The 126,822-nt window shown below is 28.8% G+C and overlaps 4 protein-coding genes across 7 annotated transcripts in view; 2 read left to right on the top strand and 2 right to left on the bottom strand.

Moving 5' to 3' along the window:
* Positions 1-2,345, top strand: part of LOC107451732 (serine/threonine-protein kinase BRSK2-like) — a 92,921-nt gene extending 90,576 nt beyond the window's left edge. For both annotated transcript variants that reach the window (XM_071179018.2, XM_071179019.2), the window contains exon 18: positions 751-2,345. In XM_071179018.2, the coding sequence (XP_071035119.1) occupies positions 751-1,139 (389 nt within the window). In that variant the 3' untranslated portion in view covers positions 1,140-2,345. The remainder of the gene's footprint in view (positions 1-750) is intronic.
* A 16,855-nt stretch (positions 2,346-19,200) lies between these two features.
* On the bottom strand, positions 19,201-47,184 carry LOC107451731 (uncharacterized). Its single transcript, XM_043054843.3, has 14 exons — positions 47,044-47,184; positions 44,524-44,612; positions 44,327-44,433; positions 41,795-41,969; positions 38,993-39,102; positions 37,178-37,231; positions 36,672-36,879; positions 34,804-34,893; positions 33,763-33,901; positions 29,629-30,028; positions 28,068-28,117; positions 26,024-26,097; positions 21,039-21,102; positions 19,201-19,356 (listed from the first exon to the last, which is right to left on the bottom strand). Exons 1-14 carry the CDS (start codon positions 47,048-47,050, stop codon positions 19,352-19,354), a joined length of 1,572 nt encoding a protein of 523 aa, XP_042910777.2. The 5' UTR covers positions 47,051-47,184; the 3' UTR covers positions 19,201-19,351.
* A 286-nt stretch (positions 47,185-47,470) lies between these two features.
* Positions 47,471-73,674, top strand: LOC107451736 (uncharacterized). 2 transcript variants are annotated; one of them, XM_016067927.5, is made up of 12 exons: positions 47,471-47,616; positions 54,094-56,410; positions 56,546-56,842; positions 57,938-58,056; positions 59,020-59,355; positions 61,115-61,252; positions 62,579-62,703; positions 64,006-64,217; positions 65,122-65,282; positions 67,182-67,382; positions 70,380-70,466; positions 72,879-73,674. In XM_016067927.5, the coding sequence occupies exons 2-12, from the start codon at positions 54,118-54,120 to the stop codon at positions 72,927-72,929; spliced, it is 4,020 nt and encodes a 1,339-aa protein (XP_015923413.3). In that variant the 5' UTR covers positions 47,471-47,616; positions 54,094-54,117; the 3' UTR covers positions 72,930-73,674. The 2 variants fall into 2 exon arrangements, with proteins under 2 accessions (XP_015923413.3, XP_042910761.2); XM_043054827.3 differs by having other exon boundaries at positions 47,503-47,616; positions 54,073-56,410.
* A 13,070-nt stretch (positions 73,675-86,744) lies between these two features.
* On the bottom strand, positions 86,745-111,724 carry LOC107451734 (caprin-1). 2 transcript variants are annotated; one of them, XM_016067925.5, is made up of 11 exons: positions 111,572-111,724; positions 108,165-108,227; positions 105,426-105,512; positions 104,689-104,850; positions 101,118-101,280; positions 99,387-99,553; positions 98,680-98,827; positions 92,684-93,105; positions 90,761-90,920; positions 88,514-88,585; positions 86,745-88,406 (listed from the first exon to the last, which is right to left on the bottom strand). In XM_016067925.5, the coding sequence occupies exons 1-11, from the start codon at positions 111,683-111,685 to the stop codon at positions 88,282-88,284; spliced, it is 1,683 nt and encodes a 560-aa protein (XP_015923411.2). In that variant the 5' UTR covers positions 111,686-111,724; the 3' UTR covers positions 86,745-88,281. The 2 variants fall into 2 exon arrangements, 1 of the variants encoding a protein (XP_015923411.2); XR_015434510.1 differs by lacking the exon at positions 86,745-88,406 and having other exon boundaries at positions 88,514-88,756; positions 90,153-90,920.
* Positions 111,725-126,822: the final 15,098 nt, after the last annotated feature.

Here is a 126,822-nt window from a genome sequence, read left to right as displayed (position 1 = left end):
TTCAGTTAGGGAGACATTTTCTAATTTTTCTCCTTATTGTGGAACATATTAATCATCAGGGTGACAAACATACCATCGGTGAGCTTTTTATTCTAGACGTAGCTCAAAATCTGTGCTTAAGAAAAGGGACATAGCATTCCTTTTTTTAAACTTCTCTTTCGAAAATTGTTCTTTTTCTTAAAAATAAACAAATGAATCCAAATAAATTCATAATTGTGATATCCATTTATCTAAATCCCTCAGCTCATTTTTTTAAAAATTAATCGTTCAGGAAAACATAAAAATTCGACAATTCTTTTTTATAATGTTGTCGAGAATCCTATAAATTTATAATAGTGCAATTACATAGACATTGTATGAATTTAGATTTTTTTAAAACTTCTTCATGGTTCAGTGTTCTGAATGCGAAGAGGTTTCTGAAAAAATAAGGTCTGTAATAAACCTATCCACCAGCCACCCCGACAGAACTTAAATCCCTAAAGATTATGCTTAGTGTTTAAAAATGTATGGAAAAGTAAGTACGAAATTCCTCATTGAGTTGCTAAATTTACGCTACTTTTTGTTCTTTAATAAGTATTTTAGGTCGTGTCCGCTTTCTTAAATATGCATTTCAAGCTGTGTTCAGAATTAAAAGCTTACCGATTATATTTATTTTCAAAACTTGGCGAAGTTATCATTTCCATTATTTGCAACTGTTTTGATACGGACATGTAGTTTTGTGAGTCTGATCCTATTCTTTTTGTTCCACAGGGCCTATTCGCCGATTCAAGCGCATCTGTGAGCATATTCAAGCCCAGATCCTGGGGCGCCGTCCGAACCATTCGCCCAGGATTAGTCGTCGCCCAACCGCTGAACTCAGTGAGAGTTCTTCCTGTGGCTCAGAAAGCATGTCGCCCACACCATCTCGTCACCAGGTGGCCAACGACGACATGGCGGTCGTGTCCATGAAGGCTGGCAGTTCGGCAGCCATGTCTCGTTGCAAATCAGACCAAGACGCTACGGCTGACATTTTTGAGCGTGAGGCCAAAATGGTGACCACCTCGCACAGGAGGGCAGCAGCGGCTGACGATGTGCGACCACTCCTCAATGGTCGACGCATGAGCTATGACCTTAAAAATCCTTCAAAGGACAAGCTCTGATACGACTTTCAGACTTCCCATTGGACAACAACAACAACGACAAGTCTTTCCTTTGTTTATCTTCGAAAGCATTAAATGGCTGTTACATGAAGATTTGTTGGCTTAAAGACATTACTCGACAAAACAAGCCAAGTTCACAAATGTTGAGATTGGTTGCGACTTGGTTCTATCTCACGCCAAGGAAATGGCGCTTTTCTGCTGGTAATAAGTGGAAAATATTCGATCGCAAGCTTTAATGAACAGCAGAATGAGTTTTGAACCCACGGGTAATGACAACAAAGTGAGTCTTTGAAAATGAAGGCCATCGCGTGCTGCATGATTGGTATCATATTACTCGTCTCAAATTACGATAACTTTTAAACGTCAATATTGAATATATCAGGTTGTTTGAAAGTAAATTCGATACAATTTAATATCAGATTGGCGATGAAGATGGCAAAGACTCTCTTTGTATTGAAGCAAATGTTTGCTATTTAAGTTCATATATGCTTGCGTACTTGAACTGAAGTTGCCAACTCGCTCAATTTCTGAGTTCGTCATCTAGTTTAAACTGGGAAGTCATTTCTCCAGGTTAATCTGCTTCAGGAAAGGAGATCAGAGACCCAAACGTGTAAAGAGAAACTCTCCGTAAAAATCACGTCGATAACCGAAAATAAAAATAAACCCTTTCGGTAAAATGATGATAATAGCTATACTTTAGTTTTTCATACCTTACAGCACAATGACGAGCTAAACTCGTCATGCAACAGAAATAAGTGCCATATCAATATCAATCATTTTGGTATTCTAACTTTATTTCTAATTTTACTATTAAAGTACGATCAATCAAACTAGAGAATAATTAATCTATTCTACTACATAATTTTATTTCAGGTTAGGATCATAAATAACAGACTATGTTTACGTTTTGGTCATTATACAAGTTGGGTTTAATAAGTCATAAAACATTAATCTTTCTAAAGCAATTTATTAAAATTCATTGGTTAAAGGGCAAATAAAATCGTTTTAATCCGTTTGCAAGAGAAGAAAAAACTATTGCGATTTAGGATTTAAATTATCATCCGCGACTGGATATAGTTTCGTTTTATTTAGTTATCAAATTATACAAATGTGCTTTCAAAACAATATAAAAGCTCTTAAAGGTTAAACTCGTCGGATAAAAATTTAATTTGCGCTACCTTTTACGATATATATCCTAGAATTATTTTTTTAAAAAAGTTATAGTTTCGTTGCGTTACTGCAATTCTAGATTTGGCGACGTATTTCAATAAATAAGGAGAAGATTTGTTCGAGAAAAAAAAACTATAAGAGGTTGCAAGATCATCGTATTTGATTAGACCACTAAAAATGAAGTGTCTACGCTGATAGTACCTTAACAAATCAAATGCGAGATAGAGAATTTTATTTCGCTATTGAAGAAAATCGCCTGCAAGGAGCAATATTTATTATTCTTTCATCAGTTTCTTTAAATGTTGACAGAAAAACGTATGTTTGTTACGATTTTTAGATGTCATTTTTATTAATTCTTAATACTTGTTAATTGATTATTCAATAAGTTTTAATTTCCTCATTTCACACGTTTTGAGAAACCAAGCAAAAAGAAGGCTGTGCAACGTTGTATCAAGAGCTAGCAATGTTGGTAGACTTTCGCGCTGGGAGCTTAGCATCCGTTTGGCGTGTACTTAGATGCAAACAGGCTTTATCCATAAGGATAATGGTTTTTTCTTAACTTGCAACAGAGTATAGCCGCAATGGTTAAGACATTGGATTTTCATTTTTAAAAACTGGGTTCTATCTCTAGTGGCAGCTTGAAATCCATCTAGCCAGAGATCTATGACTACTATTCTTGTCTGACCAATAAAAGCAGTCGGTGCGAAATACTGACCGCTATTCCACCAACATGCCTCCATGACCACCTTGGACAACAACAGCTGCTGCCGGACCGCTTTCTCTGAACATAAATTTTCTGAATATTAAGTCTTTTACAAAAATTTTGACGAAGGGTTCTAATTATTAAGAAAAAAATCTTATGTTTCATTATTTAATTTATCAACAAACTTCATAAAACAGTGATTAACGTTTTAGTTAATGCTATAAAAAAAAGTGACAATTGCGATTAATCTTCCATTTAGAGTTACTATGAGTTGCACTATATGATTTTACCAATCATATAATATTACCAAATCACATAATTGAAATCATCTTGAAGAATTCAAATTAATGATATAGAAAAAAAAATTAATCTCTCTAAACGTATACCGTGACGGAATAATTAAATTACTTTTTCAAGCCAATTTCAAGAGTTGCTGTAATTTTTGAAGTTCAAATTATTTATAAGAAATTATAAAAAATAATTTATAATTATTAAACAATTCTAGTTTTTTGCAGTTTTAATTATATATAGCTTTTATTTATTTTAACATTGAAAAAAAACTCTACTATGATATGAGAAAAAATTTCCTTTAAACGCCGTAGAGAACTTTTTTTTTTTCAAATTCTTTACCGCCGTAGAGAACTTTTTTTTTTTCAAATTCTTTACTAATTTTGTTTTTTGAATACTGAATTGAAGTTGTGAATTTTCCGGAATAATCTGGAGAAATGACTGATCAGGGAGTTTGGAGAAAATTTTTGAATAGGATTTAAGACTTTGAAAAGATTGTGCTGTTTTATAAAAGAAACAAATTTTGCCTGTATATTCCCTATTATTGTTCACTGTTTTCAGATTGTTTTTTTGACGCAGTTTTTTGAATACTGTCGTTACTTTCCCCAATATGTGATATTCCACTAGTACTGCTAGAATAGATAATTATGTGTCGTTAAGTTATCTCCAAAGTTTTGTAAATGTTAAGCAGTTAGATTATTAGAAACGTTGCTTGCTCGCCTGCTGTGCTTTGTCAACCTCACAAGAAACATGATTTCTGTTTACTCGAATGGCAACGGTATTCACAAGTTGAGAGAATTTTGGCATTAAAAAATAATTATTAACAAGGTTTTAAAATTTGCATTAACCTTCAGAAAAACATTTTTGGACATAATTTTTGTAAACGAACTGTTTCCCGTCATATTGTTATAGTAATTTACAAAGTTCGTAACTGCATTTTATTATTAATGACGTTTTAAAAACAAATAATTAAGAAAATATTCCTTCCTTTACTAACCAATCTTCGTACCATAAAATAATAATCGATGCTTAGCTGTGAATCTCTGAGAATCATTTTAAATTTAATAAAAACAGCTTAGCCACCCGTGTGTGATTTGTAACAATAGACTTGATAATAATTGAAATTCTTACTGAACAATAATCTGATTGATTACCTAAGATAGTATATCTGTACTGCGTATTCAACATGAAAAATTTCTTAAAATTTAATATAAAAATATATTAAATTGAATTTTTATTTTCGAGGAAAAATTTTAAAATCCACTTCGCAAAAACATGCTACCCAGGTTAAGACTATAGGAGTCATTCAAAACAGAACAATTTTAACAGAACAGAACAGTAAATCAAAACAGAACAGAACAGTTTAATTTTATCTTTCATTCCAGCGATATAATAATCTCAATTGCAAGCTTATAACTCTTTCTGTTTCTATTTGAGTTTGAAAATTTTAAAAATAAATGGTTTACTATCATTATATTTAGACGGAAAGTTCGTGCGCATAAAATCAAAATAAAGATTTTGCTAATAAGAAAATTAATAAATCAACAGAATAAGAACTTCTCCACCGTAAAGATATTTTGTTAAGAAATCTGTAAAAGTTGTTTTTTCTTTAAGTTCTTGCTTGTGCAAAGAAAACTAACTTTTCTTCTTTGCATACATCTACGAGATTAATATGTGACGTATGTATGTTTTTTCTCCAGATCATTATCCCAGATGTTTCCCAGACCGTCGCCAATAGCTCATTGCGCAGCTCTAGTGCGCCGTAAGTAACAGAAGGAAAGAGTTCCTAAACACCCTCCCCTATCTCTGACTCAACAACGCATGCAAAATTAGTGAAACTTGTTTAACTATTTTTTTTCCATTGATAATATGTAAATTTGCATTACCTTATTAACATAGAAAAATCAAAACTAATTCACCATTAAAATTACGTTTTGAGATTTTTTGTTTTCTAATGTAACCGAAAATTCCATTTCTTTTTCATATCCATAAATTTCTTAAATCTGCAGCTCTCAACTTGTGATGCTGTTGTATCAACGTACATTTTCAGCAATAAATTCTCTCTTCTTTAAACCAGGCACAAAGGTTCCTAGCCTTATTAAAATAAATGACGATGATAACAATAAGTAATCACCCGAAGCCTTCAAGAAATAGAATTATATATACTCCATATAGGAGCAGATTTGTTACTGATTTGCAGAGTGTTTCTTTTTCATCACCAAGGACCTGTCTGAATTGAAAACTATGAATTTTAATAATATAAATTTTATTCCATTTTTAATGTTGGAAAAATTACACCATATCACTGCATTATTTAGATTCATGAAAGTATGCGAAAAAGTAAAAAATTACAATAGTTTTTGTCTAGGAAAAATAAAATATCAGCAGTGTAGTAATTTTTTTAAAAAAAGAAATCGTTATATTCATTTCAAAAAATATTTAAAATATGAGTTTGTTTTGTACAATTAATAATTAGAATTTTGCTATGAATTTAAGGACCTTAATTATTGGCAATATTTTTCTTGACGCAAAAAAAAATTAATAAAATCTAAGCAGAATACTATCATAAAGCAAAAGCATATCTATATGTTAAATCCTTATCTTAAGTCATAATAATGCCAAGTTTGTTTAAACAAAACGGTTAAACCGTTATTTTGAAAATTTTAGTAATTATAAAAATAAATTAATTTGATATCATGGACCATATATTATAGACTTGAAAAATCTAAGAAAACTGAATTTACACGATAATATAATTTGATAAAATGATTCGAGTTGATAAAATGATTTCACTTAAAAGCTTAATAATTTTTCAGAAGACTTGAACGATGTCAAAGTTTATCAATCACCATTATATATTACCAATGTAATAAATTAATTACGCTGTTAATATATGATATTTTATTGGTGAATTTAGTTTAATTAACCTTAATAAATTTTAAAGAAAATTTAGATTTTTTAATAATATGACAATAACTTTCATATTTAAACAGTACAATATGATTCAACTAGATACCTTAATAAGTTTAAACTTGCTTATAATTCAACAATAACTATCATAATTTATTATTGAATTATGACTCAACTCGATACTTTAATAAGTTAGCCGAAAATTTTTACCTTTTAACAATTTAACAGTAACTATCATAATTTATTGTGTGGCATGATTCAACTTGATACTTTAATAACTTTGCTTAAAATCCTTATACAAAATTCTAAAAGTAACCAACAGATAAAGTTAAAGTCAAATGGGACTTTAATTGGTGCATGAATTTGCAGAAAACACGAATATTATTGATTAACTCAAATAACTGAATCTTAATAGTGAAATAACCACTGTAGTTTAAAACTCAAAAAGCCCATATTTAAAAATATTGTTGGAGAAATATTGCTGAAAAGTTGATGTTAAAAAACTCTGCAATACTTTAACAAATCTGTCCCAACATTTCAACCTCAAAATAAAACGAAGAGCACTTTATTTGTTTCTTGATATTCGTAGATAAATATATTTATTATAAAAGAAAAAATTCAGACGTAGTGTTTAGATATCTTCACATAAAAGCCTTTACAACTGACTGAAATAAGCATGCTGCTGATGCTGATGGTACTCTTGTATAGTACCTGTGCGAGTACTATTCAAGAAATGTTGTAATTATTCAGCTCATCTGTATATACATAATTCATTTGTATGAAGATACTCATATGCATGTGTAAAGAAAAATAATGAAATTTAGTAGTTATAAACTATTTCATCGAAACTCGTCAACTATTTATTGCCCTGTTAACTAATAATGTTAAAAGGGAAAACTTGTTCAATAAATAAATTTAAAAAAAGAAAAGAAGAGATTTCAGAATTGTCAATAAATTACTACCTAATAGAATAAACGAATGTTAAATATTAGCTTGGTAAATTGCGTAGTCTTTCTTTTCTCAAAGATTTATTATATCGATGGTGGAGTATTTTAAAAAAACGTGAAACACCCAATATATGAGGTGGTTTCGTAGATAAAATAAATAAATTATAAAATACAGAGTGAAATAAAATGAATGTTTGATCTCACTGAGAAAAAAAAATTCATCATTAAATTACTTCATACTTTCATAAATTTAAAAAAAAATGATTCAAATGAAGTACAATGCTTCTATTTATTCAAAAAACCACATAAAGTGCTAAAATCATTAAAATAGATACTTGGTTATGCTAAAAAAGGTTCATGGTTGTCATATAGGAAACAATTAAAAAACTTAAAAGCAACTTTTAAAAAAAATCAATAATTAGAAGTATTAAACGATAGACATATGTTACGATTATCTTCTTTAACAAGTTATAAAATGGCGTTCAATGCACTAACTTTTTATACCTCAATGATGATAATACACTGGGGTTCATAATAATAAGAACAAGCATTAATTTCCATCATATCAGTAAAATTTCAAAAGGTAGTTGAATTTTCTAAATCACATTTAAAACTACAGCAATAAGATTAGTTTTATCAAAAAATTTCATTGCATTTAAAATAAAAATATACCTTAACAAATCAAACAAACAAGAAAATATATGTCCAGTTATAAAGATACACAGAATATCTAATGTTTAAAGTTAGGAATCAAAAATATTTTTTATGATACTCACTTGCAATTCGTCGAAAAGACTTTTATAATCGAAGCAGCAAGATGAACTAACTATAGGCATTTTGTGGTGAAAAGTTCTCTTGAATTTTTTCTCCAACTTTTTTTTTATGCATTTTCATCATTTTAAGTTTTTTTTCCAGAAAAATTTGTTTAACTCAGTTCCACGCGACATTTTTAAATCTATGGCGCAGACAAAAAAAATTTCTTCGCCAAACTAAGTTTTATCTGCATTTTAATTACATTAAATCTTCGTCAAACTAAGTTCTATCTCTATTATAATTACATTAAATGTCTCGCTTTCCAAAGCTGAAGTTTGACTTCCAAAAATATCGGCTAAAATATTTTCTTTAATTTTAAATGAATTTGTTTCCTATAATAAAAGCAATTTAATGAAAAAATATGGTATAAATTTCCTAAATAACAAATGATTTGTTAAAAACAAAGTTTATGTTATGGATGGAATATATTTGCTTTCAAAAAGTTCACAACTTTCAATCGAATTTAGTCACTACCTGTAATTTTATCAGCATGTTTAATTTATAATTACACCAACTAAACAATCAACATATACACCAACTAAATAATTTTGCACAAAATTTTCAATAATCAATTTTGTATTTAATAATCAAAAACTATGTATATTACATCCTTCATAATCCAGCAAAAGTATCATAATTTCAGAACTCGTCATTTCAAAAGCATCTAACTTCTGAAATGAAACCAAAATTTCTAGCAACATATTGTTCTTTAAATAAAGAATGGCAATACTGGTTTTCTTTTCTGGTTGTGAAAATTGTTTTTGCCGATTCCTTATTTTTCTGTCAAATGATGTCTGAAATTTAAGTGCTTTGTTAATCATTTCACTATAAGAAAGAACTCATAATTTTAAAATTGTTCATATTTGTCATAATGTTCACGAATGAAAAATGGAATGAATCGAAGAATGAAGGTGTGAATGATGTTATTAAATAAAGTACAACAATGTTAACGATAGCTTTGTAGTTTTCATTTATTTATTACCATAAATTCACAAATTACGTCATTATTATATATAATGAAAGAACACAACTACCATCATTCGGGGTTCCTTTATTTTATTTATTCATTTTTTCAAAATTAAGATATTTGCCTTTGTATAGAATTTATTTCCTTCAAAAAATGGGATTCCCGGCTTGAAAAACAACTACAAGTGTAGTGCAAATTGCAGAATATAAGCATTATCTCAACTGCACCCAATCATCTCAGAATAACACGTAAATTATTTCAATACTTGCAAAGTTCTGCCACCTTTGCAGACAAACTATTAATATTAAAGCAAATAAAATAAATAAATAGCACATTTTTAAATAAACTTTTAATTGACGTGTATTTTAAACAAACAAGCTTTCAAAATGGAATTTTGAAGGCAACGCTAATTTTAAATATTAATTTACTATAAATACATAAAATTTAGCTTGTTCAAACAATTAATTGTTTATTTATGTTTATAAACATTCTATAGTTTGCGATTTTTCGAAAAAAATAAAATAAACCTTTTGTTTATCCTGTTTTGAAAATATTAATTTTAGAATTTGTAGATGGAAGGTAAAAGGAAAAAGGCTAGAAAATGGCTTACTTAGAAATTTATTGAAACTATGAATTGATGGTGCATTTTGAAATCTACAAGAATAATTACATTTATTCACAATAGTATATTTTTCATTCATAGATACAGTGAAGCCCTTTAAATTGACCACGGCTGTAAATTGATCACTTAAAGTTGATCTAAATGATCAAGCACCAAACTGGCGAAAACGATTGCTCTTTTTAAGTTGAGAAATTAATTAAATTACCCCTTTAAATTGAGAACTTTCCTAAGTAGACCATCGAAATTTTTATCGCACAAATCGTGAACTTGCATAGGTTTCATTACATTGTGAATTCCTGATTTTATAAGAAAAATAAAAAAAAAGAAACATTCAGTTTATATATTTTATTGCAAAATTTAAACAGTTGACAACAAAAAGTGAACATAACAAAACAAACAACTATAAGAAAATAAAGTCCTGAGAAATAAATTATACAAATTTTAAGCAATGCACCATAAATGAAGTTTAAAAAAAAAAGGCAAATGAAAATTGGTTTGTTTAAACATTACTCGTACACATATATTTTTTTTTTTTAAATCTTTCAATATTTATGGTGCTATTGCTCCTGAAAAAATTGCATTGAAACTAAAAGCTCCAATATAACAGATAGTATCAAAACACTAAGAATGGAAGAGCAGTACTTCTTAAAAAATATCAGTTGCAATATTTATTTATACTTCTTAAATCTCCATTTGCAAAATAAAACTACAAATTTGGAAAAGAACGAGCTTTTCTTTCTCATGTAGTTAATAACACCAAGAGTATGAGTGATGGAGAAGAAGGAAGCAAGAGTGGTGAAAAACAATAAAAAATTGGGAGGAAGAAAAAGAATGGGAGAGGGAAAATAAAAAGTGAGAACAAGTTAAGAACAGAAACAAAACGTATGCTCATTTCTTCAAACTCAATTTTCCTCTCACTCAAAAATGAAACAGTAGAATATGGAATTTTTTTAATTAAATTTTGTTTTTAACTTGCGCTTTGCTGCTCTTTTTCTTAAAATTACTTTTTGTCTTTCCTTTTCCGAAAAAAATCACTTTTCGTTTGTTGCTCAACTTTTTCCACTACTCATTCTCATACTGCTCAAGTTTTCTATCATTGTCATTTTTAACGACCTGATGAAGGGAAGCTTGCTCTTTCCAAAACACCTAATTATTTTATTCTGTAAATAGAGTCTAAAAAAGTGATAATATTCATGTGTTACAAACCAGTTTTGAATTCTTCAACGGTATCAATTTGCTTTTTTTTTTTTCCAATGTGTGTGCGCGTGTAAATTCTATTGATAGAGAAAAAAAATAGGCATGCACAAAATTTCAATGTACACTGCTATTTACAAGGTTTACACAAGAATATCATTCACTTCCAACCTACAAACTTTCTTTCCGTTAAGTTACACGTGCACAAAACACTTTCACAGCATATCATATCACATGGGTATACCTAAAACTAATTTCAGTGGAAGCTTTTTTTCTGAAATTAAGATTTTAAATTCAATTTTCAAACAAACAAAAAAAAGTCACAGTATTTTGAAGAAATAAAAATTCAAATATTTTTCATATTATGTTAAAAATAACAACAAAAAATACAGTTCATAATAAGATTTATCAATTTAAGTTAACATTTAATTATTAGACAGTTTTAAAAACATAGATTCTTTAAAAAATACCATTATATTGCGGAAAATGAGCTTTCCCCTATATCAACCTTCATCTATCAAAAGGTACCTCAAGATTGACTTGAGTCAGCATGTCTTATATACTAGTGAATGGATGTTTAATAATTGTAGTGGTAGTTACGCCACAATACTCCCCCTCCTAAATTTTATCAGGGATGGAATTCGAAAAAAAAAATGGATACCACTAGTTGTTGTATTTGCGAAAGACCAGGAGAGCTGTTTTAAGTGCACCCGATTTTAAGCGCTAGGAGGGAGAGCTGTATTAAGTTCACAGAGTTTTGACCGTTTGTCGCTTGAAAGCTGTATTAAGTTCACAGTTGTGTGTGTGGTCTCTCCTGTGTTGCTATTAGCAGTCGAATGTGTGCAGAATCACAGAGTGTGCAAATTAGACCGAGAAGCAACAGCGTGAAGAGGACGATGACACAGTCACAAATAGCAAGTCAACTACTCAATGAGGACCATTCCTAAGAGATGGCGCCCGATGTAGTTGAGTTCATATCACGTTCGCAAGTCCACAACGTGCGATATGACTTTCAATATTGCCAACCTTCATCTATCAAAAGGTACCTTGATTCGAGTTAGCATGTCTTATATACTAGTGAATTGATGTTCAATAATTGTGTAGTGGTAGTTACGCCACAAAATAAAATAAAACAGTAAAATCACATAATCAATGTAAATAACAGACAGACAAACATTTCAGTATTATAACAAATACCACTAATGATTGCATTATAACAATGGTGGTAATTGTGCTCATTACTTTTGCTCTTATGTGTTATTGTTTTACTTTTTAAACAGAGCAAATAAATACTTCTTTGGAAAAAAGAGCCATACTAATGCCAAAAATTTTCAGTCGATAAAAAAATTACTTTATTAATCATAGTAGATGCAAGAAGAACTTCAATCAAAAAGATAATATTGATAACTGAAGTCAGAAAACATTACTAGAAATATAAAGAAAATTTTAAATAAAAACAAATATTAAGCTTTAGAAAAGGTGCGTTTCTGAATGAACGTTTTTGAGTAGGAATAAACTCTAGATACCCACAAAAAATCATTCATTATTATGGAACATTTTTGAATACCGTTTTGTTATTTTTTATAAATTAAGATAACAAATGTCAGTATTTTTCTATCATAATTTTAATACAAGAATATACTTATTACAGTCCTTGTAGAAATAAGCAAAATAAATACTTTTAATACTTACATTTAATTATCCGAATAATTATTTTTTATTTATTTTGCCTAATTTTATCTTAAAAGACAGCAACAAGTAACTTGCTAAATATATATATATATACATAAAATAATAACTAGTGCTTGCTTTCAGAAAAATATAACCAGTTTTTAAAAAAATATAATTTATGGTAATTATACTAAACTTATGAGAAATTATGAAAAATCAAACACAAATTTGAATTTACTTATAGAATTTAGGGCTTAAGAGACATTTCAACATTCAAGATTTCTAACTAAAATAAACAAATAAATACCATAATCAAATTTCTAAGTAACTAAAATTTCAGCTTTCTTTATAAAATTAAGAAAACAGTAACATTTTAGTTGTTTTCTCAGCTCCCACAGTTTTTCTTTTCAAATATATAGAAATGAAAAAAAAATGCACTTTATTTAAAATCAGTTAAAAAGACATTTTTAAGTAAAATTCTGCATACTGCAAAAAAAAGTACTACATACACTTTATATACATTTGTTCTATGAAATGTACAATTAAAAAAATGTTCAAAGTATAGAACTAAACAAAAGAACTAATATCACAAAGAAAAGATATGTAAAAGTATAGATTAGGATAAGAAATATTTTTTTTAAAAAATTAGATGACAAGCAAGTAACAAATGATAAGATTCAGTAGGTTCAGAAATAAGATTTAACCAGAAAGTGTGAGGTTTTGGATATAATGCTTACTTTCAATTCAAGAATGCCTCATACAGCAAAAAGACAATATTGGCTCATCTAATTTACGCAGTTTCTCTGTAACTAACTTGTCATCTAAGTCACCGCTTACGTATGTAATTGATTTCTGGGCGTGAGCCCACTCATCACCTCTCAATATAAAATACTTCAAAATTCTATTGGAAAAATAAAGGAAAACATACCACCAAGTAATATACTTATTGTTGTATTTTATTGAATTTTTGAGACTTAATAGTCAATGGAAAATTTTTATTTTACACGACAAATAAACTTGTCACACGCACTAATATAGAGATTTGACCGGATGTGCATTTACGTAAAAGATGCTCAACTGGTTAAGTGCTCGTGTAATTGTATCTAAATGCTTATGAACCCTCAAAGAAACACAAAACTATAAATCAAAATTTCTTTAAACTTGGGAAACCAAAGTAACACAAATGATAGGAAATATTAAATTACTTTTAGCATTATTATTTAAAAAAAGGATAAATGGTCATTATTAAACTAATCACATTTAATAAGCAATGATTCAAATTAGAAAACTTAATCATATAAATTTAATGGGAAAAAAATACAATTTTAAATAATATTAACTTAAAATTATATTTATATTTTATAAATTTCTATGTCATTTGTATTAATTACTATAAAATAGTGATTTTTATTAAATCACAATAAGCTATTAAAAAGCTATATGATAAAAATAATAATGCTTTAAATGCAAAGTTAAATTATTCTTAAAATTTTTAAATTAGTATGTTTTATAAAAATCATTACAACTTCAAATAAACTTGAATGTACACATTATTTTCCTTGTGATTCAACACTTTAGGCTAATAAATTAATTGATAGCTGAAATCAGTTAATAAGACTCTGAAAATTAGACATTCTTTTCTAACTGTATTATCTGTCGATATTCTTTTTTTTAAAAATCTGTGGACAAAAAAAAGCTGAAATTTTACACAAGTTGTATAAGAGTAACAAATACTACATAAGAGACTTAATTAAATTTTACAACTTTGCATGATAAGAATAATGAAATTATGTACAAAGAATAGAAAAAAGAAACGATATTAAATGATGATATTTCATTATAAACTTAATTATACTAAAAATTTTCATAAAGCTACCTGGATTAATACCGATTCTTAAACAAAACTATAGCATAGTAAATCATTTTACACATAAAGGCAGAAGAGCTAATTTTTCAAATTGACTATCAGTAATAAAAAGTGCAATGTAATATACTGTATATTCCGGTTATAAGTCGACATTCAAGACACCTAAATTTTGTTAAAATCAGGGTTTCGATTTATACATTGATAATAAAGTCGGAAAGGCGTCGATCGTGAAATAGTGATGGATTACAAATAATGCGATAAAAATGAGCAAACCTTTAATGATTTCAAAAATTATTTTTCATTAGTTATATACAATTAATTTTGCATTTTCTCTCATCTTATTTTCTTTACATGTAAAAATTTTACTTTTAGAAACAAAACCTTAAATTACGTTCTGGAAGGAAAAAATGAAGAAAAAGAAAAGTTCTGGCAATATACCAAGAGTATTTAAAAAAAAATATATAGCACAATGAAAAGTCATAAAGCTACACATTTAAAGATTCCAGAACATCATCTGTGTGAGATTCAATAATGTTAGGAGTGTCATCGTACGAACTCCACTCAATAATGGATTCTACTTCATCCTCATCTGCCCACAAAAAATCGTCTTCACCTCCATACCAAGAATTTGATACTTCTTCAAAATTTTACAATAACATTTGAATCCACATTTTGTCACACACATATACTGTGTTTCAAGTTAAGAAAAAACCATTATGCCTAAGGAGAAAACCTGCTTGCATCAAAGTGCATGCTAAGCTCCCAGCACTAACATATATCAACATTGCCAACTCTGGAAAAGACATTGCACTTCTTTTTGCCTGCTTCCTTAAATCATGTGAAATGAGGAATACAAAACTTATCTATTAATCAATTAACAAGTAATGTGAATTAATAAAAATTATATCTCAAAATCATAACCAACATACGCCTTTCTGTTCACATTTAAAAAAACTGATGAACGAATAATAAATATTGTTTCTTGCAGATTTCAACCAGCAAAAGGAAAATTATTTATCCGGCATATAATTTTTTAAGGACATGATAATTTAAGACATGCCATTTTAAGAGGTCCAATCAAATCCAATGCTCAGGGTTGCCACAGAAAAAAATGAACAAAATAGTTGCTTTTAGTAGGGTAAAGCATGGAAATAGTTGCTAAAAACTATATAAATAGTTTCCTAAATAAGAATAAAATTTATATAAAATATGACTAAAATTTTATTATATGACTTAATTGTCATATACCATGATCCATTTAATCAAGTTGGTGACAAAAATGATGATTTTTATATAAATGATAAACGTTAGTGTTCTAGCACTAAATTGTCATATCAAAAAAATTTGTATATTTGGAGAAAATTAAATACTTTTAATTACAAGAATTCAATAAAAAAAAATATACTTTTTCATTGAAAAAAAAAATTTTTTTTCTAAAAATTTTTCCCTTTTATGAAAATTGAATTGGCAAATATATGTAGTTACATCTATCTATATATATAGTGAAAAGTGATTACTCAAATTTGAAATTCAGGCATCATATCGTATTAAAAATAGGTTTTTTTTAAAAAAATTGCGGAATTTTGTAGAAAAATAACCATTGAAAGGGCAATCGAGAAACGAAATAGAATTACAATGGAATTTGTGCAAATGGAACAAATTAAAAAGTCATAACTCAAAGACATCAATTGCAATTCAAAATTTTTTAAGAAAAAAAATTTTCGTGTGTTCAGAAGCTCCCTCGGGCCGCAGGTTTTCAACCCAATTATGCCAAAAAAAAACATCTCCAAGAGTACAAAAAAGTCTCCCAATAGTCTCCTTTTCCTGAAAATAGATGCTTTTTAGACTTTTCAGTCAATAAAAGTTGCCTTAGTTGCCTCATGCCGAAACTAGTTGCAAATAGTGCTATTTCAGTCGTCTATGGCAACCCTGAATGCTCTTGCATAGTTGTTTCCCTTTCAAAAACAAATGTTCTCCTTATTTATCGAAATGTGTCGCATAGTCTAGGATTCCAGTAAGACTACAAAACTATAACCCTTTTTTAATAATTCTATGATACATATCATAAAAGATAGCACAAATTAAATTTCTGTCCGTCAAGTTTAATTACATTTAAATAATATTAATATTTCATATTTAAATAATAGGACAACAAAATAAAACGGAGCTATATGCAGTCGCAGACGATTACTTAAATCCTATACCACAATGGGTTTTCCTTAACTTGCAGCAGAGTATAGTATCATTTGACACATGGTGTCTATGGGAACTGTGAGCATATTTCATGCTTCTCTAAGATTTTTTTCCCTTGATTCACAAGGTCGCCAAACAAAATTTTTTTATTCGAGAAGACAACTCCGATTTTTTATGTCCTTATTTGTGGGCAAATGTATTATATCCAGAGAGAACAATTTTTATAAAGATAAAATTTTGTAAACTTAAATTTTTTTGATGTTTTTTAATTTCAGACTTGGTTTTCTCGGTGGTTGACTCATACACCCGACACATCAAAAAATTTGCTATCTTGTGAAAAAGAGGCTGACTTATACAATGGTTCGACTTATACAGCGGGATACACTGCACACAACATTAAAAAAAATTCCCGTTTGAACAACTTTAAGGTGCTTTAACTACTTAATTCTATATGCTTAATATTAATAATATTATGGATGAATTTGCTATTAAATAAAACCCTAAGTGCTACTTTTTTTAAATGTTTGCTGTAAACAACTAAATTGCTTAACTTTTGGTAGTTAAAAAGAAAAAATTTTATATTCTTAACAAATTATTACGAAAATTCTAAAAAACTGTAATTTTTAGTACTCAACCATAATCTTGACAACAAAATTATAATAGTTATGGATAAATTGTAATAATTGGCAATTCTGCATACATTAAAAATTTTGTTTTGAATGATACAGCACCAATAATCAAAGAGATATGTGGGCAACAAGAAATAATCTTTTTAATTATCAGAATACTTAAATGTTTGCTCAATTCATTTAATTTATATTATTAGCAGTTGAACTTTATGCAAACATAATTACATTACCAATACATTAATATACGATACTTATTACAAATTTTAAAAAACTTCATAAGATTTAATTGTCTGTGCATAATTAATTGAAGTTAATTATAACACAATCACTAAAAATTAGATCAGTGATGATCAATGTATACAGAGTATATATATTTTTTTGTATATTATTTTTAACGTATATAGTGTACATAAAATACATTGTATATAAAATAATATACAATATATTTTTTTAATGTAAATACGGAGATATTTTCAATTCAACTAATAATCTTTAAATTTCAAATAAAAAATTTTGATACGTAATAAAATACATAATTTTTAAAATGCATATTTACAACACTAATGAAATCATTATTTTTACATAAATATACAAAGCAAACAAAAGCGTTTTCAGGACATTTCAAATTTATAACTAACACAATATCATTTAATATTGTACTTAAGTATTTTAAACACAGTATTTGTACTCACAAAAAATATTCCTGAGAACTTTGAACATTTAATTTAGATGCATTTTTTTCCTTGTTTAATTGAAACTTAAGAATTATCATTGTATTATTAGTTCAAAATATTTACAATTAATAAGAAATAATATTAAAACCAGCAGCCTTTATGACATTATATATTAAATATTTTTTAACCGTTTATTAAAAGTTATATTTTGAATAGTGTTTTAAATTAATAAATTTTACCAAACAAAGGCCCTTAAAGATTATCTTCAGGCAGAAAAGTGGTTAAAGTTCTTTTACGTCAATTTACAGATAATTATACAAAAGCAGTTTCCTCATTTATTAATTAAGAGGTTTAAGCACTGTTCCAGATCAAAATTTAAAATTTTATTTAAAAAAAAATCTATATTATTAAATCTACTCTGATAAATTTGACCCCAAAAATTTACTGATACCCCAATTATTAATTTTTTATTATTATTATTGATACTAGATTTTTTCTAAAGCATGTATTTACTGAATCCAACTAATAAGCAAAATTTAGACTAATTTTTCTCATAATCCATATTGTGAGCTACAATGCAAAATATGTTCAGTTTTATTGCATCTAGAACCAAAAAATTTGGTATGTACTTAAATCATGATAGGTTTATTTGATTAAAGAAAAGTTTAGAAATTTAGTTTTATTTTGAATATTAATTGTGATTTTTTTTAAAAAATTGAAGATTAAGTATTTTATATATATATATATATATATATAATACATCTATAAGTTTAGTTTAATTATATAAATATACATTTACTTTGTTGTTGGAAGTGGTTTATAAATGTATTTAAACATTTTTATGCTATTTGAAATAAAAGTAGACATTTCAAAAATTTTGAAGTTCTACAAAATATTTAATTTTAAGAGATTTTATAAATTGTAAATATAACTGAGAATATTATAGGCATAAAATATAACAATAAGAAATCTGCGTTCTATTATTTTTTAAACTGTCAGAGAATGATCAAATAATTTGGTTTTACATAAACCTCAACACACTGAGACCCCTTAACTAATCAATGTTTCAAAATATTTCTTATTTTATTTGTTGAAATAGTTACCCAACATTAGACTTTAAGGTTGCAAGTATTTTTTCAAAACTTGGACTTTAAAAAACTATTAACTTTGAAAAATCCTTAAAAATTTGGTAAACTAAATTCAATAGAAAAAAAATTCAATAAATAAAAAATAATTCAAAATACCAATAAGTAACTTAATAAATGTGGAAATTGCTCTCATATAGGTTTAAGATTTACAAAAAGGAGGCAAAATCCCTTTTTTGTCATAAAAACCTTTACAAGTAAGTTAAAAATTGGCTAGATTCCTTTTTTTAAATACAATTATAGATGATAGCTTAAGAAAATATACAAATGCTTTAAAACAGTCTTTATGGGTAACAAAAACATGATAAACAAAACTGTTGAATTGGAGAACACACGAACAAATTCATAGAAAATGCAGGAAACAAAGACCAAACTTCTTAAGAGTGTAGTTTTACATGAATGAGTCAGAAAAATGAACATTAATCTGGAAAAACAATAAACAATTGAAATTTATACAATTTTGATTAACTTAGGTCATTAATCCAATTTTAAAACTATTATAAATAACAATTTATACACAACAAGGTTAAGGTTTTAGATGGGATAGAAAGGATTTACTAAACAAAACTTTATAAAAACTCTAAAAATGTTCAAAATTGTCAAAGTCTTTGATGATTGAATGATTAAAACTATCTAACAATGTTCTAGAAATGTCTAAAAACTGTTTCAAAAATTATTGGATGATTAAAACTGTCTAACATTGTTCTAGAAATATCTAGAAACTGTTTTTAAAAATGATTAAATTGTCTAACACTGTTTAAAATTGCACAAAAGTGCATGTATCACAAATCTATAATGTATAAAAATAGTTAAAACACTTAACTTCAAATGCAATTACAGCAATTGCATTTAAAAAGCATTGCATTTGAAAATTAATTTTTACTTATTTTTAATGTAAAATATTGGTTTATTTATTATTTTGTTAATGTATTTGTAATTTAAAATATTTACTAATGTATTTTTCAGATTTTAATATATTGAATCACATGGGATATAACTAGCATAAACTCAAATTATAACTAAAAAAACTTTTGTACTCCAAGTTCATAATAGTTTTGAACAATTAAAATAAAAGTTTTTTTTTTTTTAGAATATATTTTAAAAACGATATTTCGAACTAAAATTTACATTTGGCCATTTTCAGTGTTCAGGATCATTCCCATAAAATCACAATGCAATACCTATATTTACAATTATTTGTAAAACCAAATTTATATTTAAAAAAATTAAATTGGTCTGTATAATACATTGAATATGTAAAATGTATTGAATATATAGTTTGAATTGAATTATAATTTAACACCACCAATAATTGGATCACAGTTCAGAGATTTTGAAACTGTAATCCAATTATTGATTTCAGTAATAAAAGTTTCAGATAAATATTGATAATTTACTGATAACAAGTTTAAATAAGTTAGCTTAAATTTAATATAGTAGGGAACCGATTATCCGGAACGATCGGGACCATCGCTATTCCGGATAACTGATTTTTCCGGTTTTATGAATCGCTACAAAAAGCAGTTTTTTTTATTGTTAAACCCAACTAAAAAAAAATAATTGGAAATAATCTTAAAAAGAAGAAACGATGAAGTAATACACTAATGGTTATTTTCAAAATGATGGTAAGGTACTATCTTTGGTAAGGTAATGGTACTATCTTTCAAAAAAAAAAGAAAAATCCTAAAATCTTAAGAGGAAAAAAAAAAAAAAATTTTTTTTTAAAATGGCTGGAAAATTTATGGAATTTCTTTCCGGTTTTTTGGTTTTCCAGTTTTCAGATTTCCGGAAAACGGGTTTTGCACTGTATAAGCTTTTTTTATCTTTATAAAATTATTCAAGTGCTCTATAAATTTAGAAATAACATACTCGGTGCAATAGATAAGATACTCTATTTGTCTTTGTAAAATTTATGGATAATCCAATAGACTAAATCTGAAAAATTTTATATATTGAATATATCAAATTTTTGCAATTTTAAGTACTGTTTAATCAATGACAGAAAACAGGTGAAAAAATTGACACATTTGGCAGAAATTGGGCACATTTGAATTAACTATGAAATTTATTCTAACAGTTTCATGCACAAAGAGGTAGGAAACTTACTTGATGCTTGTTTCGTAGCTGGTTTGAGAATATCAATTTTTATGTAGTGTTGAGGCGCAACGCTCTGAGAAGAAAAACAGTTAAAAGCAATTCACAAAATGCAAAAAAAAGAGCACAAAAAATAAACAGAATAACAATAATTTTGTAACAAGCTAAAAAAAATATTTAAAAAATAAAAGAAAAAAAAGATACATTAAAATTAGTAGGTCTGTGTAAATTGAGTATAAAATAAAACCAAATACTGTCTGTTTATTACGAGATGAGTCCCATAAAGTAGACTTGCTTATGGCAGTTGCTAATGGAAACAAGATATTCCACAGCATTGGAAGGTGTTGTTTTTTTTTAATATTTACAGAGATGCCAACTTGCTCCGGACAGCAAATATATTTTTTAAAGTGGTAGTTTATCAATTGTTATTCTTGGATTAATGAATTCAATTTAGTAGATTTTTATCCACCAGTATTTCTAAATAATTCGTAGGGTTACATAATTCACCACTTTATAGTACTTATGTCATGCGGCACTCGTGCCATACCTTTCAAAAAGCAAGCAAAAATAGCCAAATGTTTGCAAAATATACTTTGAAGTTATATAGTGTTTTTTTAAATTATTTTGGAGTGTCCAGAGCAGTTGGCATCTCTGTATTCATTTACATCCTTGCTATAAGGACACTCAACTGCCTTATGTCACACCTAAATTATAGTGAAATATTGCATTTTGACAGCAATCCCTAGACAACATGTTTACTATTAAGATTCCATTTCGTTATAGACATTTTACCTCCAATTCTACACACTACAAAAAGTTTAATATTACCAGCAAATATGTAAAAAAAAAAGAGAAAGAAATATTTCACAAAACAAAAAAAAAGTAATTTTTTTCCAAGAGGATGTTTTTAATGTTTTGTTGTCAATGCTTTAACTAAAAAGAATAATAGTTAATTATAAAAACGATTTATGATTCTAAAAGGAATAAAGAAGAAAAAAATTTAAACTTAAGTTTTAAATCTCCTTGTAATGGATGCAGAATGCAAGGAATTTAAGTCACATCAACAACAACAAAAATTTAAGAAAATGCGACAATTACAGTACATCCTGGTGTATAAGAAAACTTTTTAAACCCCCAAACTTTCACGAAAATAAGGATCATTTTACCCTTTTCAAAAACTATTTTTAAAAAGTTATATTCAAATAATTTTGCATTTTCTCTCACCATATTTTCTTTATAGATAGATGTCATTTTTAGGAAGAATCTTTGAAATTATGCTCAGAAAAAAAATTAAGAATAAGATAATTGAAGATAATTTATTCGAGACTATTTCAAAAACTATAATGAAAATTTTTAGAACATATAATTACGAGTTTTTGAAGATTTAAATTTAAATTTAATTTAATGGTTCCAGAACATCATGTGTGTCGGAATCAATAACCTTAGAAACGTTGTCATATGAATATAACTTTACAATTAATTCCATGTCATCCTTTTCTGCTGAGCCCCACAGAAAATCCTATTCACCCACATCCAAAGAATATGAAATTTCACATTTTTTTAAAAGATTTGACATTAAAATTTGAATCCACATTTTGCCACAATCCAGTAATATTTGACACACGGCATCTACAAGAGCAGCGTGGACACAGCATTTGCATCTTCACATAAGGACGAATGTGTCATATCCAGAGAAAACAATGAAATATTTTTAACTAGAGAAAATGTTTCAGACTTAATAATTTTTTATGTTTTTTAATCTTAGAAATCTTCATAATTGATTTTTTTTCAGCAGTCAATGTTTACACCAGATATGCTGGAAATTTGCTCTCTCATAATCAAAAATAGAGGATTGACTTATACAACCGGTCAACTTATAAAGCAGAATATGTGTTTTAAATATGCTGCCTTAGTTTGGTTGTTTTCAATCATTTTTGAAATTTATTGAATATTTTTTTAACCTTTTATGTCTTTAAGTTCCATTTTCTTGTTAAAATAAAATCAGTAAACCATTTGCAGTATAACTTACTGCAGAACTACTGTTTATTTAACGATATCCAATGGAACCATTTGATTTGCTCAAAAAATACATGAATACATAGAATAAAATTTATTGGAAAATTCCAGAATTAATATATCTGAGATTAAGATTAAATCCCACATAAACAATCTGAATTGAGCTAGATTTCTATTTCTTAGTAATAAAATTAAACATTAAGTATTGTAGGTAGTATTATATGTATTTAAACTCCAATAGGAAATGACAACTCACAGAAAGGGCAGTTTTTGATTATGCTTTAAAAAAAAAACATTTGAGCCAGGGGTTTTTGGGCTTGTGAATAGGTCAAAAACCCTGATTCATACCAATAGATGAGACTCAGAAAAAAAGGCTAAGTGGTAGGCCTAGGATTGAGTGCTGTATCACAATTATACTATTTTATAAGCACCATTCCAAAAATAAAAATAAAAAGCCGAATACCACATAATTTTGACACTAGAAAAAGATAAGGATTCGGTATTAAGAAGTACCAGATTTAAATAAATGCATAGAAATCAAGTCACATTAATGAAAAGTATTCAATCACAAGAGCTTATATACCAAGAGGATTAAAAGCACTTTATTTAATTAGTACAGTGAAACCTCACAGGAGCGACCACTCTCTGTTGCACATTAAAATGGTCGTTAATGGAGGGTGGTCGTTTTTAGGGGTTGCTTCCATTGACTTCAGAATGTCATCGAAGGTACATGATTTTTTGCAAGCGACTTTAATTTTACTCATTGTCATTTTCATGGTACAGAAATGCCACTTGTGTTGGCGTCATGAAAACCAGATCGATAAATAAAATTAAAAAGACCCTTTGCTGATGTAATTGTGAGTAAAAACAAATGTATCAATTTTGAATGATAGAACACTTTTTAAATAAATAAACAATTATGTTTTTTGTTTTAGATTACATTTAATTTTATATAATTAAAATTTATTTACTTTAAAAATGTGAGATTTGTTTTTTTGAGTTGCTTAGTTTTTTCTAAAATAACCTTTTTTTTCTTCCTAATTTAACTTTTAACTCTAAAACTAAATGATTGATAGCATCCTCTTTAGAACATTCTGATAGCAACATGAAGTTGTCAATCTCTTTCAGGGATCGTCAAAAAAAAGCTCTTTAAATAAAAGCTACTTACAACTTTCTTCATGCTTAAATATTAATTATGTTCAAGTAGTATGTTTACGCTTTTAGGATCGTTTTTCACAAGAATTCTAAAAATATATATTAAGAGTAGTCATTATGAAACAGCCTGCGATTGTTTAAACGAAAAAAAATTCTAAATTTACAAAGAACTAACTATATCTTATTGGAGAACTTTATTTCATGCAGAACAAAAATCAAAACAAGTTGTGTAATAAAAATGAAAAGTTTAAAGTTAAATTTAAATTGAGATTTCCCTACCTGCTTTTATAAAATGATTTCCTCTGCAGCAAAAGAAGAAAATAAACAATATAGTGACATAAAATTTTTTTTCGTTATTCGCATGCACATACATCTTAATGTATATAAATATATTTTATCATATTTTTTAAACATTAAGGGAAAAACATACTTTTAAAGCAAAACAAGAATATACTTTAAGTACCAAGAATAAAATTAATTAGCATGTTTTTTCATAAGCCAAATAATTCTCATTTGTAAAGAACATAGAAGAATTTTTTTAAATGGTCAATTCTTAACACTAATAATTGCAGAAATTTTTAACAATCCTCTTCTGACACCTTAATAACTAATAATCTCTTTTTACATTATTTTAATTTTTTTTTCTTCACACTTATACATTATTTTCACTCACTGTTCTTCGACGCATTTTTTTCATCAAATTTTACAGTCCCTGAATCGTAGTTCAAAAGTGTTTTACAGGGAAGCCGATGGGCTCCATGAGGCACTCAATTCATGGGCTCCATGAGGTAGCACAGAGAGCAAAAAAGATGCGTTAAGATGCCAATTGGGAGAAAATACTCGCCCAGGCAATCAATATAAGAACCACAGTTATTGAAACATCAAAATGTCTGAATTATGCTTGGGTGTATGTTCGATTTTTGTCATTCTTGTTTTTTTATATTCCTCTATTTTTACTTGAATCTTCTGGTATAATTCTGCTTAAATTGTTTATTCAGATTTAAAATTAAAAAAAAATATATTAAAAACTAGACATTAACCCATAAAATTTTTAAATTGAACCAACATTTTTTTTTCTGATTTAATTTAAAAGATGAAAATTTGGCACTTATTGGACACAAAACTTTGGCAATCACAAAATGGAGCATATAACTTAATTTAACTCTGTATATGGTGTTAATAATATTTCTCAATGTTAATAATAATAATTTCTAAAACCCAACAGATGGCGCTCTGCACAGCAATGTAAAAGGATTAATTGTATTCAGCTTCCTTATTTGGCATTGTAGTATTAACATCAGACCTTTTTCGTTATTTAATACATTTTCTGTTGAGAGTGTTTTGTTATGATTTGAAATCTGAGATCATCCTATTTAACATATTGTATACTCTGTATAATAAAGCAAAAATAAAAGCGAATAAAGCACAAATAGAAGAATAGAAATGGGCATACTCAAGATTCGGCTTTGTAAGCAAGATTCTACTTTAGTGTCTACACACATTTTGTATTCTGACAAAGAAAGGAAGTTCTCCATAGAACTAAAAACTATAGTATGTCATTTATGCACGTATCTATAGTATAGTATATACGTTATTTGTGCTTTATTCACCCTATCTTGCTTTATTACAAGACTTTAAGTTTGAGAGCAAAATTTTCTCATTTAGAAATTATCTCTAACCTATTTAGTATCTAAACTATACACCAATTTCAAGCACAATTATTATTTCAATAATGTTTTACTTTACTAATGAAGTATTACTAATGAAGTTTATTTTAGTGATAAATCTGCAAATAAGTTCAAAAATAAGTAAAAAGCATTACTTACAGTGTAAGAATTACCATTGGGCGTATGATAAGACTGGCGATTATGGTTTTCCTTTTGTGTCACAGAGTTTAAACCTTTAAAAATAATTTTATTACTTTAATTAAATAAGTAAAAAAAAATAGAGATATTGCAATAATCAAACACTTCAAAAAAAAAATATTTGAGAAAATCTGTTAGGAATTTTATATGGTGACTTGAGTAAGCTTTTTGACACTTCATTAGAATATGCAATCAAAAATTTTCTATCACCTTTCAATTTTCTAAACTAAATAAAGTAGCAATTAGTTTAAAATTTATTTTGAATTTTTGATAAATTATAAGAAAACTACACACTTTTAAAAGTGCAAATATACCCTTAAAAATTTCTTGAGCACTGAAATTTTTCTATATGAAATTTTTGAATTTTTGTGAATTTGTGAATTTTTGTCTAATATTTAAAATTCAGATAAACAAATAAAAGAAAATAAGCAAAAAACCTTGATTGAGCATTCTCATGGTACCATTCATTGTGAATGACAAATATGGGAATACTTGTGGGTCTACTCAATTATGTTCAAAATACTTCACACTTGCCAGTTTTCAGAGAGGAACGGATTGCTGTATATGAAGTATTAAAGGATCTCCTTAAAATTAACTACTTCAAAACAATTTTTTATACTAATACCCAAGCAGCACCAGTTATGATACACACCTTAAAAGTATAGCCTGCCATATATTCAATTTTCATAAGGAATCAGATCTAGTTTTTCATTGGATTCCTTTTTAAAGCTAATCTAAACCAGGAGATTAAGTCCCACCACTATAAATTATCAAGTATTAACATTAACAGGGGTGATTGTGAGTCCAAGACAAAATTCCGGAAAATTTCTTAAGTTTAAAAAAAAAAAAAAAAAAAACAGTTTAAATTGAAAAATTAGAAAAAAATTTAAACAAGTTTTTTTTTCCCTTTTCTCAATATTTCTTAGTTTTCTTAAAATATATTTAAAATTTTACACATACCTATACCATTTACACATACCAATGATGACCTGGAGAAGTAATTAAAATTTACAAACATGTCTTTCTTTCTTGAGTTTATGATTATAACAACTATTTACTAATAAAAAATGAATATTAATCATGAATATAAGCTTATAAAGTATCTCACTGGCTCTCCCTTACAAACAAATAAAATAAACTGTGTTTTTAAGTTCCACCTATGAAAATTTGATTTCCGGAAATTTCTGTGATCAATGATTTTTTTTAAACATCTGAAAAACTGGATTTTTTCTGGAGCACAATCAGCCCTGCATTAACTTGAAAACATATGAAATATAATAAAGTGGTGGACTTAAAAATTAATAAAGTTTTAATATGCATTAAAATGTTTAATTTAAACGATTATGTACTCACGGCAAAAGAAAAATCAGTAAACACATTTGTTTCGTTTTCATGCAAATACAGAAAATTCCCCATTATATCAAAGGCTTTAAGGTCGTAAACAAATGTTGGCATTGGTCTCGATTCCATTTTGGCATCTTCATCAGAATCTCTTTGCTTTTCTACATTTTCTGCAATCTTTTCTTGAAACTATAACACTACAAATTTCAACATTTTCATGAAATGAAAATGTTGAAATGAAATGTTTAATTGGTTTTCCTAAATAGTGACAAATCCTTATTTTCTTCATTACAAGCAACAGGAGTTACTCTTTCTCTTCTTAAAACAAAATAAAATCGATTTTTTTTTTTCCTTTTTTTTTAAAATATTGATAGACATTCTGAATAGAAGCAGGAATCTGCTAAGTTCAAAAACAATTTAAATGGGTATTACTAACATTATAAGAATGGCATTTGTGATAGAACCATTTAAAACAAGATGACACAAATGGAAAGACAAAAGATGTAAGAATGATACATCAAGGTTCAACTGTACTTAAAAAACTTGCAAAACTATTTTTAAAAAAATTCACTTTGATATAAAAGGTATTTTCCTTAAATGCATTCAATTTCATAATTATAATAAAACATGCATATTTAACTGAGAACAACAAATATATATTTACCATTTAATTTAGAAACTTTGTAATTACCAGCTTCATTAACCCTTAAACGCCTGAAACAAAGAAGTCAAATTTAATGGGGAAAAAAAGGCACAACAAAAGTGGAAGGTAAAATAAGCAATAGCATGATAATTTCACAATAGGTAATAAATCGATACAGTTTACAAACAGAGTATTTCTGGTCATAACACCAGATAATATAGAATATTAGCCGATGCTCAGAAATATTAATATCTTCTTTGGAAAAGGCATACCTGCCAACTTTTAATCCTTTCCATTATAATTTTTCACACTGGTATTAAAATGGAATTAAAACTTCAATTTTAAGCAAACAAATACGTTGTATTTGAGAAAACTTAAGTTGACAACCATGATAGTAACGCATATTAATATATGTGTTTAATTTTTGTAAGAATAGTGGTGATCAAATTCATTTAAAAATTAAATTTATGAAAGAAAAAATAGTATATATTTACTACCACTTTAAATATGAAAATAAAATCTTCCGGAAAATCCGGAAAAGTTGGCAGGTATGAAAAGGTAACATTTTTAGCTCATTTTCTAAAAGAAGGTTCAATGTTAAATTGGTTAAGCAGAAGCTGTATTTTTCAGATATACATCAAAATTTCACACAAGCTAACATATTTTGGTTATCAATCCACTGTACAGAACATATTTACCACTAAAATTGAAAATAAATTTTTAAAAATATATGAGTAAGTGCTAAAAAATGTCAAAATTTTTACTTGCGCTGCTAGGATGTTTGTCAGTGAAAGTCATAATTAAACTAATACAAACAAATTAAAACTTAAAAAAGCACGAACACCTTCATAAAAAAAAGAGAAAAAAATTCAGAAAAAAAATAAATTTTCATTTAATTTCAATTTAATAAAAAAACAATAAACTAAGATTAATTTTGCATGTTCTGATTCAAGTTATTAAAAGAAACTTATTACTGCATGTTTGCAGAGATAAAACAAAACACCAAATTGATACACTAATATTAAATATGCATGTATGTTACAATATATACATACTACCCTATAATAATGGAAGAGACACTTTCTCATGAAGTACTAGAATTATTTTGTAACTTTACAGTTCTTTAGTTCATGCGATTTTTCATACTTTGAAATAAGGTTTGAAGCTTTCAGTGGTTTGAGGGGCCGACAAAAAATTAAGAAAGGAAACTGGTATTTTTAAACATCCTATGGCAGAAAATCTAGCAATAAGCTGGTAACTTGGCCCTTCAAACCACTGAAAGCTTTAAAAACATTATTTCTTTTACAGGCAGACTTGTCCTGTTTTGTTTCTATTATATATTTTGAATAATAAACTTTTTGCAGCCTTCAAGTCAGGGACAGGATAATGAGTGGCAGTTGCTACTCCACATGCGCGCCGCTAGTGGCCCCTTTCTCTTAAGTACTATAACTAACTATTATTAAGATTAATGATACATGAAATAATCGATCTAATCTTAAAATTCCATACCAAGCAAGCATACAATGCTTCAAACTTTGTTTTAGGTAGATCTTTTAATGTAAAAATAAAAATATATCCTTACTTTCTGCTGATATCTTCACTGGGTGCAGTTTGCAGAATGTGAAGTCTCTGCCCTTTTGTATCAATAGTAGAGTTCCATTTAGTAAGATCATATGTGTGAATAACATCTTGCTGAATATAACTTCTACCATTAGTGTCTTCTGAATCACAGTCCGACTCTTCCTCGTTGTCCGATTCACTTTCATTCGATTCATTCTCGTCCGAACAAGATAACTCTGCGTCGTCACCCTCATCTTCTTCAGAAGCTGATGACTGTTCATTATGGTCTTTTTCATCGCTTTCATTTTCTGAATAACTTTCGCCTGAGTCGTTCCTTTGATCATATTTAGAATCGTTTGAGTCCTGATAGTCATCGACAAAATTTTTCAGCATACCTCTTTGTGCAACTCTTTTTGCTCTTTCTGAATATAAAGAAAATAAACCATTTAAATAAAAGCTCATTACTTTATCAGAAATAAAATATTATACACTGCGCGAAATAAAAAAAGTGAACAGCCTGTAAAGTTTTCTTTATCTGATGATCGGTATTATACTCTGTTGTAGGTTGAGAAAAAACTATTGTCCCTATGTAGAGAGCCTGTTTGCATCTAAGTGTACGCCAAATGGATACCAAGCGCAAATTTATATCAACATCGCCAACTCTTCAAACGACATTGCACAGCGTTCCTTTCGCTTAGTTTCTTAAATCGTGTAAAATGAGGAACACAAAACTTATTGAATAATCAATTAACAGGTAATGTGAATTAATAAAAATAATACTTAAACATCTTAAATAAAATATGCCTTTCTATTCACCTTTAAAGAAACTCAACTGATAAAAAGAATAATAAATATTGTTTCTTGCAAACTATTTTCTTCCACAGCGAAAGAAAAGTAAAAATTCTTTATCTGGCACTTGATTTGTTAAATAGGCATGTCAGCTTAAGATGGATCAATTTAAAAGTTCCGAATCTAATACTCTTACACCGTCATACAGTTATTTCTTTTTTCCATAACGAATGTTATTATTTATGAAAATATGACGGGATTACAAAGTCTTAAGACTTCGAAACTATAACCTTTTTTTAATAATTCTGTGATATACATTGTAAAAGATAGCACAAATTAAATTTCTGCTTGACGTGCTTAACTTTTAAAAGTTTTTAAATTGTTTTAAAGCACATTTGCATGATATGATAACGAAATAAAAAACAGAACTATATGAAATCACAGATGATTACTTAAATCTTATACTGCAATGGTCTCTTCTTAACTTGCAACGGATTTAAAAAGGGGAGGTAGCTGCAACCTAGAAGAGTACTAATAAAATCCTAACTGTTTAAACATGAGAGAAATCTAAAGTTTGAACACCTTAAATACATTTGACAACACACTTAATAAACACCTATATTTTGCAACATCTTGAAAATTTTTGCATAAAATTATAAAATTTGCTTCTACAAAATAACTTCATGTTAAAAATTGTTTTAAATAATTTTTTTTCTTATTTTTAATTATTTGCAACAATGGTGAAAAATTTTTGAATAATAAGGTGTGAAAATTTTTATATCATTTCAAAGTTTTTAATTTTAACCAACAAATTACAAAATGTATACAAAATCGGTAACAATTTTTGAATTATAAAATTTTTATACTTACGATTTTTTAAAATTTGGTAACTTATGAAATATTTTATTAATTTCACTCAAATTTTGTATTTTATCATTTAAAATTACATACTTTAACAAGGAGTAAAAATATGCATGCATTACAATTCAAAAGATTTGCAACTATGCCAAAAATAAAATAATTATTAAAAATTATTTTATATGGAAATTAACTTTGAGTAAACAGCTGTATATTTATATGCAAAAAAAATTTTTTTTTTGATTTGCGTAACAAGTTTATGAGACATGGCGAAATACAAAAAAAAAGTGAAAGTAATATTCTCCTGTCTCAGTTAATGGGATCGTATTTTCCAGATTACAGCTACGTCCCCCCTGTTTCAAGATTTAGAAATCCAAATCTGCCGTTAAGAAATATATATTACACTTATATCTTTGATTTCATAACTTAAAATATCATCTGCACAAATTAATTAGCATATTCAACACTTTTGTTGCAGATGTGTGCCGGCAAGAGACAAAATTCTTTGCTAACAGTTTGTGTCGATACAACAGACGCATATTATCATCCAACTATTTTTGCAGAAAACATATTCTTTAGCAACAATAACACGTTGATAATTTTAAAAAAATTTATATGAGCTTTTTAAAAACTAAAATGGTTGCTAAATATAGACATTTAACTTCATCGATAATCACTTTTCAATATATACAATATAACCACTTGTACTTGGATAGCAGTAAACATGTTAAGGTTAGACATATCCCTCATACAAACAATTGTGTGTGTGTGACCCTCAAATCATTAAGATTGAATCCCAGTATATAAAAAGTCTGATCATTAGATCAAAAGTTATTTACTAATATTATAGTTTAAAATTCACTTTTTTTTTAACATTGTAAGTGAGATTTTGTTTATAAGAAAATAAATGTCATATACAACTTTTTGCTTACAACTAGAAATACTGGTGGAACAGGAAAATAGGCTTTAACATGCTTGTATATTCTTTGTATATTCTAAAAGGTAAAATAAAATGTTTCTGCGGCTCGTCTTAATGCATAATCTATTTTTTAAAAATAGTTTTTTCTTTTACTTTGTTTAAAAATTATGAAATTTCAAAACACTGAAATTTTAATAGCATGTCAATGGTTTAAATAAATAGTTATTTTATTTAGATAATTATTGCTTTCCGAAAAACGTTCATTTAAATTAGAATTCTTTAAAATGTAAGTAATTTTTAAGATTTGAGAGAAATTTTAAAGTATAACAACTAAATAAAGTATAACAACTAAAGTTTTGAAATAAAATAGTTTATAAATTAGTTTATAAAAAAATAATTTTGCATTTAATAGAAAACAATGAACTTACATTGTGATTGTTAAAAATTCATTTACTATTTTGAAAAAAATTCAACATAGCAAGGTTTTAAGAAAAAACCCTTTGATACAGGAATTAAAATTAACATTAGGTGGATATGTAATGGCAAGGGGAAAAATATTTTTCTTATAAAGCAAGGTTTCTGAGATATCGAGGGTATACTGTAATGCAGCTATGTCATTCTTATACATAAAATAACATTTATATGTGCCACTAAAAAAATAATAAACATGATTTTTTTTTAAATAAAAATTATCACAAGATATAGGACAAAATTACAGGTTACCAGTGACCACAGGGCAAATTAATATAACAAATGATTATGAAGATTAAAAAATTGTCTGCAAATCATCACTTTTTTCGTTGAAAACTCACATCATGTGCATTTCATTTTTTTTAAAAATAAATATTGAATTATTATAAGATAATTATGAAGTAATATACGGAAAATTATTTTAATTCCTGCTTGTTTCTTAACATTTTTCTTCATTTTAGAAAGGAAACACATTTTGAGAAATGCTTCAAAAGAATTGCCTTACGTTACTATGATCAAGATTCTTTTTTTTTTTTTAAATCATTTGAAATCTTAATTTTTGAAAAAGTGACTAATGTTAAAAATGCTACAACTAGCCAGTGTAGTGTATCTACCACTACAAAAATACAAATCCAATTCACTAGTATGTAAGACATGTTAACTTGATTCTATGTTGGGGTACTTTTTCATAGATGAAGGTTGATATTGCCGATGACTACTATCCCCACAGTCAGTAGCAAAATTTCCCCTTTTGTTACTCCTAATAAATTTCCAAATTTTTTTGAAAAAGTGGCCAATGTTGAAAATGCTACAACTGGTCAGTGTCAAAATTTCCCCATATTGCTACACCTAACATATTTCCAAATTTTTTTGAAAAAGTGGCCACTGCTTAAAATGCTACAACTGGTCAGTAGCAAAATTTCCTAATTTTGCTCCTAAGATATTTTTAAGCATCTTAAACTCTAATGAATTTATTTTCCCTAATTTTCAATTGCTTTTTTTAATTGAATTCTCACATTTTCCCTGACATTTTACTTATTCTTCCAGCTTTCCCTGTTCCTGCACAGACAAAGAAATGGTTTTAAAAAAAAAAAACTGATAAAATATGTGAATGTATACCTTCAATAATTTTACTTCTTTCTTCTGCCCTTTTTCTTCTGTCTTCTTTTTCCTGAATCTTTCTTAAAGCAGCTTGTTTGGAAAGTTCTTTTTCTTTTTCCCTCTTCCTCTCCTCTTCAGCTTCAGCAGCCATTTGTTCCTTTAAAATAAAGTTACTTATAACTCTTATAATGATGGCCATAAAACAATTTTCTTATAAATTTAAAATGTCCTTTTTTCTATTTTTGAAATTTCACTCTAGAAGCACTTTCTCTTTAACCTTTTAATGGCCATACACATAAGAAATCTATCAATAGTTTAAATTGTAATAAAAAATAAGGTAGCCACTCTATAGACAAATTTAAATTCCCTCAGATTTTCGGAACGAAAGTGAAAAAAAATTCACAAATTGTTCTGATTAAAATTTATATAATTTAAAAATTCACATATTTACATGCATTTAAAATTTAAATCAAAAGAATGAAACCAAAATCATCACGCCTAAAATTTTAATGATATTAAACAAAAACATTTTTATGATTTCTATTAAAAATTTTCAGTACTAATTTTATTACAAGCTTAAGGTGGATAGAAGTTGGTTTTCAAAAATGTTCATTATCCATATGTTAAGAAAACTGTCATTGTATGTTGTCCATTAGAATTGTTCATAATTTTTAAAAAAAATTTATTGTTTACTAAAATAGCACTGGAGATAAAAAATAAAACTTGGTAAGTTTCAGAAGATGGGTCACATAAAAAAGCCTAATAATATATTGAAACACTTGATAATGTGCAAATAGAGTTTACATTCCTGAGTACAATTTCTTTATTATAAAGACTTCCATTATTCCAATTCATAAAGTCTCTTTAGTTCCGTGCACACGTTATTTTAACACCCAATAAAACATCTGCACTGAACCTTTCATTCTAATATAGTGGCCAAATTTAAGTCATTTGATTCAGAAAGTGTTTAAGAAATTATTAAAAGCATTGATGTTACCAATATAGAAAACTAATAAATCAAACAAAAAACTGTAGAAAAAAATTATAATCTGAACATACTTCCAGTTTCTTTGCAGCCTGCACTTTACAGATTCTGGAAGAAGTCCGCTTTGGAGCTAATTCTAACAACCTCTTCCTCAAAAGTCGCTCCTGAAACAAAACACACTTTGTTAGGCACTTCGAATCAGAAATACAATATTAAAATCTTCCTAACATTAAATCTTATTAAAATTTTAAATGCAATTTTAATCAAGCTTAAAAAGTTAAAGCAAATAATTATAGGGTAATTTTCCAGAAAATTAATACAAATATTGCCAGCACTTTTAACTTTTCAAAAATAAATACAAATTGTAATATAAATACAAATTGAGATATTGGATTTTTAAATCTCGTAAATAAGAATCGCAATGTACGATATTCAAATCGCGTGAATAAGAAATGCAGAGCACAAGTTATAAATCACGTAAATACGAAAAGCTATGTTTGATATTAAAATCGCAGGAATAAGAATTGAAATATTAGCAGATTCCGGGCTCGTGGCTTCTAAAAGGCTCGTTTGAAGCAGCAACGTCTTAATTACGAAAATACAAGCTATCTGACGGGCGGGGAAAAATGCGGAAAATCTTCTGCGCATAAAAGCAGAGAAAATAGCTAAAATAAGTAAAAATGAGGAAGGGTTGGCAGCTATGTAGTTTGAATTTTCCCCTTATCTGTGAAAATCGGAAATAAATATAATTATTTTAGTTCAACAGCCGAGTTTTCTGAAAATGAGGAATATTTATTTTTAAAAAAAGTCAAAATTTTAGATAATCGGAGTTTTTGATAAAAAGACTGAAATTCGAGAGACAAAAGAGAGCAAAGTTGAAATCTGCTAAAAAGTGGAAAAATCTTATCCCTGCATATTAGGAATCATCAGGACGTCGACAAGTCTAGAAAATAAATTTTTTTAGACAATAGATCTGTAAGATCAACATACATTAAAACATGCACTATTTTAAATAAAGCCAACGAATCACTCCTCATCTGGGTCCTGTCAACATATTTAGTAAAAAGAAGATTTAATTCAATCGTAAAGCTTCTCACAAAACAAAGAAGTAGGCTGAACATTTGCTTCGAAGGAAACCTAAGAATAAATCTGATGAACATAAAGCCTGATAGTCAGGCTTTAACTGAAATCCACCAAGCATAAGGCAGTCATTGAAGAGGTAAAATTGAAGAACTTTCAAAATATTAATTTTTTCTCCCATTTTAGTTGTTAACGTTTTCAATTTTTCCAGATTACACTATTAAAAAAATAATAAATTTACTCTAGTTTCAATTATTTTGCTTCAAACATCACCTCTTTTAAAAAATAAAAAAAAATTGAAGGCATGCACATTTTTTTAAAAAAGATTTTCCACAGTGACTGGACAAAATTGCTTCATGATTTACATTTTAATTTAAATTAAATTCAGATAAAATTCAAATTTATTGACGCTCACTTGCAACAATGTATGGTTTTTTTTTTCAAGCAAGAAGAAAAAAGGGGCGATAAATGTCAGCCAACGTCTGCACGGGGGTGGTGAGCAACAAACGGTTGGGAAACACTGATTTATAACTACTTGTTTTTTTGCAAATGGCTTATAAGAAAAAGCAATGAAGGAGTATCGTTATCTGGGACAAATGTAAAAATGAGTTTTAAAATAAAATATCCTAATACCTATTTTATCCAAAGATATTCATTAAATAATCACATAAAAATAGATAAAATAGTACATAGCATTACTATTTAACAAAATAAGAAAAACTTTTAGAGTTTGTTAATGAAAATAGAGTAAAAAATGATAATCTACATAATTGAACTATCTTTAGCAGGTCCATTCTTAATTTCTTTGAATAATCTTCTTCTAAATAGATAAATTATAAAAAATAAATCACACAACACTTACCTTTTCATTAACAATTTTTGTGATGTTCTCAAGATAATGTGTCTTAATTTCTTTAGCTAATTCCTTTTCACTTGCATTTTTGCTCTTTGAAAACTTCTGAGCCAGTTTTTCCCAATCATTCAAATTAAAACACACTATTGACCAGGGGATATCACTAGGAGGAACAACAACAGGTTTTATATTCCGAGCACCTTGGCGTCTGCTGCCACTGAAATATGCATAACAATTATTTTAACTGGATGGGTAAACTTGTTACCAATTTAAATTAATCAAGTAAAGACTGAATGAAGTTAGTCTTAAAGTCACAAAGCAATCACAAAGAGTTTTCACTTCAGTGCTTTTAATTTATTTAAAACAAAATTATACTTTGGAATTAAGAATAAAATTCAGTTTAAAATAGCATCATGATTAAATATTTTTCAAAACTAGAAAGTAAAATAAAAAATAAGCAAGCAAATAATCAATTAAATAGAGAGTAAAAAGAAAAAAAATAACAAAACACTTACTTTTTTACAGGAACATTTTCAACTTTCTTTTTCTTTGACACAGAATTCTGCTTCCTATTAACATAAATATAAAAACATAATAAAATGGCTTTAAGAAAAAATAGGAAGCATAAATTGTTCTGAATATATATTTTAAATAGTGAATAGAACCATAAGGTTATAATGTATGGTTGATTATTGAAATATTTTTAAAATTAAAATATTTTTAACATTTTAAGCAGTGAATAGAATTATAAGGATATAATGTATAGTTGATTATTGTAATATTCTGAAAATGAATATTATGTATGGTTGATTATTGTACTACGTTTAAAATCAATATTAATTAATATTGGTTATTGTAAAACTATCAACTTTTAGGAAGACATTATTGTAATAAGCTCTACATTCATTTCCAATCTTATTGACTTTCAATGACCTATGTCTACTTTTATTACAACATAGTTCATTGTAAACTATAGCTGACAATAATTAATATTTTGTAAATTATTATTCTTATCGATTATTGCAATGTTGTAAAAATGAATATAAAGCATTATTTATTATAATATTGATGAATGAATATAATATATTGTAATAGTCTACTTTTAAGAAGACAATATTGTAGGAAAAATTTTTACATGCATTTTTAATCATATTGGCAGTTATAAATTACAATGATCTGTGTTCACTTTTAGTAAGGCATAGTTCATTGTAAGCTATAACTGACATCAGTAAATGCTCTGTAAATTAAAATGAAATTTGATAATTTATTTTCAACATTTTTAAATATCGAAATTATGTTATAACTAAATTAAGTTAAAATTGAACTAAAATTACGACATAGCTTGTAAATTCAGTAAAATAATATAGATTTAAGAGATTCCCAACATTTAAAGAACTTTAAAAAATCTGTAAAACTTTGTGTTTTAACTTTGAGAAATATTATCAAAATTCTACTGTAGATTTATAGGTCGTGGTGATATTGGGATGCAAGGCTAAAGATGCATTTTAGTAGAGGGGGTCTGCAACCCTTTGATGAATTACACTAGTAACTCAATGTAATTTTTTAAGGTAATGGTAGTAAATTAGTAACACAATCCTACATTCTTTTTTAATTGTATTAAACTTATTTCAAAATTTTTATAATTGTTTTTTTTTTTAAAAAAACAAGAAAAAAATCGTCTCTTTTATAAATAAAATAGTTACAAAATTGCTAACTATAAGTAATTGTATGGCTTTTTTATTAGCATTTGGTCACACTCAGTTTTTTTTATGTGATTTCGACAGGAATCAAATATTTTATTAAGCCTCACGTGTAAAAAAGTTAATATAAATTTTAGGAAAATTAAACTAGCTTAGAAAAACACTAAAAGTCAATTTACTAACTGTCAATATATGTATGTTTAATCTATCATGGCAAATATAAAAGTAATCATATATTCAGATAAGTAAATGAAAGTTTTTAAGTTCATAATGCTTAAAAAATCTGAATAAGGGGGTGATTCCACTTTGTTAAAGGGGGAAAAAATCAAAACAAACCTAAATCCTGATTTCGCAAAATCCTTGCTTTTTCATAATTTTTCAAAACTTCTACAATAAGTTATATTTCTAGCATAAGAAAGTTGATAAAATTTTTATTAATCACCTATTATGAAAACCAATATTACTTTAATTTTGAATTGCATGAAAGCAATATTAGCTTTTTACATAACAGCATATTAAATATTGTTTCTGATATGTATGCTTACTCACATTTCATTAAATAAATGAATTAAGGCAAGATCATTACTGAAAAATAACATTACTAACATTGCAGCAACTAATAATACTTACGCAGCATTTAGACTTTCTTTATAGAGGCGCTCATCACTGAAATACCAATAGGAATATTTTTCACTGTCTTGACCAATACATTTTGCCTGCATATGCTCAGCCGGAATGTCCTTCAAATACAAAAACAAAATTAATTCAGAGGCATAGTTTTAATTATTTACACTACAATTAAGCACCTTTACTAGGATTCCAAGTTATTTCTAAGTTACATAAGCATTTGAAGTTAACAGGCACAAGCTAGCTAAAAATAGGAAAAAGAATATGAGATAAACGGAAAATTTTGAAAGAAAAAAACACAATTTTGTGTGCAGCAAATGTATTAACTAATCTTTTTGTTTTATTACTTTATTAACAAAAGATATGAAATAAAAGAAAAAAATCAGAAAGGAAGAATTTTACAACAAATCAAAAAGCCTATTTTGTATGCAGCAAATTTATTACTCAAGATGGTTTCTTAAATTCCGTTGTTTCTAATGCCACATGCCAATGCTAGCAAGTCTGCTTGGTGAAACCAAGAAAATTTAAGGCAAAAGGTGTGTTTCTCATTTCCTAGTGGCACCATCTATGGCTAAGAATCAGACTTCAGCCACACACACGTCACAGCCTGTTTATAGAGCGGACCGATTCATTCATCACAGATCATAATTTTGACCAGAGAAATATCAATCCCCATTCAGAACCCACAGAAGTATTGATTTGTGACGGGAACGTGGAGGACTTTGTGACCCGACAGATTTAACATGTCCCAATCACCCTTTACTACACAGTGAGTATTCGGCCGGTGTAGATCAAACTCACGACCTCTTGGACATGGGTCTAATGCCCAAAGAACCAGGCTATCCCAGCCTTGCTTAAATTCTACTTTACGGTAGCAGAAGTATTCACTTTTATGCTTTATAATAAGAATTAACATCAAGTTTCTTAAACTTTTAACAAGAGCACTGAATGATGTTAAAATATCAACTGCTCAAAAAATATAGCATCTGAAAAAGATTCAAGTTATTTTGTCTACTTAAATAAGATTAAATTACAACTATTTAAAAATAAAACAATTGAAATATGTAAATTTGCCAAGACCAACAAAGAAAAACTGACCATACAAATCTCAGTTTAATTTACACAGAATTTAAATTGAGGTTTTTTAGTGAATGACTCTCTAATAAGCCATGCAACAAAAATCAGAAAGGCCTGCATCTGATTACAAAATGAAAATTGATTTTGAGTATTTTTTATAGACTTTGTAAAGAGCAAGATAGAACAGTTTGGGTGGTGTGGTTAATTAATGTCATCAAAAAATCTCAGAAACATAAGTTTAAAAAAAAAAAAAAAAAAGAGGAAAATTTTTGAATTTAAGAATTAACCTCAAGTTAGAGTTAAGAGTAATATTATGAAGGGGAACTTTTTATTTTGAACTAGGCTCAAAATGATTACTTCAGAAAATGAACACAGCTCAAAAAGTGTGTTAAGAAAATGAACATAACGAAATATGCGAAATACGCACCCCTTCAATCGTCAACTTAAATTAAACAACTAAACCTACCTACCTCAACCTCGTAGTACCTGCTTTTTTAAACACTACTCATAATCGTTACATACATCTGTCAAAGTGGCTGGATATATTACAGGTACAATTTTTCACATAATTTCTTTGCATTCAGAACACAAAAGAGATAAAGTGCTTTTAAAAAATCTAAACTCATAAAATGCCAATTCAATATTATAAATTTATATGGCCCATAACAACCTTGTAGAAAGAGAACTATTGACTTTTAATATCTTTTCAAAAAAATTAATTTCATAAAATGTACTAATTAATTCAGGCAAAAGGAATAACATTATGAATTTATTTGAATATGTTAGTTCATTAATTTAAAAAAAAAATTCATAAGAGAAGTTGGAAAAATGGAATAAAATTCTATGCCTATTTTCTTAAATAGAGACTTTGAACTGTACCCATTTTTTTCAGCACTTATTTTGAGCTACATCCAGAATGGATGGTGTTTTCTACACTAGGGAGTGCTGCAAGCTCTTGACTGTCTATACTTCTGGGATATAATTATTGTTTTTAGTATGTTTTGAAGCCATTTGGCTCACAACGAGATCATTATGTTTTAAGACACTCTTGAATAGTACTTCTTGCATACACGCATTTGTTATCCGATAAATTGTGTTTAAAATAATCATCACTTGAAGACATTTCAATATATAAGAATTGTTATTTGAAAAAAGAATCAATATGAAACACTTCTTACATTGTTAACAATATATCAACTTCAAAGTTACTAAATGACAATTTGTAAAAACTTAATCTCGCTGTTGGAACAATACGTTGACACTAATGTATGATGGTGCACAGCTTGGACCAAGAATAAACAGTAATAAACAAGTAAAAAAAAGGCCAAATCAGAACTGCCAAAAAAGAGAGTTCTTTCTAAGCCTAACAACCATGTCACCTTCTTTAACAAGACATCTCTAAATAATTAAAACAAATTTTCACCTCAAACTCACCAGAATTACTTAATATCTTATGAAATACAGAAGATTTGAGCACAGAAATTAGATAATTTATTTCTTTTATTAAAAACAAAACTATCTGTTTGAAAATATCGCCTTGCAGAATGAGCTGTAGTAAGAAGCTGTTTACTTTCTAACCGGAAGTACATCAGGTAAAAAAATTTTAGTGGTATTGTAGTTGTTTACATTTATATTGAAAACACCATCCAAAAAAAGCACCCACAATAAAATTTGCAAAAATTATTAGAAAATATAAGATTATTTTGAGATTGCGTGAAAATAAATTACCTTAATTAAGTCTTCAGCAGCTGCAACATCCAGTCGAATGTGACAGAGTTTAAACAATACTTCGACCTTTAAGCGAGGGGTCAGTGAATGGAAGGAAGAATTATTTAGAATGTTCTCCTCTTCATCCAAATTACCATCAAATAACTCTTTCAATTTTTCTTCCCAGTTGAAACTTCTGCAAATAAAAATTAAACTGAATTTTGAGTCTTCAAAATAAAGTGACAGAGCTTCAAAAACCAATAAGAACGCATGCCTACAATACCATTATAAGTTTTAACTAAATAAATGTGGAAGCTTATATATGATGAAAAATTTATTGAAAATTCCTAAGGACAAAGGATTCTACATTTGAACTTTTAAAAAAAAAAAATTATGAAAGTAGTCTATGTAAAAAAGGATCCCAAACAATTGTAACTTTATGCTTACAATAAATATAAAAAAATATTAAAATAATTTGTTAAAAATTCAACAAAAATGAGTTTGTATTCTAAAAAACAAAAAGTCATCTCAAACTACCTAGCAGAACAATTTTTTTTGTTTAGAACAGTAAACAATGAATTACATTAAAATCAGTTAATAACTCAATAAATTGATGAATTAAATGACTACTTTTATAACTCGGAGCTAAATATGCATTGGTTATTCACTACCAATTAAAATTATTAATTTTGAAGTAGTTTTGATACTTAAATTAAATTTTACCACATCCTTTCAATAAACCTTACACCTCCCTGGAAGTATTCAATGCCCACAAGGGGGCAATAGTACCTAAACTTGGAACTTATGCTCTAGAGCAGGGGTCGCCAAACTTTTTTGATCATCGACCCCTATATAATTTTTCGAAATCTCCATCGACCCCCACAAAAGTAACTTTCTGTTAATTAAAATAAAACTCTATTAGATACTGTGTTTGTACATTTATTTTATGATTTTAAACATTTATTAAAGTAATAGTACATTGTGTAACAATAGTTTTATGAAAAATATATTAACATTGAAATCTAAATACCTTATTATTAAATAATAAGTAATTATGCATAAGTAGACATACTAAGTAAAGTAACGAAAGATTTACTACTTCTTGATCAATGAGATGGGTGTGCCTGGTGTTTTTTGCAAGGTTCGCTATATTGGGTTCAAAATTGGTCAATTTAAATTTTCGTCAAAATTGGTCAATTTTGTAATTTTCGTAAAAAAACACAAAGTGTGCTATAGTTTTGTCGCGGGCTGTACTAATCCATATTAATAATGCTTACATTCTTTTTTATGCATTGATAATTAAAATTGATATCTAAACTAAACGAATGGTTTTATCGAAACAATAACTAATTATCTAAAGCTATAAAAGTTTTAATAATGACATTGCAAATATTCAACACAGTCTGCAAAGATAGCTGAAACTACGTATGATATTTGCATTTGTAACGTCAATGCTCGCCACACGTGACATTTGGACAAGCGCACATATGCATATGACTTATAAACTGCGCTGAGTTCGTGCCACTGCTCGGTGGTACGTAAATACTTGTTTCACCCCAATAAATACACGTTTATTAATTTATGTTTTATAAAGAAACTGATATTGAGTCAATTATAAAAAAAATTCACAAATTTTACATACTTAATGAGGTATGTGTGATTTGCGTATTGAGAACTGTTTCTTTTTTCCCGACCCACAATCGATCCTTCCGATTCGGATCGACCCCCATTCGCCCCCCTGTCTCAGATCGTAAATACTTGTTTCACCCCAATAAATATACGTTTATTAATTTATGTTTTATAAAGAAACTGATATCGAGTCAATTATAAAAAAAATTCACAAATTTTACATACTTAATGAGGTATGTGTGATTTGCGTATTGAGAACTGTTTTTTTTTTTCCGACCCACAATCGATCCTTCCGATTCGGATCGACCCCCATTCGCCCCCCTGTCTCAGATCGACCCCCGCTTTTGTTAAATAGATCCCTGGGGGTCTATATAGACCACTTTGGCAACCTCTGCTCTACAGTAACAATGCTTGACACTAATGTAAGAGTTTAAGTGCAGATTAACAATCTGGCATTAGAGCTGTAATTGACATATGGTATTTTAATGCTGCAAAAGGGTAGTATACACAAACATCAAGTGTTAAAACTGAAAATTTCTGACATTTTTAATAAATTTTTAGTTAGTATTACTACTTTGCAATAAATATGTTTGCATTTTGTACATTTTCATAAAGTTTCGATGACCAAAAAGTTCTTTATATAACCTACATAAATTAGCATTTTAAAAATTCTTAATATTTCCGTTTAAAAAAGAAATGCAAGTAAAAATTCTATTAATGCTCGTAACTTTAGGACTAAAATATTCCCTGTGCAAAGTATCATGTTTTTAGTATCTTAAGCTATAAAAATATTGTGGGCTCATGCAAAATTTTAGCATTATTTACTGCCTAGTAGTTTTAGTTTTCTTTTATAAAGAAACAAACAATTTACACAAACGAGCAAATAAATTAATCTTTTGCTTAAATCTTTGAAGTTATATTTACTTCACTTCTCCTTCATCATAGCAACCTTCCAAAAGTTTAGTAATCAATTGATCCAGTGATATTGATATTTCTGGATCCTGCATGTTAAGAATAGCTGCTTCAAGTTCCTGAGGAAAAAAAATGGAATGACATAATTTGACTAATAAAAATAATATAAATTACTTTAAATATATTAAAAAATGGCAACAGACACTTACCTCAACATCAAAGTATATTAGATTAAATGCTGCCCGAAAAACTGAGCAGAAATGTGTAATAGCAGGCACTTCCCACCAACTTTGAACGTCTGTTGAAAAATAATGAACACACAATGATTAATACAGTATAGATGAATTATATAAATGAAAAAATAATTTAGTTATGACTCAGTCTTATTTAATAATAAAACATGCATTGAAGTAGTCAAAAATCTAAACTTTGTATTAGTATCAAGCTTATCTACTTTTACCTAATCAATTAAGTTAAATGAGATACATAAATGCTATGTTTACAATAAACAAAAAAACCTTCTGAATAACTTTTGTTGTAATGATAGAATGTCAACATAATAAAAAATAACCTTAAGAGTTGTAATGTTAATTGATTAACAACAGCATTGGCTAACTTACATTATTTGTTACATTTAAGAATTTGTTTACTTAGGAGACATTTGTTTCTACCTCGATTGATAATAGTGTGATGGCTTGCAAGGAGACCAGCTGTTGCATTGCACATTAAGAAATCAATATATATTTTTAATTTTATTAAGTTTAATAATTCTGAAGTAAACTGTTGGCATCAAATTTAAGTAGATTAGGTTGAAGTTAAAAGCCCGGTGTTCAGTATCTTCTCTCTCACATTCTTCTTTGGAGCTAACCTTGTAACTAACAGTAATTACGCCATCTCCAAGTCGAGTTCTGCAAACAGGACTTTATGGTGAAAATAAAAGGATTCAAAACAATGGACAAATGATTTTCTATTTGAAAGAAAAATGAGTATAACAGGGATGTGGAAGTCCTCTCCAAAAGTAACAGTGTTAATTGTCTGTCAAAAAATTCCACAGAGTCATGTATGTGCTTTTAGTGGATGTTGGCAAACAATTTACAACCTCGTAAGCACAATAGCAAACCAGGAATAGTGGATCCATAAGTAAACTTACCAGTACATATCTCACATAGCTCAGTGAGGTTTTAGGTGATGCTAAATTTTAGTGGAGCTGAGTGATTGTCTAGTTAAATACTCTCTTAACACAAAATGGGGATGCTTCTGAATTAATACCTATTCCCGCCAACTATTGTGAAGGCGTCATAGGGATTTTGAAGATGCAAACATTTTATTTTTTTTAAATATGTCAAGATTTGTGCAAAGCTCCTTACTCCTGAAATGTTTCCTTCCCTTTCTTTTTTAAATTTTTTGTGCGAGCTATTTCCCTAAAGTCACCAAAACTGGACAATTATTTAAGTTTGAGAAAGGACATGGAAATCTTTCTAATGACTCTGGACATAAATCAAAGGGGATGTTGGCACCACACTCGGTTATGGCTACGTTTATCTATTTAATTTGGAGGAAAGAAGAGCTCCTGTTGTTTTTTGTTCTGTTATAGTCGGATGTCTGCATAATGGCGTCATTCATCGCTTCATTAATAAATTGTTAAATAGTTATCGTTTACCCTTAATTATTCGTCATACAGTCCGCTTATCGACCCCCTCAACAGGGGATATTTCCGTATCGTGATCTGTCGCACCAACTACAATCGCAAAGGTGCAAAATAAATTTTAAACTTTCAAATATTTTCTTAAAAAAATTTTTAGATGCTTGCCCAGGGGGTGGATACGAGTTATACCTTTCATGTTAATCCCCTTCTGTGATATTTTTTCTTAGTTTCTCGAGGGGAAGCTGCCCGGAAGTTGTCAAGACTTAGGGATAATTCTACCACAAGATGGAAATCTCCCCAAATCACAGTAAAAATTTAATACATAATTATGTAACAAGTATTTAAAATAAGTTTCTGACAATCCGAGAATTAACTGCCAAATAACGAAAAAAAAAATTTCTGCATCTTTTAGATAAATTTACGAAAGATCAATCACTTGAAGTTATTATAATAATAAAAAAAACGATGCAATATTAGCCATAATTTTATACGAAACACACTCCTTCTAAGGTACGTTAATTACTACAAATACAAGATTATTTGAATTAAACAAAGTAAAAATTACAACAGAGATAAGCATAATTAAAATTGCATTAATACCTTTAAGATGAAACATCAAAATTAAAGAAAACATAGAGTGAAAATGCAATACAATAAAATTATAAAAAGAGATAATTGAATTATATTAAAGAATATAGCCTGAAAATACCCTTCAACAATAATGACATTTACAAAATCAAAACGCGTCAAAGGAAAATTTCAACTCTCGTAAAACTGTAATTCAATATAATAAAGTTGAGAAAATGCATAGTAATTTCAATTGCAATGACATTTACCGGCAATAAGATTTTAGGGACAATAGGTCATACTAGTTTTTCAGGCTCAGGTTATGGAAAAAGAATACAAAGTCAAATAGCTTGAGCGAAGAACATGAAACATTAATATTTTTTTAGAGAACTTCATGTTAATTTTATCCACTACTTGAACTAATTTCAATTTTGACCTCTTATTCGAAAAAGCGTGCATGTAATTTAATTAGGAACTATTAAATACGCAAAAAATAATTTAAAAAAATTTCAATTACCTTCCATTGATTAAGAAATTCTTTTAAACACCCAAGATTAAAATATATTAATATGACAATCTAACTTTTTTACAATTTACGCACAACTTTTTGCACGAAATCAAAACTCAATACCAATATTGCCAAAACCTTTTTTCTTATAATGGTTAATTAAATATCTGCACGCATTTAACAAATATATTCTTGAGTGTTTTTGTTCAGAAACAAGCAGTATATGATTTTTATCAATCAAAAACCCATTTTTCAATTCTTTTATACTTCTTTTATCTTGTATTAAATCTCTTTTTTATAATGAATAGTTGTATTTTAATATATATCGTGACATTACTTATTTCTGAAGTGCCCTCTTCAGGCTTAAGGAACGTTCTCCTGAAAAGCTAAAATCGAAGCAATGCAGTGTTACCTCTACCTCATACGGCTGAATACTATCTTTTCAATTTTTAAATGGTGCTGTAGTAAATTTACTGTTGCCTGTCTACCGAGACGACGATAGGATAATCGGTAAGATGGCGAAAAGAGGTCGTCCCCGGAAAAAAGATAATTTAAAATCTCCTCCAAATACTTCTGATTCAAGTAAGCTTTTTCAAAGTTATAAATTTATAGATGACATCCATCTATTGATTGCAACACTTAGTAAATGTTGTTTAAGATAAGTTTTCACCGTGTATGTGTTTTTCTCTCTCAACCGCTGCCTGTCTCCATGTTGAAAACGATATTAGATAGACGTACAAAATCTCTTTAGTATGTTTGTACAGACACAATCCATTGCGGAAATTCTTTATTTTTGCATGATTATTTGTTTTTTTTTTTCCTTTTTGCATGTTTAAAGTGATCTTTTTCGATCTAATGCGGAAGTTTTGATCTTCTGTGTTCATTGATCTGGATCTGTTTTGATGTTTGGACTGCAATCCCTCTGGTTTTTGAAAAAGCTAGTGCCAAAGCTTCTTTAATCAAGGACTAGGTAGTAACTTTTTCTTTGAAATATGATGATTTATAAATAAAATTGTTTGTATACCTTTCGATCGTTCCATTATTAGCATTAATTATATTTAATTATTAAACATAATTTATTGATAATTAAATATTTGTTTGTAAACAAATAAAATGATGGGCTAAAATTTTTTCTTCATTTTTTTTAAATTTATTATCTATTAAAATAAGTAATTACCTAATTATGAATATGACATACAAAAATATTCTATATTTATCGATCGATATATTTTGAATGTTAGTTTCATTACTTATTTTTTAATAAATAGTTTAATTTTTTTTTTATACTATTTACATGATTTCTTGAATCATGTATAATTTTTACTGTGAGAAAATATTGTTTTAACTCTGTTAAAATTCATTAGTTCGTAATTTGTTCATCCGTATAATCAATTAATTCTGAAATTTAAAGATTTCTACTATGATAAAAAAATATATTTTATAATTTATTCTCTTTTTTGATTCTTTATTTTTATTAAAAAAACGCACTAATTAGGTAACTTTTTTTCAAAAGTTGTGATTGTTAAATTCCTTTTTTTTTTAAAAGATAAATATTTGATTAATTTTATAATTCCCAAAATAATTTATGCAATTTATTTTTAACATTATTAAATATCATTATTCATAATGTATTTATTTGAAGAATTAACTAATTTTTAGAGTAAACTTTTAAGAACAAGTTATATTTTTTATATAGCTGGTGCATTATTTAAAAATTTACATTATTCATGTTCCTTCCATTCTAATGAATTGTTTAACTATACAACACTTTTATTTAATATCCTTAGTTATTTTTCCCAATGTTCAATTAATTTGTTTATTCTAAGTAAATAATGCTTGTAACTTTCTTTTCTTTGCATTAATTAGTCTCAAACTGTTTGTAAATAAATGTATTAAATTTTAAAATTCATTTCTAAGGATTGAAAGTAAGTTATGAGGCATATTTATATTATGTTTATAGCATCCCTTTTCCCCTGCTTCCACTCCAACTAATGATAACATAGTTTCTGAAAATGTTCCTTCTAAAATATTCAACTGTTTAAATGTTAAACCCAAACCATGTTCAATTCTGACTTATAAAATTAATCTATATCAAAGTTTCCAAAACAAGTATTTTGAAGACAAACATTAAATTATTGCACAAAGTTTGTTTAAGGGATTTAGGTTTTGAAAGTAATTATAGTGTTTTTTTTTTTTTTTTTTAAGCCATGAATAAAATTATAATTCTTCAAACAATTTTGAAAATTTTAAAGCATTAATTTGTATTTAGTAATCTTTTGACATTAAAACAGTTAATTATCTGATATTGCAAATTTTAGTAGTTATCTCTCTAGGTTTTTCTGAGAGGTACCTATTTTCTGAAAATTTAGACGTAATTTGTGAAAAATTAAAAAATCAACACAAAATTATGGTAATAATAGGGATTTATCGTTTCTTAAGGGATACAAAAATAAAATTTTAAAAAAAAGTATTTTGTGAAACTGCCGTTTTTCTAAAGCTGAATTTGTAAAGGTACCTCTAAACGGTAGCAAATTCGGCCTGGACAGACCGAATAATAATTAAATTAATATATATATAAATATTTATATTATAAATATTTATTTTATGAATATTTATATATATATTAATTTAATTATTATTTTTTTTTCTGATTTTTTTTTCAGATTTTTATTATTTCTTTTCTTTTTCCCTTTTTTCATTGTTCTGTAATTTTTTCCCTGTTTTCTCTACATTTTGAACTTATATATATATATATTGTAATTGTATTAAGGTCAAATTTAGTACTGATACTAAACATGCATTTTCAAAGGTTTTCTACATAATTTATCTTAAAATCTGCTATGATGATCATCATGCATTAAATTATTCTGATCTTTAAATCTTCTTCAACCATCTTTGCTACATCTGATTAATTTTCCTCTCCTCTAGGCATATAATGTATAATAAGAGGAACATATTAGTTAAGACTTTCAGACAATGGAAGTAAAACATGCTTGAAAGTTACTTTTACTAGCATAAACTAATAGAAATCTTCTCATTTTGGAAATGATTGTGATAAAAATTAAATGATTATTATACTCAGTTCAACAAAATTTGATACTAGCATAAAGGTTTGCTGTTAATATATTTCAATTAACTACTCTTGTACAATTCACTACTCCTACTATTATTCAGAATGCTCTTATACTAGCCCTATTTCTCACTTCTACCCATCTTTCTTACATTCAATAACAGTTCTCGTTGAACAAAGTTTAGATTTTTACTTAAATTTCAATTCCGTTGTGAAATGTCTACCTCCACAAAGTTTTAAACTTAGGGGATCATCCATGTTTGAAAAATGACTAATTAGTTATAATAGATTCAAAATAATGTTTTTAAAAGAGAGCCGATTCTTAAATTTCAGGTTTATTGGCCTTTCTTCCTCTCCAAAGATTTTCTCTAGCCAATTTATTTTAAAAGTCAGATAAGACCAATGTGCATATAAGAAATTATAAACACAAAAGTATAGTATCAAGTTTAGCAAATTTAGATCATCAAAGTAAAGAAAAAAAAGCAAGGTTTTTTAGCAATATACTTAATGTATCATATTCTAGTTAATGTGATTGGTTCTTATGATCTTATAGGCTATTGTAATATAAATTGAACTGTTTGCATGCTTAATGTGTAGTGTTCTATGCTATTTCATCTTACACTGAATCTGAAAATATTACTAATCTGGAGATGGATGTAAAATATCCTCGGTTGTATACAATTCATGGGTTAGAGTCCCCTTAACGTTAGGCTAACCATGGGAGGTTTTCGTGGTTTTCCTCTCCATGTAACCCAAATGCGGGTTAGTTCCATAAAAAAGTCCTCCGCGAAGGCAAATTTCTCCTTATGCTTGATCCAAGACTTCCTTTGTCTTCTGGATCGGGTTCAAAAGTACAAGACACAGAGTTGAACATTAGTAGTCATGAGCCCTAAAAATTTGGTCGGTTGTCCGATGATGGTTATAAAATAAATATAAAATCTGGAGAGGAATATAAAGGTCTATGAACAACATAAAGTGTCAATATCTGACTTCAGACATAGTAGAAGTACCTAGCAATTAAAGCCTAATCACCCAAGCCTGCCAACTGATCCAATCTTTTACCTGCCTGTTCATTCAAATATAAATGGAAGATCTTTTCTCAGCAATTATTGGTAGATTTTGAAGCTATTCTAAGCTGAAATTGGTGAAAGTAAATCATATAGTAAAAATTGAAAACAACTGTCTGTTCACTTGGTGATTTGAATCAGTAGACTATATTGAAATTTTTGATCCATATCATTTAGTTAGAATAAACTAATTTAAATCAGAGTAAAAATAGATCAGTAGGTGTTATTAAAATATCTATGTATATTCAAACTACTGCTTTATTGAGCCTAGAAAAAAGTGATAGCTCCCCATCTTAAAATATTGCAGTTCTCTCATAGTAATTTATTTAGAATATTAATAATTAAAAATTGTTTGCACAAATTCACAAAATGTTGCTCTTATTGTTTGCTATCCCATTATTCACATCAAGCTTTACTTCTTGATTGTCTTGCTTTAGTAATAATGGAATGAAGTAATAATGGATTGAAGGAGAAAAGAGTTGGGGGGAGATCTGTAAAACTTGCTTCCTCTTCTCATTAGCTACTCTGCAGGAAAAACATATTCACACCTGAATAGTGGGCAGTTTATAATGTAACTCATTTATTTGGTAATGGATGCACTTTTTTGATAGTTAAAAAAATTACATTAAGGTTTAATTTATTTTCAATAATGGGATATTTTTTAATAAAATTCATTTAAAAAACAATTTAATTTTTTTTAACATGAATTATTTTAGTTTTTGTTTTTTAAAAAAATGTTTTTATCACTGCAAATATTTGTTTTATTCAAGGCATATCTTTCTCGAAAGGTATGAGTTAAATTTAAAATTTAGTGATATTTATTTTTACTCAATACGTTTTTTTTTTATTATTCCTATATTTTAATTTATTATACTAGCTATCATATTGTTCTTGAATAAAATTATTTGTGCATATTAATTATTTATTGGCTTGTTTTTGTTGTTTTAATAAATGCATCATTAAGTTTAAACATTTTAATTTTTCGAGTTAAAGGTTTGCATCTAAAATGAACTCACCAATTCTAATAAATTAATTAATTATTATTTTTCTTTGTTTAAATTAAGCATAGTTATAAACAAAACAAAAATGAGCAGTATGATTTTGAAAATATTTTAATGTCTATGAAAAATATTTTTCTTGTACAATAAAAAAAATATACTTATCGCATTATGTATTAAAAATATATTTAATTAACTGTTAATATTCCAAGTAGTATAAAACAGAGCTGTTAAGACGGAAAAAATTTTCTTAATTCCAATTCGTTAAAAGTTAGGTAATGTAGATTAAAAGGGGGGGAATTTGATCTGATGAAAATTATTTGCACCAATTTTTATAATTATGTAATCTAATAAACTAACTAAATAAGTTATCTTTTAATTTGTAAATTTAAAAACAATTTTTTTTTAGCTAAATTAATTTTTAAAAATATACAATCGAATTTAATGTGTCATTTGTAATAGTTTCCTAATCCTTGAATATTCAATGAATTATTATTTATTTATTTATTTTATGTATTTATTTATTTTATGTATTTATTTATTTATTTTTGTCATAAGAAGCTTCTGGACGTGTGTAAGAGATATTGTTACATAGTTCTATGTAAGGGTTTTGCACAAGTACAATAATTTGTACAGATATATTTTTTCAACTGTTACGTTATATTACAGAATGTAATTTTGATTAGCCTGTTACTTCAATTGTTCATAAAAATAAGTGTATGATTTAAAATTACAAATTACTTTTAGTATTAATGCTTTCCTGGGATTTGGAAGGAATTTCCATTGATTATAAATCAAAGTCGAACTCTCAGGGAAGGTTGGAGTCCAACTTTTCAACCTCCTGTATAAAGTAAAAAAATTTGTAAAGAAAACTTTTTTGAATAACATTGAGTTTAATTAAATACAAAAATTAAATTAACATATTAATAGAATGATAATGTAAATTTTTCCAGTTAAAAACCAACTTTCATTTCCCTCTTCTTTTTTTTTCTTATTCTAATAATACAAAGAATGAAAGGGTTAAGATCCACAGTTTTTACTAAAAATTACTGACCTATTCTATCACCATTATTCAAATTTCTTATTTATGAATAATAAATCTGAAATATTATGATACAATATTTTTTTTCTTCTTAATGTAACTAATATTAACGTGGATGTTTTAACAGTGATTCTGTTATACTTCGGAGAATACTGTAAATGTCCTGGCCCGTTGGACTCAGGACTTCTGAATTTCTGGTTCCCTTTTTAAAACGTTAATTCTCTACCTTTTTTATCCATCTATTAATACACACATTCATAATTTTCTAATGATAGACGGAAAAAAAAAAATTTTAAAAATCAAAACAAGAAAAGAATTACATATGAACAATGAAGGATTTTAATTAGAAATGATTTATACCTGCATTAAAGAAAAGCAGTGATATAATATGACACTCATAATTATTTGAATTTTAGTTATAAACTTGCCGACATACTATTTAATTTTTCACCTCAGAAAATTATGCGGCCGCTGGGGCGTGTAACAACTTGTTTTTGCATCGTATTTTGCACGTTATAAGGGAATCACTGTCTTAAGAAGTATAGTTAATGAAGAGTATTGTGTTTATGTATTATTAAGATGTATTCCTTTTATGTTTTTCCCCCTCGTGTGTAGATATTGATGTTTTACTAATTTTTAGAGATGTTCATTCCATTTTTTCCTCTTGTCTTGCAATCTTTTTTTGCTTTATTTTATTGAATTGTTTTTTAATTTTCCCCGTTGTGTGTTGTTCACGCTTTAGTTGCTTTTAAATGATTAACTGTTATTTTTTCTTTGAAAAAGGCACTAGCTTATAAAAGTATTTAATAACCTAAGATACCAATGTACTTAAAATATCTGTTGATTACTCGGTTTGCTTAGCTCCTGAATCATCATTTTCAGGGAAACCATGAGACGATACTAACTATGGACCCGAATAGGTGGCCTCCGTACAGCCAGCAACCGTATTCTCACCTGACCAGTGAATCACCGCACCTTCCACTATCTTCAACTCATGAAGATTCTTTAAATACTTATGGAACTAACAATTCTAACAGTATGCTCTTTTCAACTAGTCAAAACATGCAACCTCACTCTTCATCGAGATCATATTCTAGTGCTAACCATGGTCCAGCAATGTTGCCAAACTCACATTACGAACCACTCGCTAATCCTCATCCGTCTAAAGAAACTTCCAATTTCTATAATGAAAATATATTCAATGGTGTTTGCAGGGAAAATCAGTCTAGAATGCACCATTTTCCACGACATCGGAATGAAGAAAATGGGATGTCAGGGTCCGATGGTGCCAGTCGGTACTCACATCCGACTCCTTCGCATTCGAACCTTGATCAACCCTCTCTGGGTCCTTTTGGTGAACTCCCTCACCAAACTATAAGACATCGGGTGAATCGTTTTGATCCAAACAATGAAACTTTTTTACCACCCGTTTCAAAGCAAGCTGCACCCTCGACATATAATAATGGACCTCATAATGACCGAGAAATGACTGTTTATTCATCTGCTCCATTGTCTGTGCAGTCGGCCTACTCGGGTGATACTTCTTCCCTATCCCCTGCTTTGAACTCTGTCAATTCACCGAGTGAATACTATTCCAGTCCACAAAATAATTATGGAGCTTATAGTTCTTTACAAAGCCCTGCGCCTAATAGCCCTTCTGTTACTCAACAGTCATACCCATCATCTCCATATGGTAACGTTGATCCCAATCTTACACTGCCGCCATGTTCCCCTATGAATGGGGGAAGTTATTCTGTTACTCGAAGAACTATTCAAAATCACCAGCATAGTCCCACTAGTAGTGCTGTTATGTGTTATAATTCTACATCACATGCACAATCCACCGTTCATCATGGATCACAGTCTATGGTTCTTAAAAATGAATATCCAACTGATTATAGTGGATATACTCAAGAAAGACATTCATCTTATTCATCAGTGTACCCATCAATGCACTCAGGCCAAGTCTCTGGGGGAAACAGTTCTAGAATATCCTCAAGGACTCATTCTTATTCAATGCCTCCCGACCGAAGATCCCGCTATGGGCAACCTTATCCATCGTCTCCAGCTGTTTCAAGTCCGCATTATATGCAAAATGATAGTCATGATGTGCCATATGGAACCTATTCCTCTAGCATTTCCCCTGTACAACCTATGCAACCATCTAGATACAGAAATTCTTCTGCCTTGAATTCATATAGAACTTATTCCCATCATCCTACTCTTGTGCCCGTTGTGTCAAATCACTATGAAAATTACAACTCTTATGGCTGTTCATCATCCAGTGTAGTTGATGACAGTAAGACTTCAGATATGTACAATTCACCCCTTGAACCTGGATCTAATGTTCAAGAACAGAATAACACTTTCTCCAATTATGACCTTGGTGTTTTAGATTCAGAAATTCTTCTTACCAGACAAACTAGGCAGCCTAAGGGTGATGAATGTCCATTAAAACAACCGGTTAAACTAGAGAGTGCAAACATGACTGTCAATCATCGTCAGTCGAGTGAATACGATGAACCTTTTCCTTCTTATGAGCCACTCAACATGAGGGGTCTGTTTCATTCCCCTAGAAGAAGGGGTCGAAGAGGCAGAGGTCGTAGAGGAGGAAGATTCCCACTAAGTCAAAGAAAATACGGCACCGGACGACGAGGTCGTCGGCCACGACTCGCACCCGTCTTCGACGACTACGAGTATGTCGAAGAGTCCTACCCTAGTCATGTATATATGGAACCAGAGTCTGTGGCACCCATGCGATTAGAATATAAGCAAGAAATAATTGATATGGAAGAATGCTACGAACCACCCTGTCCTCGAACCATTTTCGAGGACAGGATCGGGAGGCCACTCTCTATCGAAGAGGAATTGAACTTTCTGTTAAAACTTACTTTTAACCATACTAGTCGTAGGACAAGAAGTAATGTTCGAAAAGACACAGACTATCAAAAGAGATTCCTCACGTTTGCCAGAAAGAATTCATGTGATAATTACTCATTTAATCCTAGTTCCTCTGAGCTTAATATCAAAGAAGAGCGCAAAGAGCGAGATAGAATACATTTAAAAATTTCTAAGCGCGGTCGTGAAGGAGGTTGGTGGGAGTGCAAAGATATGAGTGAAAGTGCCTCTGGATATTCCATATTGTCTAGTCATCAAATCAAAAGAGAATATGATTCTAGGGAGAAAAGCAAACATACAGGTAAATTAAGTAATTTTTCAGAAATGTATTCAAAGCATAGTGCCGAGAGAAAAAATGATTATGTTGATCATGATAAATATGGTGACTATGAAGAACAAAGTCACACTCTCACTAATTATCACACTCTTCCGGCAGGCAAACTGAAAATAAAGGCGGATGAAAATGAACAAGAATTGTTGACCCCCAACATTCCAAAGAAGCGTGGAAGAAAGGCTAAAACGCCTGTAACTACCGATCCACCTGAATCGAGTAAAAATGAAGACCTTGAATCAGAGTCGGTAAAAAATTCTGATTTATCTCCTATTGTAAAAGAAGAGGTGGCAGCACCTTTAGCTGAAAACGATCAGATTGACAACTCTAAACTTGAGGGTGATAGACTGTCATCTTTGAGACGTAGGAAAGGTGAAAATTTAGTTATAGATCCAGAACCTGGTAAGTTTTTTTTATTTCTAACCAGTTGTGTCTTAGAATATAATTTTTTTTCTGTAATTTTTTAATTACGGTCAAACCTCCACTATAATGAGCCTGCGATAGTGTGAAAACTCTGTTCTAATGTGATACTTCTTTAGTGGTACCTTCAGCACTCTGATATAACTAACATTGATTTATATGCTGAGAGCTGAGAAATTGGTTGTTTGTTTAAAGTGGATTCTTTAATTTCATTTTCTCAGTTTTTTTTTTTTTTTTTTTTTCTTTTGCACATTTTTCTAACTTTAAATTTACAGGAGTTGAAAGACTACTACAGTCAAACCTCCACTATATTGAATCTGGGATATTGTAAAAACTCTGTTATAACGAACTTCTTTATTAGTCCCTTCTGCACTCCGATATAACTTACATTAATTTATACACTTATAACGGACAGCTGAAAAATTTGTAGTTCGTTTAAAGTGGACTCTAATTTCATTTTCTCAGGGTTTTTTTTAATTTGTCTAACTTGAAATTTGCATTACTTTAAGGACCAGAAAATACTGGTTTCTTTACTAATTGATGATATGAAAATTGGTTAACTTTACTTAAAATCGAATTGTAGTCAGTTGATTTCTTCCATAAAATGTGAAAATTAACTGATTATTTTTTTAACTTAACGGAAGCTATTTTCATTAAAAATATTTGTATTTTATTTTAGAACATTGTATTTTCGTGCTTATATTTTTCCTTTTTTTTTCTTTTTCACAGGAATATGTGAAGGTAAAACTTATTTCGAATTTAAAGCTTTTCAGCTTTTTATTTATTTTATCAAGAAAGTTTTAGAAAATAGCTTTAAGTGATATTACTGATATATATTAGATTAAGTGATATATTAAGTGCTTTTTACTTCCAACTACAATACGTACTTTAATTTTAAAAATTATCTTTTTAAACTTCTCAATTTTTTTCTCACTTTGCTTTTTAAAAAAAGTGGAGTCAGTGTATTTAACTTATAGTATTAGTATTATTTAGCCTATTACTTTCCATTTCCTTTATTTATTAAATTTTTCATCTTTTTATCATTTGAATTAATCTTTTTATCATTTTATATTTTAGGGCCCTCACAGAGAATAGACATTGCCGAATTTGAAGATGAATTATTTGATGATAATTTAGATGATTTTAATTTAGATGATTCAGACTCCGATCCGACATGGACTGGATCAGTTTCAAAAGTACGACCTAAAAATATGCAGAATCTGCATGTTATTTTAATACTGCTATATTTTATTGCTTATTGTGTACATAACGCTACATCAATATATCATAACTAAAATTGTATTTGACTGGTTAGACTGTTAAAACTATTTTTTGTTAAAATATTTTATGTTTCATTATTATCAGAAATGTGTGAACAAAAATTCTCATAATAAAACCTGAATTCTGACCTTAATTGCAAGCCCTTGCAAAAACCTTCCAGCAAGGCAGCAGATGCTGCGAATTATCACAACTTCTACAAATTATTTTCCACCTGAAGTTTTTTCTTTTCTTTTTTTAAGTTGCTAGAAAAAAAAGGGTATAAGTAAAACAAAAAAGGGGGGTTCAGTCTTCATTTTTTAAAAAAAAAATAATAATTTTCCTTTTTTTTTTAAAAAAAAAAAATTTATGGCATAAAAAAAATTTTTTTTTGGTTCTTGTTTTATTTTTATTTATATGCAAAGTAATGAATTCTTATGTAGAAACCTTGAATAGGCACAAGTCAGAACATTATGAATTGCAATTATGCTTATTTCATTCTTTTAAAAGAAAAGATTTTAATTAAGTGTAATTGAGTAAAATTCAAATTAAATTTAAACAACTTAAAGTTTTTTGTATAATTTTATTATATTTAGTATTTTTCAATTGTACTAAATATATGTTAGATTAAGCTTAATTTTTGCCCTAATAATATCTGACTAACTGCATTAAAGCCACAGACAAATTTGAATTTTTTAAAGAGAGTGTTGCAAATTAACTCTGTAAATTTTTATTGTAGATTAGTTTTAGAATTGTAGAATAGGACTGTTGTGAACTGTTTTTTAATTGTAGATTGTAACAATGAAGTTATCATTTTTAAATTTATGATTTAATCTTTCTTTGTTTTTGAAAATTTTAATTTATTGCATTTGTTTTAAAAGTGTCATTTTATTTCATAACAGAATGCAGATCCTCTTTTAAAACGAGATGTTACAAAGCAAGCTCCCCCTGTTCCTTCAAGTGGTAAAAAACGAGGTCCCAAACCTGGTCATAAGCTTTCCATCAAGAATAGTCATTCAAGTGTCTCTCCACCCCCTAAGAAGAAAAAGAGTGTTGATTATAGAAAGAAAGATGACGAGAGGGTCGTTCCATCAATCACTATTGTCAGAGCTAAACCATCAATAAAAAAGGAAAAAGTCAAAAGAGAACAGCCAAAAATTGACTTGCCAAAAAAAGAAAAGAAAAAGAAGGAACCTTCGAGCAAAAAATTAAAAAAGGAGAAATTACCACCTCCTCTGGTAAGTTCGGTTTAAAGCAATCACTTTTTTAATTGGCTAACTGTAATAAGTAATTTTGTTTTTACCTGAAACCTTGTCTAACAGATCAACAATTATATAAATCTCCTCATTTATAGATAAAAATCAGGGTTTAAATTTCAGTAAATCTAGAATTTTCAAGAACTTTGATACTATCATAAAAGTCAGAGAATAATATGGAATTATTTTTTTCTTTTTGCCCTAACCTGGTAGATGTAACCATGCTAGATGTATGATTATTCTAACTATATGGTTAAAGAATTTTGAAATCCATTATAATTTTTCCTTTTAAAAAACTCAAAAGTCTGAATCGTTGGCCTTTACTCGTAAATTTTTATACCATACCTTCATTTGGTCCTATTTTGCTTCAAACGAAATCTAACATTTAACATAATAAATAAAATAAAATTTTGTGCCGAAAAATTACTATATATAGCTAACATCTTGTCTGATACTTTTTTATTATATTATTTTTTGAAAAAACCAGGAATAATCGGGAAATTTTATCTCTGATATTAAGTGAGGATCCTTGTTTTGTTTCATTATGCACTAATCTTTGCTTAATGTTATCACACTTAATGTTATCAATCACTTAATATTATGAAACAAAATCGCATGATCTGAAACTTTACTATTTACTTGGCATGTTAAAATTATCGCTTTCTGTGGTCATTACATTGTTTAGTGTTATAAGTGTCTTTATTTATTTTTTCGAAAATCATCTTAACTAAGGAAGTATTCATTTTGTATTCAGAAAGAACTTAATATTTTCGTTCTATGCGTTTTTAAATATCTCTAGCTTTTTCATTAATAGAATATGAAGTTAGCGATATTGTTATGTGGAAAACGACAAATTATGGAACAGGCAAGTCAAATAAAGACTTTAAGCCACCCTTTATGAAAATGTTAGATGGTGGAATATAATCACATTCTAATAAGTTTAAAAAATATGGTAGGATCCTGTTTTCCCACATTAGTTTTCACATTTGTTTGGTTGTCATCAGCATGAAATTCGTATAAGTCAGAAAGGTATTGTTTTCCTTAAAATATTTTTGTATCCCAAATTTAAAGGTATTTACCAGTACTGTTAAGACTAACTGTACTAAATTAAGAGTTTAAGAGAATTATTTTTTTATTATTCTTGTAATTTAACTCTTATGTTACATTTTTAAGATAAAGTTATTTGAATCGGTGTCTGATCTTATCAATGTGTTTCACAATTATTATTTTTGGTGTAAATTACATTAATATACTATTATGAGATAAAGATATTCTTTCAATGATTTAGAACTTAACTTTCAACTTCTTGCATAAAGTTATGAATGCAAAAATTGTATTTAAAACACATCCATTTGTTAAGTGAGCAAAAATATTAAATTTAAGTTGTGAACTCACCAAGTTACAATATACTTATAATTTTAAATGATTTATGTTTACTAATAGATCTTAATAGTATCATAAGAGAGCTATTTGGACGTGGAAACTGGTGCTCCTTTTAGTGCATATATTTTTAGTTTAATAAATTCAACTGTTTTATGCCAAGAAACAGCAATTATTACAAAGCAATCATCGAGGGCACCTCAGTGAGCAGCGGGCGTAGAAATTGAATAAGAAAACTGTTGAAGTATAACACTTTAATTGACTTTTTATAGACGCCAGAATAATTAACTTATGACTATATTTTTCAAAAATTATAAAAAATATTTTCTGCTTGTATATCACTAAAAAAAACTTTTTTCAGGACCATTTCCTAATTGCCAAATCAGATTTAGACCATGCTACACCATACATTTGGAAGATAGACAAAAAGACTCATATGTTACAGCGGTTTGAAGTGGCAGAGCAAAATGGAGTGCTAATATATCAAAGCTCTCTTACTGTAAGTCCATTTATTTAACTGCATTTCATATACTGCCGGGAAATTTTTGATAAAATTTATCATTATGTATTATGTTACTGTAAGTTCAGTTTTATCTTAAACAAATATATTTTTTAAAACTATTGTACAGTGTCCTGCAAAAAAAGACTTGGACTTAGTTATTGCATCATAGAATAGAAATTTGCTGAATTTTTTTAAATTTATGTGTTCATTTCTTTTTGTTTTCCACTTGAATTATAAAATATATCTCTTAGTTAACATACATTTTTTTTTTAATGTCAAGCTAAACATCTGAAAATCTGCTATACTAGAAGTGTTTAAGCTAGTGTGAAATTGTTTGTTAGCTCTATGTACAATTGTTATACAGTACGCCAAAAATATCGAACCACCCTGGATAACTTTTGATCAAATTGTAGGATTTTCACGTTCTAGGAATTCTTCTCGGGGGAATAACCTTAAATAAGCTGATTAATTTGTGCAGACGATATTCTAAGTTACGGAATTAGACTCAAAAGCTTACATTTTCTGAATAAACATACCTTTTTTTCCGACGAATTCGGATTTCTGACCCCAAAATATAGGGTTAGCCGTCATCTGTGAAATAGGGTCCCAATAGTTTGGTCTGGAGAGCACTCATTAAGTTTTGATCCCTTAATGTTAATATTATTTTTTGCTTATTTCGCTGCTGCTCCAGACTTTTTTAACTGAATTGAAACATTTTTGCACACAATTATAAAATTCGTGTATCAAAAGATAATCCAATACAAAATAAAATACATTTTAAAAAATATTTATTATTTTATATGTTATACATCTTCTCCCTCTCCTAAAAAAAAATTGGATAACTCTCATTTTTCAGTGTAAAAGAATAATAACTTCAGTTTCTGCGACATGATTTTGAATGTTATGCAGTCTTTGTAATTTTTCATTTCACTTTAATGAATTTTTTTATACTTTTAACTATCAATATAATGCTTTACTTTTTGCAAATATGTAACGTTAAACTTTTTTGAAAACGTAATGATAAACTTTTAATTTATATCAAGCTTAATTTGCAATTTCAGTTTACAAAAATTAAAAAATATTGTATTTTAAACTTAATGTGTTTCGTAAATTTTTAAGTTACCTTTTCCTTTTTGAATCTAATAACGGATCGGTGAAAATGTGTACAGATCTTTTGACCAGTGACTATTTTTTCTTATTTTATACCTCTGATTGTCAATGTGTTTCCAGAATTTTTATAATTGCCTAGAACTTCAAATTTCTACTAAAAAATTTGCATTCATTTTAATAGCTTTTTATATTGTTTACTTTCTTCTTGTCTAGTATGCAGCTTGGAATGAGTATTCCTGGTCTCATTATGTGTCAGCTAAAGTGGAAATCATATCACGCACATCTGTCTTATATGTTGTCAAGTTCCTGGGTCCTGACCTCTCCCTCCCTGTTGAAAGGTAAGAATATTTTAACACCCATTTTAACCGAATTTCACTTAGGGTATGTTGAAATTACAGCCACCCTGTGTTAATAAAAATAAGGAATGTGGGGTTAACTGTCTGTATCGCATAGGTTCTGGTTGGGAGAGATATGTCATTTTTGCAAGAAATGATTTTACTCTTGTTACTATGGCAGCAGACAACCTCCAACTTTCTGTTGAAAAGAGATCTTGTAATATCTCTATATGTACTGGTACAATCAAATTTACTCTACTCTGAATAGTTAGTAGCAATATAATATTTTATTATTTTTCAAAAGCTAAAAAAATTCTTTTCTTAAGTTAAGAATTCAATATTTACCTATATTTATACTCTTCAAACTACATAATTGCTATTAATCTCTAAATTTAGTAGAGTAATTTTTGTGCTGAGTATAGTAAATGTTTCATTTTTTGTTATAAGTATATTTTATAAATAGTTTTAATAAGAAATATTGAATTCATCAAATTTGATATATTTATATGTCATGAACAGGGTTGGGATTTTGTTTGGAGGAACCTTATTTCTCCTAGGACTCTGAAAATAAAACTAGAAGAAACAAAAGGAAGTAAGACCAATATGATTGTTTAGCAGTAGCTATTATAAGAATAATTCAATTTCACAGAGGTGATTATATTCCCAGTGTACCCCAAAATTTCGGATTTTTCATATCATCCCTACAGGTCTAGAAGAACTAAGAACACGGCATATGATTTTTTTTTTTTGCGGAATTCTGCTTATGAATATTTTAGTATTTGAAACTATGCCAAAATACACTAATATCTCAATTCATATTCTCGCAATTTTAATATCTAACATGGTTGATTTTTGTATTTACTGATTTTTGTATTTACCTGATTATATCACGTAATTACCTGATTTTATTGCCTGTGTATTTACCTGATTTACGCTATTATATCGACAAAAAGAAGTATGGATATAATCATCTGAGCTGATAAAAAGATTATATCTTTTCATTATTTATTATTGCATTATTATTTTGTTTCCATCTTTTTAATATTTCTTTTCGAAATAAATTCCCTTTTTTTTCTTTTTTTTTAATATTTTTAAAAATATTTTATTTTTAATAATCTTTTTTCAATCTTTATTATTTTTCATGTTTTCTCTATATTTTAAAGTTATTTTATGAGTTCTATAATACTTGCAGCTTATGTGCAGTAAATAAAGCTTATTAATTTTCAATTTCTTCGTTTTTCTTTTTATCCTTTTTGTCTTTATTGTTCTTTATATATATAACTTATTTCAATAATATTTTTTTAGTACTTTCCATTCTTCTGCAATTAAGAAATCTGAAATTGCACCAAAGGAACCCGAGTACGTCATCGAGGATGATTCTTCTGTGGGAGAAAGTTGTGAGCCGAAAGAAGAAGAAAATTTTGACCACCTAAAAGAAAGTTTTGACATCTTCCTACAGAGTTTAATTAGTCAAGCTGTCGATTCTAGCTTTTTATCAGAAATTCATCGAGAAAAAGGTATGTGTTTACGTCAGTGTAATTCAGAATAACTCCTAAGTTTTAAAGGAGAAATTAATCATCCCAGATTCAAAGTTTTGGAGAGAGTATAAAAATATTTCCAGAAAGTAAAATTGTCAATATTATCAATTTTGAAAAATATAATTCTTAAGTTTTATTTGCTAGTTTGTTAGTTAGTTTATTAGCATACTTTATAAATTTTTTAAATATTGTAAAAAGGAGGGGAAAATTCAAATGTTTTTTTTTTTTTTTTTGATAGCTGTTTTTCTTGAAATTTTTCACCTAATGTGATTCATGCCACTAACCCAACAAGCATATTATATTCTACTAGAAAAAAGTTTTGACTGAGTACTGTGTTATATCTCTGTGAAATCTTCATTTTCACCCCATGTTATAAAATTTTATCTGCTTAAACTGTAAACAAATTTTCAAATTTCTCAAAATTTTTTTGAATATTGCTATTTGTTTCCATACCAAAATGAATCCAGCTGTGGTAAGTAGGAAAAAATTTAAAGCTTAGCTGAATATTGAGACTGAACATTATAAAGGTTAGTGTGCCATTTTTTTTCATGCTGGAATTCAACTGACCTATTAATATAAAACACAAGAGAGTTACAATTCAGACAATTAGAAGATAGTCGAATATTTTCAAAATTGCTGCTATGCAGAAAGTAACTGCTAATAATTTCAACATATGTTTAAAAAAAATGCAATAGCTATTAGGTTAACTTTAAGTTTAATATGCATTTCTTTTGTTTTGTGTCATATTTTACTTCAATACTTATCTTTTGAAAACTCATAACCTGCTTGATGATATACTATGCAAAAAATTATCAAACTAATGATTAATAACTAAAATAATGATCTAATGAATTTTTTTTTTTGTCTTTTCCTCCCCCCATAGATGAGTATTTCTTAAATAGCATCAAGGACATAGAATCAGTCACAGATTCTAAAAAGTCTAAGATGGCGAGAGACTATTGGGAGGAAGAATTGAAATCAAGTGCAACTACTTATCCTTGTATCAATGTTCTGGACAGTGTCATGGAACAAGAACATTGCCAAGTATTTATATACTTAATTAACTTTTTAAAAAAAAAAAAAAAAAAAAGAATATTTATTATTGATACAAGATTTCAGAAATGACCTCAGTAGATACGGGGTGCATAATTTTATTAGCATATCCATCTTTCATAGAAAAGTCTTACAAAACTTGTTAAATTTTTTCTGGACATTAAGATGGTACCAGGTGCTATTTGTAGACTCTGAGAAGCTTTTTAACGTTGTAACATTGCCACAATCAATCGGCTCAATAAAATCCATTTTGCAATTCTGTTGAAGCAAATTTTTGTCCAATTTCGAAGTGGGTTCTGTTAGCAGGACTTTTTTCTATTTATTTTTTAGTTTCAATAATCATCGCAATTGCTGTGCTATTACGTTTTTCTCCTTATGAGGAATTTTTAATCCTTGGGATTAAGTTTTTCTTACAAAGGGAAAATATTAATGTAGGGAAATTGACTGTTATTAATAATATTCGTTTATTGTTGAAGAATCAGAATGATGTGAGAGCCATTGCCTAGTTTACCCTACACTGATGTTTGTTTAAGTTCTCTGATTAGTCCCTGTAAATTGGTGCCGTTGTCAAAAGTCGGCTGAATAGCAGTGGGGATATTTTGTTTTTGGGTGTGTGTTTTATGTGTAGCCTGTTTTGTTTTCATTATTCATGCAATATTGTCTTGTTGGACCTCTTGAGACATTTGAAAATTTCAAGTTTCATTGTATTGATTTCCTGAAAAAAATATTTTGACCTCAATTTTCCTTTCTTTTTTCTTTCTTTCTTTCTTTTTTTTTTTTTTTTTTTTTTTTTTTTTTTTTTTTTTTTTGTCTTTATATTCTTTTTATATTCTTGATTTTTGTGTGTTCAGAACATTCCGTTTTCTAGGAATAAAAATGTGGATTAACTTGAGGTGCTGTAAGGTTTTGTTTTCCAATCCTACATCTTTTTATTTTAATAATAATTGTAATAGTCGAAAAATTCATTATTTCTAAAGTGGGTACTGCCCACCAATTTCATAGTTCAGCATGTACCTGCAAGATTTGTTTCAAACTTTTGGGATATTCAGTCGTTTCATGAAAAAGGAACTCAATTATCAATTTTTTATTTTCAGCAAATGCTTTAAATAACTCTTGTTGGTTAGAGTTTTGTAAACTTCACTATTATTGATTAGTCACTTATCAATAATGATCATTGAACTAATCAATGAACTTATTATTGATTAGTTCACTATTATTCTAGAAAGGGTTGATTTCAATCAACAATACAGTAATCATATCATTTAATTTTTAATTAAAAAATCATCCACTAAATTACTTATGTACAAAAATGTTTCGTAGGATATTCATAGTGTTTTTTTTTTTCTCGATTATTGAAATTCTATTAAAGTAAGGTTTCAATAATCTTTAATGAAAACATTTTTTTTTTTTTAATAGGTGTTAGCCAGCTTTATTTATCTTAACTATTTCTAATGGATAACTTATAGTTTATTTTCCCCCATAATAATAACGTAGCTAAGTTTTCATTATCTACCACTAATGATTAAACTTATTTATTAATAAAAAATAATACTTATTAATGTTTCTTTTTTTTTAATGTTGCTATCCGACTGCTTAATATTCGATATTTGGCCAAATCACTATTTGTTACATCTCTACTGAGAACTGATTAAAACTTTCTGTTCTAAACAAAGTAATTCTGAAGGAAGAGATACTATATTTTATTATTCTTTAGCAATAAAATTAATTTGCCTTTATAATATATAGCAAGCTATGTAATTTATTTTAGTTTCTCTATTATCCTTTTTAAAAGTCCAAAAAAATGTCCCTGTTCTACAAATCCTGACTTTTTTATTGTGAAGTAAAACATGTTTTTATTATGAATAATCATTATTTTCTTTTATTTTTTAGGTGTGCAAGAAGAGGAAAGGAATAAAATTATTGCAATTTTATGGACAACTGTATGATTCTGACACCCTGTGTTCGATCATCCAGCGATCATCAACTAATAAAACACAATTCTTTGTTTGTTCTAAATGTGCCACTTCTGTTTCACTCTATAACCGTCTTCACCATCAGAAATATAATTTCTTCATCAAATGTAGGACAAAGGTTAGTTCTTCATACAATTAAGTGTTTTATTGAGTATCAATCATTTTTTGGGTGATTTGAATGGGTTTCTACTGGTAAGTGTCTAAAATTGTTCTGAATTCTTCTAAAACATACAGTTCTGAGAAAACTGAAGAGTCCAAATGTGCATTCGCTGTTTATGTATTGCATGGGAAAAAAATTGCTGACTATATTTGTTACCAATGTTTAATTTTTCAAAATTTATTAAATGAAAACAAAAAAAAATGCTCATTTGATATCAGTTAAAATCCTCCTATTCCTTGTATTCTTAAGATTATAACATATGCAGACATGCAATATTTTAGTAGTATTTTTGCTGAAATCAGTGGCTCTTTAAGAAAGAAAAATTCATTGAAAATGGTTAAAACTTGTTGGAAAGCTCTTTAATATCTTAACATATGCTGACCGATCTGCATCACAGATCTAGTTTTATACTTATGTTTAAAAATTAATTGTGAGATAGTGATAACAAATTTATTTTCGCTATTTTCTGGTAGCATGAAAAAACTGGTTGCAAAATTTCTTCATCTATAATCAGTTTTCAGCAAATTAAAATTGTGAAATATTATGATAGAAAATAACTCTCGTTTAGTCCTGTACTGATTTTGCTTTTAATATTGAAATGATGTCTATCAAATTAAATAAATTACAAATTTGATACCACTTTTTTTCTGTTTTTGTGGCTTATTCCTCTCTCATAAGAATGCCTTTAATTTGTCTTCCATATACAGCAAAAAGTGAAATTATAAATATTTGAAGACAACTTATGTGTATCAGTAAAAGCTTTATGTAATGAGTACTGCATATAAAAATCTATCTATCTGCTATTGTGACAACTGTCCAACTCACCACCAAATTATTAATATTAATAATTTAAAAATAGTATGATTATGACAAATTAAAAAGGGCTTGCCAGTTGCACTGTGGTCAGCTCTTATAATGGGAATCTGGTTTAAAAAAAAACATAATAATTATTTTTGTAAGGTTTTAGTATCTGCTCTTTATGAGAAGATATACTTTACTTTTCCATCTTAATTAAAGAGACATTAGTATGCTCTTGAAATATTTTGAATGCTCCCCATTTATGTATCAAGTTACTTTATCTTTATTTGGAAGTCTCTGTAGTTTTGTAATTGTGAATCCAGTCGAACTTCTGGATCAAGTATTGAGAAAAATTGCCTTCTTTGAGAGCTTTTCGATAAAATTAACCTGCATTCACGTTACATGGAGAGGAAAACCACAAATACCTCCCACTTTTAGTCTGATGGCAAGGGGGCTATGATCTGTTTACTGCTGAGGATATTTTACTATCTCGCGGTGTGAGCCAGGTGCAGAATTCCATAGGTGGGATTCGAACCTGGGACATCTCATTGGAAGGGGAGTTTTACTTTATCCCCGAGCGCTATATGTCTCTAGTACAGTAAAAAAAATTTGAAAAGAAAATCACCTTTGAAAAAAGTGGGCTTTTTCAAGTGGGCTCACCTAGAAAAAAGAAATGGGCATGTTTTTTGGGGGGCTAGGCCCATTTCAGTGGAAGAAGCCTGGCAAAAAATTTGTTACATAAAAAAAATAGGTGATATTTGGAGAGAGAAAATTTATTTTATTCAAAAATTAAATAAAAAGTGATAAATATATCTGTTTAATCTTTTTGTCATTTTTATTGCTATTTTAGCATGAAATGTGTGCATTTGCTTAAAATAACAAGCATGCTATCACACCAAATTCATTTGACACTGGGAATTGGCATTATAACGGAACTTATTAAATTTGCTTTTATAAAAAATTCATTGTAATTTTAAACTTTGTAAATTGCATTGTGTAAAGCAGCTAAAATACTTGATATTGATATTTTTTAATTGCTTATATTCGCTATACTAATTGATACTCTCCTTGCTTTGTCTGATATAATTAATATCTATTAACTGTTGTAATGTATATACTATTTTAACATACTATTAACTTTTATTTTTGATCCTTTGTCTGTTGAGAATTATACTTCAATGTCAGATTAATTTGACAATGTGTAATAGCAAGGCATATGTTAATTGGTTGTTTATGGCAATCTTGGTCTAATCAAATGTGTTATTCTCATCTGTTAAAACTAAAAAGATCAACTGTAGTAGATCTATTAAAAGTCTTCTGTTAAAGTTATCTATTAAAAGTATTCTACTGAAACAAAAAAATAGGCCTTTAAAGGCCAATGATTGGCACAATAATTATCAAGTTTAATGATAAATATGTTACTTGTTTTTTTTTTAATTATTTTAACTGGACTTACATTTTTATTATAATAAAAATAATATTTTTTTTTGAAGAATCAAACCAAAATTCTCTTTATTTTAATTAATTATTCAGAATTTAAGAATGATATTAAGATGTATATTTAATTTTAGATATTTAGGAATGTTTTAAATAAAAGAATTTAAACAAAAAATTTACATTATGCTATTTTATTGTATTACAGGAAATAATAAAAAAACATACCAAAAATTTAGTGAAAGGAGAAATTTTATCCTTGTTCTTTTTAAGAACATGTTGCAAACAAAAGATTTTAAGGGAAATAGAATGAACAACTTTTGAAAGTAAACATGCTCTTTTACAGAATTTTATTTACAAAAATTTTAAAAGAAAAAACACACTGACAGATCATTGTTTAAAAACCTGGATGAACTCTTGATCAGACGATTCTGATATAATTATCAGGATGAACGGTAGATAATGCTGTGTGATATTCTTTAAAAATATTTTTAAATTTATCATTCTTCTTGTAATGGGTTTGTTATATGTTACAATATATTATACTTATTGTTTTTATTTTATCAAGTTACTTTTAGAGTTGAAAAATATTTTTAAGATTTCATCTCTTAAATACCCCCAACTGTGACTTTGAAGAGTAGTGTTTGCTTAAATATTTTATTCTTAATTTGAAGGTTATATTTATTATGAATTAAATCTTATTTTATTGGTTCTCTTCTACAGATGAATGAAGTTAGAGGTAACAGAGAAAAACTAGAATCTCACACTTTATTGGGTGATTGTTTAGAAGATCATGTATGGGTTAATTCAGTGAGTATTTTTTTAATTCATCTTTATATTTATTTGAATCATATTTTAAGAAGAAGAAAAATAAAAACAAGCCTTAGAATGTTCAATCATAAAATAACTTTCAGAAATTTCTGTAACTTAGTGTAAGAGAATTTTTTTAAACTTTAAATAATAAAACTACAGCCTAAAAAAGGAAATAAATATCTTTAAAGAATAAATAAACTATTAAATCATTTTTTAGGGATGCTATAATTAAACATTTTTTTTTATGTCTGTTGGTAAAATTTGTATTTGACAATTTAAAAGAAATCTTTTTTTTTCTTCTGTTAGAAGCATGTTCCTCTCATTTTATGAGGATACAAATTATTTTTAGAACTTACCTTGCATTTTTCAGTGTCTCTTTTAGCATATTTTCTACATTAACTTCTGCATTATTGAAAACTTAAGTTTTCATTGTTTGATTACTGATCTGTCTGGCAATTTTTAATTCCTTCCTTCTTGGACATTCTATTCATTTTTCAAAAATAAATAAATATAATCAAACCAGTTAGTTTAGTGAAAACGTTATGTCATCTGCTATTGGCGAATCTGTCTTATCTGATTTGCAGGAAACCCCTAGTTAAAACAAACTTTTGTAAAATTTGTCATATTACCTGATATCTATAATAATAAAAAGAGTTTGTGTGTATTCCTGTTATAACTTGTGTTTAGTCCTGAAATTTGAGCAGCAGATAAAAAGGGAGCATAATCCCCGTTTTTGAAAGTCGCCCAAAAAATTTCAATTAGATGGTTCATGAGAAATATTTGAAAAATGAATTTTTCTCATTGGTTTAGCATGAGCTATCATTTTAAATTAAACAATAGACCATTCTGTTTTTAAAATATTTTAAAAACAAAATCAGTGTAGTGTACTAGCTTATAGCTATTTAATAAGAAAAGGAGTTTAATGAATGCTATTTAATATTTATTTTAATTCATTATATTCAGGGTATCCACGCACCTGAAAAGTAATGGATTTCGGTTTTGAACAAAATGTGTCATGATTTTAACTGGTGTTTTTTTTTTTTTTTAATCATGAAAAGTCATGGACTTAGGTCGCTGAAAAATCTAATTTTTAAAATGGAATTCCCCCCCCCCCCCCTCTCTCTCCCAATTTCACAGTGTTTCGAATATCTGAATTTGTAGCAAAATCCCCACTCATAATTAATATTTTATTAATGTTTTTAACCTGTTGATTAAAAATTATGGTATTCTTTCAAAAAATGAAAGAAAGAACATCATTTCTAGATCGAATTATCTTTTAAACTTCTGTGATTTCCGAATTTTTTATGATTTATTTTTTTATATTATCAATTTAAAATTTTAGTTTAGGCTTTTTATATTACACTTACTTTAAAGAAGAAATAAAACAGCTTTAAATAACTACATATATCTAACAGTGTTTAGTTATTTGCTATTTTTTCCCAGCTATTTTATTGCTTCAACTCTTTCTTTACTCTATTTAAAATCAATAAATATGAAAATGCAGAGTATAACAGTTTTGGTTATACCTATTATTTCAATTAATGCTATTATAATGTTTTTTTAAATTTGTTGTTGTGTTTTTGTGGAGAAAATAGTAAATTCGGTAATAATAGTAAATTCGGTAATAAAAATTCTTGGAATTATTCATGAAAAGTCATGAATTTGAACATCTAAAGTGAAGCAGATACCATATCACATAAATTCAATGATTAACATGAATATGGTAGAATATGCTGTCTCCAAATTAGTATTTCTGAAGTTATTTGAAGTCCTTTTTTTATTTTATTTGTAGTCTAGTTTAGCTTTTGAAACTTGTTCTTAGTCAATCCAAATACTAATTTAAATTTGGCAGTAATTAAATTAAAAATAAAAACAATTCTGTAATAAGAGGCATAATTGGTTCAGATAGTGAAAAGGTATTTTATTCATTTAGGTAACCGACGGTGCATAGTTAATTTTGGTAAAGCAATACTCATTAGCAAAAGATGTTGTTTTGATACACACCCAAATGTACAAACAAAAGTATTTAATTTTGGTACCAAGAATAGGCCTCTTGAAGTGCCGTAAAATATTTCTTTATTATTGTAAATATTATATCTCAATTATTGTATCTATTGGACTGAATTTTGAGAAGATGAGCCCCTAAATATATATTTTTATTTTATCTAATAACATATAGCCACTGGAAAGATAATAAATTTTTAAAAAATTTAATTATTTTAGCTTTAATGATTATTTTGTCATATGCCTTACAGTTTTGTTCATGATTTCTTAGTGCTAATAAATACTGCTTTGGTGATTATTTACTTTTCTCTCTTTCTAAGAATTGGTATTTAGCTAGTTAGAAGATAATGTTGATAAAAATTGTAATTTATGCATCTGAAAATATTTTTCTTTTTCTCATTCTAGCTTTTCGATGAGTTGGTTCAACTTTGGCGTGAAAGTGAGAGAAGCAGCTGACATAAAATGGAAAAAGCCCACACCTCAGCCTGAACACTTCAGCTGTCTTGTGGTCTATAATTATACAGTCTCTATTCCACCAAAATAACTACATCCAAGCATTTCATTGAAGACATGTTTTTTGCATTTATTCAAAATACACTCCACATTTTTCATTCTTTTTTTTTTCTTATCGACAGCTACTTGACAAAACTCTCCACAGGTGATTGCTCTACAACTATTGCTGTTTAGGAGGCATCATGTTTTTCATTTGATCTGTACATTACCCCATCGTCGTCTAATCTTATGTGTCCTCAGGTGCTGTGGATTTTCATAAAAACATCAATGTTTCATAATTTGTTGTTTTCTTCCAATTCTTAGAGCAGAACATATGTTGAATCGTATAGTCTTGCTAACACAAGGTGAACTCTCAATCAGGAGGTTCATCTCATGTTGGCCAGACTGTACATGCTTTCATTTTATTGTTTACACGCATTCTTTGCTGGAAAGAATCATTACCAATAACTTATTTTCGTTTTTTTTTTTTTTATGAACTTTGTTAAATGATGGATGATAATTTTGATATTTAGTGAATCTATGTACAGTAACGGAGACAAATTTACTATATGTGTGTACATACATGAAAAATTTTAAGATGCCAAAAATGAAAGGCATAAAAGTGATTCTGTTTTTATTTTATTTTTTCTTTTTGTTTCAAAGTGTTTTAATTGTTAAAAAGATTTTATTAAAATATTATCTGTATAAAGGATTTGCATTCTTTCATTTTGTGTGGCAATGCTTATTTTTCTAGTTTACTTAATTTTTTTACATACTTTAACCAATTTTACTTTTACCAGGGGTAATTGTATTTTGAGTATACCTCAGAATTCCAGGGTTTTAGCATCATCCTTCCAGGTCTTAATATTAAAACCATTATATATATATATATAACCATTATATTTATACATACATGTAAATATAGGGGTGAGCATAATAATAGAAGCACTTCTATGTACTAATACAATTTTTCATATTCCTCGAGAAATACTTAAAGAATCATCTTTTAACTTTAACAGTGTTTAAATTATGCGGTTTCTCATAATTATCAATGCAATTTCAATCTTTTATAGCAGCAGTGCTCCTCAACCTTATTATCACCTCGGACCTGTCAACGTTTGGTAATTTTACCGCAGCCCGCATGGGGGGGGGGTCGTTGATTGTTTATATTTTAGATTATTTTTTATTGATTAATTTTTATTTAATTGTGTTTAAACATGCCTTCAAAACAAAATAGTTACACCAAAAAATAAATATAAAGTGATTTAACATTTTAACTTACTAGAACGTTAAATCAATGAGAACCCTGAGCTTGTTTCTTTGCAATGAGACTATTCCATCTGGGGGTAACTGGAGACAATGATACATTGCAAACATTAAAAAATTTATGTCAACTACCTTCGGGGGCCCCTTTTTTTAAATAAATAGAATTTTAATGGAACACAGATATTTTTGATTTGGGGTATAAACCTAGGAATTTAAATTCAGTTTCAATGAAATGGACTGCCTGGTACCATTTCATTCACAGACCGCTACCGGTCCGCTGACCGGGAGTTGGGAGAACACTGTTTTAGAGGATTGAGGAAATGACAATAAAATACAAACAGAAAATAGTGTTCTTGAATACCCTATGTCGAAAAATGTAGCAATAAATTTGTAACTTGAAATAATTTTGGTTATTATATGTAACAATTACACAAAATTTGATAAACTTACCTTAAACATTTATAGAAATATAGACATTTTTATGTAAAGCAAAATTTTTTGTCTCTTGTTTTTTTTTTTTTTTTTTTTTGCTATAACTTTTAAAATGTGTATTCAATAAAATTAAACAAAAATTTGCATCAATTAAAAATTAATCACAGAATTAATGCTTTCAAGTTTGAAAAAAAATCTGTTTGAAACTGTGCAAGATTTGAAACCGTGCATGTGCTTGTTTTTTCTTAATTTTTAATGAATCGTGTTTGGCTACTAAGGAAAAATAAATCAGATTTGAATATTTTAAAAAGTTTCGAGCAAATTTTGTAAGTAGTTTTTGTACTTTTTAAAAAAAAGCTCAAAATGATATTGTTTTTCTATCAATTTGAGCTTTGATACTCCCACAAATTTTGTTTTTTACTGTTAAACAAGATTTATTAAAAATGGCGCTGGCATTGTTGGTTATCATTCCCCATATAAGTGTCTTTTTTCCTTATACAATCTTAATAATCCTTGAAACTTTTTATTTTTTTAAGATATTCAAATCGGACTTTTTTCATTAATTGCCAAATACGATTCACTACGAAATTATGAAGGAATATTTTTTTCTCACTTGCGGAGGTATAAAAGAACTACCTGTATTGTACAGTTTTCAGTTTTTAAAAAAAAAAAATTTAAGTTATTGAAAAAAAAAAACGTAAGACAAAAAAGTTAGTATTTCAAAAAAATTTCCATTTCTCCTTAAATATTTCAGCTAGGTTTACGAAATTTTGTCCAATCATTGCATATAATAACCGAAATAATTGTTAGAAGTTTAATCATGATCACAATGCTCTAAGCCCTCTGGGGAGAAGACTGGTGCCATGTTTTGACCCTCTCCTCCTCCTCTTAGTTGAATAGGAATGTACTACGATATTTAACCTTTTCTTAATACATGACCTATTTACTTGTCAAAAGTATTTTTTTTTAAATTTCAATGACTTTTTTTTTATAGATCTGTGTTTAATGTAGTTTGTATTGGGAGTACAAATTAGTTCGGTCCGTCTTTTTGTGATCAAAAATGCTTTTATTTCTGAACAAAATGAATGAACAGATTATTAAGTATTGTCCATCGCTGGCTTCTACTTTTTCCCCCATCTCCGGCAATTTTCGAATTTCATCTAAAAAAATGTCTCGTCTTTTAAGGCGATCCAAGTTAGAAGCCAATTTTCGAAAGAAGTGAACCGGTGACCTGCCAAATCGTGCTGCATCCGTCGGAGCAACCACATAATCAGAAGGAGCAATGTCCGACGGATACGGCGGGTGCAGTAAAATATCCCACTTGAGCGATTCCAAATAATTTTGATATGTGTGAAAAACTTATAGTAAGAATAACTTAGTCATGTCTTTATTCGTATTCCGGCCGTTTTTCACTTGATGCACAACTCAAACAAATCAATTTTATTTTATTTTATAACCGTCGTTGAACAGCCGACCCAATTTCATGGGTTTACGACTACTTACGTTCAACTCCGTAGCCTTGTAATTTTGAACCAATCCAGAAGACAAAGAAACTCCTGGATCAGTACCCCCAGAGGTATTGATTTGTTGTGGGAACATGGAGGACTTTGAGACTCGACAGATTTAACGTGCATCAGTCACCATTTACTACACGGGGAGTCTTCGGCCGGCGAGGATCGAACCTACGACCTCTTGGATATGGGCCCAGCGCCCTACCGACAAGGCTATCCCGGCCAAACAAATCAATTGTAGCCTATGCCGATCATCTGTAATGAAATTGCCAGGTTGTAGCAGCTCACAGTATACGACAACATTCACCATTTTTGAAACGTCTCAATCATTCCCTACATGATTTTTCAGTTGGAGCATTGTCACCATACAGCATGTTCGAAATTCATGACCTCATAAGCGACAGGAGAATGAAGACCCAATACAATCCTTAAGTTCATCCCCAAGCGGAACTCACTTTATAGATTTTTATTTTAAAACTTTTTATTTTATTTTGAAAGGCAAAACAGCTTTTTTTAGAGCAATAGCATAGCAATTAATCTCCTGAATTCAGAAAAATTAAAAGTAGTGTTGACACCCTCTACACTCAAGGATAGACAACATCTAATTTCTGTCAACATTTATAATCTACAGTCAACATCTAATTTCTGTTAACTTCAAGCTCGGAAGAAAAAAACTGACAACTTTTGAAAAAAATACTAACTATACAAATATTAATAAATTTATGAAAAATGTACCCATTTTTTATACACCAAGAGAAAACTGCCACTTTTTATTTATTTATTTTTTCATCTTATTTATTAATTTATTTTGTTGATTTTTAAGCAATAACTTAATAGTAGTTATGATATTATTCGATTGCCGAATATATTATTTATATAAAAACTTAAATATAGTTAAAAAGCATATTGATAGTGATAAAGCTACTGTGTAAAATGTTCTTTGATTACATAACACATATGCTTTATAGGAGGGGGGGGGGAATGAAAAATATTGAATGAATATTATTCCGAGCAAAGATATTTTGGTTTTGGGGGTCCTGCAGTTCTCTGTTTCCCCTAAGCTAAGCCTATTTCGCTTATACGTAAATCCGGCCTTGGGTTCATTATTTGTTGAGAAAAAACGTCAGTAAAATGCAGTTTCTAAGCGTACCTTTTCTTATGTTCTCCTGAATTAAATATAGATTTCCCCCACACCTATTGTAGTTAGTTTGTTTAACTACATTTCATTGTGTTTCATGGTGTATAATGACCATCCCCTCCCCCCCCCCTTTTTTTTTTTTTTACTTAGAATGAAAGCATATTCTGCAGAAAGATTCAATTATTCCTTAATAGGGTGCGTCACAAAAAATATTTCTAAATTTAAAAAAAAATAGGCACTTATTTACAAAAAAAAGTTCTTTTTTTAGTCAACTTGAAAAATATTTAAGCTCTGAATGAGCCTAAAGTTTTTTTTTTTTTTTTTGGGGGGGGGGGAGCTGTCATAAACATAAATTTCAATTTTTGTTATTGTGAATGACCGAAATTGGTGATTGTTGGCTTCCACCGGTGAATGTTGTCAATCGCGTAGTCGCTTTGGTAAAAGTCAGAAATTTATATTACGTTTAGTTAAGTGCCACTGCCCGGTATGCTCTACATCAATGTTTTTTAAGGTCAAGTGCCACTGCCCAGTATGCATCTAACCGGTACTCCGAACACTGATGTTTCTCCTAATCTATCTTCAGCAGATATTGAAATATCGAATTAATTGTAATATTATCAAATCGGATATAACAAATATTTCGGATTTTCACCAAAGCGACTATGTGATTGTTGACATTCACCGGTGAAAGTCGACATTCTCTTGATTTTGGTCATTCACGGTAACAAATATAAAACGAAATTTAGTTCCAAAGTAAAAAAAAAAAAAAAAATGAAGTTTATAAAATGTGAACAGTTAAAAAAATATTCATGCATACAAATGAAATGTAAAATTCAGGTCTCACGAAAGTTTACACCTAACAAATACAATTAATTTCCTCGCCAAATACAATTATCATCAAATTTCTACTCAAGCTTTAGTATAGTTTGTTGCGTAGATTAAGGCATACTCGTCTTAATTCATAAATGTTTTTAGTGTTATACATCATCTTTGATTTCCAAAAACAAAATGAAAAAATATTTATGCTTAAAAAATAAAAATGTCTTTGACCCCAAATGAAACTTTAGGCTCATTCTAGGTGACACAATATTTTTTTAATTTAACTAAACATTTTGGAAAATGTGAGTCGACAGTGACTACTTTTTGACCTTAAAAAACATACTTTTAGCTCATTCTGGCGGAACTTAAATATTCTTTAAATTGTTAAAAAATTTGTTTATGTAAATGTGATTACAGTGACAACTTTTTGACACGAAAAATTGAAATTTTTGGCTCATTCCGGAAGAAATAAATATTTTCTAATGTAACTAATAATTTTATTTTTATAAACATCAGACAACAATGGCAACTTTATGACCTAAAAAAATGAAATTTTACGCTCATTCCAGGAGAAATAAATATTTATCAGTGTAACAATTTTTACATATATATATATATATATATATATATATATATATATATATATATATATATATATATATATATATATATATATATATATATATATATATATATATATATATATATATATATATATATATATATATATATATATATATATATAGCATAATAAATAAATACAAAAAACACTAAGAAAATTAAGAAAAACAATAAGTTTTATATATATGGTATATATATATTTAAGTACATATATTTATGAGATATATACATATATATATATATAAGACCACAGTGGTAATTTTTGACATCAGAAAATGAAACATAAGTCTTATTTCGGGAAAAATATATATTTTTTAATGTGATAAATTTATTTATTTTACAAGCATGAGACCAGAGTGGCAACTGTTTAACCTAAAAAAAATGAATATTTATAACTCATTCAAAGAATAATAAATATTTTTTAATATAAAGGCCAAAGTTGTAATTTTTTATCAACAAAACATCTTGATATTCGGAAAAAAAGAACAATTCTATTAGTATGGAACAATTATTACTAGATGTAACTTTTTTATTGATACGCGTATTAATGACCTAGTTTCCAAAGATTTTTCTTACTTTCTACATAAAAGGGACTGAGTGAGGTTTGTTTGGATGCGCGCATGGGCTTCTGTTTTCAAATGGAACTGAGTAGAAATCGATAGTAACGACTCCCACACAATGTGATGGTCGCATAGATACGTCCAAGTGTTAAAGCCTTTTCAGGATTTCTAGTTCTAGGAGGAGGAGGAAGGATGATTATTTGATTTCTGTGGCTGTGAATGCCGGAACAGTGGTGTATTCATGTAGTTGACTGGACAATTTTCTTGGTTAAGATGTCCCTGAAAAGAGGGTTATAATCCCTGCAAAAGACAAATAAGAATCTTTTCAAATGAAATAAAAGGCACACACATGCCAGGGTGCGTAGTCAAATTTTTCAGAAAAAAATAAGTACTTTTTAAGTATTCAAAAAATATTTTTAAGCACTTTAAAAAAATATTATAATTAGGATCTGCGCACTAATAATTTTTTTCCTTTATATGTTAACAAAATGCAAAATAGTTTTCTAAGTTACATGATCATGATAAAATAACTAGTTTCTGACAAAGAATTCTTTTCGTGATTTTATTAGCCACCATAAAAACAATTTCACAATTTTAAATGCATTCAATATTGAGTGAATTATCCAATTTTTTAAATGTATAATTACTTTACACTATTATGTAAAAAGAAATTATTCAAGATTATAAATAATTAATTTAACAATTATTTAGAAAGATTATTTCTCTTGCAAAATGCAGCAGAGTTGTTCATAAGAATGCATGAATCCTTCCCACCGAATCTATCTCAGTATTCGAACCCACAAGTATTTTATAAAATGATTGGCGCTTTCATACGCTGCAGACCAATGATATTGCGAAATAGATTGTGGCTGAATGAATTATGAAAACGTTGAATAGAACAATGTGGAAAACACTCTTTTTGCGTAATTCGAGGCAAAAATTGATATGGTAAAGAAAAAAATCTCATTTTGGAAGAGGGAATATTAAGCACTTTTTAAAAACACCCAATGAAAAAAGTACCTTTAAGGGCTTTTAAAAAACGAAAGTCGAAAATAAGCCCCTTTAAGCACTTTTTAAAAACGCTACGCATGCTGCGTGCTCATTGGAAAAATATGTATCAATACAAATCTAAAAGAGCATTTGAATTTTTTTTTAAATATATACCCATAAATATAAATCCATAATATCCATTTAAAATATAAAATATTTAAAATTTTTTTTAAAAATAAAATTTTAAATTAAAATAATATTATTCTTCGGCCGAGGTAGCCGAAACCTCAAAAGAAAAAAAAAAGAGAAATTCTGTAAAAGAAAAAATATTCTTGGTTTTCATTTTTTTTTTTTTTTTTTTGCTCATTAAAAAAGGATTTAAGAAATATTCTTGGTTTCCATTTTTTTTTGCTCATTAAAAAAAATATTCAAAAAAAATTCTAGCTACATATATATATTTTTTTTTAAAAAAATGAAGTAAATACTGGATTAACTAATAAACTAAATACAGCTTGCTAGTAAAGTTTAAAACATAAAATAAAATTGACCACCTGAAATAAAATAAATGTGTACTTCAAAACAATGTCCCAAAAAGTGTAATAGAATTTAGGGGAAGACAAAGAAATTTTATAGATCCCCTTTCGGAAGTTGAGCGAAAGTTATACATTCCACTCCAACAAATTTTTTGTTTATGTACCTATATAACATAATAAAGACAAAAAGGTAAAAGAAAAGAGAGATTAACGAAGAAAATGAAAAATAATAAGTTTCATTTACTGAGCATAGGCTGTAAGCATATAGAAGTCAGAAAATAAGTTAAAAATCTAGAGTAAACATGGAAAAATATAAAATAAAGATTTACGAAAGAGAAGAAGAAAATATTTAAGAATTTTATTTAAAAAAAAAATTTTTTTAGAAAAAGTCGTCGGATAAAATTGTGTGAACTGATGACGAGATTATATTTTTTCATTCTTTTGTTTTCCGACTTTTTAATTCGCCACCTCGCTAAATGTGATAAAATCGGAAATTTGGCGAATAAAATTGCGTTTTGATGAATGATTTTTTCCACTGGAAAGAAATTAAAATTTCATCAAAATGAATTTTCCAAACAAATCAGCATTTTTTATATGAATACAGTAATTTTCGGTAGATGCTCCATATAACCAATTAGAAGTGGGTCCGAATAATATAAGCCCGAAACAAACTACCGTAAAACAATTTTCTATGGTAAAAAACAAAAAAATAATAATTCATTAAAAACTGTTAAGATTTACATTTGGCGTAGACTTTCGAAAATTGGCGAATGCTTTTGATATTTGAAATCCTTAGAGTGGGCCCTGTATATATATATATATATATATATATATATATATATATATATATATATATATATATATATATATATATATATATATATATATATATATATATATATAAAGCTATTCTACGAGATGAAAAGAATATGAAAAACAAAACAACAGAAGTCATCGTTCCTTTTAACTCTTTTTCTGTTTGCAAGGAAGCACAAAAGAAATTCAGCTCAGGGGATCGAGAGCGTCTTTCCAAATGAGGTGACTAAGGTTCGAATCCCAGCGTTGGTTGGTCGATACGAATTCTGTTCCAAGCTCGCACCGACCACAGTGCTGACGTAAAATATCCTAAGTGTTGAAAGGATCATTTGTCAGAATGTCCTTGCCGTCGGGCAAAACATGATCTGCAAGCAATGCAAATTCAGGTGAATTCCATCAAAATGTCCTCCACGAAGACTAGTTTATCCCGACCAAGGAAGTTCCCTTGTCTTCTGGATTGGATTCAAAATTACAAGGGTACGCAGTTGAACATGGATAGTAATAAACTCAGAATAAAGTCGTCAGTTCAATGCCGGTTTTAAAATAAAACCTTTTTTCAGAAGAGAGCCGCTGACGAAGAAAAAAAAAGGATTTTCGATTTAATTATTCCTTAGTGTAATTTAGAAAAAATAAACTTGTCTTAAATTAATAAATAATTATTTATAAATTTAAATTACGATTAGTGATTATGATCAATAATTATTATGATAATTAAAATAATGCAATTCCTACAATAGTTAGTATAATTATGATTAAATAAATCTAATTATTAATTAAATTATAATAAACTGTACAATAATTTGAAAATAAAAGAATAACATTTAAAATTTTTCACATTACATGAGATTTTTTAGCTTTTTTTGTGGAAAAATTCATTGCAATATATATAGTATAACAGTTTATAAATTAGTTAAATTTTTTTTAAAAATAAATATTTGTTTTGAATATGTTTTGGTTAAAAACAATTTTTGAAGTATGAGGCTTACACGCATTGACGTCTCAAACAAGTATTTCTACATTTTGGAGCTTTCAACGTACAATTTTGGTTTTCATATAAAGTTTATTAAAATTAGTTTGATTAGTATCTTAGTTTTGTTCAAGCTGTAGGTTGCGTAGTACTTAAATATTCAATATACTTTAAAATCAAACATTTATGTAATAAACATTATATAAATGTTTGATTTTCAAGCATTAATTACACAAATATTAATAAACATTATTATTACGATAAAATATTTGCCTTGGAGCCAAGTGTTTACCTGTTAAAATTCTGATTTCAAGTAAAAAATAATATATTTTACATTTTAGTAAATAATAACTTTGGAGTAGCGAGCTTAAAATTTTTTTCTTCCAATTATAGGTCCATTCTCTCCATTATATTATTGGAAATGGAAGAAAATGGGTTAAGAACTGTCAGTTTTCTTTCAACGCTTATATTTAGTAATTTATAACGAAATCATTTTTTTTTTTTTTTTTTTTAATAACGGCAGGCACTGAACTTTTCGTTCTTCGCCATAGAAGATGCCGGAATTGTTACTCATTTAGCGTTACCCAGTGGGCACCTGTGAACCAAAGTCACGGAGGCGAGCAACGTTACCCACGCCATACTGCCACAAACCCGTTCATAGGGTGGGCCACATTCACTCATTCACACAACAGAAGACAACACAGAGAGAGAAACATCCAAGCCCAGAGCGGGATTCGAACCCGCGGCCATTGGCTCCGCAGTCAGACACGCTAACCACTCGGCCACCTGGCCGGCATAACGAAATCATAGAATGAGCACTAAATATTTTTAATACGATTGGCATTGAAACTATGTTTGTTTACGCCCAGCAGTGACATAAACATCTCCGCAGCCCCCGCTTCGCGAGTGGTGCACAACTTGCGGTAGCACCTGAACCAAAAAAAAAACTATTGTAACTTTTTTCGAAAAATAATAATAAACAGTTTTGAATTGCGCATTTAAGTTTTTGAACGTGCCAAATCTAAATCAATGAAGTCTTTTGATAGCGTTTGAAACCTGCGGCACTGAATTTAATGATATAATGAGAAGACCTATATTTAAACTTTACAATCCATAATTTTATGAAACAAATTACTTCTAACAATACAAAGCAGAACAATTTTTGAAATTCCAATTTTTATCAAAAATTTAAGCTTAGGGATATAGTCATCTAGGAGATAATCGAAATATTCATATCTAGGAATTAAGATAAGAAATCTGGATATCTCTAAAATACAAATTTCTCACATATCTCTAGCAACAATTTTATCCCATGGCCATAGCTGGGCTTAAAAAGGGTCCTATAAGAATATGCACCGAGGGACCAATATTGAACCTATGTTGGCTAAATAATGGATATTAAATATCGGATGAATCTGACAATTCTATACAGAACCGATATTGGTTGTAAAATATCTGCTTAATCGGGAAATAATATAGAGGGTTGCTAGGGATTCAACTCCATACTTGTAAGAGGTTTGTAAAATATTCAATGAATATTCGGAAACGTTACAAACGCGTACGATATCCCTGAGTTATCTGGCTGTATAAGAATTATTGCTGCTTGTAGAACATAAGAGATCTTAATCACCCAGTTCCTCGTTCTCTTTTTTTCACTTTTGTTAGCACTTTGATGCAGACGGTGTCCTTTTAATATATTTTTTCTGAAGCACTTACAACAAGCAAATGATAAAAAACAGTGCAATAGTTACTAAAAAAAATCCTTTAGACCAGTGGTTACCAACTGGCAGCCCGTGGGCCGCGAAGCTTGTTTTGGTGGTCCGCGAACTAAAAAATATTAGCTGTCATTTTCTTGCGGACAATTTTCGTAAAAAATCTATATGGGTTTTAAATACACTTAAGTTTTATATCTTAACAATTTGATGTCTGTTGCACATTAATTGTTTAATACATATGTGCACACTTAAGTTATTGCAGCCAGAATTTTTTAATATGCGATTAAATATATTTCAAAATCTACTTATTTTAATTCAATACTGTTGTCTTGTACAACTTCATAAAAATCCTACAGTAATATTTAATGTTCCTTCAAACATAAAAGAGTCCTATATGAAATTCTGATAGAGTTGCAGTTCGCCATTTAACTGGTGTTTTTAATTGTGGCCCCCCGGCCTCATGTAAGTTGGAAACCCCTGCTTTAGACAATCGGATTTATGTTTGTACTAAAATATAAATTCCAAAAAGTAATTAAAATTTTCTTTCATTCATATTCAAACATTTATCGATAATAGACTTTGTAAATTAAAGAAATTTCAATGATGAATTACTGTTTCCTCTTAGATCTAAATAACTGCAACATTGAAAAATTATTTGGAAGATTTTACCTTTAATACAGAAAAAGACACCGGTGAGAAGACCTTATTGTAATATTTTTAATTTATTTTGACATAACTCAATACAAAATAAAAATTATGAAAAATATGTTAATGAGAAATTTGGTCTTAAAGAGTTATGGCAACTCACTTTTTAGTAGCCTGCTTGCAGTGTAACAGAGTCACACTGCAAGCGAAAAACTCACATATGTGAACTTTATTGACAAATTACTTGCGGGTAAATATATTTCCCCAATTAGGTACTCAAGCAGTGTGAACGGACCTGATAGAGGAAAATATTTTTTTTTTTTTCTCTTACCATTCCCTGCATTGATCCTCATTTTTCTATCTTTTTCCAAACCAAAAATAGGATGAAACATCCGATCTGCGAACTCAACAGCACAAAGACAGAGAACTTTAGGGCGATGGAATCAGATCATACAACACCAAAATGGGATCTGATCTCACCTGCCCTGCTAGAATGGCAATATCACTGATCGTCCTGAATATGCAGACAACCAACCATTCAATATATTTCTTATATATATATAACCAGTCTAAATATAATTAAATTCGTAAGACAAGCACTAAAATTTTATGAAGCAAATACTTACCAGAATTATAATTTTATACATAAAATTAATCTTATTAGTTATGGACACAATGAAAATGCGACTAATATTGTACAAAAGTAATTTTAGTGGGTGATCACTAAATGTATAATTTTTTTTTTTTTTACTGCAAATAATAAGAATATCACCCTTGAAATCATAAAAATTTGATAAGATTCCTGTGGGTAAGGTAAAATGCCTGAACCATGTATATAATCAGTATGAGCCCCCCTAAATTGGGACTATTACCAGTTATTTTAAATAAAATATAAAGATATTTAATCAAAATTATCTCTATTCTTCAAACCTACTTTTCAAAAATTTGCATTCAATATTCTGAGAAAATGGGATTTTCTGAACACACAAAAATCAGGACAACTACGAATTCTGCATCATATTCGTTTCCACATTTTAATTTATTTTGTTAGACACACTTACAAATGTGTTTTGTCATATTAAGTTCTCTCACAAGTTTTTAACACTAACCAATTGGTTAGGTAAACACCTAACCAATTTGGAGGAATTCTAATGTGTAATATGGAAAACTTCCTCAAAAGTTTTTCCTTTCCTGTCAATTTATGTACGTCATTCAATAACACTCTCAAAGACAAATGTGACTTGGTTCAGTGGTCAACAAAAAAGATAGAAGGTAAGAAGTATGGTCCTGGCTTTTGTCTCAAGCCAAAAATTCTTTATTTTTTTCTTTCTTGAAGATATTCTATATATGCATAGATATTTTTTTTTATTTTATTACTATTATTAAAGAATTGGGTGACAGTTACGAGTTTGCGGGTACTTGCAGCTTTTAATTGGGTGATCTTATATTGCTTATGCTCTGAGATGCAAAGAGTAAATGTCAAATATTAGTTACCTAAAGTAAAATCAGATGATCAAAAGTATATCAACACACCTACAACAGTGAAGAAAGAGGTTTCTTTTAAGAAATGTCCAAACACGTACATGTAAGTATGTCATTATTTCACAGTAGCCACATAACAAAAATTCATTTGTATATTGCAGTAAATAATTATGGAAAAAAAATGCCAGCATTTTCTGAATGATGAGTTAATTAATGCTGGACCGATACGCATTAAGAGCTAATTCTAAATAAAGTGAGTATATCAAAATAAGAATCTAATAACGTTTTCCATAAAACACTTTATTAACATTATAGCAATTCAGCTTTGGATTATCAGTTAGGACTAACACAGTTGTCCATAAACTTAAAAAATTTTACAAAAAATTAATAAAAAAAAAACTTTTTAAGCTGACGGAGCATGCATAACCTGACTACAAGACATACAATAGATACGAGTAGCAGGAGAATGCAGATTGCCAGGCATCGTGGGAAGGAAAACAAAATTTAACAATATTTTTTTTTTTTGGCAATTCCTAGACATTTAAGAGACACGGATAAACACCAACAAATACTTGTCGTTATTTTTATTTCCATCTCTGGATTTAATCTGGAATTTCTGTACACGTAACACGCAATAAGTTGAAGAAAAACATTAGGAACAGAGGAAAATAAATCCCTTCTTATCATAAGAAAAAAATAAGCAAAATATGGAAGAAAGATAGGTCAAGATGCTAAAACAAAAAGCTAGCAAAAAAAAAAAAAAAAACTCACAAAAGGTAGCAAAATTTATCACATTAAAAATGATTTCCTCTTTTTTCTCCTTTTAAATAATTTATGTTTATTTATAACATCACACTTTAGATGATTGCAGCCTTCCACATCAAAAATACTCACAATGATTTATATAATACATGAAACATTTTGTCAGATATGTCGTAAGTTAATAGAATAATCTGGCTTTTGCAAACAGTCGCCCCCATTTTGCAACACAAAAATCTTAACTGCAAGTTTTCACTATGTTCTAATCACCCATGGCACACTTTTTAGGCTTAATGCAGGCCACGTACAATTCGGAAAATTTAAAAAAGATAATCACCGCTCAATCAGTCTCATTTACAATAAGCCTAGAGTAGTAAAGGCTAACTATGAACCAAATTAGAGGCTTATTACAGTCAGTCTGTGTAGCTCATTGTACATTTTAAAATTAGACTAAAGGCATAATGACTGATTAAAATAAGCCTAAAAAATATTGGGTAGGTTAGAAAATATTAAAGACTTATCCATAAGCTTGACACATTGCAAAATACAGACAATGGTTGCAGAGCTGGATTTTTCAATTAGCCTACTACGAATACATATTTTCCCTTCAAGGAGGTTAAGGTAAGTCACGCACAGCATGTGCTGGTCCCAGCTAAACCACTGCCAGAGTGCAAGTCTTAAGGCATAATGCCCTTGACAACATGCCACAAATCACTTTTAGGCACAATGCCCATGACACGCCTTTCTATTGCACAATGTAATACTGTGTGAGACGAATGATTTAAGGAAAGTGTTTATTATTTCTTTTTTGTTCAGTGATCAGACAAAAGACAAGAATGTGAAGACTTGTCAGAAGGCCACAGCTTTGTTACATATTTTTTTTCATTAAATTTTTTAATAGTTTTTTTTTGGTAGCAAAAAATTTGAGTGCTTAAGTCCTTTTCCTTAGTGATATTAAAAAAAAAAAGAAGAAAGTTCTTTGTAGCATGGATATTCCACTGCCGCTGCCAAGTCCGAGATGAATGGTACACTGTACACCAAGAGTCAAAAATTAATTCACGGTTACTGTTGCGTTTCTTGCTCCTGAGGTCTGTTGTCTTGTTTTTGCTGATGATAATTGTTTCGTTGTTGATGAGGAGCATCTGTACGATAATTACCACGCCCTCTGTTGTTCCCGCCACCTCGACCTGAAATAGTTACAAATTTATATAGAATAAATAAAACATTACACGCAATAAAATAAAAGGCAAGCATTTATTAAAATTCAGATGATATAAAACTTTCAATGTCTTACCACGGTTATTTCTTCTAAAGTTATCATTATAGCCATTCCTGTCCCGATAATAGTTGTTTTGATATCCGCCACCTAAAATAGATATAATTATGCTACACATATTATAACAGTTTTTTTTAAACACACAGTAACAGCTATGGTAAATATAAGATTTAATACTAACATTGAATCAAAAGAATAAAATAAAATTTTATACAGTCAAAATGTAGAGTGCCGAAAAATAGTTCTAAATTTAAACATACACTATCAGGGTTCATGCTCTACTTTAGAAATAAAATTCAAGTACTTTTCAAGGACTTTTTAAGACTTATTATAAAATTCTCAAGGACTTAAATTTTAGTAAAAGATTGACTAAAATTTTACATTTTAAACTAAAATGTTTTGACGATAATAGTTAGTTGACAGTCGATAATAGCAGTACTGAAAAATAAGACTTCCATTGCTCTCTTGATTTCAGAAAGTGATCTAAGTATAAAAAAAGTAAGGGCGATTGGCATCAAGTCAAGAATAAAATTCATGATTCATAAAAACGTTCAGATTTGAATTTTGCACAATGCCTATTTTAAGCTAGGTATACAACCTCTGAATAAGCAAAAATTCGGGCAGGACGGGGGGAATGTTCTATATAATACTGCGATATCAATTAGATATTTAAAAACAACTCTGCCGGGAGATTTTTATTTAATATTTAAAGTGGCAGAAGCATTTAGACAGTGAAATTTAAATTGCTCTTAAATATAATTTTGAAATTTTGACCACTTTTCTATTAAAGAAAATTAATCAATTATTGGATGTTGCGGCTTAATTATCATTTTAAATTTATTACGGGTCAACCATTTTAAATTGAATCAGTTGCCAACTTTAACCTCAATATCTTCTGATAGTTCTAACAATTTTGGTCACTTTTGATTGTTTTAATTAACCACTCATACTTGAATTAATTTTTTTTCAGTAGCATCAATCATACGCACTTGACATGGTCACATGAACACGAATCGTAACGAGTAGTTTTCAAATAGAGTATAAATATGAAAATCGATGTTTAATATTACAACATCGATGTTTGATATTGCAACATCGATGTTTGATATTGCAAAATGCGTGAATATGAATAGCGACATTGGATTTTAAACTTGCGGAAAAAATAATCACAATATTGGGGTTTAAAAATGCTTAAGTACAAATCGCGATATTAGATTTTTAAATAGCTTTAATGGGAATTGCAAGTACAATTTTTGAATCACGCAGAAACGAATCGCAACACATAGCTTTTAAATCAGTTTAATACGAAGATCGATGATTGATATTAAAACTGCCTGAATAAGAATCGAGATTTTGTCAGAATCTGGAGTAGTTCCCAATATTTAAAATTCCTAAAATCAGCCAAACATACATAAAATCTTAAAATCATACAATACGTGTCATCATCTGAAAGGCGGGAAAGTCATTCTCTCACACTTATGTGGGTCAAAAAGTTAAACACAGAAATGCTGGAAATAGGGCTGTTTTCCTGAGTTTTTGATACTTTTCAAGGTCATTTTGAGTTTTTCAAGGATTTAATACCATTTTCAAGTACTTCTAGGGCCCCTGAAAATCAAAATGAAATTCAAGTACTTTTCAAGGCCGCGGGAACCCTGACTATTGAATAACTAATTTTTTTACTGAACAATAGAAAGGGGGTGAAACTGGAAACAATCAGGAAGATTTGACTTTTAACTAATGAAACAACTATTTTTTTGAAAATAAAATTAAAAATCTTGAAAAATTTTTAAGAAACTATAACAGCGGACAGGAAACTTTTTTTGTTTTTGTTTCCTCCTATGTGCGTTCACTGCAATTTGAGTGACCTCTCAATCATTTCTTTCACAAATTTAACCAGTTATTTATTGCCTACCCAACACCAGGCCAGAAGTTTTGATTATAAGTTTTCATAACCCGGTATCAAAATCCTGGTAATTTTTGGTAACACTCATTAATACTCGACATACACTCATCTATGTATGACATTAAATTTTGAAAACCATGAAATTTTTAAGTTTCTGAATCATTTAAGCTAAAGTGATCGGAAAATTTCATGAAAGTTTAGATATTTTGGTTTATAAAATTAGTCATGTGATAAGTCCATTCTTTATGTCATATCAAGATTATGCACTTAAATACATGGTCTATTTTTTAAAATTTAATACTCTATTTCGAAAAAGAAAAAAAAATTCCTTAAAAGAAAAAATATCTATAACATGAACAAACCTCTACTGTTGTAGTTGCCCCGGCCACGGTAGTAGTTACCGCGTCCCCTGCCTCTTCCTCGGTAGCCACCTCTGTAGTTATAATCTTTATTTTTGTCATCAGGAGCACCATTTATGTTGCCATCAATATCAAGAGCAGAAAGGTCTTCATCGCCATTTACCTTTAAGTTAAAAAAAGAGAGAAACTTATCCAATGCAATTTATAAGAGTAGTTACATACATTCTTCAAAGCAACTAAAATACATATATATATATATATATATATATATATATATATATATATATATATTACTTTAAGTATAAGACAGTATTTATCTCAATTTGTAAATTCATAAAAATCAGGAAATTTTTTGGTGTGATACATAGGGTCAGGTGGGGTAAGTGGGTATATATTAAAAAACACCTATTTTCTTCTTTTAAATTGATATAATTTGTTTGAAATTTTTCAAGATATTTAATAGGATTAAGCCAGCATTTTTCTTCAGTTTTAGAGGCCGATAAAAAAATTTGTTTACAAACTACCTATTTATGATTAACTTTATAATTTGATTAGCTTAGGCATGAATCCTTTGGTATGTAAACATGTAGAGCAGCAAAACAGTCCCGAGAAAAAAATTGCGCGAGAAGTTTGGCAAACAAAATTATTACTTTTGCATTCAAACAATTCATTAGTGGGTTGTTCCCAAGATTCATAACATTGGTTTATTTCCTTATTAATAAATATGAAAATGGAATCAACAAAGAAAAAAAATTATTTGCTTAGCAGCTCATAAATCGATGCATGAGCACATATCACCACGATTGTCACTCAAAGAGAATTCAAAACTGAATTTATTATTTGATCAATTAACACTGTCTAGCCTTATTTAACAGAATTTTTCCGAAATTTACAGCTCACTCTCTGTGAGCTGTAAATCCGAAACAAATATATTATGTTCCATCCCACATAATATATTAATGACTACTTTTTTTTCTAAAAGAGGACATATATTTTTCACTTTATTAGTTTATTTTTCCCAGCAGACAAAACAAAATTAACAGCTAACCTCATGTGTATTTTTACAAAGCCAACTTTTTCTAGGAGAAATTTACATCATTACTTATTGTTTACTTCATAAAAATAAAGTTCTTCTTTAGAGCTATATAATTTTTTAAGGAAAATAATCATAATTTAGCTTTTGCCTAGCATCTCAAAATGTCAGGAAAAATTAAAAACTGAAGCAGATGTTGAAGTTTGTCAATCCCATTCAATATTAATTAAAGGATGGAATCCAGTCCACTGATTTTTTTTCAAGACTTGTCTCAGTTCTCAGGATTGAAGAGTGACACTTAAGGCATATCTCACAATTAAAATTCTTCTACTAACACTGAAAAATGAGGAACACAACTATACATAATTTATTTCTTTAATAATAAATTATATTATTAATACGGAAATGACATTTCCCTCCAAAATTGATTAATGAGGTATTATGAGACAACATTAAATGATAGTTACATTTGTCCCTCATGCAATTATTTGAAAATAGTTGTTGTCGTAAGTCATTAAGGCAGAGGGGGTGCGATTGCTCTTGTTTTCCAATGGCACCATTTATGGCCAGGAATTTGACTTCTGCCGAACCCATACGTCACAAACAATTCCAGTTTATTCGTCCACAGATCGTACATTTGACTTGCACCAGAGAATGACCCATCTCCAATTCATTACCCCCAGAGGTATTGATTTGTTATGAGAACATCGACGACTTTGTGACCATACAGATTTAATGTGCAACAGTCACCATTAACTACACGGAGTCTCCAGCCTGCGGGATTTTAACCTCCGTTCTCACAAACGTGAGTTCAGTGCCATGCCAACCAGGCTATCCCGGCCACTCTGAAAATAGTAAAAAATTAAACTAACCAGCCACAAAACATCACTCACCGCTTGAACAGAATCAGACTTAGCCAAGTCTGCCATTTCAGGAACTGGAACTGCGACTGGCACATGTACTCCAGTTGGAGGTGCAGAGATAACAGCAATGGTGGTAGGCAAAGGTGCATGGTGAAGAGTGACGGGGACATATGCTTGCGGCATGATCATATTCTGCATCACAGCAAAGCTTTGGTTGGTGAAAGTCTGAGTAGGGATAGGATGAGAGGGGTCAAAGTCAAGGGCAGGAGGTACAGACTGAGGAGTATTGAGAGCAGGTTGGGGAAGTGAAGCATCTGTAGATTCAATGTTATTGACTGGTTTCCCATTCTCTTCAACAGGGGGTGATGAGGGATAAGAGGAGCTGGCAAAATTAGCTGATGGAGCAGGTGCCATTTGATGAACAGCTACTACAGCAGGGTCCATGTGTGGAGCTAAATATGAAAGTGAGATGTTAAATAGTGGAAATCTAACATTAAAATAGAAAAAAAAATTAGATTTAGAAGAGATTTTATTTTTAAGATAAAAAGTCACATAGGCAAAAGGAACTGAATTCCAGACGATTCAAGTACAGGGTTCATATTTGGTATACAGAAAAAAACTAGATTAGTCAAAAGAACAATTCCAAAGAGAAAAAAGGCACACAGCAATGTAATTTATTAGGTAAGTAAAGATAACATGAAATTAAAACAAATAAAGAACAATTTTTTTAAGTAACTGGTTGCCAGGTATGCATAATATACATAAGCGTGTCAACTCAGTAGAAAATTTTTTATCACATGTATATAAAGGTCAAAATTCCTCTATTCTCCATGTAGTCAATATTTTTCAAAGAAACTATTCCCAGGGATGAGAGTAGTCAGAAAGTAAAAAAGAGGAAATCCAAAAAAACAAAGAAGAAAAGAAAAAAGAAAAAAAAAAATATATATATATATAAACAAAAAAGTGCGATTGTTAAACTTGTAAACCATGTGAATATAAATACCGATATGAGACTTTTAAATCACATAAATATGAAACTCTACATGCGAAAATACAAATCATGATTTTTTAATTTTTTGATCATGATGCATAATTTTTAAATCGCGCAATATTACAACCACAAAAACGAATCACGATATTGGATTTTAAGCTCACGTGAATACGAATTGCTACATAGGGCTTTAAAAGCTCGTAAATACAAATCGCGATATTGATTTTTTAAATCTCGTAAATAAGAATCGCACTGTACAATATTTAAATCGCCTGAATAAGAATCGCAACGTTCAACTTTTAAAATCAGGTAAATATGAAAATTGAGATTTGATAATGAAATCGCGGTTTTAAAAATGCATAAATATAAAACACGATATTGGATTTTTAAATGTCGTAAATAAGAATCATAATATACGATATTTAAATTGCGTAAATAAGACTCGTAATGTGCAACTTTTAAATCAGGTAAATACGAAAATCGATGATTGATATTAAAATCGCGTGAATAAAAATCGAGATCTGAATTACGAAAATACGAGCTATCCAGCCGACAGATAAAAAATACGGAAAATCTTATTTTCTGTGCGTGAAATCGGAGAAAATAGCTAAAATAAATAAAAATACGGAAGGGTTAGCAGCTAGGGCGTAGATTGAATTTTCTGTTTATCTTTGAAAATCGTAAATAAATAAAATTATTTTACTTCAATGACTGAATTTAAAAAAAAAAAAAAAAAAAAAAAAAAAAAGAACGGGAAATTTATTTAAAAAAACGAAACTTTTAGAGAATTGGAGTTTTTGATAAAAAAGGCTGAAATTCGAGAGACAAAAAAAATCTCATCCCTGTATAAAGGTCAACAAGTTTTATCCCAAGGAAATGATTTTTAGAGAAACTTCAGAGGGAGGAAAAGGGACTTCAACAATTTCCCTCCGTGGAAAATTAAATTCCTCATAAAACATTTTAACTTGTGCAAAAAAAAAATTTCAGCGGAAATTAGCGGAAAAAATGGAAAAATCTGAAGAAAAAAAGCGGAAATCCGCGGAAGAATCTCATCCCTGTATTCCAGAAAAATCTACATCATTTATCCACTAAAGGAAAATAAAAAAATTTAATTTATTCTTGGGCATATATAATAGTTAGATAAGAAATTATAAGACAATTAAAAAAAAAAAAAAAAAAAATGAAGATGTTGATGCTATAGATGTCATATTTTCTATCTTGCAGATCCACTTTTAAACCAACTACCATTTTAGACATAATAATTAAATTATGTATAATAATAAAGATAAAGAACTATGAACACTTCTTTTCTCTGCAATTATATTATCACTTAAATACAGACATTTACTAGGAAAAAAGTAGTTATTCAATATCTAAAATTTTGAACAGAAACAATATAAGCTTTTGATACCAAAATACACTTAAATAATACCAAAAATACAGTTAAATAATTCATTCTGAATAACTTTTATTTATATCCTATTTTGGATGATTTTTTTTATGTCAACTGAATATACATATTGAAATTACAAAATAAGTAGCACTTAAACATGAAAACTTAATTAGTTTAACGTAAACTCAATTATTTTAACCTAAACATATACTGAAAAGAAGTAGCCAATTGAATCTGTTTAACAGAGGGATTTGAACATACAGTACTTAGTTCAAGTTTGGGAATATGTAACATTTACTTATGTACATTATGTAGTTATGTAACATTTACTATAGTCATTTAAAACAACTACTGCAACATATAAATCAGGGGTCTGTCTAGGTTTTTCTAAAAGGTATCTATTTTGTGAAAATTTAGAAATAATTCGTGAAAATTAAAAAATGAACACAACATGTACACAATATCATTTTAATTAGTATTTTACACCAAGTACTCAGCACACTTAGCGTACTCAGATAACAGTATACTGAGATAAAAGAACAGATTTTTATTATTAATATACTCAGACAAGTTTTGACGTTGCACTCGGTTAATACTGAGTAGTCGTAAAAATTAAATATTTACAAGTATAAATATAGACGAAGATTTTTAGCAATGAAAAAAAGAAGAAAAAAGTGTTCAAACATAAATTTATATCATGCAATCATTTACTAATACTAACTCATAAAAAAAGACAATTGTACCAAAGTTTTAAAAAGCATGTATTTTGTGAAACTACCATTTTTCTTAAAGTTGAAATTGTGAAGGTACCGCTAAATGGTAGTAAATCTGTCCCAGACAGAAAACACATGCATGATTCTTCAACGTATAATTTTATCAACTTCAGAATTGTTAAGAGGACACCATACCGCTAGAAAACTTTTCTCCATATATTCTCTTATACTTCAATAACTAATTTAAAGTACAGAGAAAATGAGTTCAGGCAAACATAGAGTAAGGCACAAAATTGCAAACATTGAAAAGAAATTTTTAAAACATGAAAATTAACTATGTGAGGATAACTTAGGATTACGCAATGGAAAAGTTCACTTCCAATAAATTGTTTGCATTCCGATTTTTAAAGTTTTTCTTCTTCCAGCAATTGAAAATTCATGGCTTACTCTACGATTGTCTGAACACACTTTAAAGTAAATGATACAAAAAGGGGAATTCAAGGAAAAAGCAAAAAGTGGCATAATTGTATAAATTAATATCAATACTCCGTATATTATCAAATAATAGTCTTATTATATGATTGAACAATGCATTATGATTTATCCACACATTATTACACCTACAAATCTAACTCTTGGTTTAAATAGTTTCCAACATTTCAAGGAATTTTTAACAAGACTTATCAGTTACAAACATTGAAAAAAAAAATTAAAAAATACTCAAAATTATGATATTTTTAACTAAAAACCTAGAAAAATTGAAATTTTAGGACCTTTTACACTTAAAAAAGTGAATGTTTTAATATTTAAATTTCTGCAGTCTCAACTTCTATACACAGGTTTTTAGCAAAAATTATAGTTTCAAGTGGTTCCAGATTTATAAAGCGAACATGAAATAACTTAAATTTTCAAGATGTTTTTCTGAGGAGCCTTTTAAGAACTTATTATGCAACTTGTTCTCCTTTTGAGTAATAGTTTGAAATTTAGGACCCTAGTATGTCAACAAAAAACTGTAAAACATAATTGAAAGCGTAAAACCCATCAACCAAAATTACATTCTAAGAATACATTCTACATTTCAAAGAACATCTGGATTTTGGCTTCTTAAAAATATTTACATTTTCAATAAAATAGAGTTATCCAAAGATGTGAACATACAGGGTATCTGATATATTTCAGATTTTCAAATTCATGACTAATTCCAAGAACTTTTCACGACTTAACCCTGCGCACAGCTTAGTTTTTATACTTTCCGGTCCTGAAATACGGGGCGATTTTTAAGTTACTTTTAGTTTAATATTTTTCATTTTAACTAATTTTTTCACCACTAAATATCAAAAATTATAAGTATGATATGAAATGCAATGTTAAAGCATCAATCTACTGGTTACTACATTAAAAAATAGGCGTTACTATCTTCCTTCAACAAATTTTTCTATATAATTTGCTACCACTTTATTAAAACTATTCCAGAAAGCGGAGCAGTTGGCATTCCTGCATATAACACCGCTGACACTCTGCAAATCCATATCTTTCGTAAATGCTTATCGCACACGGGGAACACAGGCCGGTGGCTACGCTTTAACGGGGAAATGGCAAGATCCGTTTTGAAATCAGGGGAAAAATTTCTTTGCCCGCGACTTTCACGCTACCTGTAGCGGGGGACGAAACAGATAACCCGCTCAAATCGCGGCAGCCGTACGCGGAGGGTTAATGAAGTTACTATTTTCTCCGACAAAAACACAAAAATTTAAAAAAGTATTATAAAAACATTCATTGAAATGATAAGAATAACCAAAACTGTTATACTCTGCATCTTCATATTTATAGATTTGAAACTTAAAAAACAGAGTAAAGAAAGAGTTGAAGCAATAAAATAGCTAAAAAAATAATAAAATTCAAAAGGGAACAATTTTTTGCTCTTTTTCTCTGCAGAATTACATTCTAAAGATACTTTTCTTGTTCATCGGAAAGGAAAAAAATATTGATTTTTCTGTTCTCATTTCAAAATAAAAAAATTTGCCAATGACTGGCTTGTTGGGGGAGGGGTGAATTCCATTTTAAAAATTAGATTTTTCAGCAATCGAAATCCATGACTTGTGCGGATACCCTAAACATAGCTGAGTATGTTGCATTAGCAAAATAAATTAACAAAAAATAATTAGCTTATTTTTAGCTCAAAGATTGAATAATAATGTACAATTTATTAATTTTGGACTAATCTTTCATTGTTTATGGAAAAAAATATCTAAAAAAACTAAAACATTGATTTTTTTCAATTCAGATATTTATATTTAGTTTAATTTAAAATAAAAATTATATATTTAAACCATCGAATAACAATTAATTGTTCATGGGCAAAAAATGCCCCGTTTGCACATTTAAACTCTGTTCCAAAACTAAGTTAAATATCAATAAATATGAAAGAAAAAAAAAAGTAAAAGAAAATTATTTGACAGATGTGGTGCACACCATATTTGCAAGTTTTTGACTTTAACCTTTTCTTAACATCAGTTTCCAACCATTTCATTTTGCAATTTTTTGTTTATGGAAATGGGTTTAGTGTTTACATTTCTTAAAAAACTGTTTGTCTGTAAAAATAAAATTATTTTTTTTCTTGGTGAAAAAAAAAATCAATACGTTAAAGACATAGTACTTAAAAGCAACCTTAGTAAAACAATTTTTTTAAATGATAGTTTAAATTTAAATTTTTTTTAATGTAAACTCATAATTATTTTCTTTAATGTAAACTATAATTATTAATAAACTCATAATTATTTATTTATTTATCATAATTATTTTATCTGCACCACTTACATTACTTTCAAATAAAATTTAAATATACCATGCATTTTCATGACATCATTTCTTTTTCACTTAATCATTTTAAAAATTGTATATGATAATTGAAGTACATAAAAATAATCACCATCAAGATCTATTTGGGATTCTTGAAGAAAGTTAAAAGAGCCCTGTTGCTCAAGCACTTCCTGCAATGGACCACTTTGAGCACTGGCAGGTGCTTCCACAGGCACTTGTTCATCAACATTGCTCTCAGGCTCAACAGCATATTCAATCTAAGGGAGTAAACACTTAATTAAAATACGAATGCAGGTTTACAAGATAATAGCATTTTAAATATTAGGTCAATAAAACTGTTATAACCTACCTCATATATAATATTTTTGCATTTGTGAAAATTAAAAATTTTAATAAAAAATCAACACAAAAGTATGGTAAAAATATGGATTTATGGCTTCTTATGGGATATCAAAATAAAATTTTAAGAAAAAGTATTTTGTGAAACTACCGTTTTACCTAAAGTTGAATTTGTGAAGGTACTGCTCAACGGTAGTAAATTTGATCTGAACAGGCCCCTGGTTATACAATAAATTTAATTTTTCTAAAACCTCTCTAACACAACTTTAAATTTTTAATGCAAATTCGTCTAAAAATTAACTAACACTTAAACTTATTAAAACTTTTACACCCCATCTTTATATACACTTAATCTCTTTCCAACCTTCTAATTGAAAAATGAATAAAATCAAACTGCTGTCTGCTTAAACTAATTATAGATACATAAACAAGTGATTTAAATCATACCAGTTCTATCTAATAAAGTAAGATACTCACAGTGCAGTCAGATTCAACAGAATTATTTTCTTGGGGAACAAATTCATGATCAGTTTGTTCATTTGGCATCTCATCACTGGAAGCTTCACTTTCCTCAACTGTTGTAGTGGGACGTGAAAAATATCCACACTCTTTGATCTTCACAAGAGTCTCTTTTAAATTTTTATCTTCATTTATGTTAAGGTGTTTCTATTAAGTATGCAGAATAACATGGTTGGCCACAAATTTACATAGTCATCACTGAGCATGCATGAGAAATTAGGAAGAAAAAAATGGTGCAGGCAATGGTGGAATAAATGTCTGGTTAACGAGATTTTGAGTAAGTAATGAAAGTTAAATTTTAGATTTGCAGCAGTCCGTGAATCGGCAGAATTACATGCCTGCATAAATATATTTTCTGCACACAAAAATTGGTGATTTTTTTAATCTTTTGAAAGGTATTGGATCTTTTTATTTACATAATGAAACTTTGGAAAAAATAAATGAGCATAAAAACTGACAATATTTTGTTATAAGACTAGAATTTACAACTAGTATGTGCAGTATAGGTTACAAAACTTGTTCTAAAAAATATGAATCAGCAGTATTACATGCCTGTATAAATATATTTTCGGCACACAAAAATTATTTTTCAGTTTTTATTTTTAAGGAAATAAGTAGAAATATTTTGTAGAAATATGCAGTTTTAGGAGGAAGGGGAAGAAAAAAAAAACTGTAGACACTAAAATTGTTTCAAAATGTTATTGTATATTAAAATCTCAATTGGAAAAAATTTTTATTACTAAAAGCCAATCTGAAGATATATTCCTTTGAAACTTGGAATTATGTTTTTATCTTTTTAATTGAATTGTTTCCCTAGTTCTGGACTACTTCCACTAAACATTTTTTTTTTTCCTTTTTTGAAAATCAAATAAAATTACTTTAAATAAACTGAATAAAGAGGACAAGTCAAAATGACTTTTAAGATTTAACTTCGCCTAATAAGTATATCATCTTCAATTCACACACATAAATTTCACTTATAAGTCAAAAATTAAAAACAAAATATTGGATAGAATAGATAAGGTATTTAAATTGCGTCCGTACAATTTGTGGATACAGCCCCACAGCTCAATATATAATTATTACAAAGAATTATTTAACAAGAAGGTGTGGCGCTGCGGTCTGATTTGCGAAGTCCGAATATACGAATCACTGACGTTGGATTATGTCGCTTGCAGCCGATAATTGTTGTACGACGTAGACCTCACACCTGAATGGAGGTTTCCTCGGAATACATGCGTGACGTGCGAAATCGGCGAAACGCGCACAGGATGATTTCTGATATATCTTGGCCGCCTCTCCATAGCTCTCTCTTCGTCGGTTCGTGAGTAACTAGCTAGCAGTTAGGCATGTTCTTGCCGGTTACTCATTTGCAGCTTTTTCTATGCTGCATGAATGTTAAAGCTTGAATGCTTGAGTGTTAATAAAGATAGAATTGGACTGGGACTTATTTGAACTGGGAGTGTTGTTTATGAAGTGACAAGACATAAACCTGTAGTTCTTTCTCATGAACATTTTCACGTGGAAAGTTACACGAGAGTTGGAGTCAGATTTCTTCCCAGAGTTCAGGTGGGATTCTACCAAATATACTAACCTCCACAAAGGAAATGAAGGGAGGGGGGAACAATTTCATTAATTTGCAGGAAAGTTGCACACCACAAAAACTAATGTGAGTCAATAAAAGGATACAGGTTGTTCCAGCGATTTCCTTATTTTTGCCCTCCACTAGAAAGATATGGTTCTCAGCCAAAACATGGTAATGACTAGTTATATCTGACTGTTCAGTTGGCAACCTGGGTCCGATCAATTTGAAAAGCTGGTCCAGTTGGGACAACTGCTCACTCGTAAGTTGCTACAACAAATATATAAACATTCAACACACATTAAATATATATCTATATATATATTATGAGAAATCAAGTACATCATATTCATAAACATAAAATTAATAAAAACATAGCTTACATGGTTTGAAATTGTCAAACAATTTTTTTTAATAATTAAATTACCAAAGTCAGACGTGCCAACCTAGCAAAATTAACATTCAGGAGTTTCCCTAACAAGAATTCAGGAGATTTCAGGAGGGGTAAAAAAAGGTGCATGGTATGCAACATTTGGCACTTCTAAGGAATTTTAAGTAAAAAATTTATTAAATATAAGAATGCAAGAAATTTTACACACTAATAGAGCAATAATTGTTTAAAAATATTAAATGGAAATAAAATAATTAAACACAGATTTAGCAACACAAAACTATATTAGGTAGATACTCTTTAAATACCATTTCCTTAATAAAACATTATTCAAAAACCCGACACTGTAATAAAAATACACAAAAACTTTTAAAAAATAAACAAATTGAATAAGTATTTTATTTTAAAAACCCAATTCAATACTAATGTCTGTACAATAAAGAACCAATTATCCGGGATGCTCGGGACCATCGCTATCCCGGATGTCTTAATTTCCCGGTTTCCTGGATCGACAAAAAAGTGTCGTTAATCGATGTTTTATCAAACCCAAATTACAAGGAAAAAATGTAAACACATTTTAAAGTAAGAGAAAAAAAAAAAACACTCCTAAATCTAAAAAGGAAAAAAATTGTAGAAAAATAAAATTTAAAAGAATAAAAAAATTTGCAAGTTTAGACAAGAAAAACAAGTTTAAAAAATAATTACGATTCCTAAATCAACTAATAAACAAAACCAATGATTAAATAACGCAATATATTTCATGGGGGGGGGGGGGGGCGAAAATAAAAGGAAAACCTATTAATCTAAATAAAAACAACACTTGAAAATTATCGAACCGAAACGATAGTTAAAAAACGGCACTAGCATAAATATTAAAACCTAGAACAAGGCAAGATCAACGGACTTTAAAAAAAAAAAAACTAATGAAAAAATTTGGTAATACAAATAATTTTATTGAGTGCAAAATTTATCATGAAAAAGAAAAAAAAAAACCGTAGTGGAATCAGAAAAACGAAACTGCAATCTGCTTCATAAAATAATTGTATGCTTAAATTAATAAACAATTCTTTTTTTTTTATTTTTTTTTTTATAAAAACGCGATTTTTAATTAAAGCAGGTGTGATTCCACATCAAGAAAAACTTGCGAATGATACCGCATATAGAAAAACATTTTATTTTTATTAATAGATGTCAAATAGATAAATATATTTTTCTCTTTCATCTTCTGTTCACTGATATGCATGTGCAATGCATTTTCCCCACCCCCTCGTAAATCAAACTAGCAAACGAAATCATCATGCCACTCCTTTGAGTTTAACGACCTAAAAGAGAATAAAGATCTAAAATCTTCAAGGTCGCGGAAGAAACGACGTTTCTCTGGGTAAACGGGGAAAAAAATTCTTCCCTTCCTCACATTTTCCTCTACTCAACTTCAAGGATTAGTCCAGTTTCCGCTTTTTTTTTCTTCATATCGTTTTAGTTCAAAATGGCGGGAGAACCGAGCAAATTTTTTTTCCGGATTATCTGGATACCAGATAAATGGTTCTCTACTGTATGCATGAAAAAAAGAGTTGCAGACTTAGCTCTCCGCAATTAAGTCTTGCTAAAGTCATTGGTACATGATTTGTTGAAATTGATCCATACTTCCGGTTCAACTTAAGACATCCTTGAATTTTTTTCTTTTTTTTAAATATACGAAGACTAAACGAATAATTGATATCACGTTGCTAGTTTACGAGCTTGTTGCCAACCGTGGAAAAATACGCATTAAAAACTATAAAAACAGCAAGATACAATATCAATTCCAACTATCGAGAGTACGAGTTTCCCGACTCCTGAACGGACGTCACTCGATAACGACATGTGACGTCATTGCATTCAACTCCACACGAAAGAAGAGGAAGATTTCACCCGCCCCCAGTGTAAGGGGGCGGGTGAAATAGGAGTGTTTTTAGAGGTAACGTTGAAGAGGGGGGAAAATAAAGCATGTTCAGCTACGCTTCAGGCACATGGTAGTTTGATAAGAGGGGATGGAATTCAAGCTGAAAGAAAAACTTACCTTCGCACTCGCGGAAAAATTAGGTAATTTTGAGTTTGGCCGTCGATCGCAGTAAAATTCGGGAGTTTTTCAAATCAATTCCGGAGGGCGGGAGAATAACTCAAAATTCGGGAGACTCCCGCAAAATGCGGGAGAGTTGGCACGTCTGCAAAGTATAACCGAAGAGATTTAGGTAATAGGATAAGTAATTTTCAAGTAATTGTAAATGTCTTTTTCATGCAGTAAATAAGATGTTTTCATGTAATATGCTCTTTACAAATATGGGGAAAACTTGTAGAGCATTAACATAGTTTGAGGTAAAAATTTTATCTTTGGAAAGTGAGCAGTTTTCCAACTATATTCTAACACTCATTATGCAGAAAGAGTAGTTAATTGGGGATGTACGTTAAACTAAAAAAGGAATGGGAAAAAAATATTTTGAAGATGCTCATTCAAAACTTGTTTTCCACTGGTATCAATATTCGAATGCTATAAGAACATGTTGATCACAAGGTATTTTAGCTTGTCAATCACTTTATTTTATAAAAATTGCAATTATTTCCATTAGTCTCCTCGAGGAAAATTTTAATGCAATATGCGTGATTGGAATATCCAAAAGATTACACAAACTGAGAAATATTGATGAAAATATAAGGTAATTCGTGACTAAATTGACAAGTATATCTGTAACAGCATGGAAACGAATAAAAAGAAACAGCTTCAAATATTACAATTTAGTGAATTAACTGCCTCTTAGACTAGAAGGATACCGTGCTGATTTACAACATCACTAGGCAAAGTTCACGCTTTTCAGACAGCATTTCTTAACAAGTTTATTTATTGATTTTTTTAAAAATTACTTTGCAAATTACCAAAATCTTTGAACAATTTATAGAGAAAATTTAGCTATGATATTGGAAAGACATGATTTTAATTTATTTTAAATAAAACATTTTGTTAAACGAATTACAGTGCTGAATTTAATAAATACTTTAGAAAAGTAATGAAACAATCACAAACCATATTCTATTTGATTATCAATATCAATAAAAATACAGTATTTTCTCAATGTTTATATATTCATTAACACATATTTATCATTAATATTTAAATACATTTATAATAAACTTTCCAATTTAATATTTGTCTAGATAATTTCACTGTCATAGCTGTTGAAAAGCTGGTCTAGCAGACCAGCTTCTCCAAAGCCCTTCAAAATAAAAGATTCTGGAATAGAAAATCAACTTACAACAGCTCCATTTTCTCCATTTAAGAAGTCACTTCGGACATCTTCATCTTGGAAACAGGATAGGAAGTGACTATATATGAATGCCTCTTGCAATCTTTGAACCTCATGTTGTTGCCTTTCTAACTGTTCTTTTTTGGCAAGCTTCTTTACTTGCCTTGCATGCTATAAAATCATAAAAAAGTTTACCCCTTTATCTGAATGACAAAGAAAAATTATTAGATTGATTTATATGAATGCAAAGAAGTCCTTCCCAATTTTAAAGAAATACAGTATTAACAGAAAATATGTGGAGATGATTTTATAGCAATAAGCTTACAAAATATAAATAATTTAACAGGCACTCAAAAATCTGTAAATTAATAGAGAAAGAGAATATATATAGAATTAATAGAACAAAAAATTAATAGAATGTAAAATTGCATGTATAATTTTTAACTGCAAATTTTTGTCAATCTTAAAATGCAATGGAATAAGTCCTTCAGCAGAGAAAGTGCTTTGAAAAAGTAAAATTCTTTCTGATGGACAAAACAATCAAAATTGAGATTTTGAGTTTAAAAAAAATTAAACCAATGCATGCAGTATAACATTAAATGAAACATTAAAACTTAAAGAAATTACCACTCAATACAAACTTAATTGCAAGTATGTTTTTGAAACTAACTTTATGATATTCTAGATCTATCACCTTATGACAAGTTCAATTTAAAAAATCTAACAAAGTGTTATGCAATGCTTACTTCTTGTGCCATTCCTTGTACAGACTTTGTTAACTCTTTAAACATCTCCAAGCAACTCAAAACTTCACCATACTTACTAACAGCCATCTAAAAATTAGATTCATTTATCAATGATTAATTTCAAGTAATTAAAATATATAATATAAAAATTTTGACTTTACGATTGGTCAGCAATAAATATCATAAAAATAGCTTAAATTTAAACAAATTTAACTTTGCTAGAATTTTCACACTAAACAGTATTTGATTATAAAAATTAGTAAGTTATCAGTAATGTATTAATATGTGATTTGTAGTAGCTAGCTCAAAGAAATATCATCAGTTCATACATATATTACTCAATTAAGTGGGGTATTTGAATATGTGGGGAAATTTTGCTTGCGCCATTATCCCAGTGATAACTAATACCTCAAAAAGAAAAAAATAATCAGTACTAGTTTAAAATAATTTAATGCTAGCAAAAAAAATTTTCTCCCTTAAATAAAGCAAACACAAAATGAAAATATGGATAAATATACTATAATACAGTGGCAGTTATATTGAATATCATATATGAAAGAAGAAAAAAGAAACTTTCCACTTGAATTACAAAACCTTTTCACATAATTTTATGTTTTGATATAGAAATCCATATATATTAAATTATTTTTCCATAGTGTTTTGTGAACATTTTTCAATCTCCTTTTTTAAATTATAAATAAAGAACATTATCATTATAGCCCCCACCTTGATTCTTGAAATGCCTTCTTACAAATTATCGACTGTTGTAACTCACCTTAAAGATGACTGAGAATTCACAGCTTGATCATTTTTTTTTTAAATAAAAACATGCAACTCTTTTGGCCAAAAAAAAGTCTTAGTCATTTTTTTCTCTTTGCTTAGTAAATTTGGTTTTCCTGAAACTTTTTTATGACAGATGAAATACTGATTCCTTCATGCTTGTTTTTTTAAGAGACAAGAAAATCTATCAATATCGTTCTTTTTATCTGAATCCCAAAATTTCAACAGTTTATTAATTATTTCTTGCTTATATAGCACTTTAAATGCTCTTATTTTTCCCTGATCAAAGGGCTGTATTTTGGCCATTGTGTTTGCAGAAGAAATACCACTTTTATATTTGAAAGCCGAATTTAATCCTTGACTTGCATGTCTACAAACAGAATATTCCTTGATTTGTTTTTACCAAGTCACAGTTCAAATTTGTAAAATGCAAATTATATACACATATTTAAAAAAGTTTTTTAAATATGTGTATGTAATTTGCATTTTATACATTCTTGAGACATTTGGGCATCTTACTTTTTTTTAATGACAAGTAGCTCAATCTTATTATCACCTTTTGCATTATTGAACAAAAATGTGATTGACAGTTTATTACTTCTCTTTAATCCTTGAATTTCTGTTATGGCAGTTTTTCTAAAGCAAGATGGCCATTTGTATAGCTCTAAATAATAAATTAGCCCTGTTGCAACTAAAAACATCAATCTAACATCGAATAAGAATCACATTTAACACCATGATCACAAACTGTTTCATTTACCAAATCTCATTCCCCATGTAGATCTTAAATTTAACATTGTTCCTTGGCTGTAATTTATATTACCATGCTTAGGAAGTAGAAAGTTTTTCAGTATTTTTAAGCAACTTTCCCCGCTTTTTGCATAACTATAGCACCATTGATCAATATCAATTTTATCCTCTTAAGAGTGAAATCATACCAGTGCAGTTTGGTTGATTTCACCAAAATTAGATTTTATTTTCCAATATCGGTCAAATCTTCCATTATATCGCCATTCTTTTTCTATCTTATGAGCACTTTTCTTGATGTTTGGTACTTTAGCTAATTTTAAACATAATTTAGTTAATTTTTTAATTAACTTTAAAAATTTTTTTTAAATTAACAGTTTGCATTTTCCCACTTCTTATCGCTTCCAAAACCCTTCATTTGTCGCACAAATTTAAACTCTTTTTTGAAATCATATTTCTCTACCCTATAAAATTAAAAGCAAAGATGATATCATACAAACTATAACAGGACATAACCAAAAATTGCTTTCAACCGGGTTGAAACTCAACTATTCCCACTAAAAAGCTGATGCTATGCAGAGAAACTGGAGATCTTCCTAAAACACAGGCTCCTACAGGTAAAAACTCTATGGAAAAGTGACACGTGCCAGCCATAGCCGACTCCACGACTATGACTCCTTTTACTCAAAATTCTGTTTAACTCACATTCCAAAGACCTTTCCTTATAGGACTTGGTCCATCACAATAAGAACTACAGTGCTTCAGCAGAAGATGAATTACCATCTTAAAAAAAGAAAAGAGTAAGTCTTAACGGTAAATAGCGCTGCCAGAATATCATAAAACAAATTTCTCTTTTGGCGAAACACTACAAATTTGACTGTTGAGGTCTGTGCCATATCTAAGATATAATTTATCGTAAATTTTTTTTTACAAAATATTAATAAAATCATACCAGTATTTATTGCAGCTACAATACATCTATAATAAAGTGTTTCGTTCCCGGATGACCATAATCTTATAAGTGGGATATTGGTTACAAATATGATTAAGCAGGGTAAACAATATGTTTATACTTCGTGAAAAATAAATAGGCTTCTCAAGGTAATGCAATTTTCTTACTCTCCCTTAACATGGTTTCAGCAAATTTTAACTCAAGCCAGCATATTCCAACAACACATCTAACCAAAAAAAAAAAAAAAAAAAAAAATTTACCTTCTGATCTTCATTCAACTCTTTACCATTTTCTACATCACTACGGTAATTGTCCAACTTAATCTACAAAAAGGAAACCAATTATTAATATTCAAATATTTAGACACAGACAGCAAGTTAACAAAAATTGAGAAAACTGTAATTAATTTAAACACATGAGAATAGAATTATCAGTAATCAACATAGGTAATAAAAACAATTTACTTTATTTTCAATTATGTATGCTTTCACACAATTATGTTTTGATAATTTATCTTTAAAACATAATTACCCAACTGAGGGAGGAAGCTATTCCCAGTGTATTTACATTAGCATAGGCAAAGTGTAAGGCTAATGCTTTGAAGAACTACCAATCTCAGAAATTCCAAAGTATGATATGTGCGACTAGGACATAGCGTAAAAAGCTTAACAATAGATATTAAAATAAATAAATTAAACCACACATTCTTTGAATCAATATATATTATGTAACTCTTTTAACCCTTAGAAATTTAAGTAATAAATTATTGACTTTAGTAAAACTGATTTGGTGACTGGCTTAGCATTTTTAAAGAATGGTATATAAGCGTTTTTTTTTTTCTTTCTTTTTCTTTACAAATTCCGTAAAGTTTTTTTTGATAAAAAAAAAAAGAAAAAAAGCCTGGATTTTTATTATGTGACTGAATATTCTCTCACACCTTATATTCTTGTGAAGGTTGGTTAACAACACCAGGAATCAGTTAATTTTCCTCCTATTGATTTTATACCATTTTATTTCAATCCCATAACTCTTACAATACAGTAGATTTTATGAGTTTTCAATTTTTATTCTTTATGCAGAGAATCAAGTGTACAGTTACTGAAATATAGTGTTTTAACATTATCAGCTCATATATATATGAAATAGGAGAAAACCCTATATTTTCATTAATGGTCTGAAGTACCTATTAATGAGGCTGCAACACATTCGAGTAACTAGATTTTCTAAAATTGAATATATTCATTCTGCTACATATAATTTTATATTATTAATTTAAAGTAAGCTGTCTGGCTCTTTTATTTGACAGTTAAAATTGAAAACAAAGTCTAAATACTCTAAGATGGTCAAGTCAATTTCAGTATGTGATGCTAAAATTACTGAGATTTCCCAAAGAATAAATAAATAAAAAATACTAATGCATTTAAAAATATTCATATAAGCTAAAATTACAACAAAGTGCACAAACATTTGAATTTTTTACTTTAAATCAACTGTTTTTTTTTTTTAAAGATTTTCACCAATTTTTAAAATTTAATTATAATAAGTCAAAAGTGCATTATAATTTACAGCATCTGTGAAATGATCTTTTATGAACCTCAAACCTTTTGTGAATTTTTAAGAACACAAACTAAAAAGGCAGTGAAAAGTTAATGCAACTATGGGGATTTTTAAAGCAAATAACAAAAAAGAGTCCAGGAGAAATTTTTCTGACTTTTCTTAATTTCAGCAAATATCATAAGATTTATAATCCATTCTAAATAAATTTCGATCATACATTTGCTTGCATTTCACAATTTTTAATGCAGCGATAGACATAATGTATTGTGTATTTTTTTAAATTATGTTCTGATTAATTAGAAAATTTAACAATTAAAAGTAAACTTAGAAAAGAAGCTTAAATAAAATCATAAACTTTATTTCAACTACTAGCATTAAAAGTAACATTAATGTGTAAATATACAGATATTATTTACTATCTTGACATATAAACATCAAGTGGAATAAGTAAGCAAACTAATGTAGTTTTACCATTTAATTATAACAATAAAAAATTAATAAATGGTGCATTATAATTAATTTTTTTCTAAGATTAGAAAATCTGTGTTAACATGACAGGGTTCCTACTCTTTCAACAAACCAATTTTAAGGCAATTGTTTTGATAAAATTAGGGACTTTTTGTTAATCATCGAATATACATATGCCACCAGAGACTGTGCAAATTATTTACGTTCTTAAAAAAATAATAAAAACAATTTTATTATAATGTAAGCACTGATATAATTGTATTAATTAACAGGGCTTGCCAAAGAATTACCAAGCAATTTCAATTACCAGGCAAATCTGCTTATCCTTAAGAAATAAAAATAACAGCATAACAATCTAAAACTATTAGAATCATGAATTTTAAAAAATGTTATGCTTCCTATAAATTTACAGTTATTTATTACACATTGAAATATTATACAAATTTATTTAATCCAAGTTTTTAGGAAGTAGTTTTCATTGTGGATTCTAGTTCAATTTTTTTCTTTCTTTCTGATACTTCTTTTCTTAGCATTATACTTAATTCCTACAAGCAGATGCATTACCAGTAGAACTGAATTTCTTGAATCCTGTCAGTTTTGAAAGTTAGTATAGATCTTTTACTTAGGTACCTTAACACTGCCCTCTCCCCCTAAAAAAGCACCATCTTTTCCATGTGCAGTATTTCCCTTGTCCAAGCTATTCTATTCTTTTAGAATGCTTCACTCTCCTCATAGAGCATCATTCTAGGCAAAGGGCAGAATATATTAATGAAAGGACATGCTTTCTTTCTACACACACATTAATTTCTGTCCCTCTAAAAGGCTTTACTCTCAATGCACGGTCTAATTCTAAATGATAAGAGAATGACATTTTGTTACAAATAATTGAACTGAAAAATTGTTCCTATCAACTATAGTGATGCTAAAAGATAAAGAACTTTTAAAAACCTTGAACAAAAGTTAAGTACTTTAAAGGGTCAAATTTTCCAAAATAAAAATTAAGCAGTTTTAAAGGACCATGGGAACCCTGCAGCACTTACTTTTGCTGAAAATGTGCTAAAAACATTCTGATCAAATGCACAAAAATTAAAAATGCCTTAATTGTATACAAGAAAAAAGAAATAATAAAGAGGCATTTGAATGTTAGCTATCTAGCCAGCTTAGTAAATTTAATTTAACAAAGCGCTTTTTTCTGAAAATGTTTGAGCAAATCCGAACAAAGAAACGTGCTCTAGGTTACAACTGTTTTAGTCACTCATTAAAAGCTTTAATTTCCATAACCATTACGAAGTTGACCAATCACATTAACAAAAAAACTCAATGTTTATATGATTAACACTGGTATCAATATAATAAATATAAACTAAAACACATATGCCGACTAATTTTGGCAATCAATAACACACCGCCATATTTGGTAAATATTGTGATTCGTTGCATAATAAAAAAAACGTCAATTAAAAAGAGACTAATTACAGCAAAGAGGAGGTACTGAAAATTAACATTGTTTATGGAATAAATGATAGGTAAACAAAGAATTAATTTAAACGAAGAAAAGCCCGTGGGATAAGCCTAACAAAGGCTGAACATGCGTAGTTTTCAAATTTCAAGCAAACACTTTTTATTTGAAAAACTATATTACCTTTCGCTTTTCTAAATTTCTTATACGCTTTTCCAGCATATTTGAGAAGTATTTTACAGGATCAGTTACCTCAATTGAGGTAACTTTCTCGATTTTGGCAGAGGCGGACGGCATCCCGATGCAGCAGTTTTCTTAACCAGACCGTGTTGTTGTGGTAAAAAAACGAGAAGAAAACACATTTAGCTTAACTGTTGCCATTCAAATAATCATAAAAGTACAACTGAAGGAATATTCTTTTGACGTCTGAAAGGAAACCTTCATTTACGAAATAATACCATTTTCAATCAAAAAAATAATAACTAATCAAAATAACTTTACGACCTATGAAAATTTATTACATTTTGTAAAACCTTAGACATTTTTAGAATTCGCAAGCTAAAAGCGCAAGTAATGTACTCCCTAATAATCCACAGTACCATCTTGTGGAAAAAGAAATTTTCTGTACAATCGGGAACAGAAATTTCCATTGACTGTCTTGTAACTTTGCACCCAACTTAGATGACGGACAAACCCATCTTTGAGAAGGACTAATTTAGTGAATAATACCAGCATTGCATGGAGGTAAAAATCACGAAAATATTTTAAGAATAAAAAATGACAACAGCCATTTTTTCCGGACTCTCACAACCATTATAATTTCTATAAAGTGTCATTTCTATAAATTCACAAAAAGAGAAAGATTAAAAGCAGTTACTTTTTTAAAAAAAAATATTCCTTCCAGTTACACTTCTTTTCTCTGATCACAAGAATCTTTTGAAAGTTGTACGTATATTCCAATATCGTCAAAGAGGCTCCTCTTAAAATCAAAATTTATAGATCACAAAAAAAGTGATACATTTTACTTTATTTTTCAAAAAGCGTTTCGCCAAGAAAATTAAAAACAGATGTCAGTTGAGAAATAAAAAATATAATAGATTCTACAGATTGGCGAATTTTTCGCGGGTAAATATATTTCACCAACCAGGCAAGCAATTAGGTATAATTTTTCCATAGGGGTCTTTAGAAATTCACAAATTGAGGTGAAGTTAAGTTTAATTTTTTTTTCTTCACAGAAGACTTTTTTATGTTATTGTAAGTGATATTTAAATTCCTCTACTTTCTTTGTCCCTTTATTTATTTATTTATTATTATTATTTTTTTTTTGTTTTTGTTGAGGGAAATGGTGTTGATTTTAGAAGGAGTATTGAATTTCTTTTAGACAGGGAAAAGAGGCATATTTTTTGTTGTATGCTTTTCCAATAAGCTGAATTAGATCAATCCCGATTGCATTAATAGTTTAGAAGTTATAGTTGTGCGTATGAAAGTACAGACTAACAGTTTAGAAGTTATAGTTGTGCGTATGAAAGTACAGACTAACAGTTTAGAAGTTATAAGGGTTTTATGATTAAAAAGTACAAATTTGTACACATTTACGCATCTGATATTCCTATATATTCTTTTTACGGTAAATCAAATGAGACTATATTGGAGTCTATAGTCTATAGAACAAATTGTTCTAAAGTTGCAAGAGTTTTTATGTATAAACAGTACTTCTTTTGGCACGTACTTATATACAGAATTTAAATTGATCTATCTGAGCTGTCTATCTACTGAACAAACTACCATTGATCCATCTACAATCTGAACATGTAATGTACAGTCTGCAAAAAAATTTTTTTTTTGTCATCCTGAATAACTTTCGTTCTAATGATCGGATTTTAACGAACTAAGAGTCGTTCTTAATGGTTCCTGGGGGTAACCTATATGCTAATTAGTTATTGCAAACTATATGCTAATTAGTTAGTGTAAACTATTAAATATGTTACGCAATCAGACACAAAAACGTACTTTATCTGAATAAACATATATATATATATATATATATATATATATATATATATATATATATATATATATATATATATATATATATATATATATATATATATATATGTAAAATGTTGCAGTCGGACCGAGCAGGAAAACAGACACAGGATTTTAATTAAATCAGAGTAACTTTTATTTTAACATTCTTAGTTGAGTGAGAGCGAAGAAGTGATCTTTACTCCATCAGCAAACAGTCTTTCTGGTAGGGAAAATCTTGCAAAACATCCTAAAATGTCTCTATTTAGGGAAAAGAGGGAAATCTCAGAACTTACAATTGGTTAATGAACTTGCTCGAGTGATTCCCACGGCTTAAAAGGGAAAAAAGATCTTTATTTAAATGTATGCATACTTTGGCTAAAAATAGATTTAGAAACAGGATGTGGCTTTTAAAAGTGTGAGAAAGTATTTCAAATAGAATAATTAATTAGTAATAAAGTAGGGGTTGTTTTATAGCAAAGAAACTAACATAAAAAGATTAATAAAAGCTTTTTATGTTACATATATATATATATATATATATATATATATATATATATATATATATATATATATATGCATATATATATATTTTACATATTTGGAATCCAGATCCTTAAAATAGGGAGAGCAAAATTTCGAAAAAATTGGGTAGCAATAAAGATTTATATATATATGGCGAAAACCTAAAGAAATGCCAAATTTCCTCGCCATAGAAGGTGAAATAGTTGAAGACAACCATAAAGAAACTGAATGAATAACAAGACGCAATTTATCGTGTTTTTCCGTTGCTAAGCAACCAAGATGAGATTTTTTAGGGCTGCTTTCAGGACAACGAAAGCAATTTTTTTTTTTTTTTGGAAATCTCCTTTGAAAAAAAAATGTGAATCTATTAATAAATTATTTATGACTTTCCAAGATTTTAGGATCTGAAAGTTGAATTTCTTATCTGACATTATTTATTTTTTTAAAGCTGTTTTAACGTCATTTAGATGAAAATTTTGTTCTAAAACAACATGTTCTTTCGTTAAAACCTGCTCAACATGCTCTTTTATTATGATCTTCGATTGCGATCAGTTACTTATTTATCACCAAACATCGCTACTAAAGTTTCTTTCTTTTATTCCTTTATTTACAAACTTATTTTGTGATTCTCACCATCACTTCCAACATCTGATTCGATAGCCCCATTTTAACTAGAGTTTGTAAGGTTAAGAAATTAAAAATGTGGCAGCAAAACTAAGAAGATGTATTTTATTATGTTTATAATCACCACAACATTCAATGTTTTATTTCAAAAACTTGTAAATTTGTGATAACGAAATGTTGGATTTTAAAATTTTAATTTTAAATTTAATAATAACTTTATGATTACGATACTGATAAAACAGTTTTCTTACTTTATTAAGGACAATATAAGATCTGTTAAAATATCAAAATGCAAATGTTTGAATTTGCATTTTGATAACGAGCATTGCATTGCAAAAATGCAAGCATTGCATTGCAACGAGCATTGCATTGCAAAAACGAGCATAAAAACTTAATTTTTCTAAATAAAGCTCAGATTAAAAAAAAGGGAGTTTCAGATATTTGAGAAAATTAAAATTCTGTAAAAGTTGGTGTCATGAATGAATTTTGAAAATTAATGAATTTATAAAAATAGCATCTTTTTATTATTTTTTATTTCAGTTGCTGCTTTACAAATAAGGCATATCGAGCATTTTCCTGATATAGCAATATTTTTTTTGAATTGTGCTAAAGTAAAGAAATAATGATAACAGCTTTTTAAGCAAATTTTTTCAACATCATCCTTTTCGAAAGGGCAATTTTCTTAAAGTTAGAGAACAAGAATAACTTTGAACGTCAAAATAAAATTGTATGTCTATAATTTTTTGTTCATTCGAAAAATAAAGCAAATTGTTGTAATTTTTGCTGGGCACACATAAGCGTTTACTTTTCCTTACTCAAATAAATAAGAAACTAATCAAAGACAATCAATAATTTATACTAGCCCCTGAATCCCACAGTGAATCTGATTGAGACTGGATCATTCCATTTATTTCAAAGGTGGGGAAAGTAGAATTTACTGCGCATGCGTCGGAATTTACTCTCACCAGCAGGGTTGCCGTACGTAATATTTTAAATGATATGTATGGCAAGTGTTGCTTGACTAAAAATTAGGGATGTGGTATTTTTCGTAGTATTTTTTTTTTAAAGTGTTATACCTATATGTTTTTTAAAATCAATTTATATATCTGTTACCGGCAAAGTATGAAATCCGGCATTATTTATAATGCCTAAAACTAGCCGGCAAAATATGAAATGATTTATATTTCACACATTGCCTAGGTGGTCAGTGTGCGGGTGAGTGACCACTTGGATCAGTCTGCGTAGGGACCGAAGGGGTGCGGTATGGGTCCTTGTTAAACTGTTCTATCGTAAAGTGCTCGACTTCACGTGCAGGTCGTTGGGCTACCGAAGCGGGGGTGCCATCTCCTCTGCAGAGGATCAAAATTGTGATGACATGTCTTCGGATCATCCTCAGGGATGTTCCCAGACCGTCGCCAATAGCACATTGTGCAACTGTAGTGCGACGTAAATTAACTTACATCCGATTTGATATTAATTTATTCGTGGATATTAATTACATTTATTCGATATTTTAATTGGCGATCGAAATGGGCTGCAGGTGGCGTAGAGCAGAACTCTTTTCCTATGGCAACACTTCGCATGCTTTCCCCATTAGCGTGTGGAAAGTCATAGAGGAAGGAAGTACGTTAGTTTCTCTCTTGATTTTCATATAGATTAAAATCTTTCAACTTGAAACACTACATGAAACTGAAAACTGCATTAAACATAGTTCTAAAGAAAAGTATCATGGAAATTTTAAAAAATATTTTGATTAAATAAAAAGGAAAAATATTAAGAAAAGGGAAAATATCGTAGTACATTCCTATACAACTGAAAAGAGGAGGAGAGGGAAGGGAGAAGGGCTAAAGGCATGAAACCGGTCTCTCCCCAGATGGCGTAGTCGGGTGTTGCGATCGCGAATACTTACTGACGATAGATTAGAAGAAACATCAGTGTTTGGAGTATCGGGCAAATGTATACCAGGCAGTGGCCCTTGACCTTAAACAAACATCCGTGTAGGGTATACCGGGCAGTGGCCCTTGACCTTAAAAAAACATCCGTGTAGGGTATACCGGGCAGTGGCCCTTGACCTTAAACAAACATCCGTGTAGGGTATACCAGGCAGTGGCCCTTGACCTTAAACAAACATCCGTGTAGGGTATACCGGGCAGTGGCCCTTGACCTTAAAAAAACATCAGTGTAGGGTATACCGGGCAGAGGCCCTTGACCCTAAAAAAACATCAGTGTAGGGTATACCGGGCAGTGGCAGCTTGACCTTAAAAATACATCAATGTAGGTTATACCGGGCAGTGGCCCTTGACCTTAAAAAAACATCAGTGTAGGGTATACCGGGCAGTGGCGATTCTACACTATGATTGATCTTTCTAGATTTTACTTAGATTTTCTTACCTCAACTTCGTAAAAATACATGAAGAGATATAAAAAAATATTTCAGACACTATATAAAATTTAGTTACGATTTAAAAAAATGTAATCAGAGTGTAAAAAATATTATCTTTAAATACATCAGATTAATTTAAAACTTATTAGAAATGTATATTTAAATCCGAAATTGGTAAATGGAGCCATCGTTTTAATTTTAAAAATCTACTTGCAGAAAGAATAGGAGCTTATGCGTCTTCAAAGAAGATATTGGAATCGGATTTACTGTATAGTTCGTGCGCCGAAGTGATGCGCAGTAAATTCTACTTTCCCCACCTTTGAAATAAATGGAATGATCCAGTCTCAATCAGATTTACTGTGAGATTCAGGGGCTACTATAATTTATCTTCATTTTTAGAAAAAATTAGTTTGCTTAGTAAATAGTCAGCTGTTCTGCATCAATTATTTTGATCAGCAAATTATTCATACTTTTTTAAGAAGACTTAATTCTCAGCTAGCTGGCAATAATTTTAAGTTTTCTTTCAATAAAAACTTGACAATAATTTAAAAAATAATTTTACTTTAAAGGAAAACATAAATTAAAGTACTAAAGCAATTGATTGATATATTAATGGAAAAATAATGTATATACGTGGTAGCGTGAAGAATAAGATTTTGAGAAATTTTAAGATGCTTACAAATGTTAACTATCGTATTAATAATTATAAAAATAGTTACGAAATTGATAAACATATTGCTCCAAAATTCAGCATACGTTTGTAAATTATTGAAATTGTATCAGTTATTGAACGAACAAACTAAAAAATAAAATTTAAAAAAAAGCTGATGTATATTCACATTCCATAAAAAACAAGGCTTTTATAAAACTCAACATTCGTTGAATAAAATGTTTTTATTCAATAAAATGTTATTTTCAAATTTCTTTATTAAATTACGAATAAATTTTTAGACGACTAAAAAAAAAGCATCGCATTTTATATTTGAAAAAAAGAAAAAAGGATTAGCAATCGGTTATTAGCCAAAAAAATATGAATGAAATTTTACTCTACGCCGAGTAAGTCAAGCTCCTCTCGTAAGATAACCACATTTAAATATTAATCGCCCCATTTAGATATTTCTTCATTACTTCCAAATTACTTTTATAAAAATTATTAATTATAATTTTTCTCAGCTTCTACCGAATAAAAACTGCTGAAACTCTAGATTTTGCAATAGAAAAATACATAGATTAATATGGTATAAAGAAATTATACTTCATAATTCAAACTTTTTTCATCCACAATTAAATTAAATAATAAAAAATAATAAATAATTATTGAAAATTACTTTTTGCATGAAATTATCTTTGGGAAAATGAGTTTTATAAGTGGGTGCAATTTTTTTAATTGCTTAATTAGTTTTAAAAATATGACTGAAAACGCAAAAAGTGAAATCAACATTAAGGGGTCCGAACTTGGGATCGCTCTACTGATCAAACTATGGGGACCATATTTCTCAGATTGCGGCTTCTGAAGATTAAAAATCCAAACATGTAATGAAAAATATATGTTATTCAGAGAAAGTACGTTTTTGTGTCTGATTTCGTATTTTAATTAATAGTTAGCACTAAGCAATTTGCATATTTGAAGTCACCCCCAGGAACCACTAAGATTGACACTTATAGTACGTGAAAAACCGATCATTGGAACGAAAGTTATTCAGGGCGACATCTTTTTTTCAGCTATCTAATGTTAATCGGCGTCGACGGAGAGCTGCTTTTTATTTTGTTTGATTTCTCTCATACTCTAACTCGGGACATAGCTTTTTTTTAAAACTCCATTTGATTGCTTTTCCTTCAGTACGAAGCAGTTGTATTTAGAACACAATAACAACTTTCATCTCTTGTGATATTTTTACATTTAGGCAAATCACGATTTTTTTAATATAGATATTGGTGTATGAAAATTTCATGAGAATTTTAAAGACAGTGCTGTTTCAGATCTGGATTTTTATAATTATTGATTTAATTCGACCCAGAAGTATAATTTCTAGAAAGAGTAATACTGATGAATAATTGTTTTGAAATTTGAATTATTGGATTTAAAAAAAAATTTCTGTTTCAATTTTACGTTTTTAATATACATAAAAAATATTCAAATAGATGTTTTAGAAAAAGTCTTCATTTTTGAACACTGTTTTTCAAAGGCTTTCATCTCTGTCTTTTTTTCTTTTTATCTATTTCTCCTTATGTAATTACCTTATTAGATATAAAAAAAATATTCGTGCCTTATTACATCTTTCTACTATCATTTTGAATGCTACTTCAAAACAAAACTTTTAAGTGATTTCTGATGTTGAAGTTCAAATTTAAGCCTTTAGCCTTCACATCACACAATTGAACAAAATATTCAGTTAATAAATAAAATAAATTTATTCTAGGAAGTCGTTTGAATTGATTAAAAAACTCTAATTAAGATAAATAAATAAATCCTTTTCATAGCAAAGTGTGAAATATAGGTGTAGAATGTAAATTTTTAATAAAATTGAATAAAATATTAATAAAAAGAAATTACATTGATTTATGAAAAAAAAGAAATATTCCACTAAATTAAAATTAAAATATATTTTATATACTAAAGATTCTGAAGAGAACCAGAAAGTTAGAGCGAAATTTCAGTTTTCCGGCTGAATGTCGAGAAAGAGTTTGATTTGTTTACATTGAAGTAGTGATTACATTTCGAAAGTAATTTGTAGTCGCCATATTTTTTTAAAAAAAGTAATTGTAGTTAACTACAAAGAAAATGTAATTTTTCCGACCACTGCCTATAAGTTATGACCACTTTTGTAGCACCCTCCATTCACTGGTTACATAATTTTATTTCAATCTTAAAAAAGACGCTCCCAAAAATCCAGGAAATTTTCCCTGTGAAGCATTTATAACCAAATTCAAACAAACAAGTTATCTTCTCTTACAACCCACAGATATCTCGCATAGGTAAGGTCCTCTAAGGTAAGGATAGATAAAACAGGGTAATTAGAAGCTGTGAGCATTTTCCCATAGTAAAAGGGAACTTTCTGACCTAGTAAGTAAATAACAAGTTAGGATACTTTGGTTTCTAGGTGTAATAAAATGATTATTAAGGTGTGTTTTTTTACCAAATAAAAGTTCTAAACGAAGAAGGAATTTTTTGCTTGGAAAATAATTTTTAAAAAAATGAATTGTCTTAAAAAATATTAAATATTGCCATTCACAGAGAGGGGAGGGGTGCTTGAGCACGCTAAATTCCTTTCTGTCCTACGTCCCTGCAATCAGGTTCTCAGTTGCATATTCGAATTCTTTCACATGCAGCCTGAATGGTTTCGCCGGCTAATTAGAAAATGTATAAGATTATTAAAGTTTTATTGCAATAAGGTTTACTGCTTTATTAAAGGTTTATTGTAATCAAATTATCACACTTATTTCGTTTCCCCCACTAAAACAATTAGTACACTTCCTAGTCAGCCAAAATGCATTCAGACTAATTGTAGTAAGCCTAAAAATATCAGGTAGATTAGCAAATTGAAGACTTTTTTAACTAGTGAGGCGTATTTATAGCCGTCGTTGAACAGCCGACTTAATTTTGGGTTTACGATTATCAATGTTCAACTCCTTAGCCTTGTAATTTTGAACCCAATCCAGAAGACGAGGAAACTTCTGGATCAAGTATTGGGAGAAATTTGCCTTCGTGGAGAACTCTTAGATGGAACTTACTCGTATTTGTATAGTAGCGTATACTAGCAAAACCATCTAATGTGTATGAGATTTCTAAATAGTTTTCTGCTTAGAAATGCTTATTAATACTTGTTGTACCTATTATATGTCATATAAAAATGCCTACACAGTTATTAGTTTGACCAAAACGTTAAATATTTAACGATTATAGAAATACCAAAATGATGATATTAAGAAGTTTTTAGAGTCATTCTTCAATTTAGTTGCATTCTTCAATTTTTCAATTTTTTCAATTTAGTCAACCTAAGTCTTGACCGTAATTATAATTATTATTTCGATTCTGAAGTGTTTCACACACAGCAAGGAGTAAGATGGGGGAAAAAGTTACAAAACTATTCTTGTTAAAGAAGTAGTTCAGTAAACTCATGTAATTGTAAGCCAAGGCATTTTTGAAATATCGCCAAATAAAACAAAACCGGAGAGTTAATGAACTTGTTTATGTTACATATTTACTAACTTTTTAACTATATCCTCCTGGGACGGAGTATCTAATATATTGGACAACATTTTGTAGAATTTTATCATTAAAAAAAATCTTATTTTTAGATTTATTTTTATTTGTATGACTCAACAAACCGATTGTATATGTAAAAATATAATACGATATACCCTCGTTTTTTCGAAGTTTTTAATAACTGTGAAAAATAATGGGATGAGAAATTCGATATAAGTAACCTTTTAGACAGCTTAACGTCATAATAATATCTTATTATTTGACCAAACCGTAAATAAATTCACCATAAAAATTCCCAACTATATGCAAAAGTACTAAATATTAAAATGTATAAGTTTTTATGTAATAATTAATAATAAACTAAAAATTAATCAAGTTTAAGCGGTTTAGAGAACGTAAAAAATTTTTTCACCTTGTAAAGCGAGCAGTGATTTAAAAAAAAAAAAAAAAAATTGGAAAAGTTCTAAGTTTTTTCCTTTAATTATGTATTTATGTATTTATTTATTTATTTACTTTTATTTTTTATAAGAATTGAATTTTTTGTTGTTACTTAAAGTTCGGCTTTTAGGCAGTTGTGATATATAGATAATTTCTAAAATGTATATGCTTTTAAAAATAGTTGCTAATAGATTAATTGAAACTAGTAGACTTATAATTGTTCTGGTTACTCAGTATTAACCCTGGTGGGTTTTCCTTGATTCATTGGACCTGATATAATTCAAAGAGATAATGATATAAAGTCTTGAAGTCTAGTATATGGATCTCAAACCATATGTATCGATATAAAAATTACCTTTCAAAAAAAAAAACTTGTATTTTTTTTTGCATATTGTAAAACTTTTGTATATTATTTTGTATATATCTTCAATATATCACGGACAATTGTTGACAAATTAGGCAGGAGTTGGGTTACGAACTGCTTACGTTGTCGGTGCTCGTAAACTTACTGAACTGGATCGACATGTCCTGAAGCGGGAATTCAGTGAAGATAAATTGAAGATATATTGCGGGAAGATATATTGAAGTTCGTAGGAACCACATGAAACCACTCCATACCATCAACAACAAGTTTCAACAGACAACTGGTGTTACGGTTCACCCCAATACTGGGGCCATTTTTACCACGACTATCCTTAACCGATAGATGTCCGCTACAGGGGCATGGGTGTACGGTTGTGAGTCAGTATTGTTGCACCCCAATACTTTACGGAAAGAATCCAATGCTTTACGGAACCTTACTATCCATGGATGTGTTGCCGTATACAAATAAAATACCAAACCATTTAAGAAAGTGGTCAGACTTGTTTGGTGTTTGCAATGCTGCCACTGGACTGTGTACCCTTTAATTGTTTTGAACTTAAAAATTATTTTCTGAAGCGACTGATCTCGCTACACACTCTGAAAGTCGGATTGGCGAGTTTAGATACGGCGAATGCCAGGTGAACCACTATATATCATTTTAGTTGTCAAGTTTGGTGGGGATGCTTTTGTCAGGGGATATTTTCTGTGGTATCTCCTGAGACTTTTGCATATTGTTTCTGGTAGGTTGAATGCCGAGGCCTGCAAGGATATTTTGGGTAAATTAGTTCTTCCTTCGCACAGGAAATTTTACGGAAATGGTGAAAAGTTCCATAACGCCTTATATTTTGTCACAGCCTCTATCAATCAGTTGTTTCATAATATGGATTAAAATGTCTGGCCCTGTCTGCTCAGAGTTCGACCTAAACCGTATTGAGTATTTGTGGGACGAGTTAGAGAGAGCGTTTACGAGCCAGAACACCTCGTTCAACATCTACAACAGAGCTGAATACATTATTTCAGCAGGATTCGAAGTACCGTACCAGCAGCTGTATATTAAAATCTTGTATATTAAATCATCGTTTTATTAAAGTATGTTATTTTTTTGCATGTTTTCTTTCGTAAAACCATCACATCTTGCTGTTCAGTTATTGCATGAATTGTGGAGAACCCAACATTATAGGAGTTACTATTTAAAGAGTAAAAAAACTATTTAGGAAATAGTTGGAAACTTTTTAAATTGTTAAGATATTTAAGTCGTATTTTTTCACAAGTTACAAAATGCAATTCAAAATAAAATAAAAATTTTTTAAAAATTTTTTTACGCTTGCTCAGCATGAAAAAACTACTTTGAATGCTCATGTCTTTGTAATTTTTTAACAATTTTTTTTCAAATGTTAAAGTGATATTTTTGCTATTACTTAAAAAGTACTCAGAAATAATTTTTGTTTGCTTTGTTTATTAATTTTGTGATTAAAGTTAGAAAACATAAGAAAAAAATAGTTTTTATTTTTTATTTGATTTCTTTTAAATAAAAATATCAATATATGAATAGTTAAGCTAGGTTTACGAAATTTTATGTAGTTATTGAATATAACTAAAGTAATCGATACAATTTTCAAGCTTATTGATATATTTTCTGGCATAAGATGCTCAAAAAAACTTTTTTTGTGTTCGTAAATTATTACTGGTCCTCAAACCTCTGAAAGCTTTAAACTTTATTGATAACTATGAAAAATCACATGACCAAAACATCTGTAAAGTTATAAAATTATTCTCTAAGTATTTCTTGAGAAATTTGAAGAAAAAAAAGGTTTAAAATTGAAAGCATCTTTTCCATTATTGTAGAGTAGTATAAGCTTCCAATAAAAAGTAAAAAAAAAAAGAGTTTTAAGAGTTTAAAAAAGATCATTGATAGATTAAGTATTCTTTGATGCATCTTTGCAAAATGAAAAAAAAAATCTCAATAATATTAAATTTTATAAAATGTACATTTTTCACTTGTTCCATTAAGTGCTTTTAGCATATTAAGTAAGTCAGAGTTAGACATTAAAAACATATCCCATAGTAAAAATTAAAGAAAACCTTTTTTAATAGGCTAATTCTGTTATCTTGATTTTTGTCTCAAAATGGTTCCCTGGTTTATATTATCTTCAATTACAAAGTGAAATAAATTAGTTTTTTAAATTTTTGAATGTTCTCGAAATCACTATAACTTACATATAATCTAATGAATAGTTCTATTGATCACGTCTTTGTTTGAAATAATAAAAACTAAGTTGTATAAATATGTTTTATTATTTCTTCAACAAAGCGGTAAAAATATTGTTTGTTGCTAAAACCAAATTTTCTCTTTCATATGATTTATTGTTGTCTACCATCATTAGTTGGCACTTTTCTAATCAAAGCTATTGTAACATGGATATCAAACCACCTTTGCGTGAGTAAAATAGCATCTTCTAATCGCCACCATTTTTCCAATAATTTAATTAATCAAATAAGCTCAAAGCACTTTTTGTATTCAATAAAAGTCGCTAGTTTTTATTTTCCATAAACTTCGATAAAAAACTGTCACAAAATAGTAAGACAAACGTATAATGTTAAGAAACGAGTATCATACCCAACCATTTCTGTACACCCTAAAAATTTGGAACACACATTAATGGAAGGAAAAGGCTTAAGTTGATCATTTCTGTTTTATAAGAAATTCAATTTAACAAAAACTGTTAAATAATTCAATTTGTGAGGAAATCGACATTCTTGCAAGTGGGGGAATAATGGAACAAAAAGGGTGATATAATTTATATTTTTCTTTTTTTTGTAAAATTTCCTTTATAACTTGAACTATATTATTGTCTTGATGTTTATTGGCACGGTAAAAACATTCATTAATGAAATTGGATTAAATTTTTGCCTCTCTGTGTTTTCTTAATAGGATTTATGAATAATATTATAACCAGGTGTATAAGTGAAGTAAAATAGAATAATGAAAACCATAATAAAGTAGGAAAAACTGAGCAAATTTCAAGCAATTTTCTTATTCGGACGCAGGGAAACATTTACTATAATACATTAATTGCAGTTGAATTTCTCTGTTACAATTGTCGTTGTTATATTATATAAAATTATAATGAAAGAGAAACATCATCTCATATAGTGAAGTTGTACAGTCAAACAGAATGATGGGCTCTAATTTTCCAATATCAAGATGTTCAAATCTAATTAAAGAAAATGAAACAACAGTAAAATTTACCACATTATATTCGAAAAATAAGAATTGGAACTATTTTCTACATCTTTCTCAATGATGGCTTTCACTGGTTCATTGAAAACATTCATTGGCAAAACTTGGTTACGTTTTGCTTTCTCAATAATCGGATTTGACTGGCAATATAATCAAAAGAAACTAAAAGTTTGCAATTTTCTCAAGCAGATTTGTAGCGTCGCAGGTATTTTAGTACAAGCAGTTCACATATTTGATTTCAGCATTCTCATTCTGAGTAATAATAGTTGGACAAACATGACTAATTTAAGTGGAATGGCAAGTGTTTCTATTTCTGTTATATCATGGTATTATATGAGTTTATCATCTGAGCATTTAATTAAATCATTATCTCTTCTTCAGGTGAAGATGGACTTTGGAAGAAGAGAAAAACGTCTTTTGAACGTTATGGTAACTTTAGTGACATTGTTGCCGATATGGCTTGCCCTTGCAGCCAGTATTTTCTCATATCATGACAATAAATCGGAGTATCTAACGCACTGGATTGATCCAAAAGAATTAAACATGGTTCTAATGGATTTGGTATTCGTACTTTGTATGATGGAAATTTATTTGGGGAAATTTTTAATTCCTTTATTATCCTTATTAATTGTCTCCTTAATAAGTTACTTTCTTAGCAAAGATCTGAAAAAGCAGAGTAAATTGATCCAGAATGAAACTTGCGAAAAGGTTTTCGAATTAAAAGTTAAGAAATTAGTTACCATAGTTCAGTCTTGTCAAAAATTCAACGAAGTTTCGAGAATCTTGATATTTTTAGTAACAATAACTTTCTCCATTCAGTTGTTCGATCCGGTTATGACCATGTGCTTATGGAGCGTTGGTATTACGACGAAGAATGCAGCAAATTTAGAATCACTTCTCACAATTTTTGTTTGTGTGTCAGGGCTGTTAATTTTGATGGTGTATGCTTCCAAAATACGAACGGAAGTGAACCATTCGAGGGAAAACTTCTTTACTCTTTACGGAAATGCTTTACTCGATTCCGATGCAGTGGCATGTAGTAAAAGATTACGCATCTTGAAAGCGATGAGCAAAATGAAAATCGTGTACCTCGAGACTAATGGGGTGTTCAAAATAGAAAATGGAATAACTTTGGGTTTTACTTGGTGTGCTTTAGCACATTTCATACTTATAATGCGAAATAAATTGAATGAAAAGTTAGAAGGTATCTCTGTAACTACTATTAAAGTAAGACCGGATCAGGAGGCATAATTTTTTTTAGCTATTAGTTGAGTTATACACAGAATGTTTCGCAATCATCTTTTTTAATCTACCGTTGTAGAGCCTTTTATTTTATTGAACACAGTTCGATATGCATATTTATGAAACTGAACACACGACAAAAAATGCGCCATTCCAAAGTTCAACATGAATTTAACAACTAGACGAGAATTTCGTACTGTCGTTTTCTTATTTTTTTTAAACACTAAGCATAATTATTACGGTGCTTAGTTCCGAACTTCGGTGCAGGGTATATTACATATGTTACTTTTCAGGCTACGATAAAGATAAAGTGGATAAAAGATAAAGTGGTGTTAAAAATCTTAATTCAATGATTTAATTGCTCTGAATTAATACCACTACCATAA

The sequence above is a fragment of the Parasteatoda tepidariorum genome, chromosome 6 (assembly GCF_982258835.1).
Source record: "Parasteatoda tepidariorum strain Cologne lab strain chromosome 6, Ptep-v5.0, whole genome shotgun sequence".
Classification (NCBI taxonomy): domain Eukaryota; kingdom Metazoa; phylum Arthropoda; class Arachnida; order Araneae; family Theridiidae; genus Parasteatoda; species Parasteatoda tepidariorum.
Note: the sequence above shows the minus strand (reverse complement) of the source record. Positions and strands in the feature narration are given on the sequence as shown.

Coding starts and splice junctions, on each gene's coding strand:
- LOC107451731 (XM_043054843.3), bottom strand. Junction 36,880..37,177: donor GAAAATGTTCCTGTAAAAAA/GTAAGTGTTTTG, acceptor TGCATATTTCAG/TGGCAGCAGACGCCAAGGTG. Junction 33,902..34,803: donor AGGCTGCAAAGAAACTGGAA/GTATGTTCAGAT, acceptor TTTATTTTAAAG/GAACAAATGGCTGCTGAAGC.
- LOC107451736 (XM_016067927.5), top strand. CDS start 54,118: ATGGACCCGAATAGGTGGCCTCCGTACAGCCAGCAACCGTATTCTCAC. Junction 59,356..61,114: donor AGAAATTACCACCTCCTCTG/GTAAGTTCGGTT, acceptor AACTTTTTTCAG/GACCATTTCCTAATTGCCAA. Junction 67,383..70,379: donor TCATCAAATGTAGGACAAAG/GTTAGTTCTTCA, acceptor TCTCTTCTACAG/ATGAATGAAGTTAGAGGTAA.
- LOC107451734 (XM_016067925.5), bottom strand. CDS start 111,685: ATGCCGTCCGCCTCTGCCAAAATCGAGAAAGTTACCTCAATTGAGGTA. Junction 105,513..108,164: donor AGTTGAATGAAGATCAGAAG/GTAAATTTTTTT, acceptor TCTAATTTTTAG/ATGGCTGTTAGTAAGTATGG. Junction 104,851..105,425: donor TACAAGGAATGGCACAAGAA/GTAAGCATTGCA, acceptor ATGATTTTATAG/CATGCAAGGCAAGTAAAGAA.